The sequence below is a fragment of the Petromyzon marinus genome, unplaced genomic scaffold (genome assembly GCF_048934315.1).
Source record: "Petromyzon marinus isolate PM22_M1 ecotype Great Lakes invasive population unplaced genomic scaffold, UKy_Petmar_22M1.pri1.0 PM_G_Scaffold_58, whole genome shotgun sequence".
NCBI lineage: Eukaryota > Metazoa > Chordata > Hyperoartia > Petromyzontiformes > Petromyzontidae > Petromyzon > Petromyzon marinus.
This window is the reverse complement of record NW_027423011.1, coordinates 603,246-747,424: the sequence shown is the minus strand read 5'-3', so window position 1 is coordinate 747,424 and position 144,179 is coordinate 603,246. Positions and strand designations below refer to the sequence as shown.

Below are 144,179 nucleotides of genomic sequence, written 5' to 3'. Positions count from 1 at the left end.
CACCCTCGCCACAGGTGCTGCTGGCAATGTTGGGGTGGGAGGGGGGTGGTGAGGTGGGACGTTGGTGAGGTGGGGGGGTGGAGGGGTGGGGGGGTGGTGAGGTGGGGGGTGGTGAGGTGGGACGTTGGTGAGGTGGGGGGGTGGTGAGGTGGGACGTTGGTGAGGTGGGGGGGTGGTGAGGTGGGACGTTGGTGAGGTGGGGGGGTGGTGGGGTGGGAGGTTGGTGGGGTGGGAGGTTGGTGGGGTGGGGGGGTGGTGGGGTGGGAGGTTGGTGGGGTGGGGGGTTGGTGGGGTGGGGGGTTGGTGAGGTGGGGGGGTGGTGAGGTGGGGGGGTGGTGGGGTGGGAGGTTGGTGGGGTGGGGGGTTGGTGAGGTGGGGGGGTGGGGGGGTGGTGGGGTGGGGGGTGGGGGGGTGGTGGGGTGGGGGGGTGGTGGGGTGGGGGGTGGGAGGTTGGTGGGGTGGAGGGGTGGTGAGGTGGGGGGGTGGTGGGGTGGGGGTGAGGTGGGAGGTTGGTGGGGGGAAGCAGTGTAAGTGGTAGAGGGATGCAAGGGGGGGTCTGACGAACGAGCTTGAAAAGGGGATGAAGGGGATGAGGACGCGTTTGGGGGTGTGAGGCCCCGTTACCTGAGACTCGCGGCTTTGTTCCTCCGCTCTCACCGCGCCCAGCAGCAGCAGCAGGGGTAGCAGCAGCAGCACCCTGGGGTACAGCCCCCTCATTTCGGGGGTTCCCTCTTCGCGGGCGGGGGGGGGGTCCCTGAATCCCCTCAAGTTCGCCTCAGAGAAGGGAGCTCTCTCCCGTCTCAGCAAGGGGGTAGCGAGGGTGACTGCTGCTGCTGCCGCCGCCGTTTGCGAGGTCCCCGATTCGTGCTGTGGGCGGTGTTGGCGAGGGGGTTGTTCCCTGATCTCGGGAAGGGATCCCCGTGGCTCCGGGGGTCTGGCCGCTGTTGGGGTCCCGGGCTCGCTGGGGGCCTCTCGGCGACTACGCCCGCGGGAAAATGGCGCTGAGCGCTGGCGCGTGGGTGACGGAGAGGTGGGGGGTGGGGCAGCAGCTGGCGTGACGTCACTTCCCGTGTGACGAATGGCACCGCCCATTACCTAAGGGGGAGGGGGGGATAAAGGGCGGTGGTGGGGGCGTGTGTGTGTGTGCGTGAACGTGAGCGCGCGTGTGTGCGTGTGTGTGCGTGCGTGCGTGAGTGAGCGTGAGTGTGTGTGTGTGTGCGTGCGTGTGTGCGTGAGTGAGCGTGTGTGTGTGCGTGTGTGTGTGCGTGTGTGCGTGAACGTGAGGGCGTGTGTGGGTGTGCGTGCGTGAGTGAGCGTGTGTGTGTGCGTGCGTGCGTGAGCGTGTGTGCGTGAACGTGAGCGCGTGTGTGTGCGTGTGTGTGTGCGTGCGTGCGTGTGCGTGTGTGCGTGAACGTGAGGGCGTGTGTGTGCGTGTGTGTGTGCGTGCGTGAGTGAGCGTGTGTGTGTGCGTGCGTACGTGAGCGTGTGTGCGTGCGTGTGTGCGTGCATGTGTGCGTGTGTGTGCGTGAGTGAGCGTGAGCGTGTGTGCGTGCGTGTGTGCGTGAGTGAACGTGAGCGCGTGTGTGTGCGTGTGTGTGTGCGTGTGTGTGTGAGTGAGCGTGAGCGCGTGCGTGGGTGAGTGGGTGAGTGGGCGAGTGGGTGGGTGAGTAGGTGGGTGAGTGAGTGGGTGGGTGAGTGAGTGGGTGATTGAGTGGGTACGTGAGCGAGTGAGTGGGTGGGTGAGTGGGTGGGTGGATGAGTGGGTAAGTGAGTGGGTAAGTGAGTGGGTGGGTGGCTGGGTCAGTGAGTGGGTGAGTGAGTGGGTGAGTGGGGGGACTCAACACTGCCTATAGACTCAACACTGCCACCTATAGACTCAACACTGCTACCCATAGACTCAACACTGCCCATAGACTCAACACTGCACCATAGACTCAACACTGCCCATAGACTCAACACTGCACCATAGACTCAACACTACCCATAGACTCAGCACTGCCTATAGACTCAACACTGCCCATAAACTCAGCACTGCCCATATACTCAACACGGCCCATAGACTAACACTGCCCAATTGCTCAACACTGCCCACCTCTCTCTCCCCGTGTCTCTTTCAATCCATGTCTCTCTCTACCCGTGTCTCTCTCTACCCGTGTCTCTCTCTACCCGTGTCTCTCTCTACCCGTGTCTCTCTCTACCCGTGTCTCTCTCTACCCGTGTCTCTCTCTACCCGTGTCTCTCTCTCCCCGTGTCTCTCTCTCACCGTGTCCCACCACCCCGTGTCTCCTCCAGCTCGTGCCGCTGTCTCTCCGCCCCCTGCTCTCTCGCTGTCCGACCGCGCCGATGTCTGCCGGGCGCTGTCTGCCCAGGGCTGTCCACTCTTGGCCATGCTGTCTCCGTGTGCCTGATAAGCGATGATCGTGTCGGCAGGCAAGCCCAGCCTGCGCTTGTACACACGCCTAGATAGACAGAGACACACAGTGAGTGAGACACAGACAGTGAGAGACAGAGACACAGACAGAGAGACAGACAAAGAGAGAGACACAGACAGAGAGACGCAGACAGACACCGTCAGAAAGACACGGAGACAAAGACACGGTCAGAGAGACACGGCGAGAGAGATGAGACAAAGACACAGCCAGCATCGTCATTAGCATGGGTGGGTGAGTAGGTGGGTGAGTGAGTGGGTGAGTGAGTAGATGGGTAGTCGGTGAGTGAGTAGCTGTTGGGTGAGTTGCTGTGTGAGTAGGTGAGTGAGTAGGTGAGTGAGTGGCTGAGTGGGTGGCTGAGTAGGTGATTGAGTGGCTGAGTGAGTAGGAAACTGAGTGGGAGAGTGAATGTGAGAGAGTAGATGAATGAGTGGCTGGGTGAGTGAGTGACTGAGCGAGTGGGTGAGTGATCGAGCGAGTGGTTGAGTGAGTGAGCGAGTGGTTGAGTGAGCGAGCGAGTGGGTGAGTGAGCGAGCGAGCAAGTAGGTGAGTGAATGGCTGAGTGAGTGGCTGAGTGAGCAATTGGGTGAGCGAGTGGGTGAGTGAATGAGTGGCTGAGTTGGTATATGAGTATGTGAGTGGGTGGGTGAGTATATGGGTTAGTTGGTGAGTGAGTAGGTGATTGAGTGGGTGAGTAGATGAGTGGGTGTAGGTGAGTGAGTGGGCGAGTGAGTAGGTGGGTGGTCGGTGAGTGAGTAGGTGGCTGAGTAGGTGGGTGAGTAGTGGGTGATTAGGTGACTAGGTGGGTGAGTAGGTGAGTGAGTAGGTGAGTTGGTGAGTATGTGAGTTGGTATGTGATTTGGATGTGTCAGTAGGTGAGAGTCTCGCTCACCCGATGGTAATGACGGCCTCACTGCTGTCAGCGTTGGAGGTCCACAGGGCGATGCGGTCTCCCTTGTGTTCTCTGGTGTGTTACAAAATTATATGACTCTGAAAAGGCCTTCCTGCACAGAGTGCACTTGAAGGGTTTCTCTCCTGTGTCCTCTGGTGTTTTTGAAGATGTGGTGACTGTGCAAACTCTGTGTGTACACTGTGTGTCCACTCTGTGTGTGTACACTGTGTATACACTGTGTGTATACACTGTGTGTGCGTACACTGTGTTTGTGTGTATACACTGTGTGTGTGTACACTGTGTGTGTGTACACTGTGTGTATACACTGTGTGTATACTGTGTGTGTACACTGTTTGTATACACTGTGTGTGTACACTGTGTCCACTCTGTGTGTGTATACTGTGTGTGTGTACACTGTGTGTCCACTCTGTGTGTACACTGTGTGTGTACACTGTGTGTGTGTACACTGTTTGTATACACTGTGTGTGTACACTGTGTCCACTCTGTGTGTGTATACTGTGTGTGTACACTGTTTGTATATACTGTGTGTGTGTACACTGTGTCCACTCTGTGTGTGTACACTGTGCATACACTGTGTATACAGTGTGTGTGTGTACACTGTGTGTGTACACTGTGTATACTGTGTGTGTACACAATGTGTGTGTGTACACTGTGTGTGTGTAGTAGGGGGCACAGGTGGTGCATTGGTCAGTCATCTCAGTCAGTCGACCCATGGCATCTTTTCATCAATTTATTTTAAATTTATTATTTTTAATTATTTGTATTATTAAATTTTTAATTTATTATTTTTATCTTTTATTTTTTGTTTTCTATCTACGTGACTTTACCGAAAGAACCAGGAACATGGTAGCGCATTCTCTATTTGTTGCAGAGGTTCAAGGTTCAAATCCGACAGGCATATCTGGCTACCCCAGTAACATTCACCACAACATGCGCAGTCTGCTTAACAGCGGATGTCAAACAAACCACTGTCACTTACAACGCACATTGCATGTTGGTGTCACGGTCAAAATTGTGGCAATTCCAGTAACACTATCCAGAAACTCCACAAGGGAGATGACGCGTCAATGATCGCCCCTTACCGACAGACTCATGTCCACGTGCAGACCGGTGCAGGGCCACCTTGTGCCACACAGGGGCAGCTGCCACTAGGGGGCGACCTTCCATTGTTTGAGATGAGGTTCGATACGAAACACCGAGTTGCTGAGGCAATAAGGCAAGCGATTTATGATACCAGCCGCTCCTCCTGGGCAGGTTCGGTTACGTACGGTGCGAAATAAGTTCCAGATACACACACAGAGACTCACACAGATACACACACACAGAGACTCACACAGATACACACACAGAGACTCACACAGAGACTCACACAGATACACACACAGATACACACACAGAGACTCACACAGATACACACACAGATACACACACAGAGACTCACACAGATACACACACAGACACAGATACACACACAGAGACTCACACAGATACACACACAGAGACTCACACAGAGACTCACACAGATACACACACAGACACAGATACACACACTCACACAGATACACACACAGAGACTCACACAGATACACACACAGAGACTCACACAGAGACCCATAGATTAACAGGGTTGGCTAGGTATGGTGCGAAATAAGTTATATACAGAGACCCATGGATTAACACGGTTGGCTAGGTATGGTGCGAAAGAAGTTATATACACACAGAGACCCATGGATTAACACGGTTGGCTAGGTATGGTGCGAAAGTTACAGATAAACAAGTTTGAGTCGCGGGCCGTGGAAGTTGACCGGGCGCGTGTTGCTACTGACAGTCGTTGAATACGGTTGGATAGACGCTGATAGAGAGACACACACACAGACAAGACAGGCGGACAGACACAGACAAGAGGAACACAGAGACGACAGAGAGACACAGGCAGAAAGAAACACAGAGGCAAACAGATGACACAGACGGACAGAGAGATGTTGAATCGAACACACTGAACTTGCTCCATTGAAAGAGATTCCTCCATCTTCGCAATGCCCGGAAGTCGTTCTTATTTTTATTGATTTAATTGCGTGTGGTGTGTATGTGCAAGCAATGTGGGATATCGATGTACACAGATATGAACAAGATCAGCAGATAAGACGTCTTTAATTTAATCGGTCTCTCCACTAAACAAAGGAATGTTGAACACGAAATATAAATCCCACGGCCTTCCTGCGAGTCCATAATTACTGCAGCATTGCTTCAGTGCAAGCCAACTGTGGACCGGTTTTGGTGGACACTGTCTGTGTGTACACTATGTGTGTGTACACTGTTTGTGTGTACACTGTGTGTGTGTGTACACTGTGTGTGTGTACACTGTGTGTGTGTACACTGTGTGTGCAAGCCAACTGTGGACCGGTTTTGGTGGACAATGTCTCAACAGCAGTGGGGCTTGCTTCAAGCCATGGTTGTGAACATCCAGACGTTAATCAGCAAGGAGCATTTCTAGTCAAAGTTCGACAAAATCTACGTCAACACGTAAGACAAAATTATAATTCGTGTTGTAGAGAATGTATCTCCTCTGCGTGTAACTTTAAGGTGGTATGCCTTGTAACTGATGACTGATCCGAGTGTGCTTCCTATGTCAAAGACAATGAGTTGCTCCAGATGCTTCCTGAAACACAAAAATACCTTTTGATCTGTATCACAAGAACAATGGGTCTCACCTGAGATATCTGTACAGGTTACTTCCAAAACATACACACACTTTGTCCTAACATCCCTTATTCAATCAGTTTAACACGTAGGTTTTCGCGACCAATAGTGCGGCCTGGAAGCGTATTATTAAATAATACACATTACAATTCCTTATAGGGGAAACACATACTAATTAACGGATTACTAACATAGCATATAATCACTAACACACATTATAACTAATTACTAATCTACAACTCATTACTAATCATAACCATTGACTGATTACTAATCGATTATATAATTACAATACCCCCCCCTCCGCCTCTAATCACTGCACCTGATATGAGTTAAATAATGACGTCACCCTGCTGCCCTATATAAAACCGGGAGCAAGCGAGGGCTTTACCATTCTGGTGAATTGCCCGATGATGCTGGATGTATTTACCAGCGAAACGTCGTACTCAAACTGTAAATGTTGTGGATTCACTCTTCAACACACCGGTGGGCTAAAGTAGTGACCTATTTGTCTTTTGTCAACGTGACACTTTTTTGCTGATTGGCCGTGTCGGGTGGTGGAGGGTTACGACACATTTATAAATAACACTTATTCAATGTTTGACCCTTATAAAAAAAAGTGATGCATGTACACACAAAATCAGACAAGTGTTCATTCTAAAATATTGACAGGAGTTTTAACAAAATTTCATTACTGCAGTGAAATATACTGCATCAGATAACATCTGATTAAGCAATTTAAAAAATATATGCACCGTCTGCTTAACAGTGGATGTAAAACATACTATTGTAGTGTCATTCAAAACGAGTAGGCCATTGCATGCTGGCGAATTCTAAACATTAGCGACAAATTACAAAACTGAGATGAAACATCAATCATCGCCCGCTACTGCAGGCTCTTGTTCATATACTCTTTAGTTCTTTCAGTAAAGTCACGTAGGTAGAAAACATAATAATATATCACGACGTGAATGCTTGGGGGCTTCTTGGCTCTCGCTCCTGGTCAGAGATCTCCCCAATCCACAGGTCCACAAAGACTGGCCGCTCCCTCTTACTCTGCAGGTTGAACCTAGGAACTGAGTGTTCAACTTCGCATTCTTGTCATTAAAGGCCTGTGACAAAGGTGCATCTATTGGAGCGACATCGTCTCAGGCTTACACATCTACCAGGTCTCCACTTTACTTTGGATTGTCTCGGAGGAAGTCCACCCACACCTCCACTTCCACAAACTGCTGGGAGTTGCCTCGCTCTGCCTCACAGTCAGAATTCTCCTCCTGCTTCACGTTGCCTCCATCGATGTGAAGGTCCGATTTTGGAGTTGAATCTTCATCTTCACATTTCACCTTCACTTCTTCGCTATTCACCATCACTTCTTCCCTCTTCACCATCACTTCTTCCCTCTTCACCATCACTTCTTCCCTCTTCACCATCACCTCTTCATATTTCACCTTGATACCTTTAAAAGTGTCCAAGCTGGGATTTTCTTCCGGTTCGTGTTTCACGAGGGATGGGCATATTGTGGCACTTTGACTTTCACAAGCTGATTTCAGACTCCACTCCTTGCAGATCTTCTGATGCTTCTGTGTTCTCTGGTGTACTTGAAGATTTTCTGAATGTGCAAACGCCTTCCCGCAGAGTGCATCTGAAGGGTTTCTCTCCCGTGTGTGTTCTCTGGTGTACTTTAAGATGTGATGACTGTCGAAACGCCATCCCACACAGAGTGCACCTGAAGAGTTTCTCTCCCGTGTGTGTTCTCTGGTGTACTTTAAGATGTGATGACTGTGAAAACGCCTTCCAGCACAGAGTGCACTTGAAGGGTTTCTCTCCCGTGTGTTTTCTCTGGTGTACTTTAAGATATGATGAATGTGCAAACATCATCCCGCACAAAAAGCACCTGAAGGGTTTCTCTCCTGTGTGTATTCTCTGGTGTTTTTTAAGAGCAGATGGCCGTGGAAATGCCTTCCCACACACACTGCACTTGAAGGGTTTCTCTCCCGTGTGTGTTCTCTGGTGTTTTTTAAGAGAAGATGAATCTGAAAATGTCTTCCCACACACACTGCACCTGAAGGGTTTCTCTCCCGTGTGTGTACTCTGGTGTCTTTGCAGATTTGATGACTGTGAAAATGCCTTCCTGCACATCGTGCACCTGAAGGGTTTCTCTCCCGTGTGTGTTCTCTGGTGGGTCTGAAGAGTTGATGGCCATGTAAATGCCTTGTCACACACAGTGCACTTGAAGGGTTTCTCTCCCGTGTGTGTTCGCTGGTGTCTTTCAAGAACTGATAGCCATGCAAATGAAATGTCACACACAGTGCACTTGAATGGTTTCTCTCCTGTGTGTGTTCTCTGGTGGGTCTCAAGAACTGATGACCATGCAAATGCCGTGTCACACACAGTGCACTTGAAGGGTTTCTCTCCTGTGTGAGTTCTCTGGTGCTGTGTCAAATTTCCAGTCCGATCCGTGCTGTATGCATGCTGGTCGCATTGTTGACTTGTCGTACCGAGCTGCTGTGCTGACTGCCTTTGCTCCATCAGACCAGCGTCAGCTGCAGACATAAAAAAATAATATCCACACCATCTACACGTCAGTATCGAGGCACAAAGGAATGCATATATACAGTCACATGTGACTTAAACGTCTATACTTATTCATATATTCATGATGTAGTGAAAAAGTGTCCCAAATTCATCACACGGGCTGTGATGGCACACAGTGAGAGGGCAAATGGTTATAAACATGTCTGGAAGCCCTCGTATCTTCAAAATGAATGTTAACCCAAAACTCTAAGCACACAATTTCGGCTGTCTGGCTACAAAAGGAATATTTATAAGAGCTAAATTCAGCTGACATAGCAAATGGTGTTGAAAACAATACTATTTGTGTTATGCTGAAATGCATGAATTAATGTTCAATCGCAACTCAGATGTCCTTGAATGCTGGGATGAACAGTTCCGACTTCAGCTGCATGTTTGTGCTGTGTTCACCTCCTGTTTCCATTCTTAGTAAGAGTTCCAGAGGAAAACAAAAATTAACTATTGTTTTGATATAATCTCCGTGTTCAATAGAGTTGATAGACTTTACTGCAAATACAAACTTTACACTGTCACACACTGGAGGTGGCGTGTCTAGAATCATGCCTGGCCACCTTCATCTGCTCAGCATTAATGCTTCCTCACTACACCAAGTAATTAATCGAGGATCAATTAACATAGCCGAGGCTAACTGGTGAGATGTTAACTGCCTCACCTGGTATACAGGAATTTCATTTTCTATCTACGTGACTTTACCGAAAGAACCAAGAATATCAATTCCTGCAGTCACCAAAGTTTTAAGTCAAAACATTCACACACGTTGACAAAGCCTCACCTTGTGTTGTTGTGGGCAGGTCGCTTCTGATAACAAGAGCGGTATAGCAGCTCAAGCGGGCTTGGCCTGCTAACAAAAGAAAATAAAAACTGCGTGAATATTTACAATAAAACAAAGTTACAAAGTGGCGAGCCGGGTGAAGACAAATTAAACTTAAGCGAGATAATTAAAGTGAACGCAATCAGGCGAGGGCAGGAGGCAAGGCCCCGCGTGGCTAGGCCCCGCGTTGTAAAGTTCCAACCTGGACATCGATTCCCATGCTCGCTGCTACTCAACTGACATCCCTATGAGAGAGAGAGAGGCTCTACCTTGGTAAACAACAACCACCACGACCACCATGAGAATTTCTCACCTCGGATATCAGTGCAAGCGCGGATCGGCAGCCTCCTGTTACCTCGCGACGTCACGCGGGAAAGCAGGTAACATGACGTCACTTCCAGGGTAAGAGACACGCCCCTCCCATAATAAGCGGCTCTGTAACTGAATAAATTATACTCTTTGGTTCTATTGGGTAAAGTCACGTAGGTAAAAAATCAAAAATAACAAAAATCACGACGTTTCGGCCACAACACAAGCGGCCTTCATCAGGTGAAGGGACGAGACTGTCTGGAGGACAGCGCACAGTACACGCACAGTACACACACACGGTACACCCACACAGTACACACACACAGTAGACACACACACAGTACACACACGTACGCACGGCACGCCCACACTCCTTCAGTCACGTGACTAAGGTTGACGCGCCGCCCCGTCTCCCGAGGTGACCTCTTGGCTCTCTCGTCTCTCCTCGACACGTAGATTCATTTCTTACTCTTACCTAGAAACGTCATTGTCTGTCTCTGTGGACGCAACTTGCGAGGAATTGTACCCACAAACTGTGGGGTTTACGTTTCAAATAAAGTGCCCAGATACCACGCGATAAGCCCCGTGGTGAACCAGTGCTATTCCTATTTCCAATCCGTCAACATGAAAGTAGTTAAATTAACAATTTATTACTAATCTCCATATATCAAAGGCAAAGTTGTGAATGTATGTTTGTTCAAAATGTTTAGCGTACTTCCCGACACGCACCAAGCTTGAAATTTGCCATGTGAGTAATTTCCAGACTGTACACCATGCAAACATAAAAATACACTTTTGTATATTTTTTGGGGGGGGCACGCAATAATGGATAAGCATGAAAACACCACGATACATAGGACTTACTTTGATTAGAATGTTGGAATTGATTGTGTACATGTTGCAATTGTTAAATGAGCATTTTGAGCACACTGCTGTTTTAATAAATGTTCATGATTCTGAGAATATAAGTGTAATTCTGAGCATCATAATGACCACATTGGAATTGTCATCATGAATGGGGGGTACAATTATTTTTATAATAGGAATGCGGTTTTGAGCATGACTATTGATATTTTGGACTCATTTATGACAATAGATTCACGATTAAATTGCGATTTTGTTTTGCTCATCAATCAGGACACTGTTAATGATGCGCATGCCCATAAATTGTTGAAATGACTAGAAATGCAAGTTGTGTATACTCTCCAACCCCATTACTCTACCTACCCATTCCCTTGACGGGCTCCGTGCCCACTTAAGCCCATGACGATGGCGGTGATGATTCCACCTCTCGCCGTAACAATCAAAGCACCTCCAACTTCTGAATGCAAAGGTGCTGGTTGGTGTAACGCCAAAACACATCGTCAACGCCGCTCCCAAGCCCGCCCTACGTTAGTTACATCGTTAGGATCAACAAAATAAAAAGTTCCACAGAGGAAACTAAAATGACATTACGCAATCCCCAAAGTGGCACGCGGTAGGCTACACGACTCAGAGAACAGCGTCAGACTTCAAGACTTGCATTGCCATCATCATCGTTCTTCCTCTCCACAAGTCATCGCACGTCAATATTCAACAAACTGCACACACGTGCAAGTCACCTCTCGACCCGCCACCTGCACAGTTAACGCGATCAGACCCGGGGGTCAAATTAAAATTGTGTCGTCTTTGGTGACGTATTGCAATCGGTGTAATTTTAATGATGTACGTACATCAAATTATATCATTGACAACGGGGTCCGCTTTTGCGACGTCTGCGTGCAGTCTTTTAATTATATAGATACGTAGTCAGTTCATTAGTATGGGGTTCCTCTATAAGGAATTGTAATTGTAGAATGTATTACTTAATAATACGATTCCAGGCCGCACTTAGCTTGTAGCAGTCAGAGGAGTTAAAATGACTGTACATGTGTAGGTATTAAATAAAATAAATTTAATTTAAATAAAATACATTTTAGTTATTAAAACATTTAATTTAACGTAGATATAAAATAAATTTAAATTAAATAAATGTACTAAAAAATGTAATTTAACATAGGTATAAAATAAATGTAAATAAATGTAATTTAATTTTTTTTATTTAACGTAGGTATAAAAGAAATGTAATTTAAATAAATGTAATTTATTAAAAATTTAATTTAACGTAGGTATAAAAGAAATGTAATTTAAATAAATGTAATTTATTAAAAATTTAAATTAAACGTAGGTATAAAAGAAATTTAATTTATACAAAAATTCAATTTAATTTAACGTATGTATGAAATAAAATGTAATTTATTACACATTTAAATTAAATTTAACGTAGGTATAAAATAAAATGAATTTAAATTATAAAAAAATATTCATTTATAAAAACAATTACGTAGGTATAAAATACATTTCATTTAAATAAACATTTTAAATTAAATTTAACGTAGGTATAAAATAAAATGTAATTAAATTAAATAATAAATGCATTTTATTTTCTACTTCCGTGACTTTACCGAAAGACGCAAAGAGTGTGGACCCACGTGACATCAAGGCTGTCCTATTCTAGGCAAGGCCTCAGGGTGTACCGGGCCTTTCACAACAACAGCCGCAGCAACAGCAACAACGGTTCTCTTGAGAAAATGCTTTAAAAAGTCAACGTAGCTTACCTTGACACTCGCGAACTTTAATGATTAAAATAATTAAAACAAAACTAAACACTCACACGCACATGGGCGCGCGGCGTTCAGCGTGTAGGGCATTAAAAATGGTAGCGACCTCCTGCGATCTGATTGGTCGCCGCGTGCCAAAGTGGGGAGGGGGGCAGGGCCAGCGATCCGATTGGTCGAGAGGCAAACCTGGGCGCGTCTCCGGCGATGGTGCGCAGCGATTGGTCAACGGTTATCCTATGCTAATTTTGGTATGCTAATTAATTTTAATCTGTGTGTGGGATGAGATCATCTCGGGAGCACGTGGACTCGTGATGAGCACGCCGTGATGAGTAATTTGACAAACAACAAGATCCATAAAAGGGCCCTCCGCTGACACTGCGGGGGTGTGGATTCCACTGCCTGCCTGCCCGCCTGCCTACCTGCCCGCCCGCCTGCCTGCCTGCCTACCCGCCTGCCTGCCTGCCCCACCTGCCTGCCTGCCTGCCTACCCGCCTGCCTGCCTGCCCCACCTGCCTGCCCTGCCTTCCTGCCTGCCTGCCAGCCTACCTACCTGCCTGCCAGGCTGTGTACCTGCCTGTGCACCTGCCAGGTGAGACTGCCGACGACGGGGAAACTCGTCCACGGCCCGTGGAGCACGTCCCAAAGTGTCGCACCGTTTGCAATCGGCGTCTATTTAATTCTGAATGGCGCCACATTGCGGGCGAGTTTTTTTTCGTCTTCACGCGAAAGGATTTCGCTCCTTAGCCGCTTCGCCCGAAGGGAGCGAGCGAGTGGTCAAACTTCCGGCCTTAAAAATATAAATCTAACGAACGTAGGTGGGGTCAATTCTTGACCCGATTTCAGTTCCCTCGCTCACGGCCAACGCCAGTGACGATTATCTGAACCGGTCCTGGGCCTCCCCTAGGTATACTCGGCCTCAAATGCGCACACCTGGTGCGATGGGTAGACCTCGCCACAGGGGAGACAAAGGCGGCCGAGCGTGGCGCCGCTACTCGCTAACGGCACTTGCCTCGATGGTCTAAGGCTTGCACGGGGACCTTTGTCTTTGTGTGTGTGTGCAAGTGTTTCACGGTGGGGAGCATGAAACTCCCCGGCCCATCGCGCTCTTCAGACGATACCGGGGAGTCTCATCATCCTCACATGCCCTCACCCCCCTCCACCAGCAGCCACGCTCCATTGAGACTACCGTAGTTTCAAGCATGTCACCCGCAGAAATTCAGATAGCCCGCACCTCCATATACCCCGCATGCATTCATAGATTTAACGTCGTTACCGCAGCTTTATTCCATCGTACTAATACGAAGTTTACATTTGTAATACATTCCACTGTCAATTGTTAACATTAAAATCATAACGTGCACAAAGACGACAAACTAACCGCAAACGAGTGAACTTTAAACGGTAAACAAGTAACAAAAGTAAATATCCAATAAATAAGTAACACATAACTGGTTGATAAGCAAGTACAGTTATTTGTGATAGCCACGTCGCTTGTGAACAAAAACATCTCTAGCTCTGTGGGCCTTGCCTGGTAAGAACTCTAAAGTTTATATTCTTGGTTCTTTCGGTAAAGTCACCACGTAGAAGGGAAACAATAAAATAATACAAATATAAAACAATAAAATTCTCACGACATTTCGACTGCAACACAAGAAGCAATCATTACCAAGAATGTGAATCCCTGCAGTCACGAAAGCTTGAAATCAAACTCTAAAGTTTTTATCTTTAGAGGGTGATATCTGAAGCACGCCTGTTTCACCTCCCCACGTTTATGAACAAGCACTGACCAGCGTGGTGAAGTATGGTCAAACAACCTCTGACTGACGCAACATGGGGGAGGGAGGCCTTCATCCGTTGTGTGTGCTGCTCACTCTGCAAGTCGATGTTCTTACAAAGCGCCCTCTTTAAAAAGGACATTAACTGTACTGTGTATTAACCTAATCACATTTTGTTTATTATTAACAACGCTCACGAACGGTGCTGGATGGCATCTGGTTATACGTTTACAAATGTGAACGCGGTGAAATGTAACCATATATTAGTGTCGGTAAGACATGTGCTGAAACATTGAGATATTTAATTAAAAAAATGTGAAAAATATTCATGTTAACGTATTTTGCATGTGCCTGCCTTTAGAAATACTAATTTGACTTGACATAGAATTTCTTCAAAAGTCGTTCTGTTCTATGAAAATCCAATGCTATCGAGAAAATGTAATTTTAATAAAATAAATGCGACAAAGATGTGTGTGTGTGGGGTATCATCTTACAAGGTTATATTTGGCAATCGGATGTTTCACTCTATTAACAATGATTTAACAATATTCTGCACAGAGTTATTACATTATATATAAACACATTATCATGCCGTAATAGACTAAAGCGCAGCCCCAACGATGACTACATTGCATTTTATTAAAACTCCTCTCAAATGTGACTTTATATACGAATGCGTTGAACGTACTTGATCGTCATCGTTGTGTTTGATGAAACAATTAAAATTACGATCACGTGGTCATTTACCTACAAGCATCTTGGCAACACTAATCGGGGGGGGGGGGGGGGGGTGGGATATATTCAATGTAATGGACCTGGAAACACTGCTTTCAATCTGAGTAAAGTGCAATCGCTCTGCACCAAGGGCTCCTTCATGCACTGTCGAGGCTTGCAAGGCGTGTGCTCGTGTGTGCTCGCCTACCACTTACGGGGTTTGAGAATTAATTGGCCACCAATAAAGGAAATCATCTTTCCCACCCTCACCCCTGGCTGAGAATGAGACGCCTCTGGATGAGCAGTTTGGACACAAACAAAAAACATCATCCAGTATGAAACGGGCAAGACATTTGAATAAAATCCCACAAATGTAATCGGAGGAGTCCAAAAATGTTTTACCATCCAGGAGAAAAGCCCCAGAGCTAAGAAAAAATGTTCAATGACTTGGGCAGCAGACAACATCACAGCATTCCACAATTACAGATTTAAAAAAAAACAACAACACTCATGTTGCACACTCATATGATGCAGAATTGCAGTGATGGGTCACTTGCAAAATGCGTCCTCATCCCTGCCGTCGCAATCTGAGCGAGCGTTTTGGAACGTCACAGATACAAAAAATAAATGTTACTTTTCCATTTTACATCTCAAAGATTGAGACACCGCAGGGGATTTACCGACTGACTGCACGCAGCCCTCTCGTTGACCCTTACCTCTGTGACCTTTAAACGGGTCACTCCTCTTCCTCCTCCTCCCTCTTCCGTTCATTCTTCCGCATGCCTTCTGACACCAACCCCTCCCAAACCCCATCTCAGACTCTCTCGCAAATCCCACAAGCAGATGAAACGGCAGCAGCAGCACAGCCATGCAGACCGTTTGGGATTTGCAGGGTTAAGACGGATTGTTTGAGAACTGAGAGGTTTTTTTTTGAAGCCCCCCACCTGGTATATAACACATTGTCAATGTGTGTATAACACTTTCTGTGTGTGTATATATAACACTTTGTGTGTGTGTATATAACACTTTGTGTGTGTATAACACTTTGTGTGTGTGTATATAACACTTTGTGTGTGTGTATAACACTTTGTCTGTGTGTGTATAACACTTTGTGTGTGTATAACACTTTGTGTGTGTAACATTGTGTGTAACACTTTGTGTGTGTAACATTGGGTATAACACTTTGTCTGTGTGTGTATAACACTTTGTCTGTGTGTGTAACACATTGCCGGTGTTGCAGGCCGGAGGGGTCTCTACCCGACTGGATACATTCACTGCACGACGTGGTTATGAGGTTGGTCGGCTGCAGAGCCCACCAGAGTGACGGCAGTCGAGTTGGTCACGATCACGGTGGCTAGGAGATGTTAACTCCCTCGCCTGGTACGCAAGCGGTCGTGGGTTCGATCATCTCCCAGCCACCGTGGTGATGATGATGATGAGCGAGACGTGAAAACTCAAAACATACGGCAGCGGGCATCGTCAGGGTCTAACCCACGACCTCTTGCGTACCAGGCGAGGGAGTTAACATCGTCACCACCGGGCCGCTTCTCTTCTGCGCAGCGCCGCTGACCACGAGGATTTCGATGGATCCCCTGCGACGTGTGGGCTGGTTCCCGCTGGGGCTCTGCGCCTTGGCACAGCTGTGGGCAGTCGCCAGCGCCTCTTTGTGGTGACCGCAAGCCGCCGCCACCGCTGCTGTCTTCGTCCTCACTGCTGCGATGAGAGCTCACAAGTTTCGACGTCGATTTGAGCAACCTTCTTACCTTGCCTCTATTTTGCACACCCCATACGGTTGTTGTACGGGATTTTGTTTTTATCGTGTGCGTGTATATACATCACATATACAGTATCTAGCGCGGTATATTGAGGCACCATGGCGGCTAGGAGATGTTGACGACCTCGGCTGTTATGCAGGAGGTCGTGGGTTCAATCGCGACCTTGACACATGCCGTATATTTGGAGTTGCTATGTTTTCCCCGTGGTCGTCTTAAGAATTTTTATTCCGGGGTCCTCCGATTATTCCCTCCACATTTAGAAGCACGCGTTGAGAGTGTTTGCCTACTGCTGTAAGTGTCAGCGTGATGATCGCCAGGTCGCCGCTGAGGAAAGAGCCACTTGGCTCGGCCGGGGTCTTGCGCGCTAAAAGACAATCGCTTGTTTCCCATCCTGCGCCCATGTAGCATCCTCCTCCGGCGTGCGGCACGCACACGCACAGTCGGAGACGATGCAGTCGCAGGAGGCACCGTCTCTTATTTCCGTTACACCAACTCCGGCCTCTCTCTCTCTCTCGACCACGCTGCCGTACAGCCGCGGCCCAGACACGACCCTGAACCGCGTTGCGTCGACCGAGACGACCAACCGCTGTCCGGCCGCACAATTACCGGTGAAGGCGACAATGAGAAGAAGAGTCCATTCCCAGTACCGGCAGCCCGGAGCGCTCTCACCGCTGCTTTTATATTGCCCCTTGCCCCTCCCTGGCCCCGTCCCTGGCCTCACCTCCCTTCTCAAACCAACCAGAGGGTTCCAGGGGCCTCCCTCCCTGTGAGGTCTTCCATGACCCTTGCCCCGGTTCCTCCGCCCTGCCGGCACGCAGCGGCCGTGTGTAGACTCTCGACGGCGTGAGTGCACTCGCTGTCCACAGCAGTTGCCGCCGCTGGACAGCGGTCGGCGCTGTGTCACTACACAACTTCAGAGAAGAATAACTCGTGTGTGTGTGTGTACATCGCGTAATATTCAAATTTACAAACCTGTAGAAATTCCACAGATATTTGCTCTATTTAACTTTTTATCATGTAGCACTTTTTCAGGAGAGGCCTGGCTATCGCACTTTATAGCTCAAGCAAGTGGCCGATATCATCATCACGTGGTAATTTATAGCAGCAGCCAAATCACTCCAAACGCGTAGAGACGTTGATTCTAAAACCAGAGGGACCTGGAGATAAATCCACGCAACCACGGGGAGAGACATGCAAACTCAAAACGTACATGCAGCAGCAGGCATTTTTTAAGGGGTTGGGATCGAACCCACAACTGCCTGCATACCAGGCGAGGTAGTCAACATCCCCCGTCCACCGTGACTTCCGCCCCCATCCCTCTGCAGGTCGCTCACACTGTGGGCCCCCAACTTTGACCCCTCCGAGTATCGGCCGCTGTGCATTTGGGTGCCGGGGCTGTCCCCCGCACAGCGCAGAATATGCCTGCGGCACCGGGACCACATGGCGCACGTGGCCGAGGGCGTCCACCTGGCGCTGTCCGAGTGCCGGCACCAGTTCCAGGGCAAACAGTGGAACTGCACCGTGCCTGGCGCGGAGGACACGCTGGACCCCGTGGCCAAGTCGGGTGAGGGGTCAAAGCGAGCCCGCCACATCCACTCGCACTTAAGGTCCCCGACCGGTTCCCCGAGACACGCACACAGAAGCTTTTTTGGGGGGGGGAAAGGGGGGGGTCGCCCACCTCCCTCCCCTACGCGACTCTGCTTCGGAGTTCCCGCGTTCCTCCTCCAGGGGTTTCCCCCTCCCCTACGCGACTCTGCTTCGCAGAGTTCCCGTCCTCGGGCAGCGGGAGATGTCCACGGGCGGCCCAAGCGGCCGCCCCGTTAACCCGATGACAACCGCCTTCGCTCTGGGCCAGTGCCAGGCTGCGGCTCGCTCGCTTCACTGCTCTTGACGCTCCTGGCACGCCTCTTGGGGGTCCCGGACGTCCCACCGGCCCTGGTTCGCTCCCCAGGTCGGCCGCTATAAACGCAGCAATCGTAATACCCGTCACCTGATCGTTTCCCTGTCCCGAGATCTATTCCGCGGAGTTGGAGACGGCGTTCGGCTCCTACCCGCGGCGACGATCCCCCTGGTCCCCACTCGTGTCGGTCCTTGAGGGTGGGAGCTCTCCCCAGCCGCTCGTGCTGCTGCCGCTTCTGAGCTGCGCGCCCCCACGCCACCGATTCGGGGGCTCTCCTTTCGCAGGGCCGCGGAGCCCATTGTTCGGTCCCCCGGGCAAATCCCGTGAGAGGGGTCTGTCTCTAAATAGGCGACGTTTTCCCTACCACCTGCTTGGCGTGTTCTCCCCCAAAACCCCTTCCCACACCGGTCTGGCCGCACCGTCTCCAGCTGACGGGGCGGGCTTCACGCACGACGCCCCCCCGGGAGTCTCCCCAGGCTCGCGCGAGGCCGCGTTCGTCTCCGCCGTCACCGCCGCCGGAGTGGCCCACGCGGTGGCGCGCGCCTGCCGCCAGGGGGCCCTGCAGGGCAGTTGTTCCTGGGTCGTTCCCCACACCATGAAGCTACCGCCGGGTGCTCGGCGGGGCGGCTCCGGAGACGACGTCGAATACGGATACCAATTCGCCAAGTGGTTCGTGGATGCGGGCGATCGCAATCGTGGCAGCGGGCAAGGAGGGGAGTCTTTGGCGATGAATTTGCACAACAACGAGGCCGGCCGGCTAGTGAGTGGGTGAACGGGTGGGTTGTGCATGTGTGTGTATTGTCATTAAAAAAACAAATGTAATGGAAAAAAGTTATTTTATGCGATCAATGCAAATTAGGTTCGGCTTCGTCGGCTCGGGTTGTATTACCAATCGTGATTGATGCAATGATTCTCGCTTTAACTTTCACCGGTTATATTCTTGGTTCTTTCGGTAAAGTCACGTAGAAGGGAAACAATAAAATAATAAAAAATAAAAATATGAACATTAAAATTCTCATGACGTTTCGACTGCAACACAAACAATCATCAAAATTTGAAGAAAAAAAACACTATTTTCAAATTTTCTTGCTTTGGTTTCCACACCTGATGATTGCTTGTGTTGCAGTCGAAACGTCGTGAGAATTTTATTGGTTAATATATTTATTTATTATTTTATTGTTTCCCTTCTACGTGACTTTACCGAAAGAACCAAGAATATGAATCCCTGCAATCACGAAAGCTTTAAATCAAAATTTTACCGGTTTATGTTTCAAGTACAATAACGTCTGGTCGCAGGATACAGTTCTTACATTTAAGATTATTGTTATGCATGAATCTTGATTTGAAGCTTTCGCGACTGCAGGAATCCACACCCCTTTGGGTTCTTTCGGTAAAGTCGTCACGGAGGTAGAAAAAATAAAACGTCCACGCCGTTTTGATCGCAACACCACAAAGCGGTCGTCTTTAGGGCGAAAAAAAGATAACCCAGCAGTTGAACTGCTGGAGCAGCGAGAGAGCCGTTACACACAGCAAGAGGTGATGTTTGTGGCGAAGGGCATGCTGGGTCTGAGCTGGAAAGGAATTCCATCCCCGGACGCAGGCACAGGTGCCGTCGTGACGTCACCGCCACTTGTTAGCGAACGGCGGTTGGTAGTGGCGATTATGATGGTGGCGGTGAGTGTGGTGGTGGTGGTGACGATGATGACGGTGGTGGTGGTGGTGGTGCTGCAGGCGGTGTACAATCTGGCGTACATGGGCTGCAAGTGCCACATGTTATTTGGCACCTGCATGCTGAAAATCTGCTGGCAGCAGCTCGCCGACTTTCGCAGCGTTGGGAACTTTCTGAAGGTGAGCTCACGGCTGCAGGTGATGAGACTGCACCCAGAGGAGGTGAGTGTGGGGTGGGAGTGACGAGGATGAAGCCTTCTAGATTTGAAGTTTCATGACCGCAAGGATCTTTCGGTAAAGTCAAGAAAATAAAAAAATAAAAATATTTAAAAAATCACGACGTTTCGATTGCAACACAGGCAATCGTCATCAGGTGTGACAACCACAGCAAGAAATTTTACTGAAGTGGGAAAGAAGCCGGAGTCAAGGGGTTTATACTGGGCATGGTGGGGGTGGGGGAACCATCACGTTACCATACATAGCAGGCGTTACCAAAAACATTTCCAAAATCTTAAAAACAAGCACAAGATCCAGGTCCGATTCAGTACAGCACACAATCCCTGATCTAATCCCATCTGTGAAGGATGTCATTCCTGACATGCAATACCCTGGAGTTTACAAACTGAGTTGCATTTGTTTCGATTGTTACATTGGGGAAAGGAAATGTCATGTCTCAGACTGTATCCGCGAGATTTGAAACACGGCAGGACTAACTCTTCCGCCGTGGCTGATCACTGCTACAACGCCGTGGGCTCCCATGATATTGTTTTATCCGAGACCAAAGTGCTCTGCAAGCCGTCTGGCTACCATCAAAGATTTGTTCATGAAGCCATCCAGATATACAAACACAGACATAACTTCAACCCAGAGGACAGATACAAACTGAGCAATCATTAAAATGTGTTATTAACCAAGTAAAATTTAACAGTTCATAGTTTTTCCCTCTTATTTACCGGATACTAGTTTATTTTACAGAGTTAATTACATCGTCAGCGCTTGGCAGTGCGGCTATTTTGTTGCGAGTGCCACCATCCGTGTTGGCGGCAATCATTGTAGATGCGTGGCTCTCTCCCCACTGGCCCCTTCTCCCGCACCTACAGCCCCGCCCACTCCCCCCCCCCTACCATGGCCAGTATAAACCCCTTGACTCCGGTTTCTCTCCCACTTCAGTAAAATGTTCTTGCTGTGGTTGTCACACCTGATGATGATTGCTTGTGTTGCAATCGAAAAGTCGTGATTACATTTTATTTATCTTTTATTTTCTTTACCTACGTGACTTTACCGAAAGAACCAAGAGTGAGGATGAATCCATAGGAGGGTTACAGACGGGGTGGGGTTGGGGGAGGGGGGGGGTCCCTCACAGCTAAGGGAGCTCCCCGCATTCACTCAACAACCACCACATCCCCTGATGACGACGATGATGGTTGCCGCAGGAAAAGTACGAAAGAAGTTCCGCCGTGCAGCTGGTGAGCCACAACGGTGGGGGTGGTGCCGGAGGCGCCAACGGCAGCAGGGGCGGCGCCGCCCGCTGGCCCCGCCGGCGTCTGGAGGCGGTGAACGAGCGGTTGACGGCGCCCACGGTGAGCGACCTGGTTCACGTGAACGCCAGCCCGGAGTATTGCGAGCGCGACGAGACTGACGGCGTCCCCGGCACGGTGGGGCCGCAGTGCAGCGTCACCTCGGAGGGGGCCACCGAGGGACGCTGTGTCACGTGCTGTGACAGAGGATACGACACCTCTCAAGGTGCGCACATCACCCCACCCACCCCCCCTCCCCTCCCCGAAAATAAACTAAAACTATTCATTAAAAAGCGGCAACTATTTCATATTACACAAAATCCGTGATCTAATCCCATCTGTGAAGGATGTCATTCCTGACCTGCAATACCCTGGAGTCTACAGACGAAGTTGCACATGTGGTAATTGTTACGTTGGGTAAACGAAACGTCACGTCTCTGACCAGATCCGCGAGCACAAGGCAGATCTGAAACGCTCCAAACATACAGCAGCGGTCATTGTCAGAGTTGGGATTGAACCCACGACCCCTGCATATCAGGCGAGATAGTTAACATCTACTAGCCACCGTGATGATGATGAGACGCAGACTCCAAATATGCAGCAGCAGGGGCCGGCATCGAACCCACAACCTCTGCTGTCTCTCTCTCTACATGTGTGTCACATTTCAGTGAAAGGACATTTTCTGAATTTTTCTAATCTGGTATCGAGCAAAAATGTACAACTCAAATGTAGCAGCATTTATCGTTGAAATTACGGACGGCCGAAACACGGAATTGGGAGCCCGCGATCTGAAACGGAGTCAGCCATTTTGATTCCGCTCAGCCACTCGGCTTTCCACAAATAAACCACGGTAAAAAAAAATGATCTCGTCCAGGAGCGTGAACTGTTGGAACAAACTCCGGTCATCTTGGTAGCAGCGGCTTTTTGGCTCGGCCATCGAACAAAGGCGGTGGTCACTGCATCATTGCGCAGCGCTCTCGGATGTGCTTCTGCGGCCGTCTGGAATGCTCTTCCGATATTAGAAGGTGCTTAGATTTAAAGCTCTTCTTTAGAAGCACTTTTAGTGTTTGCCCTTCCCCCGCACCTCCTGAGCATGGTTAGCTACGTACGGTGTGAAGAAGTTCAGCATGCACACTATACACTGCAATGCACGACTACACTATACATCACACACTATACACTACGCTGCATGCTACACTATACAACTATACACCACTCTACACTATTCTACACTACTGTAATGTCCCTCGGAAAACTTGCCTTCGTTCTTTTTTATTAGGGCGCATCGTGCAGATAACATACTTTCATATCCTACGGTACTTCGCTATGACCAGCATATACAGCGCTTGGGCTAGGATAGAAACAAAAACTTGGGCTAGGATAGAAACAAAAACTTGGGCTAGGATAGAAACAAAAACTTGGGCTAGGACAGCGACCCAAGCAACTCCGGCACGGAGACGGCGGCGTCAACGGTGATCGCAAGATTGCGATGAAAAAAATCTCGCGGTCAAAACGACGACAGTTCTCGCGTTCGTTTCGCACTCTCGCCCCGCGCTGTCCCCCCCCCCCCCCCCCCCAGTCACGGTGGAGAAGCAATGCGGATGCAAGGAACAACTCCACTGGAACGTCGATTGCAAGCTGTGCCCATGGACCGATCAATTCTTGTGCAAGTAGCCTCAAGCCGCAGCCTAGGGGTGGCCTCGGCTGAAATCGGACTCCATCTGGTTTCAGCCCCGGGTTCTGCGGGTGTTTGATGACCCCCACGAAGTTTGTTTGGGGCACCACGGCATCCAGCATGCCCATCGCTACGAGCCGCGTTACACTATACATTACACTACTACAAACGCTACACGTTGATACGCTACACTTCACTACCCTGCTATACACTTGTCAACATCCGCATGTGGTGAATTTCCACAATGCAGAAGCACCGTTGTTTTTGACCGTCACCACTTGAATGCGGTTAGTGACTAAGTGGCCTTGTTGTTCCTTTTTACTCCGTTCTTGTTAACGCCGCGTTTTGCCAAATGTTAGAAACATTCACTCGGCACACTGAGGATTCACAGTGCGGTTCGGTGACCCCTACAAAGTTGTTTAGGGAGCCGCCCCTGCAGCATCCGTCATACCCTTCACTGAGCCGCGTTGCACTGTATACACTTCACGCTACACTTGTAGACAACCTTGCCTATTAAAGTAATTTTCTGTGTGTCTATCTGTGTGTGTGTGGACGTCAGGGATGCGTTCCTGAGTATCGAAACGGCGTTATACCGAAGCGATTGATAGTGTGATGGTGGTGGTGGTAGTGGTAGTAGTAGGTGGTGGTGGTGGTAGTGGTGGTAGTAGTAAGTGGTGATGGTGGTAGTAGGTGGTGGTGGTGGAGGCGAAGGGGCTGAGAGGCGATGGATAACGAGAGAGGACGAACGGTGATGCTGTCAGCGACGTGAGTGTGGGGGTTGAGGCGACGCAAATCGGGTGGCGATGTTAATAACGTGACCACCTAATTTGCGAAGCGACGTTAAATCAGAGTATCACTGTAATTTCTGTGCGTTTTGGGTCTCGATTAAGTCGGCTGTAGTGTTCATGATAGCGTATAGTGGTGCACTAGTTATGCATCGATTGCAAATGATAACCAAGGGGGGGGGGGGAGGGAGTGGGCGTACTCATGGATCCCGTAACGCTCTCCAGCAACGCCTTATCCCACTGGAACAGTTTCATTATCGATAAACTAGAATCGCGCAACATTCGCGAGTTTCCCCTCCATCTGTCCACACGCGCAGGGGCGGAGCCAGGATTTTGACTTTGGGGGGTTGCTGACTTCAACATTCTGAGATATCCAGTTTATGTTTTCCAATTGGCGCCACAAATGTATGAAACAAATTTTATTGGATTTGAACGCGGAGTTAATTAATAGGTCGGAGCCGCTGACGTGGCCGATAAGTTTGAAAGGCTGCCGCTCAAGCAGCCTGTAGGGCAGCACACAAGGTGGCAGCACAAGGTGGCAGCCTGCAGGACAGCACGAGGTGGCAGCCTGCAGGGCAGCACAAGGTGGCAGCCTGCAGGGCAGCACAAGATGGCAGCACAAGGTGGCAGCCTGCAGCATTTTTGGAGCAGCCAGATATCGGGTTATCCCGATTACCGACTTTCCCAAAATTTCAGGGGGGGCCAAGCCCCCCCCAGCCCCCCCCCTGTGGCTCTGCCCCTGCACGCGCATGATGCCTCCCCAAATCGGTACGTCAGATGACAGCAAAAATAACAACTGGGTGCGGAGTGTAAATGATGATAATTTATTTATCCAGGAAGTTACACAGAATGAGCATTCCTGAATCCTTACCCTTGGGGTTCCTCTAGAAATGGCAAAAAGCCACTGAGAGTGGCCACGTGGAGGAGAGGCTGCTACTCTGTACAGAGCTGGACCGGTACCGCCTGGATCTCTGTGGCATTCAGGAGATCCAGTGGACTGGCTCTGACTCCAATCATCATGAGGGGTGCAGAGTCCTCCTCTCGGGCAGGAGAATGCCAAACAACAAGGAGTGGCTCTAATTCTGAAATAAGAATGAAGGCGGCGTGGGAAGCTGGCGGCGCGGTGTGGGAAACTGTAAGCCCCAGGCTACTTTGGGCTCGCCTCCCCATCAACAGGAGGCAGAAAATGGTGGTGATGGTGGCTGCTTACGCCCCCACCGAAGATGAACATCAGTGGAGGAATGCAGGCATGCCTGTGGATTCAGATTCCTTCTATGACCTGTCACAGGTGTTAGCTAAAAGTGGCCCCTCGGGATAGAGTCATCCTGTTGGGTGACTTCAATGCCCGAGTTGGTCATGATGCTGGAACCTGGTCTGGAGCGATTGGAACAACTCAATAACAACGGTAGGAGGCTGTTAGACTTCTGTGCAGCCTGTGGACTTGTCATTGCCAACACGCTGTTCTGGCATCTGTGCATCCAGACAACATCATGGATTCACGCCGGGTCCAAGCAAGAACATCCGCTGGACTATATAGCAGTGGACCAGCGAATGCAGGCCCATGTCCTTGACACCAGAACCGACAGTGCTGCTGACCTCACTGACCATTAGCTTTTCATATGTAAGATCTGTGGGCTGGGTAAATCTGTGAGCAGGAGCGAGAGATAATTAAACTCCCAAGCATTCACTACGTTATAAACAACATTTTCACTCATAAGTCGCTTGCCTAATTGCCTCAGCAACTAGGTGTTTCGTATCGAATCTCATCTCAAACAATCGAAGGGCACCCCTAAGTGGCAGCTGCCCCTGTGTGGCACAAGGTGGCCCTCCACCGGCCTGCACCTGGTATAATTATGTCGGTAGGGGGCAATCATTGATGCGTCATCTACGTTGTGGGGTTTCCGGATAATGTTTACCACAATTTTGACCGTGACACCAACATGCAATGACCTGTGCGTTGTGAGTGACACAATACCCTGTTTGACATCCGCCGTGAAGCAGAACAGCGCATATTGTGGTGAATGTTACTGGTGTAGCCAGGTGTGCCTGTCGGATTTGAACTTTGAATCTCTGCAACAAATAGAGAATGCGCTACCATATTCCTGGTTCTTTCGGTAAAGTCACGTAGATAGAAAACAAAAAATAAATAAAATAAAATATTAAAAAATGAAAAAAATTAACACAAATAACAAATAAAAATAATAAATTTAAAAAAAATTAATTAAAAGATGCCATGGGTCGACTGACTCAGATGACTGGCCAATGCACCGCCTTTGCCCTCCACTACACACTGTGTGTGTATGTACGTACACGCAGTGTACGTACATACATACACTGTGTACACACACACAGTGTATGTACGTACACACACACAGTGTGTACACACACACACTGTACACACAATAATGTCCACGTTGTTGTTGCTGAGTTCACGCACCCAAGGGAGGGGCAATGGAAAATGAATCTAAATCAACTTAAACTCCATCTCCGCTCTGTGACGTCACCACTCAGCATGACCTCAACGGCATGAAGTGCCAGCGGGAGGTGTACCTCGCTAGTGACGTCATGACACCAAGGTATTCACACTCCCCCAACCCCGTCCACCGCGCTCTTGACCGTGACGTCACCTCCGCCTGGGTCACTACCGATATCAATCCAGTGGCAATCCTTATTTGGGCAAAGGTACGCCCAGTGACTGGCGGTTAATTAACATAATGTATTCGTTGAAGCCGTCGAGTGTTTATTGTGACGGGTTCAGCAGCCACGCCCCCATCCCTCGACATATGGCCCGGACTCATTAACATAATTTGTTCATATTCTTAGTTTTTTCGGTAAAGTCACGTTGAAGAGAAACAACAAAATAACAAAATATATATAAAACAATAAAAAATTCTCACGACGTTTCAACGTGACTTTACCGAAAAAACTAAGAATATGAATTACTGCAGTCACGAAAGCTTTAAATCAAAATATAATTTGTTCAGTTACAGAGCTGCTCATTGTGGGAGGGGCGTGTTTCTTACCCCAGAAGTGACGTCATGTTACCTGCTTACCCGCGTGCCGTCGCAAGGTAACAGGAGGCTGCCGATCCGCGCTTGCACTGAAATCCGAGGTGAGAAATTCTCATCATGGTGGTGGTGGTGGTTGTTGTTGTTTGCCAAGGTAGAGCCTCGCTCTCTCGTAGGGATGTCAGTTGAGTAGCAGCGAGCATGGGAATCGATGTCCAGGTTGGAACTTTACAACGCGGGGCCTAGCCACGCGGGGCCTTGCCTCCTGCCCTCGCCTGATTGCGTTTACTTTAATTATCTCGCTTAAGTTTAATTTGTCTTCACCCGGCTCGCCACTTTGTAACTTTGTTTTATTGTAAATATTCACGCAGTTTTTATTTTTTTCACCAGGCCAAGCCCGCTTGAGCTGCTATACCGCTCTTGTTATCAGAAGCGACCTGCCCACAACAACACAAGGTGAGGCTTTGTCAACGTGTGTGAATGTTTTGACTTAAAACTTTGGTGACTGCAGGAATTAATATTCTTGGTTCTTTCGGTAAAGTCAAGTAGATAGAAAATAAAATAAAATAACAGATTATAAATTAAATGAAAAATGAAAAATTTAAAATAAAGCAAAAAACCCACGAGGTTTCGATCGCAACACAAGTGGTCTTTATCTTATTAAATGTAATCTTATTTTTATTTTCAATCTACGTGACTTTACAGAAAGAACCAACAATACGTGCGTCAATGTCTATCTGTCAAAGACGCTAAGCGCGTGCCGCTGTTGACTCTGAATGTGTGGAGGGGAACACCTTCACCACGGGGAGAGAGAGACAGAGACACGGATAGCCTCGGCTATGTTTATGATCCTCGATTCATTACTTGGTGGAGTGAGGAAGAATTAATGCTGAGCAGATGAAGGTGGCCAGGCATGGTGCTGGTCACACCACCACCTGTTTACTCATGGCAGTGTGTGACAGTGTCAAGTTTGTGTTTGCAGTAAAGTCTATTAACAGTCTGTTAACAGTCTAACAGTCTATGTTAATAATCTATGAACACGAAGTCTATGAACACGGAGGTTATATCAAAGCAATAGTTTATTTTTGTTTTCCTCTGGAACTCTGTAAGAATGGAAACAGGATGTGAACACAGCACACACATGCAGCTGAAGTCAGAACTGTTCATCCCCAGCATTCAAGAACATCTGAGCCTGGACTCACACCTGAGTTGCGATTGAACATTAATTCATGCATTTCTGCAAAAACACAAATAGTATTGTTTTCAAAACCCTTTGCTATGTCAGCTGAATTTAGTTTTCATAAATATTCATTTTGTAGTCAGACAGCCGAAATTGTGTGCTTAGAGTTTTGGGTTAACATTCATCTTGAGGATATGAAGGCTTCCAGGCATATTAATGACATTTTCCCTCTCATTGTGTGCCATAGCAGCCCGTGGAGAGAAACCCTTCAGGTGCCCTCTGTGCGGGAAGGCGTTTGCAGATTCATCAAATCTGATGAATTTGGGAAACTTTTTCACTACATCATGAATATATTAATAAGTATAGACGTGTAAGTCACGTGTGCATTCCTCTGTGCCTGACGTGTAGATGGTGTGGATATTCTTTTTTTCTGTCTGCAGCTGACGCTTCCTCTGCAGAATTGGTCTGATGGAGCAAAGGCAGTCAGCGCAGCTCGGTACGACAAGTCAACAATGCGACCAGCGTGCATACAGCACGGACCGGACTGGAAATTTGACACGGCACCAGAGAACTCGCACAGGAGAGAAACCCTTCAAATGTACTGTGTGTAACAAGGCATTTGCATGGCCATCAGTTTTTCAGAACCACCAGAGAACACACACGCAAGAGAAACCCTTTAGGTGCACGATGTGCGGGATGGCGTTTGCACAGTCATGTAATCTTGTAACACACCAGAGAACACACACGGGAGAGAAACCCTTCAAGTGCAGTGTTTGTTGGAAGGCGTTTGCACGTTCATCACATCTTGAAGTACACCAGAGAACACACACAAGAGAGAAACCCTTCAAGTGCAGTGTGTGCGTGCAGGCGTTTGCACAGTCATCTGATCTTGTAAAACACCAGAGAACACAGAAGCATCAGAAGATCCACAAGGAGTGGAGTCTGAAATCAGCTTGTGAAAGTCAAAGTGCCGCAATGAGCCCATCCCTCATGAAACAAGAACCGGACGAAAATCCCAGCTTGGACACTTTTAAAGGTATCGAGGTGAAATATGAAGAAGTGAAGGTGAAGAGGGAAGAAGTGCTGAGCGAATAAGTGAAGGTAAAATGTGAAGATGAAGATTCAACTCCAAAATGGGACCTTCACATCGTAAAGCAGGAGGAGAATTCTGACTGAGGCAGAGTGAGGCAACTCCCAGCAGTTTGTGGAAGTGGAGGTGTGGGTGGACTTGCTCCTAGACAATACAATGTCAAGTGGAGACCCGGTAGATGTGTAAGCCAGAGATGATGTTGCTCCAATAGATGCACCTTTGTCACAGGCCTTTAATGACAAGAATGTGAAGTTGAACACTTTGTGGGCCCGTGGGTTGGGTAGATCTCTAACCAGGAGCAAGAGCCAATAAGCTCCCAAGCATTCACTATGTAATCATAATAATTGCTTTTACATGGTGCTTGCTTAATCGCCTCAGCAACTCAGAGTTTTGTATCTCATCTCAAACGCTCGAAGAGCATCCCCAAGTAGCAGCTGTCCCTGTGTGGCACAAGGTGGTGGCCCTGCACCGGCCTGCATGTGGACAAGAGCCTGTCAGTAGGGGGCGATGGTTGATGTGTCATCTCAGTTGTGTAGTTTGTAAGTAATGTTTAGAATTTGCTACATTTTCACTCAGATGCCAGCATGCAATGGCCTACTCGTTTTGAATGACACAATAGTATGTTTTACATACACTGAAGCAGACTGTGCAATTTTTTTAAAGCTTGTTTATACGATGCAACGTGATGCAGTATATTTCACTGAAGTAATCCAATTTTGTTAATATGCCTGTCAACAATTTAGAATGAATACTTGTTTGATTTTGTGCATACTTGTAACATTTGATCTATAAGGGTCAAACATTGAATAAGTGATGTTAGGACAAAGTGTGTCTGTTTGAAAGTAACCTGTTCAGAGAACTCAGGTGAGACCCGTTGTTCTTGTGATACAGGTCAAAGGGTACGTTTGTGTTCCACGAAGCATCTGGAGCTACTCATTGTCTTTGAAATAGGGAGCACGCTCGGATCATTCATCAGTTACAAAGCATACCACTTAAAAGTTACACGTATAGGAGGAGATACATTCTCTACAACACGAATGATAGTTTTGTCTTACGTGTTGACGTAGATTTTGTTTAACTGGGACTAGAAATGCTCCTTGCTGATTCACGTCTGGATGTTCGTACCTATCGGTTGAAGCAAACCCCACTGCTGTTGTTGAGACGCTGTGCACCAATAATGGTCCAACACATTGACGGCCTTCAGGCCAGGAAAGTCACAACATTTGCACACGAAGGACGCATTCACGCAAGTACCCCATGCTCCGTTTTGAAGTTTTAAAATGAAACATCTTTGAATTGTGTTGTGTTTTGAATTAGATTATTTTGTTTCTTCATTAAAAGCTTGTATCAATTTACATCTGGGAGACTTCATTGAAAAGGACATTTCGTGTGAATTTTCTCTCGTCATTAAGTAGATGGCCTTGCCGGGAGTTCGGTTCAATGCGGACACAAACAGTGTACACACACAGTGTACACACACAGTACACACACACAGTGTATACACACAGTGTACACACAGTGACACACACTGTACACACACCCAGCGATACACAGTGACACACACAGTGACACAGTGACACCCACACAGTGACACAGTGTACACACACACAGTAACACACACAGTGACACACAGTAACACAGTGACACACAGTGACACAGTGACACACAGTGACACACAGTGACATAGAGTGACACAGTGACAGTAACACAGTGACACACAGTGACACAGTAACAGTGACACACAGCAACACAGTGACACACACAGTGACAAACACACAGTGACACACACGTTGACACCGTGACACAAACAGTGACACCGTGACACCCACAGTGACACACACAGTGACACACACTCAGTGACACAGTGACACAAAGATAAAGATCTCCCATATAGCCTTAACAGACTGTAGAGGCAAGTGCTGTTAGCGAGCACCTATGAAGGCAGGAACAGTACACGAGGGGTGGGTGGTCAGCACCACGCCCGGCCGCCTTTGTCTCCCTAGTGGCAATGTTTACACACCGCACCAGGTACTCATTTGAGGCTGAGTCGACCTAGGGGAGGCCCGGGACCGGTTCAGATAATCGTCACTGGTGTTGGCCGTGAGCGGGAATCGAACCCGGGTCGCCAGGTTCATAGCGCAGCGTAGCGCTAACCGCTACACTACTGCTCCCCATGCACAGTGACACACAGTCACACACAGTGACACAGTGACACACACACAGTGACACACACACAGTGACACACACAGTGACAGTAACACAGTGACACACAGTGACACACAGTAACAGTGACACAGTGACACACACAGTGACACACAGTGACACACACACAGCGACACACGCAGTGACACACACAGTGACACAACAACAACAACAACCGCCATTCACTTCCAATGAAGATGCTGAACATGTGATTTGTAATGTACATCCTGCTGAAATAAAGATGTCAACGGGAAATTGTAGTCAATGAGCTCTGTGGTCTTCTGCATATTAAGGTGTGTTAAACTAACGAGGAGTGGTGCATAGAAGATTGGCTGAACATTCTAATCCTAATTAAAAAAAACACGACATATTTTAAATACAAAGCCGCGTAATTGACGTCCAAAGCGGATTGCGAGCACGCACGCGGGTGAAGGAACTTCAGTGCTTATCAAAGGTCACTTTCTTGACGATCCCCAGGGAACGCTAAGAGGTCACACAGCAGGTTGCCCACGCTCCAGCAGACTCCCCTCTCTCTCTCTCTTATCCTCTTTCTGCACCCCCTACTTCTGCTCCCCCCCCCATCTCCACTCACCAAATCCCCTCCTTCTCTCTTCTTCCAACTGTCCTACCCTTACCCTGTGCAGTTTCCTCTCCTTGCCCGTTAATCGTTGTCTCAGGGCTATTGACTGGCGCTCCCCCCCACCCCCCCCCCTGACGTCTGATCAGAGTGGGCTCAGGAAGATGCCCCTCTATCTCCCCTACACACAAACTGGGTCCCCCTCGTGGGGGTTGACCCCCCCCCCCACCAACAACGCATGGATCGGACGAATCGACCAGGACACCAGAACTAGCGGCAGTCACAGCGTTTGGACGTATTGGTGGCACGCCGGTGCAGCGTGCCACACCGGTCCTCACAAAGCAGTCCAATGATGTCGCTCTTGCCCCTTGAGGGAGCCGCAGGGCTCTCGGTCAGAAGCTGCACTCAGATTCAGCAGCCGCTTTCCCCGATCGAACGTGACACCACGATTTAAAGCTTTCGTGACTGCGGTGATTCGTATTGTTGGTTCTTTCGGTAAAGTCACGTTGAAGGGAAAACAATAATAAAAAATATATAAAACAATAAAATTCTTACGACGTTTCGACTGCAGCACAAGCAGTCATCATCAGGTGTGAAAACCGACGGCAAGAACACCTGATGATGACTGCTTGTGTTGCAGTCGAAACGTTGTGAGAATTTTATTGTTTCATATATATTTTATGATTTTATTGTTTTTCCCCTCAACGTGACTTTACCGAAAGAACCAAGAATATGTGACACCACGAGTCGCAATCTTTTTGATTCCGTAAACGTGTCGAGGAACCGTCCGACCAAGTCTCGGGCACAAGGAGTCAAAATCTGCCATTTGGAACGTGAAGCAGTCAATCATCATCATCATCAGGCCGGGTGCTGTACGGCAACAGACTGTGAAGCTTCGTGTTCAGCTGCTCACGTAAACATTCGTCTTTCGACCGCTTCGACATCACGAGAACTGATTTTGAGGCACCCGCAATGCTTCACGACCGGGTGTTGCGCATCGTAGGAAAATGAATAATTATTGCGAAATTTTAGCTTTTTCTTATACCACACACGAGCGATGTACCGCCAATGCTTTCATTTGCTGCTATTCCGGCTGTTGTAGTGGACGCTCTCCTCACCAACCCGCTGAGACAAGTCAGGGTACCAGTCCGTTTACTCCGCCTCCATCACACACAGCTCCCTCCTTCATCCACAGCTCTCTCCCCTCGTCCCTCCTCTGACGTGCCCTCTTATCCCCGCGCTCCCTCTCCCATATCCCTCTCCTTCCCCTTTCACATCATCTCCAGCCACCAATCACATCTCGTCACACCTCGCACCGTGTCCACTCCATCTCCAGCAACCAATCACATCTCGTCACACCTCGCACCGCGTCCACTCCATCTCCAGCCACCAATCACATCTCGTCACGCCTCGCACCGTGTCCACTCAATTCCAGCAACCAATCACATCTTGTCACACCTCGCACCGTGTCCACTCATCTCCAGCCACCAATCACATCTCGTCACACCTCGCACCGTGTCCACTCATCTCCAGCAACCAATCACATCTCGTCACACCTCGCACCATGTCCACTCATCTCCAGCAACCAATCACATCTCGTCACGCCTCGCACCGTGTCCACTCATCTCCAGCAACCAATCACATCTCGTCAAACCTCATCTCCAGCCATCAATCCGCTTGCTCCACACCGCGGGGTTCCTCCGCCGTCAACTCGGCGCAGGGATTGACGTCGGCGTGTCGGGGCTGGGGACTTCCGATGCTGTGGGGACCGCCTTTGTCTCCCCAGTGACGATGTTTACACACAGCACCAGGTACGCATTTGAGGCTGAGTCGACCTAGGGGAGGCCCAGGACCGGTTCAGATAATCGTCACCAGTGGTGTTGGCCGTGAGCTGGTTCGCAGCGCAGTGTGGCGCTAACCGCTGCACCACCGCTCCCGACTATGGCACGCACGCAGTCTTGTACTTGTGTACCACAGCCAAAGCAGCAGCAGCAGCAGCAACCAAGCCATCTGCTGGCGGACCCATCAATTGATGTCCTCTAACCAGCCTAAGAGTGAATTCACATTCATAATTTATTTTCTCAAACAGATTTACAAGCAGCCACACGAATGGTCAATGCATAATTTCCGCCGATTATTTGACGCAGGCCATTTTCAAATTTTTGATTTTGACTGACGCCAGAACGCAGTGGCATACTTTTGACCAATAACCTCACATGGTCTCTGAAGATCCACATTACTCGTCTAGCCTGTAGCAGACTGCAGTGGCAAGTGCTGTTAGCCAGCAGCACCTATGAAGGTCGGCACGGCACACGAGGGGGTGGGTGGCCAGCACCACGCCCGACCGCCTTTGTCTCCCCAGTGGCGATGTTTACACACCGCATCACCAGGTACTCATTTGAGGTTGAGTCGACCTAGGGGAGGCCCAGGACCGGTTAAGATCATCCTCACTGGTGTTGGCCGTGGACTTAATACCTTGCAATAAGTGTCTATTAGGTTCTAGATTTAAAGCTTTCGTGACTGCAAGGATCCATACTTTTTGGTTCTATTCGGTAAAATCACGTAACAAACAATAAAAAATTCACGACGTTTCGGCCACAATACATGTGGCCTTCATCAGGTGAAGGGACCGTGCTGTCATGAGGACAGCGTTGGAGTGAAAACAGCCTCCCACACAGCTTAAAGGACGCGACCTGGGCTTGGCTGTTTTCAGTCCAACGCTGTCCTCATGACAGCACGGTCCCTTCACCTGATGAAGGCCACTTGTGTTGTGGCCAAACGTCGTGTTTTTTTTATTTTTGTTTGTTACGTGACTTTGCCGAATAGAACCAAAGAGCATGTCTATTAGGTGTATGAACAATTTAACGCCTGCATTTGTGCCATTCGATACCTTATTCACCTTCGATTAGCATGTTTGGCTACGTACGGTTTGAAAGAAGTGTTAGTCAAACAGAATGTGTATTTGCGTGCGCGTGTTTAAACGTATCTTTGTACGAGCGGTAGGGCAGCGGTTAGCGCTACGAACCCGGAGACCTGGGTTCGTTTCCCGCTCACGGCCAACACCGCCAGTGACGATCATCTGAACCGGTCCTGGGCCTTCCCTAGGTCGACTCAGCCTAAAAATGAGTACTTCGTGTGATGTGAGCATCGCCACTCGGGATACAAAGGCGGCCGGGCGCGGTGCTGGCTACCCACCCCCCTCGTGTGCCGTGCCTGCCTTCATAGGTGCTCGCTAACAGCACTTGCCCCTAGCGTCTGTTAATGCTCTACTGGGGATCTTTGTTCTTGTTGTTGTGTATGAGTGGGGAGCGGTAATTTAGTGGCTATCGCACTGCACTCCGTAACCCGGTGACCCAACTTGGATTCCTGTTCATGACACACAACAGTGGCAAATATTTAAACCAGTCCTGGGTTTTCCCTACATCGATGTGGTCTTGAATGACTTCCGAGTGTGGTGTGTAAATATCAGGGGAGACAAAGGCGGCCCGGTGCGGTGTTGGCCACCCTCCCCCTAGAGTGCCGTGCGTGCCAGCGTTTATAGCTCACCATCAGCACTTGCCCCAGCAGTCTGTTGAAGGCTGTATGGGGGATCTTTGTGTGTGTGTGTGAGTGTGTGCAATAAGATCAGGCAATGACTGGCAGAGAAAATTGCTTGAGATTATTTTAAAAGCATGGGTTTAGAAAAGTGAACAAAGCATGTCTCTATTATGTGCATTACCATTGAAGGGTGCATTAGGTTCAAAGCCATCCGCATAGCCTCAAATCTGCATTAATGCCAATTTGTCTCCGTATCTGGAAAGATCATAGTATTACAGGTCCTCTCACGCGCTAACCCAGACTGATGTGAGTGCACGATTTCTGTATTACAGTTGTTTTTATTGTCCTTCACTGCATCGCGTTTCACGGTGAATAACCGTTGCCTGGAACATGTATGCTTAGTGGAAAAGATTTGTACATATTGGGCCAAATTTGCATTGTCTTAGAAATTACATGCAAATCAATCAATATGCAGTTCAGGTCAAATAAGACATTCCTTTTTAACGCTTTCCAACCAAGTTTGAGATGTTAATGCATTAGCTCTGTTCGTTCATAACTGCCCATCTGTCTGTAGCATGGCATTTCGATAACCCTCTTAAAGATGTATGGACTGATGCTGTACGAGAAGGATGTGGAGCTGAGTGGGCTTGCCGATGACCGGTACCAGCGGTGTCAAGATCGGCCTCTGTGGAGGAGGCTCGTGAAGCACGCTGCTGGGCAGTTGGAGGCAGTCGCCCTCCAGTAACAACGGAGGGCGGATGAGCGACGCTCACAACAACCAGCGGAGCGCCGGCCACACCAAGTCGGTGCAGTGGTGCCTCTGTCAGTCATCTCATTGAGCACACAGCACTTGGGTCTGTCCTGTGAGCTGTTAGAGAGCCTTCGACACATCACGTGGCATCAACACGTAAGACAAAACTACAATTCGTGTTGTAGAGAATGTACCTCCTCCTATACGTGTAACTTTTAAGTGGTATGCCTTGTAACTGATGAATGATCCGAGTGTGCTACCTATTTAAAAAGACAATGAGTTGCTCCAGATGCTTCGTGGAACACAAAAACACCATGTGAACTGTATCACAAGAACAACGGGTCTCACCTGAGTTCTCTGTACAGGTTACTTTCAAACACACACACACACTTTGTCCTAACATCACTTATTCATTGTTTGACCCTTATAGATCAAATGTTGCAAGTATGCACAAAACCAGACAAGTATACATTCTAAATTATTGACAGGCATATTAACAAAATTGGATTACTGCAGTGAAATATACTGCATCACGTTACATCGTATTAACAAGAAGCTTTTTTAAAAAGTTGCACAGTCTGCTTCAGTGTATGTAAAACATACTATTGTGTCATTCAAAACGAGTAGGCCATTGCATGCTGGCGTCTGAGTGAAAATGTAGCAAATTCTAAACATTACCTACAAACTACACAACTGAGATAACGCATCAATCATCGCCCCCTACTGACAGGCTCTTGTCCACATGCAGGCCGGTGCAGGGCCACCACCTTGTGCCACACAGGGGCAGCTGCTACTTGGGGATGCTCTTCGAGTGTTTCAGGCGAGGTACGACACAAAACTCCGAGTTGCTGAGGCGATTAAGCAAGCACCGTGTAAAAGCAATTATTATAACATAGTGAATGCTTGGGAGTTTATTCGCTCTTGCTCCTGGTTAGAGGTCTACCCAACCCACGGGCCCACAAAGACTGGCCGCCCTTACTCTGCAGGTTGAACCTAGGAATTGAGTGTCCAAATTCACGTTCTTGTCATTAAAGGCCTGTGACAAAGGTGCATCTATTGTAGCGACATCGTCTCTGGCTTACACATCTACCGGGTCTCCACTTGACTTTGTATTGTCTAGGAGCAAGTCCACCCACACCTCCACTTCAACAAACTGCTGGGAGTTTCCTCACTCTGATTCACAGTCAGAATTCTCCTCCTGCTTTACGATGTGAAGGTCCCATTTTGGAGTTGAATCTTCATCTTCACTTTTTACCTTCACTTCTTCGCTCATCACTTCTTCACATTTCACCTTCACCTCTTCATATTTCACCATCACATCTTCATATTTCACCTTTATACCTTTAAAAGTGTCCAAGCTGAGATTTTCGTCCGGTTCTTGTTTCATGAGGGATGGGATTATTGCGGCACTTTGACTTTCACAAGCTGATTTCAGACTCCGACTCCGCTCCTTGTGGATCTTCCGATGCTTTTGTGTTCTCTGGTGTCTTCGAAAAGTTGATGACTGTGTAAACGCCATCCCGCACATTGTGCACATGAAGGGTTTCTCTCCCGTGTGTGTTCTCTGGTGTTTTACAAGAGCAGATGAATGTGCAAACGCCTTCACGCACACACTGCACTTGAAGGGTTTCTCTCCCGTGTGTGTTCTCTGGTGTATTTTAAGATGTGGTGACTGTGCAAACGCCTTCCCGCACAGAGTGCACCTGAAGGGTTTCTCTCCCGTGTGTGTTCTCAGGTGTGTTACAAGATTATATGAATCTGAAAATGTCTTCCCACACACACTGCACCTGAAGGGTTTCTCTCCTGTGTGTGTTCTCTGGTGTTTTTTAAGAGTAGATGAATCTGAAAATGCCTTCCCACACACAGTGCATTTGAAGGGTTTCTCTCCCGTATGTGTTCTCTGGTGTTTTTTAAGAGCAGATGAATCTGAAAATGTCTTCGCACACACACTGCACTTGAAGGGTTTCTCTCCCGTATGTGTTCTCTGGTGTGTTACAAGATTACATGACTGTGTAAACGCCTTCACGCACACACTGCACTTGAAGGGTTTCTCTCCTGTGTGTGTTCTCTGGTGTTTTTTAAGAGTAGATAAATCTGAAAATGCCTTCCCACACACAGTGCACTTGAAGGGTTTCTCTCCCGTGTGTGTTCTCTGGTGGTTCTGAAAAACTGATGGCCATGCAAATGCCTTGTTACACACAGTACATTTGAAGGGTTTCTCTCCTGTGACTTCTCTGGTGCCGTGTCAGATTTCCAGTCCGGTCCGTGCTGTATGCACGCTGGTCGCATTGTTGACTTGTCGTACCGAGCTGCGCTGAGTGCCTTTGCTCCATCAGACCAATTCTGCAGAGGAAGCGTCAGCTGCAGACATAAAAAAGAATATCCACACCATCTACACGTCAGGCACAGAGGAATGCACACGTGACTTACACGTCTATACTTATTAATATATTCATGATGTAGTGAAAAAGTTTCCCAAATTCATCAGATTTGATGAATCTGCAAACGCCTTCCCGCACAGAGGGCACCTGAAGGGTTTCTCTCCACGGGCTGCTATGGCACACAATGAGAGGGAAAATGTCATTAATATGCCTGGAAGCCTTCATATCCTCAAGATGAATGTTAACCCAAAACTCTAAGCACACAATTTCGGCTGTCTGACTACAAAATGAATATTTATGAAAACTAAATTCAGCTGACATAGCAAAGGGTTTTGAAAACAATACTATTTGTGTTTTTGCAGAAATGCATGAATTAATGTTCAATCGCAACTCAGGTGTGAGTCCAGGCTCAGATGTTCTTGAATGCTGGGGATGAACAGTTCTGACTTCAGCTGCATGTGTGTGCTGTGTTCACATCCTGTTTCCATTCTTACAGAGTTCCAGAGGAAAACAAAAATAAACTATTGCTTTGATATAACCTCCGTGTTCATAGACTTCGTGTTCATAGATTATTAACATAGACTGTTAGACTGTTAACAGACTGTTAATAGACTTTACTGCAAACACAAACTTGACACTGTCACACACTGCCATGAGTAAACAGGTGGTGGTGTGACCAGCACCATGCCTGGCCACCTTCATCTGCTCAGCATTAATTCTTCCTCACTCCACCAAGTAATGAATCGAGGATCATAAACATAGCCGAGGCTATCCGTGTCTCTGTCTCTCTCTCCCCGTGGTGAAGGTGTTCCCCTCCACACATTCAGAGTCAACAGCGGCACGCGCTTAGCGTCTTTGACAGATAGACATTGACGCACGTATTGTTGGTTCTTTCTGTAAAGTCACGTAGATTGAAAATAAAAATAAGATTACATTTAATAAGATAAAGACCACTTGTGTTGCGATCGAAACCTCGTGGGTTTTTTGCTTTATTTTAAATTTTTCATTTTTCATTTAATTTATAATCTGTTATTTTATTTTATTTTCTATCTACTTGACTTTACCGAAAGAACCAAGAATATTAATTCCTGCAGTCACCAAAGTTTTAAGTCAAAACATTCACACACGTTGACAAAGCCTCACCTTGTGTTGTTGTGGGCAGGTCGCTTCTGATAACAAGAGCGGTATAGCAGCTCAAGCGGGCTTGGCCTGGTAAAATATAAAAAAAAACTGCGTGAATATTTAAAGGAAAACAAAGTTACAAAGTGGCGAGCCGGGTGTAGACAAATTAAACTTAAGCGAGATAATTAAAGTAAATGCAATCAGGCGAGGGCAGGAGGCAAGGCCCCGCGTGGCTAGGCCCCGCGTTGTAAAGTTCCAACCTGGACATCGATTCCCATGCTCGCTGCTACTCAATTGACATCCCTGAGAGAGAGGGAGGATCTACCTTGGTAAACAACAACCACCACCACCACAACAACCACCACCACGACAACCGCGATGCGAATTTCTCACCTCAGATGTCAGTGCACGGGCGGAGGCAACTCCCTGTTACCTCGCGACGTCACGCGGCAGCAGGTGACATGACGTCCCTTCCGGGAGACAATACTCTCCTCCCACAATGAGTCTCTACAACTGGATAAATTATGCTAACTAGCTTGGTCTATTTGTCGAGGATGTTAATGATCCGCCAGTCACTGGGCGTAGCTTTACCCAAATAAGGATTGTACCGGAACAGATTTCGACAGTGACCAAGCGGAGGTGACGTCACGCTCAAGAGCGCACCGAATACCTCGGTGACATGACGTCACTTGCGAAGGACACCGCCGCCTGGCGTTTCACGCCGATGAGATAATGCTGAGTGGTGGCGTCACAGAGCGGAGTTCGAGTTTGTTTATTTAGATTAATTTTCCATTGCTCCCTCTCTTGAACAGAGACCCCTTGGGGGCGTAAGCTCAACAAGAACGTGGATATTATTGTGTGTACACTGTGTGTGTGTGTACAAACTGTGTGTGTGTACAAACTGTGTGTGTGTTCAAACTGTGTGTTCAAACTGTGTGTGTGTACACTGTGTGTACAAACTGTGTGTACAAACTGTGTGTGTGTACACTGTGAGTGTGTACACTGTGTGTGTACACTGTGTGTGTACAAACTGTGTGTGTGTTCAAACTGTGTGTGTGTGTACACTGTGTGTGTACACGCTGTGTGTGTACAAACTGTATGTGTGCACTGTGTGTGTACAAACTGTGTGTACACTGTGTGTGTGTACAAACTGTGTGTGTGTACACTGTGTGTGCGTACAAACTGTGTATGTGTGCACTGTGTGTGTACAAACTGTATGTGTGTACACTGTGTGTGTACAAACTGTGTGTGTGTACACTGTGTGTGTGTACAAACTGTGTGTGTACACTGTGTGTGTGTACAAACTGTGTATGTGTGCACTGTATGTGTACAAACTGTATGTGTGTACACTGTGTGTGTGTACAAACTGTGTGTGTGTGTGTACACTGTGTGTGTGTATACACTGTGTGTGTACAAACTGTGTGTGTACACTGTGTGTGTTCAAACTGTGTGTGTGTACACTGTGTACAAACTGTGTGTGTGTACACTGTGTGTACAAACTGTGTGTGTACAAACTGTGTTAAAACTGTGTGTACAAACTGTGTGTGTGTGTACAGTGTGTGTGTACAAACTGTGTGTGTGTACACTGTGTGTGTGTACAAACTGTATGTGTGTGTGTACACTCTGTGTGTGTGTGTGTACAAACTGTGTGTGTGTACACTGTGTGTGTGTGTACAAACTGTGTGCACACTGTGTGTGTGTACAAGCTGTGTGTGTGTACACTGTGTGTGTGTGTACAAACTGTGTGTACACTGTGTGTGTGTACAAACTGTGTGTGTACACTGTGTGTGTACAAACTGTGTGTGTGTACAAACTGTGTGTGTGTACACTGTGTGTGTGTACACTGTGTGTGTACAAACTGTGTGTGTGTACAAACTGTGTGTACAAACTGTGTGTGTGTACACTGTGTACAAACTGTGTGTACACTCTGTGTGTGTGTACAAACTGTGTGTGTGTACACTGTGTGTGTACACTGTGTGTGTGTACAAACTTTGTGTGTGTACACTGTAGGGGGCACAGGTGGTGCATTGGCCAGTCATCTCAGTTGTGGTGCCACGACCACGGAGCAACTCCGCAAATACCACAATCCCCTCCCGGCCCCCGACTAAGCGCACAACCCGCACACAGCGCCACCCCCCTAGTAGTGTCCTGACGGGGGGTTTCCTGGCACATCGGATTTTAATCTAAAGGGCGCCTAGAGGGAGAGTCCCACGGTTTCCCGGTGCCAGGAGATTGGCCGGCCCCCCACAGGACAGGTTACATTGCGGTGCCCCTAAATTGGCTGAAGATTTTATGGGCGCAGAAGGGAAAGGTTCACTGGACCAACCGCGATGAGTTACTCACGACCTTGGGATAGGCGGAGTGTGGAATAATTGGCCAGAAGAGCAGACCAGTGGGTTAGAATTAATGAGCACGGGAGGACAATGGGTGAGCGGCAGCAGACCCCGTGGCCCTCCATTTAGACGGCGCAGGTTAAGCGCGCGATTGGCCGCGCGGTACAATTCCACCTTGGGCCTTTTAAGTTTAGAGAATGAAGGTGGGAGCCCCGGGACGATTGGGGCAGTTGTCTTCAACCTCCGGGCAATCCAGACCCACTGCCTGCCGTCCTGCCTCCTCGAGCCGCTCGCAGCGTCCATGTGATGCCAGCAAGTGCTGCTATGAGGCAGCGATAGGCAAGGGTTTCGCTCGTCCTTCTCCCTCTGACTCTCATAGCGTCCGTGCGATGCCGTGAGTACAGCTACGAGGTACATGGTAGGACGTTTATGTAACTGGGGGCATAGGCAGAGTTAGGCTAGGTTCTCCTCACGAAATATTCCCCCTCCAGGTAGCGGGTTTTTGTGCCGTTAATAAACTTTAGTTCATTTCTGTGTGTGTGGGTAGAGCCTCGGCGTGGAGTCTGTGATTTTTGTGGGGAGACGGTGTGCATGAGAGGGTGTGCATGAGAAGGTGTGCGCGGGGCTGCAAGGTTTCGGTGTGGGGCCCGCTTGCTGGCAATCGCGCGCACTTACACAGCGTGTGCATAGTAAAAACAGCCTTAGCGGCGAGGCGTGCACCCAGAGTCCTGCCGCAGCCATCCCTTTTTCGTTATCATTAGCATTGGTACACAGCGGATTAGGGCCTCGCCACGGTACATTCTAAATCCACTCACACGCTCACTCACCCTCATGCAGAACAAGGGGAGTACATTCCAACTCCACTCACTCACACGCTCACTCACCCTCATGCAGAACAAGGGGAGTACATTCCAACTCCACTCACTCACACGCTCACCCTCATGCAGAACAAGGGGAGTACATTCCAACTCCACTCACTGACACGCTCACTCACCCTTATGCAGAACAAGGGGAGTACATTCATACTCCACTCACTCATACGCTCACTCACCCTCATGCAGAACAAGGGGAGTACATTCCAACTCCACTCACTCACACGCTCACTCACCCTCATGCAGAACAAGGGGAGTACATTCCAACTCCACTCACTCACTCACCCTCATGCAGAACAAGGGGAGTACATTCCAACTCCACTCACTCACACGCTCACTCACCCTCATGCAGAACAAGGGGAGTATATTCCAACTCCACTCACTCACACGCTCACCCTCATGCAGAACAAGGGGAGTACATTCCAACTCCACTCACTGACACGCTCACTCACCCTTATGCAGAACAAGGGGAGTACATTCATACTCCACTCACTCATACGCTCACTCACCCTCATGCAGAACAAGGGGAGTACATTCCAACTCCACTCACTCACACGCTCACTCACCCTCATGCAGAACAAGGGGAGTACATTCCAACTCCACTCACTCACTCACCCTCATGCAGAACAAGGGGAGTACATTCCAACTCCACTCACTCATAAGCTCACTCACCCTCATGCAGAACAAGGGGAGTACATTCCAACTCCACTCACTCACACGCTCACTCACCCTCATGCAGAACAAGGGGAGTACATTCCAACTCCACTCACTCACACGCTCACTCACCCTCATGCAGAACAAGGGGAGTACATTCCAACTCCACTCACTCACACGCTCACCCTCATGCAGAACAAGGGGAGTACATTCCAACTCCACTCACTGACACGCTCACTCACCCTTATGCAGAACAAGGGGAGTACATTCATACTCCACTCACTCATACGCTCACTCACCCTCATGCAGAACAAGGGGAGTACATTCCAACTCCACTCACTCACACGCTCACTCACCCTCATGCAGAACAAGGGGAGTACATTCCAACTCCACTCACTCACTCACCCTCATGCAGAACAAGGGGAGTACATTCCAACTCCACTCACTCACACGCTCACTCACCCTCATGCAGAACAAGGGGAGTATATTCCAACTCCACTCACTCACACGCTCACCCTCATGCAGAACAAGGGGAGTACATTCCAACTCCACTCACTGACACGCTCACTCACCCTCATGCAGAACAAGGGGAGTACATTCCAACTCCACTCACTCATATGCTCACTCACCCTCATGCAGAACAAGGGGAGTACATTCCAACTCCACTCACTCACACGCTCACTCACCCTCATGCAGAACAAGGGGAGTACATTCCAACTCCACTCACTCACTCACCCTCATGCAGAACAAGGGGAGTACATTCCTACTCCACTCACTCATAAGCTCACTCACCCTCATGCAGAACAAGGGGAGTACATTCCAACTCCACTCACTCACACGCTCACTCACCCTCATGCAGAACAAGGGGAGTACATTCCAACTCCACTCACTCACACGCTCACTCACCCTCATGCAGAACAAGGGGAGTACATTCCAACTCCACTCACTCACACGCTCACCCTCATGCAGAACAAGGGGAGTACATTCCAACTCCACTCACTGACACGCTCACTCACCCTTATGCAGAACAAGGGGAGTACATTCATACTCCACTCACTCATACGCTCACTCACCCTCATGCAGAACAAGGGGAGTACATTCCAACTCCACTCACTCACACGCTCACTCACCCTCATGCAGAACAAGGGGAGTACATTCCAACTCCACTCACTCACTCACCCTCATGCAGAACAAGGGGAGTACATTCCAACTCCACTCACTCATAAGCTCACTCACCCTCATGCAGAACAAGGGGAGTACATTCCAACTCCACTCACTCACACGCTCACTCACCCTCATGCAGAACAAGGGGAGTACATTCCAACTCCACTCACACGCTCACTCACCCTCATGCAGAACAAGGGGAGTACATGCCAACCCCACCCAAAAAAGCACACGAGTCTGGAATCGATCCCAGACCCATTCTGGTGCACCACTGCCCCCCAATAGAGCGTGATTCAATTATTTCTGTCAATATGTAGCGTTGACTTCGGATGCACCTCATGTAACTCCTGAACCCCGTTAAATCGGTTGCATTGGATTGTTGCAGCCAACTCTATGGGAACCAGTTCCTTCAACAAAGTGCGGGCTTGCGTGTGGCGGTCTGAGTGTCTGGAGACAACTGGAATTGGACTCTGCGATGCCTGTAATGTGAAGGTTTCTGGTTTTTTTCACAAATGTCCAGCAGGGGCGGATCAAGTTACAACAAGCAATACAATTTTGTTAGGAGTACAAAATAGAAAAAAGTAATGCAAGTCACTAAAAATGTACGAATATAAATATAGTATCTAAGTACAAATTAAATGAGTACATACATGCCTGCCGATGTATCAATACCGAACGCAAGCTAGGGCAAGGCAGTAAAACACCAACAAAACAGTCCCAGACCACACCAAGACAACACGCAGTCATTTAATTAAATGTTCTGATCTGTGTTCTGACTTTACTGCTTCCTAACTTGTATTCTCCTGCAAGAGATGATGACATTCTAACTTGCAACTTTCATCAGCTAGCTGAGACCAGGCCACTGTGGCTTTGAATGGTGTCCTAGATGGACACCCACCACCGGAATGGAAAATCTTACAGATGTCAAGCATATGGTCAGCGGGCAGATCACCTCAACAGTAGGTCCTGGTGTCAAGGACATGGGCTCGCATTCGGTGTTCTGTTACTATATAGTCCAGCAGATGTTCCTGCTTGGACCCAGTGTGCATCCATGATGCTGTGTGGATGCGCCGATGCCGGAACAGCGTGTTGGTAAGCCCAATGTGCTGCATAGAAGTCTAGCAGCCTCCTACCGTTATTATTGAGCTGTTCTGGCCGATGCCTTCCAATCACTCTGGCCCAGGTGCCAGTGTCATGACCCACTCAGGTATTAAAGTCATCCGACAGGATGACTCCATCCCAAGGGGCGACTTTAGCTAGTACTTGTGACAGGTCATAGAAGGCATCTGACTCACCAGCCTTGCCACCATCCCTCCACTGGTGTTAATAGTCGGTTGAGGCGTAAGCAACCACCATTACCATTCCTCGCGTTTTGTTTATGGGAAAGCCAGACCATAGAAGCCTGGGACTTACAGTTTCCTAAACCTCAGCGCCATGCTCCCACACCTGTTGTATATATGCCTCTTCCAAAAAAAATGTTATTGTGTAATATTGTCTATTTTTTATATCATGGCTCCTTGGAGACAAATATGCGTTCCCTGCATGCTGAAGCTTGGGAAAACCAGATGACGAAGCCAAAACAGCACTATAATGAGAAACGGGTAAACATAATACAAGAGACATTGATCAGATGGGCATGATGAGAATAACCAGAGCTGAGGAGGGCCTTAAAGCCGTCGAATATTTCGCTTCTCAGGAATAAACCTAACTCATGTAGCAAAAGGTGAAACGTTAATGAAAGGCCATAAAGGAATAACTCTTCCATGGGCAAGGAGTGACTCAGGGAATTTCTGAGAGAGCAAGGGAGGACCCATGGCAAAACACCATAAACTCACTGCACCCGAGGGCAAACACAGGACAAAGAGACGAGAATGTCCCTTGCTGTTTCACTCTCTGAATTAACAAACCCGAGTGCCTGGAAAGTTGAAACGTAAAAATGCCAACCCGCTGCATGTGAATATTGTTAAACGTCATGATTTTAAATGTTAACTTTTGTGAAAGGATACATTGTTACATGACAATACAGAAGGTTTTGAATACGACTAGTTGCATGTTTTATTAACATTCACTTATCAATATGTAATCAGCGTCTCCGACCTGGGTTAAACTTCAGTTGTATTTATTCTCAAGATGCAGTACAGCACGTGTCTCCCTTCGCGGCTGGCTTCTCTCTTGCTCTCTGGACGGCGGCGCACGCTTTGCCTCCCGCCGCCGTGGCACTCGCTCTCTCTCCACCTCGCCGCTGGCTGACGGCGTGTCGGAGAGAGGGGAGGCTCAGCTGGTGGAGCCACGTGGCCGATGGGTGGTAGCGCAGGTGGTGACGACGTTCGGACCCGGGCTCTTCACACACCGACGACCCAGAGTCCTCTGCTGCTTCTGCTTATATCCCTCTCGGCGGTGCTAAGCTCTGCCTCTAGCCACGCCCCTCTCGGAACATTCTAGAGGGCTCTCGAGGCTTCCCGCTAGCTCTACCCATTTACCTTTCACCCAGATGGGATCCCCCTTACTGATTGGATGTGAGACAACATAGCACGTGTCTGCAATAACCCCCCGGTCGTCCTGTAGCTGGCGCACTCTCATTACAAATACATAAATGCCATGATATCTGGGTTAAGCATATAAACTTGTTAACGATTTATGGAAGTTTTGTATTGAAGTATTCTACCAAAGGATCATCCCTAAGATAAACACGTACAAATTACATATTGTCTCCACTCTCACTCACTTTTCTCCTCACCCTCCTCCTGTCACTAACCCTTCTCATCACGCTCACTCACCCTTCTCCTCACTGTCACTCTTCTCCTGTCACTCACCCTTTTCCTCACTCTCACCATTCTCACTCTCACTCACCCTTCTCCTCACTCTCACCATTCTCACTCTCATTCACCCTTCTCACTCTCACCCTTCTCCTCACTCTCACTCACCCTTCTCCTGTCACTCACCCTTCTCCTCACTGTCACTCACCTGTCTCCTCACCCATCTCCCTCGGGGCAGCAGCGGCCCGAGCACGGCTCTGCCTCAGGGCAGCATCGGGGGGCGTACATGTTTGGGAGGGGCTCATCTCTGCTTGGATGGTTGCTCGTGGTCACGTGACACACTTAAACCAATCCGGGGGCGTACATGTTTGGGGGGGGGGGGGGCGCACCTCTGGTTGGCTGCTTGCTCGGGGTCACGTGACGCACTTAAACCAATCCGGGGGCGTTAATCACAGTCACAGAATGACAGGACAGATCTGTGATATTATATATGTAGATAAAGAATAGTAATAGCATTTTGCTGTATATGTTTAAAACTGGTCTGCAAGATTGATAATACGTGATAATGATGATTTCTGCTGAATAATCCATCGTGAAACTATCTAATGCAACAATTCAGAAATGTCAACTCCATGTATTGTTTAGGAATACATTAACATGGCTTTATAATTTAAAATGAGCTGTATGTATCAACAGCTGGTGTTGTTACATATTCAAATACACAACTATATACATTTGGATGTATAAATATATTCCTACTGAATCTATTATAATGTTTAATGTGAGTCTTTACTAGCTCATTTGGCCCAAAACACACCTGTCATTCAAATTATCACTCAAATTAAAAGTTTAATATCGTATGTACATTTTTTTTTATCACCACAGGATTTACTTTTTAAAATCCTGACACTCTGGGATTTGACTCTTCTCCGTGGATATGAGTCATGAAAACAATAAGCTCATTAGAGACTGGTAGAACATGCACACTGAACATTTATTTAAATAAATTTGTGCCACATTTTAAATGTTTTAACCTGAAAACATTTCGAGTGGTACTCCCAAAAGCAATAGAAATAATTAGGATTGGTTTAAAATAAACCAATGTTAACTTCCCTAGCTTCCATAAGACATACCAATACAAACCCTATTGTGCCCTGGTGGATTAAAATGCAGAAAAAAATGAAGATAACAAATTTTAACTGTAAACGCAATCATAAGATTAGCAAATAAATATGTCCCATACATTGACCACATTCGCAAACGGAAAACTCACAAACACCGGTGTTTAACTTAAATTGCAAGACCGCAAAAAACGCAAGACGACAATCAACGCCGCCGCCGCCACCGCCGCCCGTTGTGCCTACTCATTCCAGAAGACCCTGTTGAGGACCTTGTTGACATTTCTGATCAGAGTGGCATTGTATCTCCACAGCGTGAGGTCCACGACCAGCGAGTCGAGCGCCAGGTCGGGCTGCTCGGGCGATCGGTAGTGGTGCGTGATCGCGGTGTCTCCGGGCACCGTCTGCGAGATGCCCAGCGGCGTTGAGTGTACTGTGCACCGACGTCTGCAGCACCGCGCGAGGGTTCAGGATCATCTTGGTCGGGTTGAAGACCTCCGGCTGGTTTGGCTCCCATCTAATGTGGCGCATGATGTTGACGCCCGGGATGGCGTTCCACGCCTGGAACTTCGACCCAAACTCTTCCGATACCGTGTAGGGAAACACGTGGTTTTCGAATGTGTAAATGTCGACGCCGTACTTGTCGTTCAAGTACCGCATGAGGTCCTTCCAGTTTGTGTGCTTCAAAGGGATGATCACTTCGTCGATGTCCGTGAGGACCAGGTAGCGCGTGCTGTACATGTGCCGATACACGCAGTCGTTCAGCGCCGCTATCTGGCCATGGTAGTGCAGCTCGCCTGGGTGCTTGGGGTAGTGCCACCCTCTGGACACCCGCACGTAGTCCGTGATGGGCCACTGAACGACCTTGACGAGGCCGGTCTTGATGTAGTAGAGGAGCACTTTGTTCAGCTCAGAGCTGCAGCTTGTGTTGTATACCGTCACGCGGCCCGCACCCAAGATGCGGTACATTTCGATCACCTGCACGAACTGCAGCACGTTGCCGTAGTTCCCGAAGATCGTGGAGATGCAGACGCTGAATTCCTGTGTGAAGGTGGGGGGCATGTAGAGCCGATTTCGCACGGGCATGAAGACCCACTCGGCCTCCTCCTCGTCTGGTATTGTGCGCATGCGCTGGACGGACACGTGTCCCGGCTCGCAGTCCAGCGGTTCCGTGCACAGGAAGTCGGCCATGCCGTACGGGAAGTCAAAGTGATCCGAGTGGACGTAGGCGCTGGCGGTGACCATCAGGATCTCCGAGTGCCCTCGGCAGCAGAAGTGGCAGGACAGCACGTCCGGCTCATACCGGTTGGCGATGCCGATGATGCGTGTGCTCTTACCGGCCTCGCGCTGGTCGTGGTACGCCGACACCAAGAATATCTTGGTGTCGCGCACGCGCATTATCGACGTGTTCTGCAGCGCTCCCCGTTGCCCGCACAGCGTCACGTGGTTGATCTTATCGGATACAGACTCCAGCTTTGGCCTGAAGACGGACGAGTTGCCGAGTGCATCGAGGTCGCGAACGAGGAAGCCCGTCCAGCTGTACATGTACCAGACGCTCAGCAGCAATGAGACGCTGAGCAGCAGCAGCGAGAGGAACAGGACCGGGAGGCGTAGCTTCATCTTCTTTCGAGGTGTGCAAGGAGACAAGACGTCTGGATCAAATCTCTAGACCGCCATCTCAGGACGAAAAGTCTGATATCGCTCGGCCTGTGATTACATTTACGTAAAAACACACACACACAGAGCTTCGCGTTAAAAATGCACAACACTTTACACAATTCCATTTCAGGTAAACCTCACAGAAAAACAAAAGCTCTCCAAAATCAAAAGACTGTATTGGCCTCAGGGTGGACATGTACAGGTACAACTCTCTGCAAGTGAATGCAATATTTGACGCTTGTGTTGCACCCGAAACGTCGTGATTTAATTTAGTTTTTATTTTTGTTTTATTTTATTTTTACATACGTGACTTTACCGAAAGAACCAAAGAGTAAACATACGATAACCTGGATATAAGCATGTGTAGGGGTGCTATGGGGAATAAACACATGGCACGGGAAGGTGTGGTTCACCCACACCTTGGTGGCTACAACAACGTCCGCTAAGGCTCCAGTGGGTATAAAGTGCGGGGAGCCAGGGAGCTCGGGGCAGAGTGTGGGGCCCGAGGCTGAAGCAACCAGTGAAGAAAGAAGGCCAGCTAGGTGAGACCCTGGAACTCCTGTGACCGCTGCCCTTTTCAGGGCCGGCACAGCAAGCCAGTGGTGCGGCCCCAGAGCCCCAGAGTCAGAGTCCTTCTAAGGGCTGGTCTGGTCGGCGGGGTGCCGAGATCTGTGCCTAACCAGGGCCGGATCTGATAGCCTCCCTTAGAGCCCTACCAGGAGGAACTGGGAGCCTAGAGCTTAGGCTAGAGAGCCTGGGGTGTGTTCCTGAGTTATACGGGTGGAGGGGCCGCTACCCCTTCTAGTGTAACCCTTGTTAAGGTTTAAATAAATAGTGCTGCTTCTATTCTGCCGTCTCCGTGTCCTGGAACCCACTACAACTGGTGTCAGAAGTGGTCTTAAAATGGACACAAGGAGTACAAACCGATCACAGGAACCCCAGGAGGAGGACGGCTCGCCTGGGATTGCGCCAGAGGCCGCGGCCGACGATCCTGGGATGTCCCAGACGCCCCAACAGCAGCCGCCGCTGGAGGAGTGGCCGCCGATGGAGGACGGGTTGCAGGCGGCTCACTCTCGACTGGCTGAGCTGCTGTATGCCGTGGCTTCCACGCTGGAGGAAATCAACCGCGCGGGGCTGCGGGCGCAAAGGCGGCAGAGAGACGAACGTCGTTCAACGGCCATTCCCGCCGAAACACAGCCACCAGATTTCGGATTTGCCGCCATGACAGTGTCCGCCACGGCGATTGGAGGGTCGCAGCTCCACGTGGACGCTGTGGGCCAATCAGCGGTGGTGACGTCATCACCAACGGACGCCCGCTGTCAGGACCAATCGGCGGGCGCATCGTCATCACCTGCGCGACCGCTGATGGGTGTCCCCAGCCCCTCCAACACCGGTGGAGAGGCCGGAAATGGCGCGCGGCACCTCTCAGAGACGAAGCCATCGTTTCAACAACGCCGGTGTTGAAGGAGTTCGTTTCAGACGGCGGCGACTGGGGGGCCTTTCAACGCCGCTTTCTCGCTCATCAAGAGATGGCCGGCTGGACGGACAACGAGGCGTTGAGTGCGCTACCGGCCATGCTGGACGATGACGCCCTTGCTACGCTCATCACAGCTCCCAGATCAACGCGATCTACGCTACAGTCGGCGCTCCAGGTCCTCACCATAGTCTACGGGCCATTGTCGGACTGCCGCAAACTCTTCCACGAGCGGTGCAGGGGCCAGAAGGAGCCACCGCTGGCGTATCGCACTGCTCTCCTGGCCCTCGCAAAAGCAGCTTTCCCGCGGATGGACGGCGAAGGGGTGGACGCGATGGTGACGGAGAAGCTCCTGGCGTTGGCCCAGGAGCTACAGATCGTTATCGTCGCAGAGGACGACGCGGACATGTGCTCCTTGCGGCCAGCAAGACACATCCACGCGCACCTGATAGCGCAGCGTCGATCACCTCTCGTCCCCAAGGGCGCAGCTGCGGTGTGCGCTGGGACGCCGACCATCCCCCCCTCCGAGGAGGTCTTCGCGACCGGTCGCCCGGTGGAGTGGAGATCCGGAGGGAGGCCGGCTCGGACAACACTGGATCGCCAGGAGCACCCCAAGGCGCTCGTCACGTGCTACAACTGTGGCCGCAAGGGCCACGTGGCTGCGGAATGCCGGGCACCTCGTCAACGACAGCCGGGACGGTCGGACGGCGCTACAGCCTACAGGCCTCCGCATCGCAACCCGGCAAGTCGCGGCACCCCACATGCTCGGCCTGTGCACACACCTGTCCCCACCTCGCGCGTTTCGGTGTACGGGCCTCGGGGTACGCCCATTGGTTTGTTGGGTGGCGGCGGGGTCGAGAGGGTGCTCGGGCCGGGGCAGTGGACGGAATTGGCCCACCGCATTGTTGTTGCATCGGCAGGCTCGTCCGTGGTCGCGGGTCGCATTGACGGGGTCGAGGTGTGTATCTTCGTCAATACGAGAGCTTCGGCGACCATTGTGTCAGACTTGATTTATAATATTCTTCCTGTTCAAAACCGCCCCTTGCTCCCAGTCACCGTTCCGTGTTACGCAGCGAACGGGGGTTCGCTGGGTATCATAGGCCAAATTCGAGCACAAATTTGCATTGGCGATATCAAACTCTCCGGGCCGATATTAGTCTCGTCCTCGCTGGCGGTTCCGTGCTTGTTGGGGACGGACTTTTTGGGCAAAATGCCGATTAAAATTCTAATTGATCAGGGTTGCATCGAGCTTCCCTCGGGCCGAAGGGTAACATTCCTGCCTTCCCCTGTCACCTCAAGGGCAGCGTGCGCGTCGATACAAGCGTTCGTCACTCGGACGGTGCGTGTACCTCCCGGGCGCAAATGCTCGTGCCCCTTCGCTTGCGTCGGCCTTTCGTGCCCGGTGTTCTGGACCAGGGAATTCTGTTAGGGCCCTCGAGGGCTGGGGAAAACGGGCTGGATCTGGTGGCCGCTCAAACGCTCGTTAAGGGGAGCGATGACCCGTGTATCCTCGTCCTTAACGTTGGCGTACAGACGGCCGTCGTTCCTCAGGGAACTGTGCTCGCGCACGCGACGCCGGTCCCCGTGGTAGACACGGTTATGGGTAATGTGGGGACCGATCCTCTGGCTCAACCGCATTCTGAGGGGGACGATAGTTGGATGGACGCACTATGTTCGGGCACGAGTGATCTGTCTGACTCCCAGCGTGCCGGCCTACGCACCCTTCTGACGGAATTTTCCGATGTCTTTAGTAAACACAAATATTACATGGGTGCACGAAATTGTTGCGTCACCACATTGACACGGGTGACAATGCCCCGGTATGCCAGAATCCTTTTCGGTTAAGTCCGGCCGAAAAAGATCATGTCAAATCGGCAGTGAATGACATGCTGGCTGCAGACATTATAGCCCCTTCCACCAGTCCATGGGGAGCACCCATAGTGCTTGTCAAAAAGCACGATGGGTCCTTGGGATTCTGTGTGGATTTTCGCCGCCTTAATAAGATCTCCGTGGCCGACGCGTATCCACTTCCCCGGATGGACGAATCTCTGGATGCTCTGGCTGGCGCACGTTTTTTTTCTACGTTGGATTTGTTATCCGGATTCTGGCAACTCCCATTGGATGATGAGTCCAAGCCAGAGACTGCGTTTCGCACACCACACGGCCTATTCCAATTTAACCGGTTACCTATGGGATTACACTCCGCTCCGGCGACATTTCAGCGCCTTATGGAACTGGTTTTGGCTGGCTTACAGTGGAACGTCTGTTTGATCTATCTGGATGACGTCATCGTGTTCAGCAAGACATTTGACGAACACCTTTTGCGCTTGCCTGCCGTGTTCCTCAAAATGCGTGCTGCGAATTTGAAATTTAAGCCGCAAAAGTGCCACCTGCTACGGGAATCCATACGCTATTTGGGGCACATCGTCAGCCGCTCGGGCATATCCACCGATCCCGCAAAGACGCAGTGTGTCAGCTCCTGGCCAACCCCCACCTCGGTGGCTGAGGTCAGGAGTTTCATTGGATTTGCGTCTTATTACCGGCGGTTCGTCGCGGATTTCGCGACCATTGCTAAGCCTTTACACGCTCTGACGGCGAAGGGAGTGAAATTTCACTGGGGCCAGGAGGAGGAGGTCGCTTTTTGTTCCCTTCGCGACGCTCTCGTGCGGGCCCCTCCATTGAGCTACCCCGATTTTTCGGAACCCTTCCTGCTCGATACAGACGCCAGCAATACGGCATTGGGGGTGTGCTCTCACAGGTGATCTGTGGTGTGGAACGCGTCGTGGCTTATGGCAGTAGGGTTTTGTCTCCGGGGGAACAGAGATACTGCGTCACGCGTCGGGAACTCTTGGCTATTGTATTTTTTATGCAACAGTATCGCCCATACCTGTACGGTCGGCATTTCACTGTCCGTACGGACCATGCGGCATTACAATATGCCTTGCGGGTGACGCAGCCTTCGGGGCAATTGTCCCGATGGCTCGAAATCCTTCAGGATTATGATTTCACGACCACATATCGGAAGGGTGCTCGGCACACTAATGCGGATGCGCTGTCTCGCCTGCCGCCCGCCTCAGATTGCGCTTGTCTCAGGGGATCAGGGCGTTGTAAGCCGCCAGAGGATAGCCCCCCCTTAGATATCCCGGTTCTCGCTGCTGCCACTGAGGACCCCTTGCCTGAGGGTCCTGTCGGGGTGGGAGGTGCGGACTCCTTGCTGGGGTTGTCTGTTGCGGAATGGGGGCGCCTCCAGATGGAGGACGCATCCCTCCTCGCGTTGCGTCGTCGCGCAGGGGGTTCCGTACGGGGGGTCGCGGGGATTGATTTGTACGGGCTGCTCCAGGGGCTCCTAATGCATTGGGATGGGAGGGCCTGCCGTCACAGGCTTATGGTGCCATCCGCTTTGCGGGGTAAGGCCGTTTGGGCCGCACATGAGCGGCTTTTGCACCTGGGAACCCACAAGACCCTTGCCGTGCTCCAGCTGGATTTCTTCTGGCCGGGTATGGCAAGAGATGTGGATGACCTCCTGGGTGCATGCACTCAGTGCGCCCAACGAAAACCACCAGCGAAAGGCGCCTGCCCACCGCTACAATCTATCACGGTCTCTCGGGTTAACGAACTCGTCGCACTCGATATATTGGGGCCCTTCCCTGCGACCCCTAGGGGTAACAAGTACCTGCTGGTTGGCGTGGAATATTTCACCCGATGGCCTATGTCATGGCCTCTCGCTAACCAGTCAGCAGCAGCCGTTGCCGAGGCCTTTGTCCAGGGCTATGTCCTCGACAAGGGTGCTCCCGAACGGCTGCTGACTGACCAACGGAAGAACTTCTCTGGCGTCCTTCTGCACGAGGTGTGTGCGCTTCTTGGTACGAAAAAGATTCGCACTTCCCCCTATCACCCACAAACCGATGGCATGGTGGAGCGGCTGCATAGGACGCTCACATCTATGTTGTGTCACCAGGTGTGTGACTCCCAGACCGATTGGGACCTTCACATTCCGGGGGTTTTGGCCGCCTATAGAATGGCTCCTCATGCGGCAATCGGCTTCTCGCCGTTCTTTTTGATGTACGGTCGCGACGTTAACCCACCAATTGCGACTCAGCTCCGCGTCTCGGAAACCAGCAGAAAATCGAAATTGGCCGACCACGTTAAATTTAATATCCTGAGGTTGACCGAGGCGCGGGAGGCAGCGGCCCAAAACTCTTCCTCTCGGCAGAAGGCCAACGAGAGGTTGCGATCGCGCCAATCACGCACACATGCGTGGAAGCCAGGCGATCAAGCCTGGCTGCACTGCCCTCAGGTGCCGTTGGCGACCTTGGCAAAATTGTTGCGGCCTTGGAGGGGCCCTGTGGTTATTGTGAAGGTTATGCGGCCGCAGTGCGTTCGTATCCAGTGGGGGAAATGCCGCTGGTACGTACACCCCTCGCGTCTGAAGCCGTTTGTGGCGCCGCGCGTCCCTCCACCACATTACGTGGGCCGAGCATGTGATGTGTCCGCTGACTCCCGGACGGCGTCTTCGTCACCTGCCCTTGATGCTTCACTAACTGTTCCACCTTCAGGCGCCTCAAGAATGACGGCTTCCAGCGCGCCTGCGCCACCCGGTGGGGACGGAGTTTGCCCTTCCGGGGTGATGGAAGACGGTGCACCTGCACAGCCGGTGCCCACTGCCGGGCCGACCGGACCCTCCCCCTACGATGGACCCGCAAAACGGACTCGCGCCAAAACGCGCCGTTTGTTGTAATAATGGTTCTTGTTACTCTTGTTGTTCACTGTTAAGTTTTCTTGCTGCGTTGATGGGGGGGGGGGGGGGGGGGTACAATGTATATGTGTATATAGTGTAATTTTGTATAGGTGGGTTGGGTTATTTATTGGGGTGTTCGTTCTTATGAGGCACGCACGGGCGGGGGTTTGTTGTGTTTATTGTTCGAGTATTGTTGCAGCCGGGACGGCTGCGGGTTACACGGGAGGGGGTGATGTACGGGTGCTATGGGGAATAAACACATGGCATGGGAAGGTGTGGTTCACCCACACCTTGGTGGCTACAACAACGTCCGCTAAGGCTCCAGTGGGTATAAAGTGCGGGGAGCCAGGGAGCTCGGGGCAGAGTGTGGGGCCGAGGCTGAAGCAACCAGTGAAGAAAGAAGGCCAGCTAGGTGAGACCCTGGAACTCCTGTGACCGCTGCCCTTTTCAGGGCCGGCACAGCAAGCCAGTGGTGCGGCCCCAGAGCCCCAGAGTCAGAGTCCTTCTGAGGGCCGGTCTGGTCGGTGGGGTGCCGAGATCTGTGCCTAACCAGGGCCGGATCTGATAGCCTCCCTTAGAGCCCTACCAGGAGGAACTGGGAGCCTAGAGCTTAGGCTAGAGAGCCTGGGGTGTGTTCCTGAGTTATACGGGTGGAGGGGCCGCTACCCCTTCTAGTGTAACCCTTGTTAAGGTTTAAATAAATAGTGCTGCTTCAATTCTGCCGTCTCCGTGTCCTGGAACCCACTACATATATATGGCTTCTGGTTCATGTATATATGGCTTCTGGGTCATATATATATGGCTTCTGGATCATGTATATATGGCTTCTGGTTCATGTATATATGGCTTCTGTTTCATGTATATATGGCTTCTGTTTCATGTATATATGGCTTCTGGTTCATGTGTATATTGCTTCTGGTTCATGTATATATGGCTTCTGATTCATGTATATATGGCTTCTGGTTCATGTATATGTGGCTTCTGGTTCATGTATATGTGGCTTCTGGATCATGTATATATGGCTTCTGGTTCATGTATATATGGCTTCTGGGTCATGTATATATGGCTTCTGGTTCATGTATATATGGCTTCTAGTTCATGTATATATGGCTTCTGGTTCATGTATATATGGCTTCTGGGTCATGTATATATGGCTTCTGGTTCATGTATATATGGCTTCTGGTTCATGTATATATGGCTTCTCGTTCATGTATATATGGCTTCTGTTTCATGTACATATGGCTTCTGGTTCATGTATATATGGCTTCTGGTTCATGTATATATGGCTTCTGGTTCATGTATATATGGCTTTTGGTTCATGTATATATGCCTTCTGGTTCATGTATATATGGCTTCTGGTTCCTGTATATATGGCTTCTGGTTCATGTATATATGGCTGCTGATTCATGTATATATGGCTTCTGGATCATGTATATATGGCTTCTGGTTCATGTATATATGGCTTCTGGTTCATGTATATATGGCTTCTGGTTCATGTATATATTGCTTCTGGATCATGTATATATGGCTTTTGGATCATGTATATATGGCTTTTGGATCATGTATATATGGCTTCTGGTTCATGTATATATGGCTTCTGGTTCATGTATATATGGCTTCTGGTTCATGTACATATGGCTTCTGGTTCATGTATATATGGCTTCTGGTTCATGTATATATGGCTTCTGGGTCATGTATATATGGCTTCTGGATCATGTATATATGGCTTCTGGTTCATGTATATATGGCTTCTGGTTCATGTATATATGGCTTCTGGTTCATGCATATATGGCTTCTGGTTCATGCATATATGGCTTCTGGGTAATGTATATATGGCTTCTGGATCATGTATATATGGGTTCTGGTTCATGTATATATGGCTTCTGTTTCATGTATATATGGCTTCTGGTTCATGTGTATATTGCTTCTGGTTCATGTATATATTGCTTCTGGTTCATGTATATATGGCTTCTGGTTCATGTGTATATGGCTTCTGGTTCATGTATATATGGCTCATGGTTCATGTATATATGGCTTTTGCTTCATGTATATATGCCTTCTGGTTCATGTATATATGGCTTCTGGTTCCTGTATATATGGCTTCTGGTTCATGTATATATGGCTGCTGGTTCATGTATATATGGCTTCTGGATCATGTATATATGGCTTCTGGTTCATGTATATATGGCTTCTGGTTCATGTATATATGGCTTCTGGTTCATGTATATATTGCTTCTGGATCATGTATATATGGCTTCTGGATCATGTATATGGATTCTGGGTCATGTATATATGGCTTCTGGTTCATGTAAATATAGCTTCCGGATCATGTATATATGGCTTTTGATTCATGTATATATGGCTTCTGGTCCATGTATATATGGATTCTGGGTCATGTATATATGGCTTCTGGTTCATGTAAATATAGCTTCCGGATCATGTATATATGGCTTTTGATTCATGTATATATGGCTTCTGGTCCATGTATGTATGGCTTCTGGTTCATGTATATATGGCTTCTGGTTCATGTATATATGGCTTCTGGTTCATGTATATATGGCTTCTGGGTCATGCATATATGGCTTCTGGATCATGTATATATGGGTTCTGGTTCATGTATATATGGCTTCTGTTTCATGTATATATGGCTTCTGGTTCATGTGTATATTGCTTCTGGCTCATGTATATATGGCTTCTGGTTCATGTATATATGGCTTCTGATTCATGTATATATGGCTTCTGGGTCATGTATATATGGCTTCTGGTTCATGTATATATGGCTTCTAGTTCATGTATATATGGCTTCTGGTTCATGTATATATGGCTTCTGGGTCATGTATATATGGCTTCTGGTTCATGTATATATGGCTTCTGGTTCATGTATATATGGCTTCTCGTTCATGTATATATGGCTTCTGTTTCATGTACATATGGCTTCTGGTTCATGTATATATGGCTTCTGGTTCATGTATATATGGCTTCTGGTTCATGTGTATATGGCTTCTGGTTCATGTATATATGACTTCTGGTTCATGTATATATGGCTTTTGGTTCATGTATATATGCCTTCTGGTTCATGTATATATGGCTTCTGGTTCCTGTATATATGGCTTCTGGTTCATGTATATATGGCTGCTGGTTCATGTATATATGGCTTCTGGATCATGTATATATGGCTTCTGGTTCATGTATATATGGCTTCTGGTTCATGTATATATGGCTTCTGGTTCATGTATATATTGCTTCTGGATCATGTATATATGGCTTTTGGATCATGTATATATGGCTTTTGGATCATGTATATATGGCTTCTGGTTCATGTATATATGGCTTCTGGTTCATGTATATATGGCTTCTGGTTCATGTATATATGGCTTCTGGTTCATGTATATATGGCTTCTGGTTCATGTATATATGGCTTCTGGGTCATGCATATATGGCTTCTGGATCATGTATATATGGCTTCTGGTTCATGTATATATGGCTTCTGGTTCATGTATATATGGCTTCTGGTTCATGCATATATGGCTTCTGGTTCATGCATATATGGCTTCTGGGTAATGTATATATGGCTTCTGGATCATGTATATATGGGTTCTGGTTCATGTATATATGGCTTCTGTTTCATGTATATATGGCTTCTGGTTCATGTGTATATTGCTTCTGGTTCATGTATATATTGCTTCTGGTTCATGTATATATGGCTTCTGGTTCATGTGTATATGGCTTCTGGTTCATGTATATATGGCTTATGGTTCATGTATATATGGCTTTTGCTTCATGTATATATGCCTTCTGGTTCATGTATATATGGCTTCTGGTTCCTGTATATATGGCTTCTGGTTCATGTATATATGGCTGCTGGTTCATGTATATATGGCTTCTGGATCATGTATATATGGCTTCTGGTTCATGTATATATGGCTTCTGGTTCATGTATATATGGCTTCTGGTTCATGTATATATTGCTTCTGGATCATGTATATATGGCTTCTGGATCATGTATATGGCTTCTGGTTCATGTATATATGGCTTCTGGTTCATGTATATATAGCTTCCGGATCATGTATATATGGCTTTTGATTCATGTATATATGGCTTCTGGTCCATGTATATATGGCTTCTGGTTCATGTATATATGGCTTCTGGTTCATGTATATATGGCTTCTGGTTCATGTATATATGGCTTCTGGGTCATGCATATATGGCTTCTGGATCATGTATATATGGGTTCTGGTTCATGTATATATGGCTTCTGGGTCATGTATATATGGCTTCTGGTTCATGTATATATGGCTTCTGGTTCATGTATATATGGCTTCTGATTCATGTATATATGGCTTCTGGGTCATGTATATATGGCTTCTGGTTCATGTATATATGGCTTCTGGTTCATGTATATATGGCTTCTGGTTCATGTATATATGGCTTCTGGGTCATGTATATATGGCTTCTGGATCATGTATATATGGGTTCTGGTTCATGTATATATGGCTTCTGTTACATGTATATATGGCTTCTGGTTCATGTGTATATTGCTTCTGGTTCATGTATATATGGCTTCTGGTTCATGTATATATGCCTTCTGATTCATGTATATATGGCTTCTGGGTCATGTATATATGGGTTCTGGTTCATGTATATATGGCTTCTGTTTCATGTATATATGGCTTCTGGTTCATGTGTATATTGCTTCTGGTTCATGTATATATTGCTTCTGGTTCATGTATATATGGCTTCTGGTTCATGTATATATGGCTTCTGGTTCATGTGTATATGGCTTCTGGGTCATGTATATATGGCTTCTGGTTCATGTATATATAGCTTCCGGATCATGTATATATGGCTTTTGATTCATGTATATATGGCTTCTGGTCCATGTATATATGGCTTCTGGTTCATGTATATATGGCTTCTGGTTCATGTATATATGGCTTCTGGTTGATGTATATATGGCTTCTGGTTCATGTATATATGGCTTCTGGTTCATGTATATATGGCTTCTGGTTCATGTATATATGGCTTCTTGTTCCTGTATATATGGCTTCTGGTTCATGTATATATGGCTGCTGGTTCATGTATATATGGCTTCTGGATCATGTATATATGGCTTCTGGATCATGTATATATGGCTTCTGGTTCATGTATATATGGCTTCTGGTTCATGTATATATGGCTTCTGGTTCATGTATATATGGCTGCTGGTTCATGTATATATGGCTTCTGGATCATGTATATATGGCTTCAGGTTCATGTATATATGGCTTCTGGTTCATGTATATATGGCTTCTGGTTCATGTATATATTGCTTCTGGATCATGTATATATGGCTTCTGGTTCATGTATATATGGCTTCTGGTTCATGTATATATGGCTTCTGGTTGATGTATATATGGCTTCTGGTTCATGTATATATAGCTTCTGGTTCATGTATATATGGCTTTTGCTTCATGTATATATGCCTTCTGGTTCATGTATATATGGCTTCTGGTTCCTGTATATATGGCTTCTGGTTCATGTATATATGGCTGCTGGTTCATGTATATATGGCTTCTGGATCATGTATATATGGCTTCTGGTTCATGTATATATGGCTTCTGGTTCATGTATATATGGCTTCTGGTTCATGTGTATATTGCTTCTGGATCATGTATATATGGCTTCTGGATCATGTATATGGCTTCTGGGTCATGTATATTTGGCTTCTGTTTCATGTATATATAGCTTCCGGATCATGTATATATGGTTTTTGATTGATGTATATATGGCTTCTGGTTCATGTATATATGCCTTCTGGTTCATGTATATATAGCTTCTGGATCATGTATATATGGCTTCTGGTTGATGTATATATGGCTTCTGGTTCATGTATATATGGCTTCTGGTTCATGTATATATGGCTTCTGGTTCATGTATATATGGCTTCTGGTTCATGTATATATGGCTTCTGGGTCATGTATATATGGCTTCTGGATCATGTATATATGGGTTCTGGTTCATGTATATATGACTTCTGTTTCATGTATATATGGCTTCTGGTTCATGTGTATATTGCTTCTGGTTCATGTATATATGGCTTCTGGTTCATGTATATATGGCTTCTGATTCATGTATATATGGCTTCTGATTCATGTATATATGGCTTCTGGGTCATGTATATATGGCTTCTGGATGATGTATATATGGGTTCTGGTTCATGTATATATGGCTTCTGGTTCATGTGTGTATTGCTTCTGGTTCATGTATATATGGCTTCTGGTTCATGTATATATGGCTTCTGGTTCATGTATATATAGCTTCTGGTTCATGTATATATGGCTTCTGGTTCATGCATATATGGCTTCTGGTTCATGCATATATGGCTTCTGGGTAATGTATATATGGCTTCTGGATCATGTATATATGGGTTCTGGTTCATGTATATATGGCTTCTGTTTCATGTATATATGGCTTCTGGTTCATGTGTATATTGCTTCTGGTTCATGTATATATTGCTTCTGGTTCATGTATATATTGCTTCTGGTTCATGTATATATGGCTTCTGGTTCATGTATATATGGCTTCTGGTTCATGTGTATATGGCTTCTGGTTCATGTATATATGGCTTCTGGTTCATGTATATATGGCTTTTGCTTCATGTTTATATGCCTTCTGGTTCATGTATATATGCCTTCTGGTTCCTGTATATATGGCTTCTGGTTCATGTATATATGGCTGCTGGTTCATGTATATATGGCTTCTGGATCATGTATATATGGCTTCTGGTTCATGTATATATGGCTTCTGGTTCATGTATATATGGCTTCTGGTTCATGTATATATTGCTTCTGGATCATGTATATATGGCTTCTGGATCATGTATATGGCTTCTGGGTCATGTATATATGGCTTCTGGTTCATGTATATATAGCTTCCGGATCATGTATATATGGCTTTTGATTCATGTATATATGGCTTCTGGTCCATGTATATATGGCTTCTGGTTCATGTATATATGGCTTCTGGTTCATGTATATATGGCTTCTGGTTGATGTATATATGGCTTCTGGTTCATGTATATATAGCTTCTGGTTCATGTATATATGGCTTCTGGTTCATGTATATATGGCTTCTGGTTCATGTATATATGGCTTCTGGGTCATGTATATATGGCTTCTGGATCATGTATATATGGGTTCTGGTTCATGTATATATGGCTTCTGTTTCATGTATATATGGCTTCCGGTTCATGTGTATATTGCTTCTGGTTCATGTATATATGGCTTCTGGTTCATGTATATATGGCTTCTGATTCATGTATATATGGCTTCTGGGTCATGTATATATGGCTTCTGGATCATGTATATATGGGTTCTGGTTCATGTATATATGGCTTCTGGTTCATGTGTATATTGCTTCTGGTTCATGTATATATGGCTTCTGGTTCATGTATATATGGCTTCTGGTTCATGTATATATGGCTTCTGGGTCATGTATATATGCCTTCTGGATCATGTATATATGGGTTCTGGTTCATGTATATATGGCTTCTGTTTCATGTATATATGGCTTCTGGTTCATGTGTATATTGCTTCTGATTCATATATATATGGCTTCTGGTTCATGTATATATGGCTTCTGATTCATGGATATATGGCTTCTGGTTCATGTATATATGGCTTCTGGTTCATGTATATATGGCTTCTGGTTCCTGCATATATGGCTTCTGGTTGATGTATTTATGGCTTCTGGTTCATGTATATATGGCTTCTGGTTCATGTATATATGGCTTCTGATTCATGTATATATGGCTTCTGGGTCATGTATATATGGCTTCTGGATCATGTATATATGGGTTCTGGTTCATGTATATATGGCTTCTGGTTCATGTATATATAGCTTCTGGTTCATGTATATATGGCTTCTGGTTCATGTGTATATTGCTTCTGGTTCATGTATATATGGCTTCTGGTTCATGTATATCTGGCTTCTGGTTCATGTATATATGGCTTCTGGTTCATGTATATATGGCTTCTGGATCATGTATATATGGCTTCTGGTTCATGTATATATGGCTTCTGGATCATGTATATATAGCTTCTGGTTCATGTATATATGGCTTCTGGATCATGTATATATGGCTTCTGGTTCATGTATATATGTCTTCTGGATCATGTATATATGGCTTCTGGTTCATGTATATATGGCTTCTGGTTCATGTATATATGGCTTCTGGGTCATGTATATATGGCTTCGGGATCATGTATATATGGGTTCTGGTTCATGTATATATGGCTTCTGGATCATGTATATATGGCTTCTGGTTCATGTATATATGGCTTCTGGTTCATGTATATATGGCTTCTGGATCATGTATATATGGCTTCTGGTTCATGTATATATGGCTTCTGGTTCATGTATATATGGCTTGTGGTTCATGCAGAAACGGCGCATAACGAATGTGGTGCCTTCGATTACTCTAACACGGTAATGTGTTACTGCCTTGTGTACTGTGTGAAGCACGTGGTTTTTATTTCACGTGCTTTTTAGTAAATGGTTCGCAGAAGTGATTGGTGGTGGCCCGTGGCTGCACGTGCGCGTGGGATCAGGTAGCTGGTGGTACAGTTTTGAGGGGTGTGACCCCCGTTCAAGAGATGACTATACCATCTCCTTCCTTGCCCCAAGCCACGGCTATACAACGAGTAGAGCCGGAGTTACGATCCAGACTTGGTCCTGCCACACACCTTGCAGGATGAAGTTGCACCACAGGTGAGCCTCGGTGCTGTAATCAATCACAAGTCCACACCGCTGGCTGCATGCCCAGGGGAATCGCCAATCATCAAGGAACATGCTTTGGGGGGCATTGTGTTACGCGGTTTGTTGGTTTCAGTAACATTTCTTTTATGGACGATTTACCATAAAAAGCCATCGTTGTGTAGACTTGCCACTCACTACCAGTCTGAACGGATTACTCTGCTGTGTTGGTCAACTTCGGTGATTTTATCTCGTGCATAACATTTCAAGTGAATGCCTGTAATAAGTACGTTAAGATAAGCATTTACTCCTATGCTTATTTCACTGACTTATTTAGCATGCTGATATTTCTTTACAAACAGATATATTTTTTTAAATCAATCGACCTATTGCTTATTTGGATTAATAGTATTTCATTAAAAAGCATACTTTATTTTTTTTTGCTGTGAATCACATTTTAAATATATGTATACACAATGTTGGGCATGTTATTGTTAGAATGTTTAATAATTGCACCACACAGTGGAATAATTTGTCAATACATAAAAAAAATATTCGTTACAAGTTTAAACGGAATGCATTTAAGAAAAAACACACAAATGTAGTTTGCTTGGTAATAATTAATGAATATTAATATACTTTTTATTTAAAGCTTTCGTGACTGCAGGGATTCATATTCTTGGTTCTTTCGGTAAAGTCACCACGTAGAAGGGAAACAATAAAATAATAAAAATATAAAAAATAAAATTATTATTCTTGGTTCTTTCGGTAAAGTCACGTAGAAGGGTAACAATAAATTTTTAAAAAAAATTCTCACGACGTTTCGGCTGCAACCACAAGCAATCGTCATCAAGCGTGAAAACCCACAGCCGAGAAATTTTATATTTTATTGTTTCCCTTCTACGTGACTTTACCCAAAGAACCGAGAATATGAATAATATATAAAGGACACTCTTAATAATGCAGGGCTAGTAGATGAGTCATCGCCCTGCACGTCAAACACCCCGTCTGTTGTGCTATGCAGACAGCGAGTTAATGGAGGTACATTAAGTAGGTTCGGTGATCTACTATACATACAGATGTTTGAGTATCAACCCTCTGTGTATTGCAATGGTAGTCTCTGTGTAACGTTTTTGTTTCTCATAAGCAAGGAAACTGAGTAAAAAAAGATGGAACAAATGTCCCGAGGCATCGTTTGATAAAAAAACACTCCCTGAGTGCTTGGGGGAAAAGTGACGATGGGAAGGAATTTGAATGTCGACCAGTGCGAAGGAAGAAGCCGACGTAGTTGTGTTGTGACTTGCAAAATGTTGGTTGAACGTTGCATGGATAAAGACAAAACAGTCTGCTCAACTCAATCTTCCACATTGATGTGGAAACAGAAACAACACCAAAGTTGGTCCTAAGCAGCTCAAGAAAAAACACATTCAAGAGCCTTCAACTTCGGTTTCATTTCGTTATAAAGTTTAGTATTAGGTGTGAGAAGAGGTTTTTCTGGCAACAAAACATGCGAAGTCTATCGTGGAGGGGGGGGGAAGGGGGAAATGGAAAGCTTGCACGCACACGCAGTGTACGCTAAGTCGATCCACGTTGTCCAGAGTGCACACATCAGGTAGGGCTTACATGGTCCACTGAATGCCAATTGTCCATGGAGTTCGCTTTAACTCTTATTAACTACACCGGGGTTTGGCTACTGTGAAAAAACATTTTAGAATCTCTCGGCCTGATTGGAATGGACTTAAAATCACTTATAAAATATAATATACAGTATACGAAGTTCCCAGCCTAAAACAATATTGTCATCTAGTTGTCCACAGACCTGAAACGCCGATTACGCATGTGGGCAGGCTCAGCATGCGCATGTTCCGCCCTTGTTTCAATCCAATGATGGATGAGGGTCTCCTCATGGCATTCAGGTCGTGGGGCCTTATTTCACTTGACTTCAATGCTGTTCAGTGAATGTTGGTGAAGGCAGGGCGCATAGACGCAGGAGCATAGTACAGCACAACACTTTTTATGCACAGTTGCTGAAACGCAGCCCCCGCATGTGGGGAATATTAATGTGTAAATGTACATTCTTCCGTCTCCGTGTGGAGAATATTTATGTAGATTTTGAAAAACCTGATGCTCTATCAATGATCTCCGCGGGTAGGTGTACGAATCTCTGCAGTCACGAAAGCTTTAAATCGAAATTTAAAAGCCGCGCTGTTAAAATCTCAATGCCATATGGCGGTCAGGGGTATGGCCTGCAGGGGCCGTACGACGAGAGCGAGCTCTTGACCACCGCTCGAGAGAGCACACCACCGCTATGCCAACGCACCGCGTCTCCCTCGCTCAAATGAGCGCTCGTCTCTGCTGAGGGCCCTGCGCAAGCGGTGATAACGCCGCATTTCCATTGGCTCATCAACAACACGTGACTTCCCACTACAGCGGCACGAGTAATGTGATCGACCCTGCAGGGATGATGGGCTTTGAGTCGACCCCCGGTCAGGGGTTTAACTCATGCCTTCGTCTGCTGTAGGTAGTGGCTTCTGACCAGGTGAAGGTTGTTATCCAGAGCGTTGCCCCTGAATATGCAATTCAAACGCAAGGGTTCCATTTTGCTGGGGCAGGTAGACAGCTCTAAATGTCTCCTGCTGACAAGATATGGCCCAGAGATCATGCGCTGCTGAGCATTCCAGACCCAATGCATGTATAATTCTGCCAAAAGAGCAGATCACTAAGTCATACAGCTGAATGGGCATATTCCGTGTTACGATCAATAATCGTAACAGTGATGTATTCCTCTGGCATGGGTTACTATCAAAATGGTGATAATCAATAAAGACTTACTTTCATTAAAAGAAAGGTCATAGATTAGCTTATAAATAATACCAATCTACTTAAAATATGATAAATTGTGTGACTTGGCCTTTGATATTGACTGCACGGAATACAAGGCAGGTGATTTAAATGTGATATGTATGTTATGTTGTACAGTAATGGGCGAGTTCGTGTGTATGTGAAGATCGTCTTTCAGTGCTAGGAGACTGAAAAAGTGCAGTGGAATATATCACAATTGGACACCTCCTATGGATAAGAGAACACCCAGACGTTAAGAGATGTCAAAATGACTGGTCAAAAAAAAAGTGAGTGGGCTTGATTGAGCAAGACGTGAGAATTGACGATGGCTGGTGGTCAAGGCTAGTGACGGATTGGCAGCTAAAGGACAGATTTCGAAGGTCTTCATTCAGCAATGAATTGTTCATGACCGCTGATGATATCAACGGATATTACTGGTTCAGGCGCACGGCTTACAATCAGAAAGATGTCAAATCTTAGTTCCGGATCAACTCAGGTTAAACAGGTACCACTTGTTTTATATTTTTATTATTTTATTGTTTCCCTTCTACGTGGTGGTGACTTTACCGAAAGAACCAAGAATATGAATCCCTGCAGTCACGAAGGCTTTAAATCATCGTTTGTCCTCTGAAGAGAATGGCTCCATCATGGGAATATGCAATTAAAGCCGTCGGTTTAGAGCCGCTGACGTCGATGAGTTTCACCGCGTTGTTAAGTTTAACATTAAGACAGCGGCTCTGAACTGAACTGCTAAGCTGCAATTCCAAATGAACAAGAGAACTGCGTGCAACGTGTATTTCTTGCTGCAAAACGAAGGTGGCCTTTACACTGTAGAATCTGGATACAGGCACAGCACTTGGGAGCACGGCCAGTTCTGCTTATATCCAACAGAGTGTGTCTGTATCAGACGTTACCCTTTGCCTCCGCCCACCTGTGTAATATACGGCACGCGTTGCTTATAAGCGAAATGTGCTTACGTTAGAACTGTGCTTATATTAGGCGTGCTCATGCCCAGCGTCTGCTGTTAAATGAGCATGAGGGACATGAGCTGCGTCCCTAAATAATGGACAATATCATTTATCACACGTGATCACCCACTGCTACGCTACCCTTGAAACCATTTCTCTGATGCTAACACTGAACCTCATGATTCGTAATTCCCGCGTGTGTCTGCCTCGATGAGCTTTGGAAATAAATGCTGAATACCAAGAATCCTATACGTGATGTACTATTGTGATGCACTATTCCCCCATGTACTATTCTGTTACGTATCCTATCATGTATTGTATGCCCCGCACACCAGGGTACTGTATGTCTGGAATCACATCTTTTACAGACGGAACCAGATCACGTATTTTATGTAATGTGTTGAAACGGACCTGGATCTTGTGTTTATTCAAGATTTTGGAGATCTTTTTTGTGATCCCTGCAATGTAGGGTAAAGTGATGGTTTTGAAAGGCTCCTCAAGAGGGTCCTTCTTCATGGTTTGAGTGATAGCTTTGCAGATTGTAGTCGGAGTAACCATTAGCCTTAAGAGCTTGGTGTACGTGCTTGAGTTCACTGCCTATGTATTCCTGGTCGGATATGCATAATAAATAAACACAAGATCCAGGTCCGTTTCAACACATTACATAAAATCCGTGATCTGGTTCCGTCTGTAAAAGATGTGATTCCGGACATACAATACCCTGGTGTCTACAAACTAAGTTGCCTCTGTGGTAGTAGTTACATTGGAGAAACCAAACGCCATGTCTCGGACCGCATTCGTGAACACAAAGCAGACCTTAAACACGGTAGGACCAACACCTCGGCCGTGGCAGATCATTATAATTCAGTAGGCTCACATGACATTGACTTTTCCAAGACAGAGGTTCTTTGTAAGCCATCTGGCTACCATGAGAGATTCGTTCATGAGGCTATACACATATACAAGCACAGAGACAATTTCAACCGAGAAGATGGATTCTGGCTTAGCAATCATTGGAAAGATTTGATAAACCATTTCAGGTCTTAATTGATTGTTCACGCTTACAGTGGCTTTCAGACAGCATACATTAAATTTTTCGTCTCCCCCCTCCTCTTTTCAGAACATAGATGGACTCATCCTTCTAAATAAACTGCCAAATTGCTGCGCGTGGCACTAACGTTTTTTTAATAAATAAATAACTGTTTAAAAATAAATACATTTATGCAAACCGACACACCTGATGACGACCGTTTGTGTTATGGTCGAAACGTGAGAATTTTTATTGTTTTATATATATTTTATTATTTTGTTTCCCTTCAACGTGACTTTACCGAAAGAACTAAGAATTTGAATTACTGCAGTCACGAAAGCTTTAAATCAAAATTCACTATATAGTATTCATTATATATTGTAGTGTATACCCAGTTGCTGTGAATAGCTCAGATGTGTAGGCCTTGACTTCAACATAGCCATTTCTGTGACCAGTCACAAGCTAATCACTCAGTTATTTCAATGCTAAATTCGTCTAGTTATTTCAATGCTAAATTCTCCTGTTTGATTTGTACTAGATGCCTCTGTGAATGTGTATGCTCTGACTTTAACATAGCTATTTCTGTGACCAGTTACAAGCTAATCACTCAGCTATTTCAATGCTAAATTCTATGCTAATTCCTTTGTCAAGGGGTACCTCTGCGGATGTGTATGCTTTAACTTAGCTATTTCAATGCTAAATTCTATGCTAATTCCTTTGTCAAGGGGTGCTTCTGCGGATGTGTATGCTTTAACTTTAACATAGCCATTTCTGTGACCAGTCGCAAGCTAATCACTCAGCCATTTCAATGCTAGATTCTATGCTAATTCCTTTGTCAAGGCGCTTTGTTTCTTCTCACACAGCTTAAAGGTCGCGATCTGAGCATGGCTTTTTCACTCCAGCGCTGTCCTCCAGACAGTCTCGTCCTTTCACCTGATGAAGGCCGCTTGTGTTGTGGCCGAAACGTCGTGAGAATATTATTGTGTTATTTTATTTTATCAATTTATTATTTTATTCTCATTCTACGTGGTGACTTTACCGAAAGAACCAAAGAAGATGAATCCTTGCAGTCACGAAAGCTTTAAATCGAAATTCCATCAGGTGCTTATTTAATGCCGAGATGACGTCGGGGATGCTCAATGCACCTCCAGATGACGACTTGCAACTGTAAGTAATCAAATATCTCTGTTCTAATGATGGCTGGGGATTGGCTAAAATGTCAGCATTCTATATCGTGTCTTTCCACTCATCAAACCTTTAATACAACTACTTGTGTTTAGTTTGTTGTCCATCCCCTGCACCGACCATTAGCATGGTTGGCTACGTACGGTACCAAAGAAGTTCAACATACATACATACAAACCTGTAAATAATGGGAAATATCAATGTTTGTTACACAGAAAGTCCTGTTTAGCCAGTCACCCAGCTAGTATGCAGTTGAGATTCGTGTTGCACGAGCACAGAACAAGAAGATCCGTACCGGGAAATAGGAATGTGCCAAGAGGTGCAGGCAAAAATAATGCTTCAAGAATTTTTTTTTAACAACAACAATGAAAACATAACAGAATAACAGTGCAGGCTGGAAAAGGCAGAAATGTGTTGTAAACAGCACATGGCCATTGCACGCTATGCAAATAAAAATGACCAATTGACAACAGCTGCATCACTTCTGCTTTCGGAATGTCATATTTGTCTTCGGTGGTGATCGAAGACAAGATAACCATAATGCACTCCTTCAGGAAATGGCGACACATTTCTTTCTATTGGGAATCCGTGTTCATCATGATGTGGGTTTTTGTTTTCTGGTTTCCCTCTGCACGACACTATGCAAAAAAATGAGAGGTTTTACCCTTTCCGGCAAGAATACCGGTGTTACGTTGTTCAAACAACAGACACCCCATCACAAGGCATCAACTCTGCATTAACCACACTTGGAAACAAAAATGCTTTGATATTGCCCCAAGTGTCTGTATCGGCTATCCGGGAGATCTTTTCCTTTGTTGTTGCTGCTGCTGCTGCCGTGGTGGGGACGGAACGCAATCGACAGCGAACATCCGCTGGTGGGGAGCGGTGGCGCAGTGGTTACACAAGTGGCTCCTTTTCAGTGAGACACATCTCATCATGGAACCTGCCTCCTGGTTCGTTACAGTGACACACACACATCTCATTATAATAATAATACTTTCATCTCACGTAGCAGCACACACAAAGACAAAGGTTATAGTCACAGACACAGATATAGACATCTCATAATAATAATACATCTCACGTAGCAGCACACACAAAGACAAAGGTAATAGTCACATACAGACATCTCATTATAATAATAATACTTTCATCTCACGTAGCAGCACACACAAAGACAAAGGTTATAGTCACACACACACAGACATCTCATTAAAATAATACATCTCACGTAGCAGCACACACAAAGGTTATAGTCACACACACACAGACATCTCATTATAATAATAACTTTAATCTCACGTAGCAGCACACACAAAGACAAAGGTTCCCGTATAGCTCGCACATACCCTTGGGGCAAGTGCTACCAAGGTCGTGACGACGCACGAGGGGGATGGGTGAGGTGGCAGCTTCCTCAGCGGCCATTTTTGTCTCTCCCACGAATGCTGCTGATGATGATGATGTTGTTCACAGATCGCTACCCCAGGTGCTCGTTTAAGTCTGAGCCGACCTAGGGGAGTTTACCGCCGGTCCGCACGATCGCCACCGATGCGCGAGTCCGTCGTGAATTGGGAAGCGGGATTCGGTGGCACCGGGTTCGTATGGGCAGTGCGCTAACCACTGCGCCACCGCTCCCCAGGTACATTGGCCTACGCATCATCATGCGTACACACACACGCACACACATACACACACACGTACACACGCACACACACACGTACACACCCGCACACACACACGTACACACACACACGTACACACACACGTACAGACACACTGACTGTCGTGCGTGTCAAGTCACGTGCATGCCGGGTGTGTGCTCACTGTCATCAGGAAACGTTTATTAAGAAGTCTATTTACTCTTTAATTCAGCAGGACGTGTTTATTTAAAGTTGCGCATTTTGACGTGACGTCACATTTCTCAAACACCCCCCCCCCCACCTCGTCACACATCGTCACAAATGTCTGACCCCTCCCCCACCCCCCCCAGCTGTGCTCCGTCATTTATGGACGGCCCCTTAACACACGTTTCAGCTATCATTTGTATTACTATACTCATCCTATCTACGATATTCATTATACAACCTATCCAGACTAGGATTCAAAGTCTAAATCTTATCCTGGCTATCATTTGTATTGCCGGACTTATCACGTCTATGATAAGCATTAAACAGCCCCGCCGTGACTGAGATGGACAATACGAATATCTTAGCACTATGAGAATCACTGCAGAGCTTACGTTAACTAGAACCGATAACGCTCACAATCATTCATCAATTAAGCGATACGTAAGGTCTAACTTATACACGTTACGACTAAGCAAAATGGGCCTCAATTCTGGCAGCCCAAACAATAGAACAATTTCAAACGCCGCAAAATCGTCAACAACTATTTAATACTTATTTAAAACAATTAACAAACAAGCGTACGCACAGACACACACAGACACACACACAGACACACACACAGACACAGTGACACACACACACAGACACACACACAGACACACACACAGACACACAGACAGACACACACACACAGACAGACACACACACAGACACACAGACACACACACAGACACACAGACACACACACAGACACACACACAGACACACACACACAGACACACACAGACACACACACACAGACACACACACAGACACACACACAGACACACACAGACACATAGACACACACACAGTGACACAGACACACAGACACACACGCCGATCAAACCCCCTAACATCGATGCGCTAGCCGTGCGGATCGCATGCCCAGAGAGAGACGAGACATCGCCCTGGAGAGAGACGCCGCCACCACCCATCATCGCCCTCCTCCGTGTTCGCGTGAATCACCTTCGCCACCTTCGCCACCTTCGCCACCGTCTTCGTCCACACCGCCGCCGCGTCTGACTAAAGAGTTTCGTGGGGGGCTACGGCAACCGGAGGGGGGGGGGGAGGAGGGCGGGGGACAGCCCCCCAGGACCTGGGAAGCTCTCCCTCACGCCAAAAACAAAACCTTCACTCGCGACGTCGTCGCCATCGCCGCCAACGACCGGGACGTGACTAGAGCGGCACGCGGACGAGGGGGACCCACTACCAGGGTCCCTCTACCGGGGTCCCCCTACCAGGGTCCCTCTACCAGGGTCCCACTACCAGGGTCCCTCTACCAGGGTCCCTCTACCGGGGTCCCTCTACCAGGGTCCCTCTACTGGGGTCCCTCTACCAGGGTCCCACTACCAGGGTCCCTCTACCGGGGTCCCTCTACCAGGGTCCCTCTACCGGGGTCCCTCTACCGGGGTCTCTCTACCGAGGTCCCTCTACCAGGGTCCCACTACCGGGGTCCCTCTACCGGGGTCCCTCTACCAGGGTCCCTCTACCGGGGTCCCTCTACCAGGGTCCCCGCTAGTCTGAGGCGCTAGTCTGAGGCGCTAGTCTGAGGCGCCAGTCTGAGGCGCTAGTCTGAGGCGCTAGTCTGAGGCGCCAGTCTGAGGCGCTAGTCTGAGGCGCTAGTCTGAGGTGCTAGTCTGAGGCACCAGTCTGAGGCGCTAGTCTGAGGCACTAGTCTGAGGCACTAGTCTGAGGCGCTAGTCTGAGGCGCTAGTCTGAGGCGCCAGTCTGAGGTGCTAGTCTGAGGCGCCAGTCTGAGGCGCTAGTCTGAGGCGCTAGTCTGAGGTGCTAGTCTGAGGCGCTAGTCTGAGGTACTAGTCTGAGGCGCTAGTCTGAGGTGCTAGTCTGAGGCGGTGCCCTCGTGAGGGCCGCTCCTGCGGCTGCGCTTGCTGGGAATCTCCTCCTGGCTGCAGCCCTGGAAAGGGAGGGGGTGGGGAGTTACCCACACACAGAGACCCATAGACTCACCACACATAGAGACCCATAGACTCACCACACACAGAGACCCATAGACTCACCACACACAGAGACCCATAGACTCACCACACACAGAGACCCATAGACTCACCACACACAGAGACCCATAGACTCACCACACAGAGACTCATAGACTCACCACACACAGAGACCCATAGACTCACCACACATAGAGTCCCATATACTCACCACACACAGATACCCATAGACTCACCACACACAGAGACCCATAGACTCACCACACACAGAGACCCATAGACTCACCACACACAGAGACCCACAGACTCACCACACACAGAGACTCATAGACTCACCACACACAGAGACCCATAGACTCACCACACACAGAGACCCATAGACTCACCACACACAGAGACCCATAGATTCACCACACACAGAGACTCATAGACTCACCACACACAGAGACCCATAGACTCACCACACACAGAGACCCATAGACTCACCACACACAGAGACCCATAGACTCACCACACACAGAGTCACAGCATTACCGTCCGACACCAATGAGGTAGGGGATCGTTTCGCTGGACAGACAAACACACGCACACTTACACACAAACACACATACACACAAACACACGTACACACACACGTACACATCCACACACACACGCACACACACACGTACACACAAACACACACACATACACACAAACACACATACACACACAAACACATATACACACACACACACGTACACACACAAACACGCACACATACACACAAACACACATAAACACATATACACACACACACAAACACGCACACATACACACAAACACACACACGTACACACATACACACAAACACACGTACACGCACACACACACGCACACGCACGCACACGTACACACGTACACACACACAAACACGCACACATACACACATACACACAAACACACGTACACACGCACACACATACACACACACACACACCACGCATCGTGACGGTGCCCTCACCAGGTCAGCCAGCAGTGGAGTGAACTTCCCACTGCTGCTGTTGCCGCTGCTGCTGCTGTTGTTGTTGCTGCTGCTGCTGTTGTTGCTGGGTAGCTCCTCGGTGCCCGGCCCTCGTAGAACCTCGGTTCCACTCCTGGCCAGGGCTGACGCACGGACAGCGCCACCACCACCACCACCAGCGACCATTCCTCCTCCGCCGGCAACGAGCTCGGCGCCGGCGGCGCCGTCGGCACCGAGCCGGGGCGCCGGCGACGCCGCCGACGGGCACAGCCGCGCCACCACGGCGCTCACGTTGTCGGCCTTGGTGCCGAGCCGGTGCCAGCGGGACAGCGCCTCCGCCACCAGCGCCTGCGCCAGCGTCAGGTCTACACCGCTGCTGCTGCTGCTGTTGCTGCTGCTGCTGCTGCTGGCACCACCGGCACAACAACCAGCACCACAAGCAGCACAACCACCGGCACAACCACCGGCAGCACCACCAGCACAACCACCGGAACCACCAGCAGCACAACCACCGGCAGCACCACCAGCACAACCACCGGCACCACCACCAGCACAACCACCGGCACCACCAGCAGCACAACCACCGGCACCACCGCCGCTGGCCTGCAGGATGAGACGTGTAAGTGCATGTAGACGTGTGTGTGTATGTATATAGTGTGTGTGCGTAGACGTGTGTGTGCGTAGACGTGTGTGTGTAGACGTGTGTGTATATGTAGACGTGTGTGTGTAGACATAGTGTGTGTGTGTGCATGTAGACGTGTGTGTGTGTATGTAGACGTGTGTGTGTGTGTATGTAGACGTGTGTGTGTGTGTATATTGTGTGTGTGTATGTAGACGTGTGTGTATGTAGACGTGTGTGTATATGTGTGTGTGTGTATGTAGACGTGTGTGTGTATGTAGACGTGTGTGTGTGTGTAGACGTGTTTGTGTGTATGTAGACGTGTGTGTGTGTATGTAGACGTGTGTGTGTGTAGACGTGTGTGTGTGTGTGTGTATGTAGACGTGTGTGTGTGTATGTAGACGTGTGTGTGTATATGTGTGTGTGTGTGTATGTAGACGTGTGTGTGTATGCAGACGTGTGTGTGTGTGTATGTAGACGTGTGTGTGCATGTAGACGTGTGTGTGTGTAGACGTGTGTGTGTGTGTATATAGTGTGTGTATGTATAGTGTGTGTGTGTGCATGTAGACGTGTGTGTGTGTAGACGTGTGTGTGTATGTAGACGTGTGTGTGTGTATGTAGACGTGTGTGTGTGTGTAGACGTGTGTGTGTATATATACGTGTGTGTGTGTGTGTATGTAGACGTGTGTGTGTATGTAGACGTGTGTGTGTGTATGTAGACGTGTGTGTATATGTGTGTGTGTATGTAGACGTGTGTGTGTGTGTATATAGTGTGTGTGTGTATGTAGACGTGTGTGTGTATGTAAACGTGTGTGTGTGTATGTAGACGTGTGTGTGTGTATGTAGACATGTGTGTGTATGTAGACGTGTGTGTGTGTATGTAGACGTGTGTGTGTATGTAGACGTGTGTGTGTGTGTATGTTGACGTGTGTGTGTATGTAGACGTGTGTGTGTGTATGTAGACGTGTGTGTGTATATGTGTGTGTGTGTCTGGACCACTGGACGGGTTCCGCAGGATTGGAAGTATGCCCTGGTGGTCCCCCTTTTTAAGAAGGGGGACCGCACAGACTGTAACAACTACAGGGGCATCTCACTCCTCAGTGTGCCGGGAAAGGTCCTGGCAAGGATTATTCAACATCGCCTTGCCAGGCACGCTGAGGAGAGGCTTGCGGAACCCCAATGCGGTTTCAGGAAAGGGCGGTCCTGCACAGATGCCATATTTTCTGTCCGTCTGCTACAGCAGAGTTGTAGGGAATTCCAACAAGACCTACATATCTGCTTTCTTGACCTGGTCAAGGCCTATGATACCATCAGTAGGCCTGGGCTCTGGGTTGTTCTTCGTGCTTTTGGAGTACCTGACCCTCTGCTCACGATCATTAAGGACCTTCATGATAGTGAGCGGGCCCGGGTAAAACTACGTGGCCGGGAGTCAGAGCCATTCCCTGCACACCTTGGGGTGCGGCAGGGATGTCCTCTGGCTCCCACATTATTTAACATATATTTTGACCACGTAGTTCGTGAAGCCTTCAATAGCTGTACCGGGGGAATCTCCATATGGTACAGATATAATGGGAGGCTAATCGATGCCCGGGTGCGGTCAAGGGATGGCTCCCTATTGCTCAACCACGTTATGTATGCTGATGATTTGGTAATAGCTGCTCAGTCAGAGGAGGAGTTGGAGACGCTGCTGCTGAGACTGGAGCGTGCCACTAAGAGGTGGGGCCTTACCATCAGCCCCACCAAAACTAAGCACCTGCCTGGGTATTTTGTACCATCGGACACTCCACCCCCACAACTCCCAATCGGTGATGGGGCAGTTGTGGAGAGAGTGGAGAGTTTCCCATACCTGGGCAGTGTGCTTATGACTGGCTCCAGTTTAACAGCAGAGGTCTCACTCCGAATCAGTCGAGCGGCAATATCTTTTCATCGGTTGCGTAACGCTGTGTGGAAGCTACCTGGTCTCTCGCTCCGCACTAAGCTTCAGGTCTTCTCGGCCACGGTCATTCCCTCCCTTCTCTCGCCGGTTGGAAACATTTAGGCTGGCCTGCCTACGATCCATCCTGGGTTTAACCAGACTGGATTGTGTGAGGTGCTCACAAATCCTTGAAAGATCTGGGCAGGGTCCCATCGGTGAGCTCCTCCGGCAGGCAAGGCTGCGATGGCTGGGTCATGTAGCCCGCATGCCCAGCCACCGCATGCCGAAACAGCTTTTGTTTGGCCAGATTGAGCGGGCTAAGCGGGCGCGGCACGGGCTAGAGAAGAGATGGAGTGATGTGGTACAGGAGGACGTGGAGCTGAGTGGACTTGCCGATGACTGGTACCAGCGGTGTCAAGATCGGCCTCTGTGGAGGAGGCTCGTGAAGGATGCTACTGGGCAGTTGGAGGCAGTCGCCCTCCAACAACAACGGAGGGCGGAGGAGCGACGCTCAGAACAACGAGCGGAGCGCCGGGTGGCTAAAGCACAGCAGGTTGGCACAGTAGGGGGCACAGGTGGTGCATCAGCCAGTCATCTCAGTCAGTCGACCTGTGGCACCTGGGTCTGCCCCGTGACCTCCTGCCAGCGGGCGTTCGACACTTCACGTGGCCTCAGGGTGCACATAGCCTGGCACAAGCGTCGTGGTGACGTCACCGCCACTTAGTGGCGAATGGCGGTTGTTGTTGTGTGTATGTAGACGTGTGTGTGTGTGTGTAGACGTGTGTGTATGTAGACGTGTGTGTGTATGTAGACGTGTGTGTGTATGTAGACGTGTGTGCGTGTATGTAGACGTGTGTGAGTGTATGTAGACGTGTGTGTGTGTATAGTGTGTGTGTAAACGTGTGTGTGTGTATGTAGACGTGTGTGTATGTAGACGTGTGTGTGTGTATGTAGACGTGTGTGTGTGTGTGTATGTAGACGTGTGTGTGTGTATGTAGACGTGTGTGTGTGTGTATGTAGACGTGTGTGTGTGTGTGTATGTAGACGTGTGTGTGTGTATGTATGTAGACGTGTGTGTGTGTATGTAGACGTTTGTGTGCATGTAGACGTGTGTGTGTGTGTGTATGTAGACGTGCCCGTGCTCGCTGCTGCTGCTGTGCGTCCGCCCGATGACAGAGCGCCACGGCCTCTGTGGGCGTGAGGACATCCCAGACTCCGTCGGTGGCCAGCACCAGGTAGCGGTGGTGCCCTGGGTCCAGCCTGTAGGCGCTGACGTCCGGCTCGGGGGAGACCACAAACTGGGCGCTCGCAAAGTCGTAGCTCCAGAGGTCCCCTGTGGGATATCGCCAACACACACACACGTACACACGTACACACACACACGTACCACACACACACACGTACACACACACACGTACTCACACACGTACACACTCACACACGTACACACTCACACACACGTACACACACACGTACACACACACACACGTACACACACACGTACACACACACACGTACACACTCACACACGTACACACTCACACACGTACACACACACACACGTACACACACGTACACACACACGTACACACACACACGTACACACACACACGTACACACACACGTACACACACACACACGTACACACACACACGTACACACACACACGTACACACACACACGTACGCACACACGTACACACACACACGTACACACACACATGTACACACACACACGTACACACACACTTACACACGTACACACACACACACGTACACACACGTACACACACACACACGTACACACACACACGGACACGTACACACACGGACACACGTACACACACACGTACACACGCACACACGTACACACACATGTACACACACACGTACACACACGTACACACACACGTACACACACGTACACACACACGTACACACACACGTACACACACACACGTACACACGCGTACACACACTCGTAAACACACACGTAAACACACCTACGCGTACACACACATATACATGAACACACGTTTCACAACAACCGCCATTCGCCACTAGGTGGCGATGACATAACCAGGGCGCCTGTGCCAGGCTACGTGCACTTTTAACGCCAGATGAAGTGTCGAATGCCCGCTGGCAGGAGGTCGCCAGGAGGTGCCACGGGTGTGTATAGGTGTGTGTGTAGGTGTGTGTGTAGGTGTGTGTAGGTGTGTGTGTAGGTGTGTGTGTAGGTGTGTGTGTGTAGGGGTGTGTGTGTAGGTGTGTGTGTAGGTGTGTGTGTAGGTGTGTGTAGGTGTGTGTAGGTGTGTGTATAGGTGTGTGTGTAGGTGTGTGTAGGTGTGTGTGTAGGTGTGTGTGCCGGACGGGCAACTCTGTCGTGGACAGTGCTGTGGGGGGAGGTCCAATTTTGATTGGCTCCTCCCCTCATGGCATATGTGTCCACCACAGGGGCTAAACGGGGGCTCTGGATGGATGTGAGGGGCTGGTAACCCCTCCACCTTCAATTAATTACCACTAAACCACGAATTAAGAATATATAACTAATAAGCTTGTGCCGGAGGCCCCGGGAGGCCAGGCGTCTATGACGTCTCCTGGCCAAACCCCAATTGGCGGAGCCAGGAGATTGAATATCTACCCTCGGGGCTCCTCCAGAAACAACGAAAAACCACTACGGGTGGCCACGTGGAATGTTCGAACACTCACTGCGGAGGAGAGGCTGCCACTCCTCTGTCGGGAGCTGGACCGGTACCGCCTGGATCTATGTGACATTCAGGAGGTCCGGTGGACCGGCTCTGGCTCGGCCACGGTCATTCCCTCCCATCTCTACGCTTGCGAAACGTGGACCCCCCTAATGGAACATCTTCGCCGGTGTGAAACATTTAGGCTGGCCTGCCTACGATCCATCCTGGGTTTAACCAGGCTGGATTGTGTGAGGAGCTCACAAATCCTTGAAAGATCTGGGCAAGGCACCATCGGTGAGCTCTTCCGGCGGGCAAGGCTGTGATGGCTGGGTCATGTAGCCCGCATGCCTAGCCACCGCATGCCGAAACAGCTTTTGTTCGGCCGGATTGAGGGGGCTAAACGAGCGCGGCACGGGCTAGAGAAGAGATAGAGTGATGTGGTACAGGAGGACGTGGAGCTGAGTGGACTTGCCGATTACTGGTACCAGCGGTGTCAAGATCGGCCTCTGTGGAGGAGGCTCGTGAAGGATGCTACTGGGCAGTTGGAGGTAGTCGCCCTCCAACAACAACGGAGGGCGGAGGAGCGACGCTCAGAACAACGAGCGGAGCGCCGGGTGGCTAAAGCACAGCAGGTTGGCACAGTAGGGGGCACAGGTGGTGCATCAGCCAGTCATCTCAGTCAGTCGACCCGTGGCACCTGGGTCTGCCCCGTGACCTCCTGCCAGCGGGCGTTCGACACTTCACGTGGCCTCAGGGTGCACATAGCCTGGCACAAGCGTCGTGGTGACGTCACCGCCACTTAGTGGCGAATGGCGGTTGTTGTTGTTGTTGTGTAGGTGTGTGTGTAGCTGTGTGTGTGTGTAGGTGTGTGTGTGTGTGTAGGTGTGTGTGTAGGTGTGTGTGTAGGTGTGTGTGTGTGTACCGAGGGAGCGTGACACGGCCAGGAAGGGGATGTCCTCCGTGGCTGAGCTTTGCTGCCCAGGGCCGCAGTGAGCCACAAGGGGCCTCCTCCAGGCCACACGGCAAGGCCCCCCTGGCTTCCTCATCACCCTGGTGGGCAGACACACAAAGACAAAGATCCCCCGTGTAGCCTTAACAGACTGTACGGGCAAGTGCTGTTAGCGAGCACACACAAAGACAAAGATCCCCCGTGTAGCCTGTAACAGACTGTAGGGGCAAGTGCTGTTAGCGAGCACACACAAAGACAAAGATCCTCTGTGTAGCCTGTAACAGACTGTAGGGGCAAGTGCTGTTAGCGAGCACACACAAAGACAAAGATCCCCCGTGTAGCCTGTAACAGACTGTAGGGGCAAGTGTTGTTAGCGAGCAGCACCTACGAATGCCGGAAAGGTACACGAGGGGGTGGGTGCCCAGCACCACGCCCGGCCGCCTTTGTATCCCTAGTGGCGATGTTTACACACCGCACCAGGTATTCATTTGAGGCTTAGTCGACCTAGGGGAGGCCCTGGACCGGTTCAGATAATCGTGACTGGTGTTGGCTGTGAGCGGGAATCGAACCCGGGTCATCAGGTTCGTAGCACAGCGCGCAAACCACTACACTACTCCTCCCCATACACCCATACACACATACACACACACATACACACACATATATACACACACACAACAACAACCGCCATTCGCCACTAAGTGGCGGTGACGTCACCACGACGCTTGTGCCAGGCTATGTGCACCCTGAGGCCACGTGAAGTCTCGAACGCCCGCGGGCAGGAGGTCACGGGGCAGACCCAGGTGCCACGGGTCGACTGACTGAGACGACTGGCTGATGCACCACCTGTGCCCCCTACTGTGGCAACCTGCTGTGCTTTAGCCACCCGGCGTTCCGCTCATTGTTGTGAGCGTCGCTCCTCCGCCCTCCGTTGTTGTTGGAGGGCGACTGCCTCCAACTGCCCAGAAGCGTCCTTCACAAGCCTCCTCCACAGAGGCCGATCTTGACACCGCTGGCACCAGTCATTGGCAAGTCCACTCAGCTCCACGTCCTCCTGTACCACATCACTCCATCTCTTCTCTAGCCCGTGCCGCGCTCGTTTAGCCCCCTCAATCCGGCCGAACAAAAGCTGTTTTGGCATGCGGTGGCTGGGCATGCGGGCTACATGACCCAGCCATCGCAGCCTTGCCCGCCGGAGGAGCTCACCGATGGGACCTTGCCCAGATCTTTCAAGGATTTGTGAGCTCCTCACACAATCCAGTCTGGTTAAACCCAGGATGGATCGTAGGCAGGCCAGCCTAAATGTTTCTAACCGGCGACTATGTTTCATTAGGGGGGTCCACGTTTCGCAAGCGTAGAGAAGGGAGGGAATGACCGTGGCCGAGAAGACCTGAAGCTTACTGTGGAGCGACAGACCAGGTAGCTTCCACACAGCGTTACACAACCGATGAAAAGATATTGTCGCTGGACTGATTCGGAGTGAGACCTCTGCTGTTAAACTGGAGCCGGTCATAAGCACACTGCCCAGGTATGGGAAACTCTCCACTCTCTCCACAACTGCCCCATCACCGATTGCGAGTTGTGGGGGTGGAGTGTCCGATGGTACAAAATACCCAGGCAGGTGCCTGGGTATTATACACATAAACACACACAGACACACATACACACACACGCACAGACACACAGACACACACATACACACACAGACACACACACATACACACACATACACACATACACACACACATACACACACACACATACACACACATACACAAGAACAACAACAACCGCCATTCGCCATTAAGTGGCGGTGACGTCACCACGACGCTTGTGCCAGGCTATGTTCACCCTGAGGCCACGTGAAGTGTCGAACGCCCGCTGGCAGGAGGTCACGGGGCAGACCCAGGTGCCACGGGTCGACTGACTGAGATGACTGGCTGATGCAGCACCTGTGCCCCCTACTGTGCCAACCTGCTGTGCTTTAGCCACCCGGCGCTCCGCTCGTTGTTGTGAGCGTCGCTCCTCTGCCCTCCGTTGTTGTTGGTGGGCGACTGCCTCCAACTGCCCAGTAGCGTCCTTCACGAGCCTCCTCCACAGAGGCCGATCTTGACACCGCTGGTACCAGTCATCGGCAAGTCCACTCAGCTCCACGTCCTCCTGTACCACATCACTCCATCTCTTCTCTAGCCCGTGCTGCGCCCGCTTAGCCCCCTCAATCTGGCCGAACAAAAGCTGTTTCGGCATGAGGTGGCTGGGCATGCGGGCTACATGACCCAGCCATCGCAGCCTTGCCCACCGGAGGAGCTCACCGATGGGACCTTGCCCAGATCTTTCAAGGAATTGTGAGCTCCTCACACAATCCAGTCTGGTTAAACCCAGGATGGATCGTAGGCAGGCCAGCCTAAATGTTTCTAACCGGCAAAGATGTTCCATTAGGGGGGTCCATGTTTCGCAAGCGTATAGAAGGGAGGGATTGACCGTGGCCGAGAAGACCTGAAGCTTAGTGCGGAGCGACAGACCAGGTAGCTTCCAGACAGCGTTACGCAACCGATGAAAAGATATTGCTGCTCGACTGATTCGGAGTGAGACCTCTGCTGTTAAACTGGAGCCGGTCATAAGCACACTGCCCAGGTATGGGAAACTCTCCACAATCTCCATAACTGCCGCATCACCGATTGGGAGTTGTGGGGGTGGAGTGTCCGATGGTACAAAATACCCAGGCAGGTGCTTAGTTTTGGTGGGGCTGATGGTAAGGCCCCACCTCTTAGTGGCACGCTCCAGTCTCAGCAGCAGTGTCTCCAACTCCTCCTCTGAATGAGCAGCTATTACCAAATCAGCAGACATAACGTGGTTGAGCAATAGGGAGCCATCCCTTGACCGCACCCGGGCATCGATCAGCCTCCCATTATATCTGTACCATATGGAGATTCCCCCGGTACAGCTATTGAAGGCTTCACGAACTACGTGGTCAAAATAGATGTTAAATAATGTGGGAGCCAGAGGACATCCCTGTCGCACCCCAAGGTGTACAGGGAATGGCTCTGACTCCCGGCCACGTAGTTTTACCCGGGCCCGCTCATCATCATGAAGGTCCTTAATGATCTTGAGCAGAGGGTCAGGTACTCCAAAAGCACGAAGAACAACCCAGAGCCCAGGCCTACTGATGGTATCATAGGCCTTGACCAGGTCAAGAAAGCAGAAAAGTAGGTCTTTTTGGAATTCCCTACACCTCTGCTGTAGCAGACGGACAGAAAATATGGCATCTGTGCAGGACCGCCCTTTCCTGAAACCGCATTGGGGCTCCGCAAGCCACTCCTCAGCGTGCCTGGCAAGGCGATGTTGAATAATCCTTGCCAGGACCTTTCCCGGCACACTGAGGAGTGAGATGCCTCTGTAGTTGTGACAGTCTGTGCGGTCCCCCTTCTTAAAAAGGGGGACCACCAGGGCATCCTTCCAATCCTGCGGAACCCGTCCAGTGGTCCAGACTGTTGTTATGATGTCATATAGGGCAGTCTGTGCACAAACGCCGCCCTCCCTCAGCATTTCGCTTGGGAGATCATCTCTGCCCGCTGCCTTTCCTGATCTCAGACTCCGGATCGCCTTCAGTACTTCCTCAACAGATGGCACCTCAGCCAGCCACTCACAGGGGGTGACTTCTTCCAATATTTGAGGCACCGCAGCCTCAGCAGGGTCATCCTCCCTTTGTGCCACGATGTTTTCCTGGCTGAGGGATTTTCCCTCCCCCAAGACCTCACAGAAATGCTCAGCAAATCTGTAAACCTGTTCCTGGGGGTCGGAGATTGGATCACCGTTTTTTCCCCTAATGATGGTAATAGGTGTGGCGCTGCAGGTTACTTTTTTGATGGAGTTAAATAGAGATTTGTGATCACGGGCCACTGAGGCAGACTCCATCTCCTCAGCAACCCGCGACCACCACCCATCCTTGCAGCGCCTCACGGCTCTCCGAACTTCCGAGCGAAGGCTGCGGTAAGCCTCCTCATTCTCTGACGTGGGATTCTGTAGCCGATGACAGTGGGCCTGTCGCTTTTTCTCAACCATCCTGAACACCTCCTCTGTCAGCCAGGGTCTCTGGGGAGGTCTGGACCGCGTACCCAAAGCAGCCATTGCAGCTACATGAGCCACAGTCCTAAACCTCGCCCATTTACCCTCGACATCAGGAGGAGTCGGGGACGATGCCAATCCCAGCCGCAAGCGATGATGAAATTCTCGCTTGCAACTTTCATCAAATAACTGAGACCAGGCCACTTTAGGTTGTAATGGGGTCCTGGGTGTACACCCACCACCAGAGTGGAAGAATGGCAGGCGCATCTTACAGATGACTAGTCGATGGTCAGAGGGCAGATCTGCTCCATGGTAGGTCCTGGTGTCAAGGACATGGGCTCGCATCCGCTGGTCCGTCACTAGGTAGTCCAGCAGATGTTCTTGCTTGGACCCGGCATGCATCCATGATGTTGTGTGGATGCGCCGATGCCGGAACAGCGTGTTGGAAATTACAAGCCCATGGGCTGCACAAAAATCTAGTAGCCTCCTACCGTTGTTATTGAGCTGATCTGGCCCATGCTCTCCAATCACTCCAGACCAGGTGCCAGTATCATGACCAACTCGGGCATTGAAGTCACCCAACATGATGACTCTATCCCGAGGGCCCACTTTAGCCAGCACCTGTGACAGGTCATAGAAGGCATCTGACTCATCGGCTTTGCCTGCATCCCTCCACGGATGTTCATCTTCGGTGGGGGCATAAGTAACCACGACCACCATTCCTCGCCTCCGGTTGATGGGAAGGCGAGCCCAAAGTAGCCTGGGACTTACAGCTTCTCACACCTCACCGCCACGCTCCCACGCCCCCTTCATTATTTTGTTCAAAAGAAGAGCCACACCCTGTTGTTTAGCAGTCTGCTGCCCCGAGTATAGGACTGTCCACCCCTCATGGTGGCAGGAGCCAGAGCCGGTCCACCGGATCTCCTGAATGCCACATAGATCCAGGCGGTACCGGTCCAGCTCCCGACAGAGGAGTGGCAGCCTCTTCTCCGCAGTGAGCGTTCGAACATTCCACGTGGCCACCCGTAGTGGTTTTTCGTTGTTTCTGGAGGAGCCCCGAGGGTAGATATTCAATCTCCTGGCTCCACATACACACAACAACAACAACAACCGCCATTCGCCACTAAGTGGCGGTGACGTCACCACGACGCTTGTGCCAGGCTATGTGCACCCTGAGGCCACGTGAAGTGTCGAACGCCCGCTGGCAGGAGGTCACGGGGCAGACCCAGGTGCCACGGGTCGACTGACTGAGATGACTGGCTGATGCACCACCTGTGCCCCCTACTGTGCCAACCTGCTGTGCTTTAGCCACCCGGCGCTCCGCTCGTTGTTCTGAGCGTCGCTCCTCCGCCCTCCGTTGTTGTTGGAGGGCGACTGCCTCCAACTGCCCAGTAGCATCCTTCACGAGCCTCCTCCACAGAGGCCGATCTTGACACCGCTGGTACCAGTCATCGGCAAGTCCACTCAGCTCCACGTCCTCCTGTACCACATCACTCCATCTCTTCTCTAGCCCGTGCCGTGCCCACTTAGCCCCCTCAATCCGGCTGAACAAAAGCTGTTTCGGCATGCGTTGGCTGGGCATGCGGGCTACATGACCCAGCCATCGCAGCCTTGCCCGCCGGAGGAGCTCACCGATGGGACCTTGCCCAGATCTTTCAAGGATTTGTGAGCTCCTCACACAATCCAGTCTGGTTAAACCCAGGATGGATCGTAGGCAGGCCAGCCTAAATGTTTCTAACCGGCGAATATGTTTCATTAGGGGGGTCCACGTTTCGCAAGCGTAGAGAAGGGAGGGAATGACCGTGGCCGAGAAGACCTGAAGCTTAGTGTGGAGCGACAGACCAGGTAGCTTCCACACGTTACGCAACCGATGAAAAGATATTGCCGCTCGACTGATTCGGAGTGAGACCTCTGCTGTTAAACTGGAGCCAGTCATAAGCACACTGCCCAGGTATGGGAAACTCTCCACTCTCTCCACAACTGCCCCATCACCAATTGGGAGTTGTGGGGGTGGAGTGTCCGATGGTACAAAATACCCAGGCAGGTGCTTAGTTTTGGTGGGGCTGATGGTAAGGCCCCACCTCTTAGTGGCACGCTCCAGTCTCAGCAGCAGCGTCTCCAATTCCTCCTCTGAATGAGCAGCTATTACCAAATCATCAGCATACATAACGTGGTTGAGCAATAGGGAGCCATCCTTTGACCGCACCCGGGCATCGATCAGCCTCCCATTATATCTGTACCATATGAAGATTCCCCCGGTACAGCTACTGAAGGCTTCACGAACTACGCGGTCAAAATAGATGTTAAATAATGTGGGAGCCAGAGGACATCCCTGTCGCACCCCAAGGTGTACAGGGAATGGCTCTGACTCCCGGCCACGTAGTTTTACCCGGGCCCGCTCACCATCATGAAGGTCCTTAATGATCGTGAGCAGAGGGTCAGGTACTCCAAAAGCACGAAGAACGACCCAGAGCCCAGGCCTACTGATGGTATCATAGGCACACACACACATACACACGAATGTCTTACCGCCCGCCCAGCCTCTCGATGCGTTCCCTCTCCACTGGATCCTCCGGCTTGTGGTCGCGCGTCAACGCCACGGCAAGTAGCGGCACCACCTCGTCCACCACCTCGTCCACCACCTCCTCCTCCACCTCGTCCACCTCCTCATCCACCACCTCGTCCACCTCCTCCACCACCTCGTCCACCTCCACCACCTTGTCCACCTCCTTGTCCACCACCACCTCCTTGTCCACCTCCTCCTCTTCCATCTCGTCCACCACCTCGTCCACCTCCTCCTCCACCTCGTCCACCACCTCCTCCTTGTCCACCTCCTGCCGGGGCGGTGGTGGTGGTGGTTGTGACAGTGGTGGCCGTGGTGGTGGCGGTGGTTGTGACAGTGGTGGTGGTGGTGGTTGTGACAGTGGTGGTGGTGGTGGTTGTGACAGTGGTGGTGGTGGTTGTGACAGTGGTGGCCGTGGCGGTGGTTGTAGTGGTGGTGGTTGTGACAGTGGTGGTGGCGGTGGTTGTGACAGTGGTGGTGGTGGTTGTGACAGCGGTGGTGGTGGTGGTTGTGACAGTGGTGGTGGTGGTTGTGACAGTGGTGGTGGCCTTGGTGGTGGTGGTGGTTGTGACAGTGGTGGTGGTGGTGGTTGTGACAGTGGTGGCCGTGGTGGTGGTGGTGGTGGTGGTGGTGGTTGTGACAGTGGTGGTGGTTGTGACAGTGGTGGTGGTGGTTGTGACAGTGGTGGTGGTGGTTGTGGTGGTTGTGACAGTGGTGGTTGTGGTTGTAGTTGTGGTGGTTGTGACAGTGGCGGTGGTTGCGGTGTTGCCACGGCTTGGCCGATGGGCGCTATGAAGTCCGCCACAACTTGGCCATGCGTAGGTGGGGTTCCGTCCCAGGCTAGGTGGGCCTTCACAGAAGGGGGGCCCATGTCCGAAGGGGGGTCCGCTGAATAAATGGGGCGCAAGGAAGAAGGGGGGCCCGCTGAATAAATGGGTCGCAGTGAGGAAGGGGGGGCCAATGAATAGACGGGGTGCATTGAAGGGGGGGGGGTCCGTCGGCGGGGGTGCCCCCCCCCCGGGGGTGCCGCTGGGCGATGACGGCTCGCGAGTCTCCCACGTGGGCGACGTAGAGCTCGTCACCGCCCCTGATGAGGCAGCAGCAAGCCGTGGTGCCTGCCGTGCTGGGATGGCCCTGCGGTGTGCGCGGCCAGTTAACTGTAGGGGGGGGGGGTTAGACAGAGGTGTGGGTGAGTGACTGAGTGGGTGGGTAGGTGGGTGATTGAGTGACTGTGTGAGTGGGTGGGTGAGTAATTGAGTGGGTGGGTGAGTGACTGAGTGGGTGAGTGACTGTGTGAGTGGGTGGGTGGGTGAGTGACTGAGTAGGTGGGTGAGTGACTGAGTGGGTTAGTGACTGAGTGGGTGGGTGGGTGAGTGATTGAGTGGGTGGGTGGGTGAGTGACTGTGTGAGTGGGTGGGTGGGTGAGTGATTGAGTGGGTGGGTGAGTGACTGAGTGGGTTAGTGACTGTGTGGGTGGGTGGGTGAGTGAGTGACTGAGTGGGTGAGTGACTGTGTGAGTGAGTGGGTGGGTGAGTGATTGAGTGGGTGGGTGAATTAGTGGGTGAGTGACTGTGTGAGTGGGTGGGTGGATGGGTGAGTGACTGAGTGGGTGGGTGAGTGACTGAGTGGGTGAGTGACTGTGTGGGTGGGTGAGTGACTGAGTGGGTGAGTGACTGTGTGAGTGGGTGGGTGGGTGGGTGAGTGATTGAGTGGGTGGGTGAGTGACTGTGTGGGTGGATTAGTGACTGAGTGGGTGAGTGACTGTGTGGGTGGGTGAGTGACTGTGTGAGTGGGTGGGTGAGTGACTGTGTGGGTGGGTTAGTGACTGAGTGGGTGAGTGACTGTGTGAGTGGGTGGGTGGGTGAGTGATTGAGTGGGTGGGTGGTGTGCCAAAAAAACCTCTGGAAGGTAAGATGGATAATTGTTGCTCGGAATTTTATGTTATTAAATTTGTTATAACAAAAATTAAATTGTAAAAGTTTTTTGGTATTTTGAAACGTTTTACAATTTTCAATGTTATTGAACAAAAATATATCAAATATGAAAAATGTTGCGAGAATCTCTTACACATTAGCCATGGGTGAAATAAATTTATTGTGCAACATTCACTGCCATTAATGCAGTGCTACAGTGAAATGCAGCGAAGTGTTTGATGACATTATTTCTGTCAATATTCCCTGCCATTACATTGAGACAAAATAAAATTAGACTCTGATCAATTTATTGGTAACTCTACCACTTCTCTTTGCTCTTCGTTATTTCCTAAGTAACTTCAGACAGCATCAGCCATAGTAATAGGTTTTACCCTTTTAACTGGCAGAAAAACTGACACCTTTATTCAAGGCATCATGTTTGCAATAACCACAACACAAGCAGTCAAAATGCAAACAAAAGAGACAACTCTGATAATAATATTGGGACTGTCCTTGAATTTGATTGGTCCACACCCGAGACGGCTTTTCTTAGAGCCTTCCCTGATCCACAAATTAAACCAATTTCAATGTTTATTTTGCCTCTATCAGCTACATTTGGCCCCAATCACACAACAAAACGTTGCGCCTTTTGGCGTAATCATCACCTGGTCTAACACCGCAAGTGTGAGACGTCATCATCATCTGGTCTAACACCGCAAGTGTGAGACGTCATCATCACCTGGTCTAACACCGCAAGTGTGAGACGTCATCATCATATGGTCTAACACCGTGTGTGTGACGTCATCACCTGGTCTAACACCGCAAGTGTGAGACGTCATCATCACCTGGTCTAACACCGCAAGTGTGAGACATCATCATCATCTGGTCTAACACCGCAAGCGTGAGACATCATCACCTGGTCTAACACCGCCTGTGTGAGACGTCATCATCACCTGGTCTAACACTGCGTGTGTGAGACGTCATCATCACCTGGTCTAACACCGCAAGTGTGAGACATCATCATCATCTGGTCTAACACTGCGTTTGTGAGACGTCATCATCACCTGGTCTAACACCGCAAGTGTGAGACGTCATCATCACCTGGTCTAACGCCGCAAGTGTGTGACGTCATCATCATCATCTGGTCTAACGCCGCAAGTGTGAGACGTCATCATCATCTGGTCTAACACCGCAAGTGTGAGACGTCATCATCATCATCTGGTCTAACACCGCGTGTGAGATGTCATCATCATCTGGTCTAACACCGCAAGTGTGAGACGTCATCATCATCTGCTTTAACACCGCAAGTGTGAGACGTCATCATTACCTGGTCTAACACCGCAAGTGTGAGACGTCATCATCACCTGGTCTAACACCGCAAGTGTGTGACGTCATCATCACCTGGTCTAACACCGCAAGTGTGAGACGTCATCGTCACCTGGTCTAACACCGCAAGTGTGAGACGTCATCATCACCTGGTCTAACACCGCAAGTGTGAGACGTCATCATCATCTGGTCTAACACCGCAAGTGTGAGACGTCATCATCACCTGGTCTAACACCGCAAGTGTGAGACGTCATCATCATCATCTGGTCTAACACCGCGTGTGAGACGTCATCATCATCTGGTCTAACACCGCAAGTGTGAGACGTCATCATCATCATCTGGTCTAACACCGCGTGTGAGATGTCATCATCATCTGGTCTAACACCGCAAGTGTGAGACGTCATCATCATCTGCTTTAACACCGCAAGTGTGAGACGTCATCATCACCTGGTCTAACACCGCAAGTGTGAGACGTCATCATCACCTGGTCTAACACCGCAAGTGTGTGACGTCATCATCACCTGGTCTAACACCGCAAGTGTGAGACGTCATCGTCACCTGGTCTAACACCGCAAGTGTGAGACGTCATCATCACCTGGTCTAACACCGCAAGTGTGAGACGTCATCATCACCTGGTCTAACACCGCAAGTGTGAGACGTCATCATCATCATCTGGTCTAACACCGCGTGTGAGACGTCATCATCATCTGGTCTAACACCGCAAGTGTGAGACGTCATCATCACCTGGTCTAACACTGCAAGTGTGAGACGTCGTCATCACCTGGTCTAACACAGCGTGTGAGACGTCATCATCATCTGGTCTAACACCGCGTGTGTGAGACGTCATCATCACCTGGTCTAACACCGCAAGTGTGAGACGTCATCATCACCTGGTCTAACACCGCAAGTGTGAGACGTCATCATCATATGGTCTAACACCGTGTGTATGACATCATCACCTGGTCTAACACCGCAAGTGTGAGACGTCATCATCACCTGGTCTAACACCGCAAGTGTGAGACGTCATCATCATCATCTGGTCTAACACCGCAAGCGTGAGACGTCATCATCACCTGGTCTAACACCGCCTGTGTGAGACGTCATCATCACCTGGTCTAACACTGCGTGTGTGAGACGTCATCATCACCTGGTCTAACACCGCAAGTGTGAGACATCATCATCATCTGATCTAACACTGCGTGTGGAGGACGTCATCATCACCTGGTCTAACACCGCAAGTGTGAGACGTCATCATCATCATCTGGTCTAACACCACGTGTGAGACGTCATCATCATCTGGTCTAACACCGCAAGTGTGAGACGTCATCATCACCTGGTCTAACACCGCAAGTGTGAGATGTCGTCATCACCTGGTCTAACACAGCGTGTGAGACATCATCATCTGGTCTAACACCGCGTGTGTGAGACGTCATCATCACCTGGTCTAACACCGCAAGTGTGAGACGTCATCATCACCTGGTCTAACACCGCAAGTGTGAGACGTCATCATCACCTGGTCTAACACCGCAAGTGTGAGACGTCATCATCATCTGGTCTAACACCGCGTGTGAGACGTCATCATCACCTGGTCTAACACCGCAAGTGTGAGACGTCATCATCATCATCTGGTCTAACACCGCGTGTGAGACGTCATGTGTGAGACGAGGCTCTAAGGGAAGCTGTCTCGGGTGTGGACTTATCAATTCCACCGCCAATGCATTATCAGAGCTGTGTGTTTTGTGTTTGCATTCCGACCGCAGGTATTGTGCTCAATGCACAAACAATGACTCCTTGTACACGAAAAAAATGGTGTCAGTTTTGTTGCCAGATGAAAGGGTTAAATTTTTTTTTATCATATTGTGCTACAGGCAAACGAGGTTCAAATGGTGGAACAAAACGTTAATTTAGTGTAGTGTATAGTGTAGTCTATAGTGTAATGTAGTGTGTAGTGTAGTGTGTAGTATATAGTGTAGTGTAGTGTATAGTAGTGTATAGTGTAGTGTATAGTGTAGTGTATAGTAGTGTATAGTAGTGTATAGTGTAGTGTATAGTGTAGTGTATAGTGTAGTGTATAGTAGTGTAGTGTATAGTAGTGTAGTGTATAGTATAGTGTATAGTAGTGTAGTGCATAGTAGTGTATAGTAGTGTATAGTGTAGTGTATAGTGTAGTGTATAGTAGTGTATAGTAGTGTATAGTGTAGTGTATAGTGTAGTGTATAGTAGTGTAGTGCATAGTAGTGTATAGTAGTGTATAGTGTAGTGTATAGTAGTGTATAGTAGTGTAGTGTATCGTGTAGTGTATAGTAATGTATAGTAGTGTAGTGTATAGTGTAGTGTATAGTGTAGTATATAGTGTAGTGTATAGTAGTGTAGTGTATAGTGTAGTGTATAGTGTAGTGTATAGTAGTGTAGTGTATAGTGTAGTGTATAGTAGTGTATAGTGTAGTGTATAGTAGTGTATAGTGTAGTGTATAGTGTAGTGTATAGTGTAGTGTATAGTGTAGTGTATATAGTAGTGTATAGTAGTGTAGTGTATAGTATAGTAGTGTATAGTATAGTAGTGTATATAGTAGTGTATAGTAGTGTATAGTGTATAGTATAGTAGTGTATAGTGTAGTGTATAGCGCAGCACGCGTGAGACCCACCCAGCTCCTCCCCCATGGCGCGCTGGCACGCTAGAAAGCCGTCACGGATGGCGTGGCAAACTCCCACGGGGTCGGCGGCGCCCCACAGCCCGGGCTGGGCGCGGATCGAGGGCCAGAGGCAGCGGCGGGCGAATCGAGCGGCCTGGGGGCCGCCGTGGCCGTCGAACACGGCCAGGAAGATGGCGTCCCCGTCGCCCTCGGTGGAGACCTGCGGGCACGGGGCGGCGAGGGGAACGTCACGTGACGCGAGAGGTGCATTGTGGGTCGGTCCTAGGCCTCGACCGGCGACCCGGCGGACAAAGAGGACAAAGATCCCCCGTGCAGCCTTGGCGGACCGTAGAGGCGAGTGCCGTTAGCGAGCGGCGCCAGCGATGGCCGCGAGGGCACACGAGGGGGTGGGTGGCCGGCACCACGCCCGGCCGCCTTTGTCTCCCCGGTGGCGATGTTCACGCACCGCACCGGGTACTCGTTTGAGGCCGAATCGACCTAGGGGGAGGCCCAGGACCGGTTCAGATAATCGCCACTGGGCGTTGGCCGTGAGCGGGAATCGAACTCGGGGTCGCCAGGTTCATAGTGCAGCGCGCTAACCGCTACACTATCGCTCCCCAAACACACAGAGACACACACACACAGACACACACAGAGACACACACACACAGACACACACAGACACACACACAGACACACAGACACACACACAGACACACACACAGACACACACACAGACACACACACAGACACACACACAGACACACACACAGACACACACAGAGACACACACAGACACACAGAGACACACATACACACAGACACACACAGAGACACACAGAGACACACAGACACACACAGACACACACAGAGAAACACAGAGACACACACAGACACACACACAGAGACACACACACAGACACACACACAGACACACACACACAGACACACATAGACACACACACAGAAACACACACAGATACACACACAGACACACACACAGACACACACAGAGACACACACACAGAGACACACACACAGAGACACACACAGAGACACACACACACAGACACACACACAGAGACACACACACAGACAAACACAGAGACACACAGAGACACACACAGACACACACACAGAGACACACACACAGAGACACACACACAGAGACACACACACAGAGACACACACAGACACACACAGAGACACACAGACACACACACACAGACACACACACACAGAGACTCCGCCCACCTCTGTGATGTCCTCCATGTAGCGCCGCCCCCCACGGTTGGAATCGGCGCTCACGATCAGCTTCAATGGGCTCGACATGGTGCAACCTTAACACACACACACAGACAGACACATACAGACACACAGAGACACACACACATACACACACACAGAGACACACACACAGACACACACACAGACACACACACACAGACACACACACAGACACACAAACACAGATACACACAGACACACACACACAAACACACACACAACAACCTGTGTCTCTGTGTGTGTGTGTCTGTGTGTGTCTCTGGTGCAACCTTACCCCACACATACACACACAATAACCTGTGTGTGTCTGTGTGTGTGTTTGTGTGTGTGTCTCTGTGAGTCTGTGTGTGTCTGTGTGTCTCTGTGTGTGTCTGTGTGTGTCTGTGTGTGTGTCTCTGGTGCAACCTCACCCCCCACACACACACAACCTCTATGTGTCTGTGTGTGTGTCTCTCTGTGTGGCTGTGTGTGTGTCTGTGTGTGTGTGTCTCTGGTGCAACCTCACCCCACACACACAACCACCTCTGTGTCTGTGTGTGTGTGTCTGTGTGTGTCTGTGTCTCTGTGTGTGTGTGTCTGTGGTGCAACCTCACCCCACACACACAACCTGTGTGTGTGGGGTGAGGTTGCACAAGAGACACACACACACAGACACACACAACCTGTGTGTGTGTCTCTGTGTGTCTGTGTCTGTCTGTGTGTGTGTCTCTTGTGCAACCTCACCCCACACACACACACAACCTGTGTGTCTGTGTGTGTGTATGTCTGTGTGTGTGTAGTCGTGCTCTCACTGCGGGCTACTCACAACACTGATGACAAATGTCTCCGTGACTACCACGTTTTTGCCATCGTAAAATGACAGATTAATAATAAACAAAAATTAGGTTAATAATGAAAAATGACAGATTAATAATAAACACAAATTAGGTTAATAATGAAAAATGACAGATTAATGACAGACTCATAATGAACAATGACAGATTAATAATGAAAACCACAGACTAATCATGGAAAATGACAGATTAATAATAAACAGAAAAGCCTTAAAGCCCTAAGCGTGTTGTGGTGGCAGCAGCAGCAGTCACGAGACACACCCCGTGACGTTGCCGGGGCAAGCCAGGGCAAGCCAGGGCAACACACGCCTCACACCACACACACAGCCTCACACTACACACAGCCTCACAGTACACACACAGCCTCACACTACACACACACAGCCTCACACTACACACAGCCTCACACCACACACACAGCCTCACACTACACACACAGCCTCACACTACACAGCCCACACCACACACAGCCTCACACTACACACACACAGCCTCACACTACACACAGCCTCACACCACACACACACAGCCTCACACTACACACAGCCTCACACCACACACAGCCTCACACTACACACACACAGCCTCACACCACACACACAGCCTCACACTACACAACGTGACGTCACCACGACGCTTGTGCCAGGCTAGGTGCACATTGAGGCAGTCACGTGGTGTGTCGAACGCCCGCTGGCAGGAGGTCACGGGGCAGACCCAGCAGGTGCCACGGGTGACCGAGATGAGTGGCTGATGCACCACCTGTGCCCCCTACTGTGCCAACCTGCTGTGCTTTAGCCACCCGGCACTCCGCTCGTTGTTCTGAGCGTCGCTTCTCCACCCTTCGTTGTTGTTGGAGGGCGACTGCCTCCAACTACCCAGCAGCAGCAGCGTCCTTCACGAGCCTCCTCCTCCACAGAGGTCACACTCCACACACACTCACTACCCCACAAAGCCCCGCCCCTCAAGGCTCCGCCCCCGCCCACAGCCCCGCCCACAGCCCCACCCACAGCCCCGCCCACAGCCCCGGTGCGTGACAGATGGAGGCTGCTGTTGTGTTCAGCTTGCAGGAGGAGAATCCCAAGAGCTGTGAAGCCTCTACGGGGAGCGTTTCCACGTCGCCGTGAAGATCTTTTAACAAACTCCCGAGCACAAGAAAGCTCATCCCGATCGAGTCGCTCACGTGTCCTGAAGAGATGTGAGCCACTCTCAAAGGGAACGCCGGTCTCATTTACACACCGACCCCCCTGGTTCCATCTGTGGGGGGCTAATGCCCCCCTCCACACTCCCCATTAGGTGGGGGGGGACTGATCTCCCCCTCCCCACTCCCCACTAGGTGGGGGGGGGGCTGATCTTCCCCTCCCCCCTCCCCCCTCCCCCGCGAGCGGGTGGGGTGACATCAGCACCCCTCCACCCCCCCCACTCGCCGCTGGCGGCTGCTCAGAGTTAATTATTTATTTATACTAAGCCGTTGTGTCAACAGCCAACGGGCGCTGGACGGCCCTCCCCCACCCACGTGACCCCCCCACCCACGCGCGCGACCACCCACGCGCGTGGGTGCGGGCAGCCGTAGTAGGGTAGTTTAATATGCACGCGCTGGGTAATTAATTAATTAATCTCTGCACGCGCTCGGTAAGCACTTAATTAATTAATCTCTGCGCGCTCGCGGTGAAAGTCAAACGTCCCTCTGTTTAATTATTTATTTACGGGTGCCTATGCTGATTAAAGCCACCCACACACACGCACAGCGTGGTACGCCGATCGCTGTCCCACCGCTCTTCACAAAGATCCCCCATATAGCCTTAACAGACTGTAGGGGCAAGTGCTGTTAGCGAGCAGCACCTATGAAGGCCGTAACCGCTCTTCACACATGCACACACACGCACACCGTCGTACGCCGATCGCTGTCCCACCGCTCTTCACACACCCACACATGCGTCACAAAGTCAGTAGTCTGCGCTAAGATTTTTTTCCCGTGTATGTCCCCCTCCAGCCAGCAGCAGCCCTTCCTCCTCTCTCACCTACCCGTCTCAGAGTGCGTCCACCGCCTGAGCCCGAGCCGACCGAACTGACCTCCTTTGTCCGTGTCCGCCGCTCACCTCTGCGGGCGCTGCCGCCGCTGCCCAACGGGGCCGAGGGAGATGTTCTCTCTCTCTCTCCTTGGGGGACTTTGTCTCGTCGATCGCTCTCAGCTCCACCCTGCGGGCGTCCCGAGCGCGGACCCTGAGGACGGCTAACTTGTCTCCCGCCACCGCCGCCGCTCCAGAAGGACTCTGCCACAAATTCTCCCTCCTGCACCACCCTTATATATGTCCCAAGCCCCTTAACTCCGCCCCCCACCCCCCCGGGTCATATGACGTCATCCTGTGCATCCAATCGAATCCCCCCCACCCCCTCCCCCGGGTCATGTGACATCATCCTGCGCATCCAATCGAATCCTCTTTGCGGCCGTTAGGAGCGCTCTGGCCGTTGGGGATGGGGGGAGGGGGTGGTCGCGTCATCCACCCCCCTCCCCATTGTCTCTCTCTCTGTGTGTCTACTTATTATCGGCCTGTTGCTTTAACCCTCCCAGCCCGCTGTTTACTCTGACGCTGGGTGCTGGATGAAGTTCCCACCACCCCCCACGTGTTGTGTATGCTTCATCGCGGCCGGCCTGTAAAGCTCTAAGCTCTATGCCCCCCTTTTTTGTGGGGGGAGGGCGCCACATAATCCTGTCTGGGGGGGCTCGGAAAATTTCCTGGTCCGGGGAAGCCGTGGAACGTCCCCGCTAGTGGGGTCCTCGGATGAAAACCCATCGTACCACGTGATCCCTGCTAGTGGGGTCTTCGGGTGAAAACCCATCGTACCACGTGATCCCTACTAGTGGAGTCCTCGGGAGAAAACCCATCATACCACGTGATCCCTGCTAGTGGGGTCCTCGGGTGAAAGCCCATCGTACCACATGATCCCTGCTAGCGGGGTCCTCGGGTGAAAACCCATCGTACCACGTGATCCCTGCTAGCGGAGTCCTCGGGTGAAAACCCATCGTACCACGTGATCCTGCTAGTGGGGTCTTCGGGTGAAAACCCATCGTACCAAGTGATCCCTCCTCGAGACCCTAGGGGGGTGCATGCGAGTGTTTAGTGGGGGGGGGAGGCCGAGCTGCCCCGCTCCGGTGGCACCACACATCACGTCTTCCAATGCCAAACGAATCTTGTTCAGGGGCCTATAGCTTGGCCCCTGATCTAAGAGAGAATTAGACTGCTACGCGCTGAACTAGATCACGCGGACGAGACACTCTGGAAATCGCACTTAACAATGACGGGGGGGAAATAAAATGTCTACGTCTGATTGGGAACGTGTAGATAACGTGTCAGCTGAATGTAAAGATAACCTGATTTCCAAGTTCAACCTCCTTTCCAAGAAGAAGTCAGATCAACACGTTAAAAAGTTTGACGTTGACGAGGTTGTTATTAATCTTGAGTAATAGCCCTATTTGCAACGGTCTGAAGCCGGCTTTGGCTAACGGTTAAACTTTGTAGTCACCACAAACACAAACCAGCGGATGATATCGTTGCCCAGGTCCATGTCGCTCTTAAGGGTTTGGGGACACGTGGCTGCAGACGCGACAAGATCTGAGATCGCTGCAACCCTCAAGAGCGCTAAGATGCCAGCCAGCAACGTCAGTAAGGATGAGCGTTTTGAATCAGAAAGGGTTTTATTCGCCATGTAAGTTCACACCGACACGGAATTTACTTTGGCAGGATGGTGCATACATTCAACATATAGGAATCTAAAATCTTAAATAAGTTTTAAACAAGTCTTACTATAATAAGGGTTAAAAGTCTAACACCAAGGGGCTGAAGTATATAAAATTAAATAAATATCGAATATAAAATAGCTTTAAGATATCATTTAAAAATAAAAAATACAAATAGGGTAACAGTTAATATCGGTAAGGTGTCGTTCTGTAGATCAAATGTTAAAAACAGTGTTAGCCCTTGGCCTTGTTTAACAGGCCAGCAGCAGATGGGAAGAAACTGTTTTTATGGCGTGAGGTTTTGGTCCTGATGGACCGAAGCCTTCTGCCGGAGGGGAGTAGCTGAAACAGAGAGTGTCCAGAGTGGGAGAAATCGGCCATAATCTTCCTCGCTCGCCTCATGGACCTTGTCGTGTGCAGGTCCTCGAGGGTTGGTAGATTGCAGGCAATTACCTGCTCAGCAGTGTGGATGATACGCTGCAGTCTGCTCTTGTCCTTGGCAGTGGCAGCAGCATACCAGACGGTTATGGAGGAGGTGAGGATGGATTCAATGATCGCTGTATAGAATTGCACCATCATTGTCTTTGGCAGGTTGAATTTCTTCAGCTGCCGTAGAAAGTTCATCCTCTGTTGAGCTTTCTTGGTGAGGGAGCTGATGTTCAATTCCCACTTAAGGTCCCGGGAGAGAATAGTGCCCAGGAAGCGGAAGGACTCTACAATTTTGACTGGGGAGTTTAACAGGGTGATGGGGGTGAGTGGTGCTGTATTCTTCCTGAAGTCCACAACCATCTCAACTGTCTTTAGAGCATTTAGCTCTAAGTTGTTCTGGCTACACCAGGTCACCAGATTGTCAGCTTCCCACCTATAGTCAGACTCATCCCCACCAGAGATCAGCCCAATGAGGGTGGTGTCATCCGCAAACTTCAATAGTTTGACGGACAAATGATTGGAGGTGCAGCTGTTGGTATACAGGGAGAAGAGCAGAGGGGAAAGGACGCAGCCCTGAGGAGTTCCGGTGCTGATGGACCTGGAGTCAGAGACTTGTGTTCCCAGCTTAACGCACTGCTTCCTGTCAGACAGGAAGTTTGTGATCCATTTACAGGTGGTGTATGGCACGTTCAGCTGGAAGAGCTTGTCCTGAAGCAGGGCAGGGATGATGGTGTTGAAGGCAGAGCTGAAGTCCACAAACAGGATCCTGGCGTAGGATGCTGGGGCGTCCAGATGCTGTAGGGTGAAGTGGAGGGCCATGTTAACTGTATCGTCCACAGACCTGTTGGCTCTGTAGGCAAACTGAAGGGGGTCCAGGAGAGGGTCTGTGATGGCTTTGAGGTGTGCCAGGACCAGGCGCTCAAAAGACTTCATTACCACAGATGTAAGGGCGACCGGTCTGTAATCATTTAGTTCTGTTGGACTTAGCTTTTTGGGCACAGGGATGATGGTAGAGGACTTGAGACAGGCTGGTACATGGCATGTCTCCAGGGAGGTGTTAAAGATGTTGGTGAACACCGGAGACAGCTGGTCAGCGCAGTGCCTGAGGGTGGCTGGAGAGACAGAGTCTGGCCCGGCTGCTTTGCGTGGATTCTGCCTCTTGAAAAGTCTATTAACTTCTCCCTCCTGAAGGGAGATAGTCGTCTCTGTAGTATTGGTGGGGGATGGGGCCTCTTGGGTCGGAAGGGGTGGTTCAGGACAGTCCAATTGTCTTTCAAATCTACAGTAGAACTCGTTCAGGTCGTTGGCTAGGCGGGAGTCGTTAGTGGTGTGGGGGGCTCTGGGTTTGTAGTTGCTAAACCTGTTCTTCGACTCCTTGAATCTGTCTCTATCTCCACTCCTAAATGCTTCCTCCTTCTCCAACCTCAACCTTCTGAGCTTTGCTGAGAACCAGGGCTTATTGTTGTTAAAGTTCACCCTGGTACGTGTTGGGATACAGCAGTCCTCACAGAAGCTGATGTAGGACGTCACAGCCTCTGTGAGTTCATCCAGACTATTGGTAGCAGTCGTGAACATATCCCAGTCAGTACAATCTAAGCACGCCCGCAAATCTTCCACAGCCTCACTGGTCCACTGTTTAGATGTCCTCACAGCAGGTTTACAGAGTTTTAGTTTCTGCCTGTATGCAGGAATCAGGTGGACCATGGCATGGTCAGAGTGTCCTAGTGCTGCTCGGGGGATGGCGTGGTAGGCTCTACTGACTGTAGTGTAGCAGTGATCCAGAGTGTTCCCTTCTCTGGTTGGGCATTTAATGAATTGTATGTATTTGGGGAGTTCGTGGCTGAGATTACCTTTGTTAAAGTCGCCAAGTACGATAACCAACGAATCTGGATTTGCTCGCTCCACACTCAGAATCTGATCGGCGAGCATGCGTTGGGCCTCTTTAACCTGAGGACAAGGCGGCAAATAAACTCCGACCAAAATGAGCGACGCGAACTCGCGAGGCGAGTAAAACGGTTTACAGGTTATAAAAATTGATTCAAGGAGTGGAGAACAATGTTGCAGAATCACTGTGACATCTACACACCAGCCACTGTTAATGTAAAAACAAATACCACCGCCTTTCGTCTTGCCGGAGAGTGCTATGTCACGATCCGATCTTACAAGATGGAATCCTGCTAGTTGTAGCGAAGTGTCCGGAATCAAATCACACAGCCATGTTTCCGTGAAGCACAATGTAGAAGCTGAAAGAAAGTCTTTGTTTTTTACCATCAGTAGCTGAAGTTCATCCATTTTGTTGTACAGTGAACGTACATTGGAGAGGAAAAAGCTCGGCAGCACTGTTCGGATTCCGCGTCTGCGTAGCCGTACTAGAGCCCCCGACCGTTTACCCCTTGGGCGGCGTTTCGTTGCTTGAGCAAAGCCTAGCGCGGCATTGACTAGAATGCCTAATTCTGCCGCTGGAAGCAGAAAAGTAGGAATTAAATCCACAGGAGTTGTTTCCCTGATATTTAAAAGTTCGTCTCTTGTTAGAGAACTCCGAAAATCTTGGCAAAACACTGAATTGACAGACAAAACAAGACAAAACAGGGCGCACCGACCGGCTGAGGCTACCATCATCAGCGCCATCTTCGCACCAGCACGGGTGTGCTGAACAGCACGCCCCTCTCACCAGCACGGGTGTGATGAATAGTAGGCCTCTCTCACCAGCACGGGTGTGTTGAACAGCAGGCCCCTCTCACCAGCACGGGTGTGTTGAACAGCAGGCCCCTCTCACCAGCACGGGTGTGTTGAACAGCAGGCCCCTCTCACCAGCACGGGTGTGTTGAACAGCAGGCCCCTCTCACCAGCATGGGTGTGTTGACCAGCAGGCCCCTCTCACCAGCACGGGTGTGCTGAACAGTAGGCCCCTCTCACCAGCACGGGTGTGTTGAACAGCAGGCCCCTCTCACCAGCACGGGTGTGCTGAACAGTAGGCCCCTCAACACGGGTGTGCTGAACAGCAGGCCTCTCTCACCAGCACGGGTGTGCTGAACAGCAGGCCTCTCTCACCAACACGGGTGTGCTGAACAGTAGGCCCCTCAACAGCAGGCCCCTCTCACCAGCACGGGTGTGCTGAACAGCAGGCCCCTCAACACGGGTGTGCTGAACAGCAGGCCTCTCTCACCAGCACGAGTGTGCTGAACAGCAGGCCTCTCTCACCAACACGGGTGTGCTGAACAGTAGGCCCCTCAACAGTAGGCCTCTCTCACCAGCACGGGTGTGCTGAACAGCAGGCCTCTCTCACCAACACGGGTGTGCTGAAAAGCAGGCCCCTCAACACGGGTGTGCTGAACAGCAGGCCTCTCTCACCAGCACGGTTGTGCTGAACAGCAGGCCCCTCTCACCAACACGGATGTGATGAACAGCAGGCCTCTCTCACCAGCACGGGTGTGCTGAACAGCAGGCCCCTCAACCCCGGTGTGTTGAACAGCAGGCCCCTCTCACCAGCACGGGTGTGCTGAAAAGCAGGCCCCTCAACAGCAGGCCTCTCTCACCAGCGCAGGTGTGCTGAACAGCAGGCCTCTCAACAGCAAGCCTCTCTCACCAGCAAGGGTGTGCTGAACAGCAGGCCCCTCAACACGGGTGTACTGAACAGCAGGCCTCTCTCACCAGCACGGGTGTGATGAACAGCAGGCCTCTCTCACCAGCACGAGTGTGTTGAACAGCAAGCCCCTCTCAAGACAAAACTGGACAAAACAGGGCGCACCAACCGGCCGAGGCTGCCATCATCGGCGCCATCTTGGCAGTAAATAAATACATGTATAATCTCAATTGAAAAAGAGAGATGATATCGTGATCCTCTCAGCCGATAAGGGCAATGCCACGGTCATCATGGACAAAATCACATAGAACAATAACAATTCAGGAGCTACTTAATGATGGTAGCTACACAAAAAAATTAAAGAGATCCCACCAACAGCCTCGTTACAAAAACGAACAGCATCATCACTGATTCAGCTTCATTAATTGAACAGACCAAAACGGTTTTCCTTAAAACCTTCTGCTGCTAGACCACCCAGATTATATGGCTTACCAAAAATCCATAAAGAAGGTACACCACTCCATCCCATCGTCTCCACCATTGGCTCACCCACCTACGAACTGGCCCGATATCTGAGACCTTCAGCCATTCACTGGTAAGACCACCTCTTCTGTACTTAACTCAGCTCACCTGGTATCGTCAATGAAAGACATCTCACTGTTCCCAGGTGACTTACTCGTAAGTTTCGATGTAGTTTCTTTGTTCACCAAAGTTCCTGTGCCCGATACCCATTGCAATCATTGAGGATTTGGTCCAACGAGGATTGAATGCCGATGTACCGGTCCTGGCGAGACACTGCCTCACCAATACTCACCCGGAATGGAACATTCGACAAACAAGTTGAAGGCACCCCTATGGGTTCTCCCTTATTACCGGTTGTGGCCAATGTTTTCATGGAAAATTTTTGAGACGGACGCCATCCAGGCATCCACTCTACGTCCGTCCTTGTGGAAGAGCTATGTGGATGACACGTTTGTCATCTGGCCACATGGCCGACCGGCTCAAAATAAAATTCCTCAACCACATCAATTCCATAAACCCAGCCATCAAATTCACCACGGAGGTAGAAACGGATGGCATGCTACCTTTCTTGTATGTCTCAATCAAAGAGAGACCAGATGGCTCAATGAGCCATTCTGTCTACAGGAGAGTAACCCAGACTGACGGCTACCTAAAACCCGAATCCCAGCACCATCCATCCCGGAAGAATTTCCTCGTCAAAACGCTACACCACAGAGCTCAGTGCATCTCCGGCCACGAACGCCTGACCAGTGAACTCAAAACACGTACACCAAGCCCTCAAGGCGAATGGATTGTCTGACTACACAATCCGCAAAGTAGTGGTACCCCAAACTTTCGCAGTTCTTAAAAATTCTCTTTTCACACCATCAATATGTAAACTCCCCCCCCCCCCCCCCCCGCGCCAACCGGCATGTGCACCCGCATGTACACCATTCATCATGCTAAGTCGGCCAATCAAATGCTATTTTTTTACGCTAATTCCTTTGTCAAGGCACCTTGTTTCCTCGCACACAGCTTAAAGGTCGCGGTCTGAGCGTGGCTGTGTTTCACTCCAGCTCTGTCCTCGAGACAGCCCGGTCCCTTCACCTGATGAAGGCCGCTTGTGTTGTGGCCGAAACGTCGTCATTTTTGTTGTTTTATTTTTACCTACGTGACTTTACCGAATAGAACCAAAGAGTACGTGAGGAAGGAGCCATCTGAGGATCCAATCAAAACCATCACCCTGCCATACATAGCAGGGGTAACCAAAAGGATTTCCAAAATCATGTACAAACACAAGATCCAGGTACGATTTAACACAGTACATAAAATTAGTGATCTGATCCCATCTGTGAAAGACAAGATTCCTGACATGCAATATCCCGGCGTCTACAAACTAAGCTGCATCTGCAGTTACATTGGGGAAACTAAGCGACGTAGTCTCGGACTGTGTTCGTGAGCAGAAGGCAGATTTGAAACACGGTAGGACCAACGTTTCTACCGTGGCTGATGATTATTTTAATACTACGGCTGGCTCACACGAAGTTGATTTCTCTAAGACGATGGCCATCAACAAAGATTCGTTCATATTCTTAGCTCTTTCGGTAAAGTCACGTTGAAGGGAAACAATAAAAATAATAAAATATATTAACTTTTTATTGTTTCCCTTCAACGTGACTTTACCGAAAGAGCTAAGAATATGAATTACTGCAGTCACGAAAGCTTTGAATCAAAATTTGTGTTTCTTGTCAATCAACCTCCACCGTCAGCAGCGTGCTGTGTGCAGCAGGGTGCAGGGATTTCCTGTCGGCCCTTTGCTACTGCGTCGGCATTGCTGCCGCACCCACGCTGCTGACGCGCTTGGGCTACGCCCATCTGCAAACCTTTATACAAACAGTGAGAACTGCGGAGATGGAATGCCCCAGGACTCGGAACGATTCGGTGATGGAACAAAATTGTTGACCATTTTTTTTGCCCCGGACATCGAACCGAAAATTCGGAGGTCGAACAACTTGCAAGAAGCCGCGTGGGCGAGCGATACGCGTAACCATGGCGACCGAGACGCGTAGCCATGGCGACCGAGACGCGTAGCCATGGCGACCGAGATGCGTAGCCATGGCGACCGAGACGTGTAACCATGGCGACTGAGACACGTAGCCATGGCGACCGAGGCGCATATCCATGGCGACCGAGACGCGTAACCAGGGTGAGCGAGACGCGTAGCCAGTTCACGCGTGGCTCTCGCCCAGTGGCAGACCCCGCAAAAAAAAACATCGTTACGTTAACTTTGTCCTCAGCGCCTTCCACTCAAGCCATCCACTCTCCTTACTACAGTTAAGGTGAAGTATCAATGTTCATTTATTCTATTCATTATAACGGTGTTTCTTGTTTTGTGTACGCTTTTATGTACTGTACTGTATTTTTAATATTGTAAACTTTGTGTAAAAATGGCCCATAATAGGAGCATCCTTGGGTGGGGGACCAATTAATGCCATTTCCTTCATTCTTACGGGGAACTTTGATTCGGTGTTCGAACAAATCGGTGTTCGAACACGGTTTTGGGAACGAATTAAGTTCCATCTCCGAGGTACCAGTGTAAAGAGTTTACCTTTAGAGGCTAAGTCCCCTTTTCCTGACGAGGACCGCTTGTGTTGCGATCTAAACGGCGTGGTATTTTGTATCTATCTACGTGACTCGACTGAAAGAACTAGAGAATGTGAATAAGCGGTAAGGCTCTGGGTGAACGGGCAGAAGTAAGAACATCACAAAACAATGAGGTGAACTATTATCGACGGATCCTAATGTAGTGTGTTGTAGTGTATAGTGTAGTGTATAGTGTAGTGTATAGTGTATATAGTGTAGTGTATAGTGTAGTATATATAGTGTGTAGTGTAGTATATATAGTGTAGTATATATAGTGTGTAGTGGAGTGTATAGTGTGTAGTGTAGTGTATATAGTGTAGTATATATAGTGTGTAGTGTAGTGTATATAGTGTAGTATATATAGTGTGTAGTGGAGTGTATAGTGTAGTGTATAGTGTAGTGTATAGTATAGTGTAGTGTATAGTGTGTTGTATAGTGTAGTGTATAGTAGTGTATAGTGTAGTGTATAGTAGTGTATAGTGTAGTGTATAGTAGTGTAGTGTATAGTGTATAATGTAGTGTATAGTGTAGTGTATAGTAGTGTATAGTGTAGTGTATAGTGGAGTGTATAGTATAGTGTAGTGTATAGTGTCATGTATAGTAGTGTATAGTAGTGTATAGTGTAGTGTATAGTGTAGTGTATAGTATAGTGTAGTCTATAGTATAGTGTATAGTATAGTGTAGTATATATAGTGTGTAATGTATAGTGTAGTTTAACACGTAGGCTTTCGCGACCAATATTATTCATAATAAAGGTTTTTGGATTAGATCGCGTTTATTTATAAATGTGTCGTAACCCTCCACCACCCGACACGGCCAATCAGCAAAAAAAGTGTCACGTTGACAAAAGACAAATAATTCACTACTTTAGCCCACCGGTGTGTTGAAGAGTGAATCCACATTTACAGTTCGAGTAGTACTGTGACGTTTCGCTGGTAAATACATCCAGCATCATCGGGCAATTCGCCAGAATGGTAAAGCCCTCGCTTGCTCCCGGTTTTATATAGAGCAGCAGGGTGACGTCATCACTTAACTCATATCAGGTGCAGTGATTAGAGGCGGAGGGGGGGGGGGTATTGTAATTATATAATCGATTAGTAATCAGTCATTGGTTATGATTAGTAATGAGTTGTAGATGAGTAATTATTTAAATCAAAATGTAATGTGTATTATTTAATATAGTGAGTGTATAGCGTAGTGTATAGTAGTGTATAGTATAGTGTAGTGTATAGTGTAGTATATAGTGTAGTGTATAGTGTAGTGTATAGTGTAGTATATAGTGTAGTGTATAGTGTAGTGTATAGTGTAGTGTATTGTGTAGTGTATAGAGTAGTGTAGTACACTAGTACAGCACACTGGTGGGTTAGCGAGCCAAGCAACAACATTTGCACTCTGGATACCGTGACATTTCGCCAGCAATCACAACAACCAGCTTCATCAGGCGACAGCCACATTTGTACATTGATTTATTTACACAATCTAACCCGGCTGATATCGGTTCGCCGAAAACCAACAGCGTCAAACTATGAAAGTACCGCGGCATCGCGGGAGCGGCCGATGAAACTGGCCGGGTTTGGGGAGAAATAAAAAACCGGGACGCTGACGGGGCGCACGAAGGCTCACGGCGTTGTACACGCCTCGTGACGCCGCTTGTTGCCCCGACAAAACAATATAATATAAACACGCGGAACTCCCTCTCCATGCCGGACGTCGTGACGGACCGTGCCGATGTCGCCGCTCGTCGACCCCCGGCCACGCGAGGGCGAATTTAAATTCTCCCCCCACCCCCCACCCCCTTCTCCCTGGCTCCCTGGCACGACGCCCGGTCGCCTCCCGTCCAGAGGCACAACGCCGGGGGAAAGCGCTGGGAGGTGAGAGACCGTCGCGAAGACTAAAATAAAATAACAAAAACACTGCGTCCGGTTAACGGAGAGCTCTTTCGTAAAACAAAATTCCCACCCCCACCCCACCCAAAAAAAAAGTGAAAAGCCAAACTCGGGGCACCGATTGTAACCGGCACGAGGCAAATGGCGGAGCACGGCAAGGTGGAGCACGGCAAGGTGGAGCACGGCAAGGTGGAGCACTCTCGCTCCCCCCCCCCACCCCGAGCCGCTTCTCAAAAATCTTCCTCCCTCGCCTCGTCGTCATCTTTGTCTTTGAAAACCTGCGGGGGTCGGAATAAATTAGAGAGACGGTGACCGACCCCACCCACCCCCCCCCTGGGGTGGCCAGAAGCGGATCGCTCACTCAGCCTAAGCAGGAGCATCGGTGATGTGGGCGGACACTCGCTCACCGCTCGCTCGCTCACCGCTCACCGCTCGCTCGCTCACCGCTCGCTCACCGCTCACTCACCACCCACCCCCCCTCACCGCGTAGTCGTAGCTTCCAGCTCCGCTGTCTTGGTGCTGAGGCTGCGGTGGCAACTCGTGCAGCCCCTCATCCGCCTTGTTGCCACTCTCTAGCGTTAGCAACTACACACGGAGCATCCCCACAACACGCACAGTGTGTGGTGAATCTGTGGGTCTCTGTGTGGTGAGTCTGTGGGTGTCTGTGTGGTGAGTCTATGGGTCTCTGTGTGGTGAGTCTGTGGGTCTCTGTGTGTGGTGAGTCTGTGGGTCTCTGTGTGGCGAGTCTGTGGGTCTCTGTGTGGTGAGTCTATGCGTCTCTGTGTGGTGAGTCGGTGGGTCGCTGTGTGGTGAGTCTGTGGGTCTCTGTGTGGTGAGTCTGTGGGTCTCTCTGTGTGGTGAGTCTATGGGTCTCTGTGTGGTGAGTCTGTGGGTCTCTGTGTGGTGAGTCTGTGGGTCTCTGTGTGAGTCTGTGGGTCTCTGTGTGGTGAGTCTATGGGTCTCTGTGTGGTGAGTCTGTGGGTCTCTGTGTGGTGAGTCTATGGGTCTCTGTGTGGTGAGTCTGTGGGTCTCTCTGTGTGGTGAGTCTATGGGTCTCTGTGTGGTAAGTCTGTGGGTCTCTGTGTGGTGGGTCTGTGGGTCTCTGTGTGAGTCTGTGGGTCTCTGTGTGGTGAGTCTATGGGTCTCTGTGTGGTGAGTCTGTGGGTCTCTGTGTGGTGAGTCTATGGGTCTCTGTGTGGTGAGTCTGTGGGTCTCTGTGTGGTGAGTCTATGGGTCTCTGTGTGGTGAGTCTGTGGGTCTCTCTGTGTGGTGAGTCTATGGGTCTCTGTGTGGTAAGTCTGTGGTACTCTGTGTGGTGGGTCTGTGGATCTCTGTGTGAGTCTGTGGGTCTCTGTGTGGTGAGTCTATGGGTCTCTGTGTGGTGAGTCTGTGGGTCTCTGTGTGGTGAGTCTATGGGTCTCTGTGTGGTGAGTCTGTGGGTCTCTGTGTGGTGAGTCTATGGGTCTCTGTGTGGTGAGTCTGTGGGTATTATTTTGGCAATCGTCATCAGGAGGAGAAAAGAGGGGGATGAAAGCCGCTGAAGCAGCAGGCTGTTTTAAAGTTTTAAAGTTGGGTGTAGCCCAAGGGTCATAAACAAAGTGGGCACAACTTTACCGAAAGACCCAAAGAAAATGAATTCCTGCAGTCACGAAAGCTTTAGGTCGAGTCTAACTGTGTCTCTGTATATACACTACACTACTATATACTACACTATACACTACACTACACACTACACTACTATACACTACACTACTATACACTACACTACACAGAATACGGAGAGAGACACGGATGGACTGGGCCTCTGTGTTCTGGCAGTGTGCCACTCACGGAGCCACGGTCGCCCTCCGCGTTTCTCCGCGGTGCCTTGGGGAGCGTGGGGGGATCCTCCCTGCACGCATGTGGGTAGTGGGGGGGTGGTGGGGTAGTGGTGGGGGGGGGCACAGCGGCAGGTCGTCACACAGACGACCCCGCGGGCACCGCCGACGTCCGCCCGACGTCCGAGAGAAGCGAGCGACTCACGAGGGGCCCCAGGGCTCGTGACGACGCTGACGCTGACGCTGACGGGGGTGGCAGTAGAGCAGCAGCAGCAGCAGCAGCGTGGCCACCAGGGCGAGGGACACGGCGAGGATCGCGGCCCAGCTGGCCCGGCCCGCCGCCGCTGCCGCCGCAGAATTCTCTGCGTGGCCAAACGGTCCCCCGCGTGGCGTCAGCGTGCCGCCGTAGCACGACGACAACCGCCGCGATGACCACACGCGCCAGGCTAGGCGCCCTTTGAGGCTCGCGGTGCTTGCACCCGGGCGTTGCGGGTCGAGGGAGCGAGACGGAGGGACGGACGGAGACAAAGTTCCCCCGTGAAGGCCACGGCGGACTGTCGGGGCGGGTGCCGTTAGCGAGTGTCAGCAGCTGAGAAGGCCGTGATTGTGACAAACGAGGGGATGGGTGGCCAGAACAGGGACACACACACGCACACACACACGCACATGGACACACACACACACGCACACGAACACACACACACGCACACGGACACACACACACACACGGACACACACACACGCACACACACGCACACACACACACGGACACACATGCATGCACACGGACACACACACGGACACGCACACACGCACCAACACACACACACATGTACACGGACACACACGCACCAACACACACACACGTACACGGACACACATGCACCAACACACACACACGAACACACACACACACATGCACACGGACACACACACACGCACACACACGCACACACACATGCATGCACACGCACACGGACAGACACGCACACGCACACACACACGCACACGAACAGACATGCATGCACACACACACGGACACACACACGGACACGCACACACGCACCAACACACACACACACAATGACACGGACACACACAAAGCAACACACACACGTGCACGTACACGGACACGCACACACACACACGTACACGGACACACACACATGCAACATTCAGAGATGCGAACAAACCTGTTCGTGTGTCCAGTTGCCTGTTCGGACCGAAAGTCGTGAGTTCAACCGGCGTGCAACAGACGGCGGTGGTGGCATCTACATCTGTAGAACGTGAAGAACCAGTGGCATTTACATCTGTAGAACGTGAAGAACCAGTGGCATCTACATCTGCAGAGCGTGAAGAACCAGTGGCATCTACATCTGTAGAACGTGAAGAACCAGTGGCATCTAAATCTGTAGAACGTGAAGAACCAGTGGCCTCTACATCTCCAGAAGGTGAAGAACCAGTGGCATCTACATCTCCAAAAGGTGAAGAACCAGTGGCATCTACATCTGCAAAACGAGAAGAACCAGTGACATTAATATCAACAGAATACGAAAAAACAGTGACACGTACATCTGTAGCACGTGAAGAACCAGTGGCATCTACATCTACAGAACATGAAGAACCAGTGGCATCTACATCTGTAGAACGTGAATAACCAGCGGCATCTACATCTGCTGAACGTGAAGAACCAGTGGCATCTACATCTGCAGAGCGTGAAGAACCAGTGGCATCTACATCTGCAGAGCGTGAAGAACCAGTGGCATCTACATCTGCAGAACGTGAAGAGAACGTCAATAACCAGTGGCATCTCCATCTGCAGAACGTGAAGAACCAGTGGCATCTACATCTGCAGAACGTGAAGAACCAGTGGCATCTACATCTGCAGAGCGTGAAGAACCAGTGGGATCTACATCTGCAGAACGTGAAGAACCAGTGGCATCTACATCTGCAGAACGTGAAGAACCAGTGGCATCTACATCTGCAGAGCGTGAAGAACCAGTGGCATCTACATCTGCAGAACGTGAAGAATCAGCGGCATCTACATCTGCAGAGCGTGAATAACCAGCGGCATCTACATCTGTAGAACGTGAAGAACCAGTGGCATCTACATCTGCAGAGCGTGAAGAACCAGTGGCATCTACATCTGCAGAACGTGAAGAACCAGTGGCATCTACATCTGCAGAGCGTGAAGAACCAGTGGCATCTACATCTGCAGAAGATAATGAGCTTTGGGTCTCCATGTGAGTCTATGGGTCTCTGTGTGAGTAGTCTATGGGTCTCGGTGTGATGAGTCTATAGGTCTCTGTGTGAGTCTATGAGTCTCTGTGTGAGTAGTCTATGGGTCTCTGTGTGAGTAGTCTATGGGTGTCTGTGTGAGTAGTCTATGGGTGTCTGTGTGATGAGTCTATGGGTGTCTGTGTGAGTCTATGGGTCTCTGTGTGAGTAGTCTATGGGTCTCTGTGTCAGTCTATGGGTCTCTGTGTGATGAGTCTATGGGTCTCTGTGTGAGTAGTCTATGGGTCTCTGTGTGAGTAGTCTATGGGTGTCTGTGTGGTGTGTCTATGGGTCTCTGTGTGAGTAGTCTATGGGTCTCTATGTGAGTAGTCTATGGGTCTCGGTGTGATGAGTCTATGGGTCTCTGTGTGAGTCTATGGCTCTCTGTGTGAGTAGTCTATGGGTGTCTGTGTGATGAGTCTATGGGTCTCTGTGTGAGTAGTCTATGGGTGTCTGTGTGATGAGTCTATGGGTCTCTGTGTGAGTAGTCTATGGGTCTCTGTGTGAGTAGTCTATGGGTGTCTGTGTGAGTAGTCTATGGGTGTCTGTGTGAGTAGTCTATGGGTCTCTGTGTAAGTAGTCTATGGGTCTCTGTGTGAGTAGTCTATGGGTGTCTGTGTGAGTAGTCTATGGGTGTCTGTGTGAGTAGTCTATGGGTCTCTGTGTAAGTAGTCTATGGGTCTCTGTGTGATGAGTCTATGGGTCTCTGTGTGAGTAGTCTATGGGTGTTTGTGTGATGAGCCTATGGGTCTCTGTGTGAGTAGTCTATGGGTGTCTGTGTGATGAGTCTATGGGTCTCTGTGTGAGTAGTCTATGGGTCTCTGAGTGAGTAGTCTATGGGTGTCTGTGTGATGAGTCCATGGGTCTCTGTGTGAGTAGTCTATGGGTGTCTGTGTGAGTCTATGGGTCTCTGTGTGAGTAGACTATGGGTCTCTGTGTGAGTCTATGGGTCTCTGTGTGAGTCTATGGGTCTCTGTGTGATGAGTCTATGAGTCTCTGTGTGAGTAGTCTATGGGTGTCTGTGTGATGAGTCAATGGGTCTCTGTGTGAGTAGTCTATGGGTGACTGTGTGAGTAGTCTATGGGTGTCTGTGTGAGTAGTCTATGGGTCTCAGTGTGAGTCTATGGGTCTCTGTGTGATGAGTCTATGGGTCTCTGTGTGAGTAGTCTATGGGTCTCTGTGTGAGTAGTCTATGGGTGTCTGTGTGAGTAGTCTATGGGTCTCTGTGTGAGTAGTCTATGGGTGTCTGTGTGATGAGTCTATGGGTCTCTGTGTGAGTAGTTTATGGGTGTCTGTGTGAGTAGTCTATGGGTATCTGTGTGATGAGTCTATGGGTCTCTGTGTGAGTAATCTATGGGTCTCTGTGTGAGTAGTCTATGAGTGTCTGTGTGAGTAGTCTATGGGTCTCTGTGTAAGTAGTCTATGGGTCTCTTTGTGAGTAGTCTATGGGTGTCTGTGTGAGTAGTCTATGGGTGTCTGTGTGAGTAGTCTATGGGTCTCTGTGTAAATATTCTATGGGTGTCTGTGTGAGTAGTCCATGGGTCTCTGTGTGAGTAGTCTATGGGTCTCTGTGTGATGAGTCTATGGGTCTCTGTGTGAGTATTCTATGGGTCTCTGTGTGAGTAGTCTATGGGTCTCTGTGTGAGTCTATGGGTCTCTGAGTGAGTAGTCTATGGGTGTCTGTGTGAGTAGTCTATGGGTCTCTGTGTGAGTCTATGGGTCTCTGTGTGAGTAGTCTATGGGTCTCTGTGTGGGTAGTCTATGGGTGTCTGTGTGAGTAGTCTATGGGTCTCTGTCTGAGTAGTCTATGGGTGTCTGTGTGAGTAGTCTATGGGTGTCTGTGTGAGTAGTCTATGGGTCTCTGTGTGATGAGTCTATGGGCCTCTGTGTGAGTCTATGGGTCTCTGTGTGAGTAGTCTATGGGTGTCTGTGTGAGTAGTCTATGGGTCTCTGTGTAAATATTCTATGGGTGTCTGTGTGAGTAGTCCATGGGTCTCTGTGTGAGTAGTCTATGGGTCTCTGTGTGATGAGTCTATGGGTCTCTGTGTGAGTATTCTATGGGTCTCTGTGTGAGTAGTCTATGGGTCTCTGTGTGAGTCTATGGGTCTCTGAGTGAGTAGTCTATGGGTGTCTGTGTGAGTAGTCTATGGGTCTTTGTGTGAGTCTATGGGTCTCTGTGTGAGTAGTCTATGGGTCTCTGTGTGGGTAGTCTATGGGTGTCTGTGTGAGTAGTCTATGGGTCTCTGTCTGAGTAGTCTATGGGTGTCTGTGTGAGTAGTCTATGGGTGTCTGTGTGAGTAGTCTATGGGTCTCTGTGTGATGAGTCTATGGGTCTCTGTGTGAGTCTATGGGTCTCTGTGTGAGTAGTCTATGGGTGTCTGTGTGATGAGTCTATGGGTGTCTGTGTGATGAGTCTATGGGTCTCTGTGTGAGTAGTCTATGGGTCTCTGTGTGAGTAGTATATGGGTCTCTGTGTGAGTAGTCTATGAGTCTCTGTGTTAGTCTATGGGTCTCTGTGTGAGTAGTCTATGGGTCTCTGTGTGAGTAGTCTATGGGTGTCTGCGTGAGTAGTCTATGGGTCTCTGCATGATGAGTCTATGGGTCTCTGCGTGGGGCAGTGTCAATTCTCACCGATGACAGAGAGGTTGACCCTCCCCTCGAAGTTACCGTGGGGGAAGGTGACAATGTGACAGAGGAAGAGGCCCCCGTCGCCAGGACGCACGTCCAGCAGCTCCAGCGAGACGTCGCCGGGAGGCCCCCCAACGCGGAACCGCAGTCGGCCCGCGAGGGACGAGTTGGAGTACGCCGTGCCGTGCAGCGGGCTGAGCGTGGCCAAATTGGCCCCCGCCCAGACGTAGTCACGGGAGGCCTTCAGCCAGTTGGCCTGCACCACCACCACGGCCGCACCCCACAGGACGCAGCGCAGCAGCGCCACCTTCTGGCCGACCACCGCCGTGACCTGGCCGTCCGTGTCGACACCCACACGAGGGGCTGGGTGGGAAGACCACGCAGAGACCCATAGACTACACATAGAGACCCATAGACTACTCATAGAGACCCATAGACTACTCATAGAGACCCATAGACTACTCATAGAGACCCATAGACTACTCATAGAGACCCATAGACTACTCACGCAGAGACCCATAGACTACTCACGCAGAGACCCATAGACTACTCACAGAGACCCATAGACTACTCATAGAGACCCATAGACTACTCATAAGAGACCCATAGACTACTCATAGAGACCCATAGACTACTCATAGAGACCCATAGACTACTCACGCAGAGACCTATAGACTACTCAGAGACCCACAAGACTACTCACGCAGAGATCCAAAGAGTACTCATAGAGACCCATAGACTATCTTCTTTGGTAATTTCGGTAAAGCCACATAGAATGAGAATAAAATAATAAATTGATCAAATAAAATAACACAATAAAATTCTTACGACGTATCGGCCACAACACAAGCGGCCTTCATCAGGTGAAGGGACGAGACTGTCTGGAGGACAGTGCTGGTCTGAGCGTGGCTGTGTTCGCTCCAGCGCTGTCCTCCAGACAGTCTCGTCCCTTCACCTGATGAAGGCTGCTTGTGTTGTGGCCGAAACGTCATGAGAATTTTATTGTGTTATTTTATTTTATCAATTTATTTTATTCTCATTCTATGTGACTTTACCGAAAGAACCAAAGAAGATGAATCCTTGCAGTCACGAAAGCTTTAAATCGAAATCCATAGACTACTCATAGAAACCTATAGACTACTCACGCAGAGTCCCATAGACCACTCAAAGACCCACAAGACTATTCACACAGAGACCCATAGACCACTCATAGAGACCCACAAGGCTACTCACACAGAGACCCACTTCACACGCACAAAAATACCTCTCACTCATTCACCCAGCCACCCACTCACCCCCGGTGCTGTATGGTGGAGGGACAGAGACACACGACAGTGGAGACCACTCCCCTGCCTTCCACCGTGGCAAGTCGGCTACCATTCTCACGCGGACGCAGTACTCATCCTCACGTCCCGGCAGAAGCATCATTCGGTGTTGGTACCGGCATCCGATGAAGCGCTCCTGGCAGTAAGCATCATCATCATCAGTAGTAGCAGCAGTAGTAGTAGCAGCAACAGCATCATCATCAGTAGTAGTAGCATCATCAGTAGTAGTGTCATTGGTAGTAGCATCATCAGTATCATCATCATCATTAGTAGTAGCAGTAGTAGTAGCAGCAACAGCATCATCATCAGTAGTAGCAGCATCATCAGTAGTAGTGTCATTGGTAGTATCATCATCATCATCAGTAGCAGCATCGCCACCCACCCACTCAACCACACACATCTCCCGCCACAACCTCCCGACCCCCGTCACAACTCCGGCAACCTCTCACCGTGAGTCGAACGCCGCCTCTTGTTGAGATGTCAACCTGATGGTGATACTTCACGTCGTGGGCCACCAGCGCCCTCCACCCCCGCCCGACGGAGACCAACAACGACAGCTTCCGCACCTCCGGCTCTCCGTCGACCGCCGCCTCCAACTCCCCAGCCACCCCAGGACCACCGTCATCATGGCGGTCATCGTCACCGCCGTCACGGTCATCGTCATCGCCGTCGTCGTTGTAGCCATCATCGTCGTTGTCTTCATCGTCACCCACAACACCGCACTCCTCATCCTCACCACCATCGCCCTCCTCCTCGTCCTCCCCCCGCGTCAGTTTGTCGAGCCTCAGGGTGAACGACGGAGCGCTGAGCACAGCTGAGACACGGGAGAGGGGGGGTCATGGCGAGGGATGTTTGTGTGATCTCTCCCTGTCCTACAGAGTGAGTGAGTGGAGTTTGTGTGATCTCCCCCTGTCCTACAGAATGTGTGAGTGGAGTTTGTGTGATCTCCCCCTGTCCTACAGAGTGAGTGGAGTTTGTGTGATCTCCCCCTGTTCTACAGTGTGAGTGGACTTTGTGTGATCTCCCCCTGTCCTACAGAGTGTGTGAGTGGAGTTTGTGTGGTCTCTCCCTTTCTTACAGAGTGAGTGAGTGGACTTTGTGTGATCTCCCCCTGTCCTACAGAGTGAGTGGAGTTTGTGTGATCTTCCCTTGTTCTACAGAGTGAGTGGAGTTTGTATGATCACCCCCTGTTCTACAGAGTGTGTGAGTGGAGTTTGTGTGATCTCCCCCTGTCCTACAGAGTGAGTGAGTGGACTTTGTGTGATCTCCCCCTGTCCTACAGAGTGAGTGGAGTTTGTGTAATCTCCCCCTGTTCTACAGAGTGAGTGGAGTTTGTATGATCACCCCCTGTTCTACAGAGTGAGTGGAGTTTGTGTGATCTCCCCCTGTTCTACAGTGTGAGTGGAGTTTGTGTGATCTCCCGCTGTCCTACAGAGTGTGTGGAGTTTGTGTGATCTCCCCCTGTCCTACATAGTGAGTGGAGTTTGTGTGATCTCCCCCTGTCCTACAGAGTGTGTGGCGTTTGTGTGATCTGCCCCTGTCCTACAGAGTGTGTGGAGTTTGTGTGATCTCCCCCTGTTCTACAGAGTGTGTGAGTGGAGTTTGTGTGATCTCCCCCTGTCCTACAGAGTGTGTGGAGTTTGTGTGATCTCCCCCTGTTCTACAGAGTGTGTGAGTGGAGTTTGTGTGGTCTCTCCCTTTCTTACAGAGTGAGTGAGTGGACTTTGTGTGATCTCCCCCTGTCCTACAGAGTGAGTGGAGTTTGTGTGATCTTCCCTTGTTCTACAGAGTGAGTGGAGTTTGTATGATCACCCCCTGTTCTACAGAGTGTGTGAGTGGAGTTTGTGTGATCTCCCCCTGTCCTACAGAGTGAGTGAGTGGACTTTGTGTGATCTCCCCCTGTCCTACAGAGTGAGTGGAGTTTGTGTAATCTCCCCCTGTTCTACAGAGTGAGTGGAGTTTGTATGATCACCCCCTGTTCTACAGAGTGAGTGGAGTTTGTGTGATCTCCCCCTGTTCTACAGTGTGAGTGGAGTTTGTGTGATCTCCCGCTGTCCTACAGAGTGTGTGGAGTTTGTGTGATCTCCCCCTGTCCTACATAGTGAGTGGAGTTTGTGTGATCTCCCCCTGTCCTACAGAGTGTGTGGCGTTTGTGTGATCTGCCCCTGTCCTACAGAGTGTGTGGAGTTTGTGTGATCTCCCCCTGTTCTACAGAGTGTGTGAGTGGAGTTTGTGTGATCTCCCCCTGTCCTACAGAGTGTGTGGAGTTTGTGTGATCTCCCCCTGTCCTACAGAGCGAGTGGAGTTTGTGTGATCTCCCCCTGTCCTACAGAGTGAGTGTGTGGAGTTTGTGTGATCTCCCCCTGTTCTACAGAGTGAGTGAGTGGAGTTTGTGTGATCTCCCCCTGTCCTACAGAGTGAGTGGAGTTTGTGTGATCTCCCCCTGTCCTACAGAGTGAGTGAGTGGAGTTTGTGTGATCTCCCCCTGTCCTACAGAGTGAGTGAGTGGAGTTTGTGTGATCTCCCCCTGTCCTACAGAGTGAGTGAGTGGAGTTTGTGTGATCTCCCCCTGTCCTACAGAGTGTGTGAGTGGAGTTTGTGTGATCGCCCCCTGTCCTACAGAGTGAGTGAGTGGAGTTTGTGTGATCTCCCCCTGTCCTACAGAGTGAGTGGCGTTTGTATGATCCCCCCCTGTTCTACAGAGTGAGTGGAGTTTGTGTGATCTCCCCCTGTCCTACAGAGTGAGTGAGTGGAGTTTGTGTGATCTCCCCCTGTCCTACAGAGTGAGTGAGTGGAGTTTGTGTGATCTCCCCCTGTCCTACAGAGTGTGTGAGTGGAGTTTGTGTGATCGCCCTGTTGTATATATAGGTGTTATGAAAATTGATGAAAATAATGAAAATTAAATGAAATTTGAGATTTGCATAATTTATCCGAAATTATGTTAATTAGTGTAATTATGTGCATAAATTATGCTGATTCGAGAGATAATCGTATTAATTTATGCGAGTGGGCGTGGTTATGATAATGCAGGTCGTTATGGATTATCAGGTCGAGCCTCGGTGACGAGGATTGTGTTATGAATTGGAATAACGCAATTAATCGTATGCAGTGACGCAGGCGTTGTGAGCGTGAATGAGAGAGAGACGATTCGACTCTGCTCTTCAATTCCGTATTATCGATAAGGATACGATTACTCTCGATTGAACATTACGGATTATGTGTGTTATGGATCATGTGGTGATAGTGTGCTTATGATAGGTCCCCAGGATTCAGATCTCATACGCAGAACAATATTATGCAGAATTTCAGGAAGAATCACACACAAACCTTCTGCTTTAATCAATTTTATTTCTAGCTAACTTTAATTTTTGGATAATATGAAAAACTCAATCTCGGGATTTTGGAATTTCAACACAGCGTTAACACGATACCATCACGATTGCGTTGTTTCACCTCGATAGCGGCACCTGTGGTTAATTCCCGACGCGTAACGCAATCGATCGGTTGTTGAGAGAGAGATTAAAAACATGCGAACTATTCTATCAAACCTTAACTTTATAATATGCAAACTCGTATGCTTGAATTGTTAGACAACACGGCACTTGGTCTTTGATTCGTATCCAATCCTTAATACATTCTGATATGCGAAGTTATTATGCTTGAAATCGTCAGCACAGTACCACGTTGATGTTCGTTCATTGATTCATAACGATTATGAATTTAAAGCGTTCGACTGTAATACTTCTAATTGCCTTATCAACACCACTCGATGGCCACAAAGCTTCGTTACTTGAATCGTCACACAAAACAGCATTCGGTCACTGATCATGCGCGGCCCTTAATGCAATTATTGTCACGTTGTTAACAATAGGATGACTGATTATTATGCAACGCTACTCGTTGACAGGGCACTCCAACCGGTATTATTCTTGGAGGCACAAATATGCGTTTGAATTCGTTATTTCATTCGTGGATACCGGCAAGATTATGCAGAAAGACAAATATTAACGAACGACTCAAGTATTCCTAATCAACTTCTCAACGCGACTCAATGGGTGGCGATGTTTCCTTTTGAGATCCTTATCTCGGGCCAATCTTTTAATTGATTGTGGCCAGACCCCTGACAGGGAACCGGTTGAACAAGCTCTCTATCCCCGCGAGCGGCGCTCCGTGGTGAGGAGCCAAGAATTAATCCTTGTTAATGGGTCAGTTGGTAATTTATGCGGTTAGAAGTACAGCCCCAGCACAATATTACAGAGAAAAATTATGAACACTCTTAAAAACGATGGATTATTCACTCGGTCGTTGCGATGTTTCCACAATCACGGATGGTTCAATGGCTTGAGGTTTTTAGGCTTTGTTAATGACCCGTGTGTGTGTGTTGAATGGTGTGAGTGGTGTAAGAGTAGGCCAATGTTCAGAATCGATTCTTTGCGTCAAGCAGACGTCTGGTTTGTGTGTAGTGGGGGGGCAGTGTATCATACGTATCAGTTGATTCTTCTTTCAGTAGTTGGTTCGGACTCGACGGACGTTGGTGAACGAGTAGATGCGTTGTTGTAGCTGAGATGACCGTCTGGTAGACGGCGTTAGAAGCACGCCCGCAGCGGCGCGCTGGTGCTCCGTCGTCGGCGGTTGTAGATTGCAGGCTCACGATTCGCTCGTGGTGGCGCTGGCCGCTAACAGCGGCAGCGGGTCGCCAATTGGCGACACTCGCCAATTCGGTGAGTTGTAGAGACGTCTCCGGCGTCGGTGATGGCTGCTCTTCTGCTGAGATGAGTTGAGCGGGTCTTCTGCTGAGATGAGTAGAGATGAGTCTTCTTCTGTTGAGCTGAGTTGAGATGAGTCTTCTTCTGTTGAGCTGAGTTGAGATGAGTCTTCTTCTGTTGAGCTGCCCCCGAGGGCTGATGAGTTGGCCCCGAGGGCTGATGAGCTGGTTTCAATGCTGAAACGGCTCCTTTTTATGCCAAAAATCTCTCCCCTTCTCGGCTCCCCCTCACGAGGTGGAGCTATCTTTGATCTGATCGTATGTCGGTGGGGGGGTTCGTGTGTCGGTGGTGGGGGGGGTTCGTGTGTCAGTGTGTATGTTTGTGTGTGTGTCATTTATGACACGGTCCTGTTCGGGTCTTTCCTCAAGCCATAAACATCAAGACAACAGACACCTCGATTCATCTTGGTGGCGTCTGGTTGTCGGATCCCTCCACCCAGAGAGAGGGGCGGGTTCCCCCCCCCCCCCTTTTCCGTTTGCGTTCCGACGCACAAAGAAATGGTTAAGATTTTTTTTTTTTAAGTTTAACATTTCACATCACAGTTGGTATCTTATCATACACAGTTATGATCCTGCTTGTGATTCATAGTATTTGATTTATTTCCAAGTGAAGATGCTCTTCCGAGCGTATGCATTTTATCACGTGCTGCAGGGAAAGACAAAGGTGGCCGGGATCTTCCCATCTCTCTATACTTTGCAAATATCATTTCGACTCCATGTTCGCCACGACTCGTGTTTGTAACTACGTCCTCCCGACACCTCTCGGTTTACCGAGGTTCGAATTGTTATGATGGAATTATTAAAAAGAAAAATAATTTTCATCCTGAGTTTAAGAGGTCCGTTTCCAGATTGTTGGAATCCATATCCCTTGGTTCTGTAAGGTTCTATAATGGAATATCGTTTAAGGTTAACACATTATTATTAATGTTATTTTGCAATTTCTTTAAAACTTGTTTGTCTGATTGCCGTGTGTGGGGTGGGGTGTGTCTCCTCATCAAACCCGGCTGGCTTTTCCAGATGGCCCCTTGTGATAAGGTGTAATTCCTGCTTCTCCGCGCTGTGAGAGAGACAAAGATGGTCGGGGTTGCTTGGGATATTGTTTAAACTCTTTCGTAAGTTTGCCCGTTCGCCTCATTCCTTCTCGATAACCTTTGATGTGACTCGGTATTTTGTCTCCAAGCTTTGCTTTAACAGTAAAAGTATTAAAGGTGAAAATCATTTGATAGCGAATTAATTATTGGATAATAATTCACTGATGTGTCTGGTGGCCTGTTCTTAATTGGAGTGAGCGTTAGGCTCGCTACTTTTATCTTATTCTTGTTGTTGCCTTTTAATTTTTTTGTTGTTTTACTGGAAAATAAGGAAAAGAATATGTATACGATTTACCCTGTTGGCGTCTGGTGTCTGCTCTCTTGGTGTTCTGACCTCGGAGGGACCTTTCCTAAGGGGCCCATCAAACTCTTGTTCATCTGGAGATTTTCGCCGATAGCTGTTACATCCTCGCCTTGAGAGTTTTATTATTTCTTTATTCTTTAATGGTCTGTTTATGACCAACATCTGGTTTTTCGTGTTTCTGGCTTACTGGTTTGATTCATTAAAAAAAAAATATATTGTCTGTCACGAAAGAAAGGAAAAAGAAATCTAGGTGTATGCATCCGTAAATATTCTTATGGATATTAATTGTGGAAAAAGGGCCGTATACAACATTCCGCCCTTTTAAAAATGATCGGTGGTCTGCCACCGGTTATTTTTAATATTAAAGAAAAATGCCTTTTTCCACCATGAACTATCGATTGTCTTCAAGTTTGTGATTTTTCCTTACAACGCGCGCGTACGTGTCACAACTTAGCATGATTACATTTGAAATAAGAAAATAAAAGAACAGGAAAAAGAGAAAAATTAAGGCAACATGTTACATCGGGTCTTATCAATTATTGCTTTGATTTTTGTTTCAGTTCCTGGGAAACACTGGATAGCGGTTTCGAGCCCGGTGGTATACCGTTTCCCTCCTGGCATCTCTTTGTTTAATGTTTACCAAGTTATTGGCAACCTTACTGCCACGTTTGGTCAAAAGTACAGAATAATTTTTCTCATGACCAGGTATTTTCGAGTAACCTGTGACCTTTCCATGCAACATCATCACATCGTCGTTTTGGTTCATCGTCGGTATGGCTTTAGCCAAATGAGCACGGTTCCTTGGTTCGTATCGGTAATTTTTTTTATCCCTCGCCTTCCCTGTGGGTTTATGTGGCGTGAAGCCATGTCGAGCGCCACCAGGATTAGTACACAACACGAGTTTCCGTGCTCGACTGTTGGGGTCATTTGCCTTCTCCGCAGCCATGTGCAGATTTGCTGACTCCGTACCACGATCTGATTCCGTGCCTCGATTCGATTCCATGTTTTTGCGTGTGCTGGATTTCCACACATTCCCCAATCCATCATGGATTTTTGTCTCCGTAACGCGTTTCCCTGGCACTTTTACTGTACTCTCACGCAATTTTGCGACACAATTGATCGCGTTTCATTTACCAAACAAGCATGTTTCTCCTCCCGACCCTGTTGGTTATCATTTCCTGTTAGATCACGCTTCATGGTTAATTTTCCTTGTTCAATAGGTGTGTTCACCACGGGAGCGACTCTCGCGTTCCCCACCACATCAAAGCGTGTGCATGGCGCATTTAGTTTTCCACAATCATGGTTCCCCTCTTGGTTCTGTTTGTAACCTCCAGCCTGCTTGATTTTTTCCAAGGGCTGTGATTTTTTTTTCAGATCAGCGGACACCTCTTTCCCTGTCATTTTCCTCTCAACCAGTGTGAGCGATTTGTCACGTGCCCATGTCACCCTCTTTGTTACAGCCAAGCCATGTGTGCCCCTTGTGTATCGTGGAATGGGGAATCGGCGTGATTCTGCTCTTGGCCTATACACGCCGTGATTCTCGCGATTATGTGTCTTTGTGTGTCGTGGCCGCCCATTCTCTATGTGCCACTGTCGACCGTAATTGTTATCTCGCCATCTGTGTGGGTAATTTTGGCCGGCTGTGTGCCGCTGCATTGGGTGAAGATATGGTCCTGCTCTTTGCTTCCACCCGTGGCGATTGTCGCAAATACGCGTCTCTGCACGCTGCGAACGCTCTCGGTCTGTGTGCCGTGGAATTGAGCACTGGTCTGACTTTGCTCGTGGTCTCCACACGTTGCGATTCTCGCAAATACGCGTCCCTGCATGCTGCGATCGCTCCTGGTCTGCGTGCCATTGTCTCGTGTAATTGTTATTTGACCACCCGTGTATGTAATTATGTTGGTAATCCGTGGGTGCTTTTTGTTTTCTGCACTGTGGGCCTGCGTGCATCAAATGCCTCACATGTTTTTTATTTTCGTCTGATAGGCTGGTTGCCTTGTCCCGTTCACTGTGTGCTGTGAAATCATTGTTTTTAGCCCGGTACAGCCAAGCCATGTGTGCCCGATCCACTATGTGGTCTAAGGAGGCTGTCTCTGGATTCAAGACCATTCCCACAATTTCTGTAATCTCTGGACTCAAAGATCCAAAAAACATAATTTTGAACCTTTTGTCACCTTCGTGATACTGATCCACATCGCCCGCATAGTACGCTCTTTTAAATCGCATGAGGTAATCCCGAGGATCCTCGTCTGCACACTGGGTCATAGATTTTGCAGCGTTAAATCCCTCAGACAGTGTTAAATATTCTCCAAACTTCCGAATCACTGCCAGGCTCAGCTTTTTAAAATCGTTCCGAACCTCGTATGGTAGCGACTTTACCCATGATATGGACTGTCCATGCAAGCTGCGTTTCAGCAAACTCGCTTTTTCATCCGTTTTCCTCAGACCCCTGATCATTGCTTCTGCTTCTACCGTTGCGATGTGAGTGTGAATGTCCGTGTTCTTATTGTGTGGATCAAAATAGGGAATTCTGACGAGAGCTTTGTCCATCAAGTTCAGAGTGTTACTACTGAACGAGTATTCGGAAAGTTGATCATCGTCATCCGAGTCAGATTCGGATGAGTCATTAACATCACGGTGGCGTTGCTTAACATGATTTTTGTAGTGTATTTTGCGCCTGTAACGTGGGTCAACTTTGCTCGGTGACTCCTGTTTTCCCCATGGCTCATACTTAGGTGGTTTTTGTGGGGTGTTTGATTTATATTTGTCTGGTGCGTCGTGCCTGTCGCGATGTTTGTGTCGGCCGTCTGTGCGTGGTGTGCGTTTTCCTGGAGAGTTGCCTCGGAGCTTCGGCTCCGCCCTTTCTCGCGTTATTAGTACATAATCTCCTGGTGATTTAGTTTTGATATTCTGTCTCACTCTGACTTCGGGGTTATCAGTCCCACCTGTTTCTTTTCCGAAATTTTCCTCATCCCATAATCTCTGTTTGTCTGTCTGTGCGAGAGGGTCTGAGTTCAGCGTAGCTATTCCTGATGTTTTTACATCGTGTTCGCTTTTCTCCCATTTTATCCAGTTCTTAAGCAGTGTCCCAATGTCATCAATACAGCTCCCCTTCCATGTGTCTCCCTGATTTGTTTGCTCTGTAGCAGATCGGCCTGACCTTTTTGGTACAAGTTCCCAATATCCCGCAATCCACTCAAAAATTACTCTTAATACGAGCATCTCTGGAATTTCACTTCAGAGTGCATATCAAAACAGTTGTATCCAGAATGCATCAGTTCGACTCCTGTGACTCTGGTATTCCCTTCAGAGTACGTATAAACAATTGTATCACAGGATATGGTCAGTTTGACTCGAGCAAATAATCTTACTTCAATTGTCTTTGTTATACCCTGCTACTCTGGAATTTCCCTTCAGAGTGCGTTTTTTGTTTGCTTTACACCCGTTACAGTCACAGGGCAACGTTAGATCATAAAACCTTGGTTAATACAACAGTGATTTGTTCCTTAATTCAAGCATAAACTGTCTGCGAGAGATCCCGGACGACGCGCCCAATATGTTGTATATATAGGTGTTATGAAAATTGATGAAAATAATGAAAATTAAATGAAATTTGAGATTTGCATAATTTATCCGAAATTATGTTAATTAGTGTAATTATGTGCATAAATTATGCTGATTCGAGAGATAATCGTATTAATTTATGCGAGTGGGCGTGGTTATGATAATGCAGGTCGTTATGGATTATCAGGTCGAGCCTCGGTGACGAGGATTGTGTTATGAATTGGAATAACGCAATTAATCGTATGCAGTGACGCAGGCGTTGTGAGCGTGAATGAGAGAGAGACGATTCGACTCTGCTCTTCAATTCCGTATTATCGATAAGGATACGATTACTCTCGATTGAACATTACGGATTATGTGTGTTATGGATCATGTGGTGATAGTGTGCTTATGATAGGTCCCCAGGATTCAGATCTCATACGCAGAACAATATTATGCAGAATTTCAGGAAGAATCACACACAAACCTTCTGCTTTAATCAATTTTATTTCTAGCTAACTTTAATTTTTGGATAATATGAAAAACTCAATCTCGGGATTTTGGAATTTCAACACAGCGTTAACACGATACCATCACGATTGCGTTGTTTCACCTCGATAGCGGCACCTGTGGTTAATTCCCGACGCGTAACGCAATCGATCGGTTGTTGAGAGAGAGATTAAAAACATGCGAACTATTCTATCAAACCTTAACTTTATAATATGCAAACTCGTATGCTTGAATTGTTAGACAACACGGCACTTGGTCTTTGATTCGTATCCAATCCTTAATACATTCTGATATGCGAAGTTATTATGCTTGAAATCGTCAGCACAGTACCACGTTGATGTTCGTTCATTGATTCATAACGATTATGAATTTAAAGCGTTCGACTGTAATACTTCTAATTGCCTTATCAACACCACTCGATGGCCACAAAGCTTCGTTACTTGAATCGTCACACAAAACAGCATTCGGTCACTGATCATGCGCGGCCCTTAATGCAATTATTGTCACGTTGTTAACAATAGGATGACTGATTATTATGCAACGCTACTCGTTGACAGGGCACTCCAACCGGTATTATTCTTGGAGGCACAAATATGCGTTTGAATTCGTTATTTCATTCGTGGATACCGGCAAGATTATGCAGAAAGACAAATATTAACGAACGACTCAAGTATTCCTAATCAACTTCTCAACGCGACTCAATGGGTGGCGATGTTTCCTTTTGAGATCCTTATCTCGGGCCAATCTTTTAATTGATTGTGGCCAGACCCCTGACAGGGAACCGGTTGAACAAGCTCTCTATCCCCGCGAGCGGCGCTCCGTGGTGAGGAGCCAAGAATTAATCCTTGTTAATGGGTCAGTTGGTAATTTATGCGGTTAGAAGTACAGCCCCAGCACAATATTACAGAGAAAAATTATGAACACTCTTAAAAACGATGGATTATTCACTCGGTCGTTGCGATGTTTCCACAATCACGGATGGTTCAATGGCTTGAGGTTTTTAGGCTTTGTTAATGACCCGTGTGTGTGTGTTGAATGGTGTGAGTGGTGTAAGAGTAGGCCAATGTTCAGAATCGATTCTTTGCGTCAAGCAGACGTCTGGTTTATGTGTAGTGGGGGGGCAGTGTATCATACGTATCAGTTGATTCTTCTTTCAGTAGTTGGTTCGGACTCGACGGACGTTGGTGAACGAGTAGATGCGTTGTTGTAGCTGAGATGACCGTCTGGTAGACGGCGTTAGAAGCACGCCCGCAGCGGCGCGCTGGTGCTCCGTCGTCGGCGGTTGTAGATTGCAGGCTCACGATTCGCTCGTGGTGGCGCTGGCCGCTAACAGCGGCAGCGGGTCGCCAATTGGCGACACTCGCCAATTCGGCGAGTTGTAGAGACGTCTCCGGCGTCGGTGATGGCTGCTCTTCTGCTGAGATGAGTTGAGCGGGTCTTCTGCTGAGATGAGTAGAGATGAGTCTTCTTCTGTTGAGCTGAGTTGAGATGAGTCTTCTTCTGTTGAGCTGAGTTGAGATGAGTCTTCTTCTGTTGAGCTGCCCCCGAGGGCTGATGAGTTGGCCCCGAGGGCTGATGAGCTGGTTTCAATGCTGAAACGGCTCCTTTTTATGCCAAAAATCTCTCCCCTTCTCGGCTCCCCCTCACGAGGTGGAGCTATCTTTGATCTGATCGTATGTCGGTGGGGGGGTTCGTGTGTCGGTGGTGGGGGGGGTTCGTGTGTCAGTGTGTATGTTTGTGTGTGTGTCATTTATGACACGGTCCTGTTCGGGTCTTTCCTCAAGCCATAAACATCAAGACAACAGACACCTCGATTCATCTTGGTGGCGTCTGGTTGTCGGATCCCTCCACCCAGAGAGAGGGGCGGGTTCCCCCCCCCCCCCCTTTTCCGTTTGCGTTCCGACGCACAAAGAAATGGTTAAGATTTTTTTTTTTTAAGTTTAACATTTCACATCACAGTTGGTATCTTATCATACACAGTTATGATCCTGCTTGTGATTCATAGTATTTGATTTATTTCCAAGTGAAGATGCTCTTCCGAGCGTATGCATTTTATCACGTGCTGCAGGGAAAGACAAAGGTGGCCGGGATCTTCCCATCTCTCTATACTTTGCAAATATCATTTCGACTCCATGTTCGCCACGACTCGTGTTTGTAACTACGTCCTCCCGACACCTCTCGGTTTACCGAGGTTCGAATTGTTATGATGGAATTATTAAAAAGAAAAATAATTTTCATCCTGAGTTTAAGAGGTCTGTTTCCAGATTGTTGGAATCCATATCCCTTGGTTCTGTAAGGTTCTATAATGGAATATCGTTTAAGGTTAACACATTATTATTAATGTTATTTTGCAATTTCTTTAAAACTTGTTTGTCTGATTGCCGTGTGTGGGGTGGGGTGTATCTCCTCATCAAACCCGGCTGGCTTTTCCAGATGGCCCCTTGTGATAAGGTGTAATTCCTGCTTCTCCGCGCTGTGAGAGAGACAAAGATGGTCGGGGTTGCTTGGGATATTGTTTAAACTCTTTCGTAAGTTTGCCCGTTCGCCTCATTCCTTCTCGATAACCTTTGATGTGACTCGGTATTTTGTCTCCAAGCTTTGCTTTAACAGTAAAAGTATTAAAGGTGAAAATCATTTGATAGCGAATTAATTATTGGATAATAATTCACTGATGTGTCTGGTGGCCTGTTCTTAATTGGAGTGAGCGTTAGGCTCGCTACTTTTATCTTATTCTTGTTGTTGCCTTTTAATTTTTTTGTTGTTTTACTGGAAAATAAGGAAAAGAATATGTATACGATTTACCCTGTTGGCGTCTGGTGTCTGCTCTCTTGGTGTTCTGACCTCGGAGGGACCTTTCCTAAGGGGCCCATCAAACTCTTGTTCATCTGGAGATTTTCGCCGATAGCTGTTACATCCTCGCCTTGAGAGTTTTATTATTTCTTTATTCTTTAATGGTCTGTTTATGACCAACATCTGGTTTTTCGTGTTTCTGGCTTACTGGTTTGATTCATTAAAAAAAATATATATATTGTTTGTCACGAAAGAAAGGAAAAAGAAATCTAGGTGTATGCATCCGTAAATATTCTTATGGATATTAATTGTGGAAAAAGGGCCGTATACAACAGCCCCCTGTCCTACAGAGTGAGTGAGTGGAGTTTGTGTGATCTCCCCCTGTCCTACAGAGTGAGTGGCGTTTGTATGATCTCCCCCTGTTCTACAGAGTGAGTGGAGTTTGTGTGATCTCCCCCTGTTCTATAGAGTGAGTGAGTGGAGTTTGTGTGATCTCCCCCTGTCCTACAGAGTGAGTGGAGGTTGTGTGATCTCCCCCTGTCCTACAGAGCGAGTGGAGTTTGTGTGATCTCCCCCTGTCCTACAGAGTGAGTGGAGTTTGTGTGATCTCCCCCTGTCCTACAGAGTGAGTGGAGTTTGTGTGATCTCCCCCTGTCCTACAGAGTGAGTGAGTGGAGTTTGTGTGATCTCTCCTTGTCCTACAGAGTGAGTGAGTGGAGTTTGTGTGATCTCCCCCTATCCTACAGAGTGAGTGGAGTTTGTGTGATCTCCCCCTGTCCTACAGAGTGAGTGGAGTTTGTGTGATCTCCCCCTGTCCTACAGAGTGAGTGAGTGGAGTTTGTGTGATCTCTCCCTGTCCTACAGAGTGAGTGAGTGGAGTTTGTGTGATCTCCCCCTGTCCTACAGAGTGTGTGAGTGGAGTTTGTGTGATCTCTCCCTGTCCTACAGAGTAAGTGGAGTTTGTGTGATCTCCCCCTGTCCTACAGTGAATGAGTGAGTGGAGTTTGTATGATCTCCCCCTGTCCTACAGAGTGAGTGAGTGGAGTTTGTGTGATCTCCCCCTGTGCTATAGAGTGAGTGAGTGGAGTTTGTGTGATCTCCCCCTGTCCTACAGAGTGGGTGGAGTTTGTGTGATCTCCCCCTGTCCTACAGAGTGAGTGAGTGGAGTTTGTGTGATCTCCCCCTGTGCTACAGAGTGAGTGAGTGGAGTTTGTATGATCTCCCCTTGTCCTACAGAGTGAGTGAGTGGAGTTTGTGTGATCTCCCCCTGTCCTACAGAGTGAGTGAGTGGAGTTTGTGTGATCTCCCCCTGTCCTACAGAGTGAGTGAGTGGAGTTTGTGTGATCTCCCCCTGTTCTACAGAGTGAGTGAGTGGAGTTTGTGTGATCTCCCCCTGTCCTACAGAGTGAGTGGAGTTTGTGTGATCTCCCCCTGTCCTACAGAGTGAGTAAGTGGAGTTTGTGTGATCTCCCCCTGTTCTACAGAGTGAGTGAGTGAGTGGAGTTTGTGTGATCTCCCCCTGTCCTACAGAGTGAGTGAGTGGAGTTTGTGTGATCTCCCCCTGTCCTACAGAGCGAGTGGAGTTTGTGTGATCTCCCCCTGTGAGCCGAAGACACACACACAGGCAGAAAGAGTCACAGACATACACAGCGACACACACAGACAAAGATGACAAAGATCCTCCGTGTAGCCTGAAAAAGACCGTTGGGGCAAGTGCTGTTAGTGAGCACCAGACAGACACGGACAAAGAGAGACACAGAGAGAGAGACACAGAGAGACACACACACACAGAGACACAAAGAGAGAGACACAGAGAGACACACAGAGACACAGAGAAAGACACACACAGAGACACAGAGAGAGACACACACAAAGACAGAGGCATATGTACAATCTCGTGCCACTCACTTTCCATCAAGGGCAGGACTACAACGGCGACCCAGCGTGAGGATCGCGACGGCGAGGATGAGAAGGAGAATCTCACACGGAGGAGGTAGCGGTCACCGGGATCGTCCAGCGCCGAGGAGACGTCGCACCGTGTCTCCGTTGTGGAAGCGCAGACGGTCTGCCAGCGGGCTCGTCTGAAGCTGCGCAGACAGAGACACAGGGAGGAGTGGTGAGGGTGGTGAGGAGCCAGTGGGTGAGAGAGACGTGTGTGTGTGTGTGAGTGGGTTGGTGGATGAGTGGGTTGGTGAGTGAGTGGGTGAGTGGGTTGGTGAGTGGGTGAATGGGTTGGTGAGTGAGTGGGTGAATGGGTGAGTGGGTGATTGAGTGGGTGAGTGAGTGGGTTGGTGAGTGAGTGGTTGGTGAGTGGGTTGGTGAGTGGGTGGGTGAGTGGGTTGGTGAGTGGGTGAGTGAGTGGGTTGGTGAGTGAGTGGTTGGTGAGTGGGTTGGTGAGTGGGTGGGTGAGTGGGTTGGTGAGTGGGTGAGTGAGTGGGTTGGTGAGTGAGTGGCTGAGTGAGTTGGTGAGTGAGTGGGTGAGTGGGTTGGTGAGTGAGTGGGTGAGTGGGTTGGTGAGTGAGTGGGTAAGTGAGTGGGTTAGTGAGTGAGTGGGTGAGTGAGTGGGTTGGTGAGTGAGTGGCTGAGTGAGTGAGTGAGCATCTCACAGTTTGCTCTGAACTGTGTATGTAACATTCAGGAACGTTGAGTTGGTCGTGGTCGTGGTGGTCGAGTTGATGGTGAAAGGATCAACAAGTGGGGGTCTATCCCCTCCATCCCCACTGGGAGCCGCTTCAACGGGGTCCCAGCAAAGGGTCGCCAGGAGGTCTCGAGACTCCAAACGAACATTCAGTGGGAACAGCGGAGCTGGGCAGATGGGGAAAAACATTCAAGAGTGCGTTAACCACTGCACCACCACTCCTCACTCACACACACAGTGCGTGAACCACTGCACCACCACTCCCCACACACTTCCACACACAGTGTGCTAACCACTGCACCACCACTCCACACACACACAGTGCGTTAACCACTGCACCACCACTCCCCACACACACACACAGTGCGCTAACCACTGCACCACCACTCCCCACTCACACACACAGTGCGCTAACCACTGCACCACCACTCCTCACACACACACACAGTGCGCTAACCACTGCACCACCACTCCACACTCACACAGTGCGCTAACCACTGCACCACCACTCTCCACTCACACTTACACAGTGCGCTAACCACTGCACCACCACTCTCCACACAGTGCGCTAACCACTGCACCACCACTCCTCACTCACACACACAGTGCGTGAACCACTGCACCACCACTCCCCACACACTTCCACACACAGTGTGCTAACCACTGCAACACCACTCCACACACACACAGTGCGTTAACCACTGCACCACCACTCCCCACACACACACACAGTGCGCTAACCACTGCACCACCACTCCCCACTCACACACACAGTGCGCTAACCACTGCACCACCACTCCTCACACACACACACAGTGCGCTAACCACTGCACCACCACTCCACACTCACACAGTGCGCTAACCACTGCACCACCACTCTCCACTCACACTTACACAGTGCGCTAACCACTGCACCACCACTCTCCACACAGTGCGCTAACCACTGCACCACCACTCCCCACACAGTGCGCTAACCACTGCACCACCACTCACCCCACAATCACAACCTGGCACCCGATTTATCGACCACCTCGGGCTCTGCTCACCGTGGCTGCTGCACGTGACGAGGTGGTGGAGGAGGAGGAGAGGCAGGATGAAGGGGAAGAGTAGGCCAAGTTTGTAGAGTTTCGACATCGCCATTAACCCCACACGCAGCCACGCGTCCGCCTCACCCAAGTCACGTGCTGAGGAAATCGATTCAAGGTTTAATTAAAAACTCGGATCGATTCCTATGTGGATAACAAATGCGAATCGATAGTGGTCAAAAATGTAGCCGAAGGCATCGATCCCTATTGAGACTGCATTGGAATTGACGTTGGTCGTGAGTGTAAAATGGAATCGAATACATTTTCGATAACATGGGAATTGATTATGGCGATTTGTTCTAACATAGGAATCGATCAAGCTAGTGATTTAAAGCGCATAGAATCGAATCCCATTGGGATACCTACCATGAGAATCGATTGTGTTAGAAAAGGAGAGCGTTCAGAATCGATTCCTATTGAGAATGAATCAGAATCAGAAAGGGTTTTATTCGCCATGAAATTTCACACCGACACGGAAATTACTTTGGCAGGATGGTGCATACATTCAACATATAGGAATCTAAAATCTTAAATAAGTTTTAAACAAGTCTTACTATAATAATAAGGGTTAAAAGTCTAACTAACACCAAGGGGCTGAAGTATATAAAATTGAATAAATATCGAATATAAAATAGCTTTAAGATATAATTTAAAAATAAAAAATACAAACAGGTTAACATAGTTAATATCGGCAAGGTATCATCATGTAGATAAAATGTTAAAATCAGTGTTAGCCCTTGGCCTCGTTTAACAGGCCAGCAGCAGATGGGAAGAAACTGTTTTTATGGCGTGAGGTTTTGGTCCTGATGGACCGAAGCCTTCTGCCAGAGGGGAGTAGCTGAAACAGAGAGTGTCCAGGGTGGGAGGAATCGGCCATAATCTTCCTCGCTCGCCTCATGGTCCTTGTCGTGTGCAGGTCCTCGAGGGTTGGTAGATTGCAGGCAATTACCTTCCCAGCAGTGTGGATGATACGCTGCAGTCTGCTCTCGTCCTTGGCAGTGGCAGCAGCGTACCAGACGGTTATGGAGGAGGTGAGGATGGATTCAATGATCGCTGTATAGAATTGCACCATCATTGTCTTTGGCAGGTTGAATTTCTTCAGCTGCCGTAGAAAGTACATCCTCTGTTGAGCTCTCTTGGTGAGGGAGCTGATGTTCAGTTCCCACTTGAGGTCCCGGGAGAGAATAGTGCCCAGGAAGCGGAAGGACTCTACAATTTTGACTGGGGAGTCTAACAGTGTGATGGGGTTGAGGGGGGCTGTATTCTTCCTGAAGTCCACAACCATCTCAACTGTCTTTAGAGCATTTAGCTCTAAGTTCTGGCTACACCAGGTCACCAGGTTGTCAGCTTCCCACCTATAGTCAGACTCATCCCCACCAGAGATCAGCCCAATGAGGGTGGTGTTGTCCGCAAACTTCAAGAGTTTGACGGACAGATGATTGGAGGTGCAGCTGTTGGTATACAGGGAGAAGAGCAGTGGGAAAAGGACGCAGCCCTGAGGAGTTCCGGTGCTGATGGACTTGGAGTCGGAGATTTGTGTTCCCAGCTTAACGCACTGCTTCCTGTCAGACAGGAAGTCTGTGATCCATTTACAGGTGGTGTAGGGCACGTTCAGCTGGAAGAGCTTGTCCTGAAGCAGGGCAGGGATGATGGTGTTGAAGGCAGAGCTGAAGTCCACAAACAGGATCCTGGCGTAGGATGCTGGGGCATCCAGATGCTGTAGGGTGAAGTGGAGGGCCATGTTAACTGCGTCGTCCACAAACCTGTTGGCTCTGTAGGCAAACTGAAGGGGGTCCAGGAGAGGGTCTGTGATCGCTTTGAGGTGTGCCAGGACCAGGCGCTCAAAAGACTTCATTACCACAGATGTAAGGGTGACCGGTCTGTAATCATTTAGTCCTGTTGGCCTTAGTCTTCTTTGGTTCTTTCGGTAAAGTCACGTAGAATGAGAATAAAATAATAAATTGATAAAATAAAATAACACAATAATATTTATTTTATCAATTTATTATTTTATTCTCATTCTACGTGACTTTACCGAAAGAACCAAAGAAGATGAATCATTGCAGTCACGAAAGCTTTAAATCGAAATTTAAATCTGTTGGCCTTAGCTTTTTGGGCACAGGGATGATGGTGGAGGACTTGAGACAGGCTGGTACATGGCATGTCTCCACGGAGGTGTTAAAGATGTTGGTGAACACCGGAGACAGCTGGTCAGCGCAGTGCCTGAGGATGGCTGGAGAGACAGAGTCCGGGCCGGCTGCTTTGCGTGGATTCAGCCTCTTGAAAAGTCTATTAACTTCTCCCTCCTGAAAGGAGAGAGTCGTCTCGGTAGTATGGGTGGGGGGTGGGGCCTCTTGGGTGGGAAGGGGTGGTTCAGGACAGTCCAATTGTCTTTCAAATCTACAGTAGAACTCGTTCAGGTCGTTGGCTAGGCGGGAGTCGTTAGTGGTGTGGGGGGCTCTGGGTTTGTAGTTGGTGATCTGCCTGAGCCCTCTCCAGACAGAAGCAGCGTCGTCGTTAGTAGAGAACTGGTGTTTTAGTCTCTCTGAGTACAGTCGTTTAGCCTCTCTCACCGCTTTGCTAAACCTGTTCTTCGACTCCTTGAATCTGTCTCTATCCCCACTCCTAAACGCTTCCTCCTTCTCCAACCTCACCCTTCTGAGCTTTGCTGAGAACCAGGGCTTATTGTTGTTAAAGTTCACCCTGGTACGTGTTGGGATACAGCAGTCCTCACAGAAACTGATGTAGGACGTCACAGCCTCTGTGAGTTCATCCAGACTATTGGTAGCAGTCGTGAACATATCCCAGTCAGTACAGTCTAAGCACGCCCGCAAATCTTCCACAGCCACACTGGTCCACTGTTTAGATGTCCTCACAGCAGGTTTACAGAGTTTTAGTTTCTCCCTGTATGCAGGAATCAGGTGGACCATGGCATGGTCAGAGTGTACTAGTGCTGCTCGGGGGATGGCGTGGTAGGCTCTACTGACTGTAGTGTAGCAGTGATCCAGAGTGTTCCCTTCTCTGGTTGCGCATTTAATGAATTGTATGTATATTCTTAGTTTTTTCGGTAAAGTCACGTTGAAGAGAAACAACAAAATAGCAAAATATGTATATAAAACATTGACTTTTCCAAGAAGGAGGTTCTTTGTAAGCCATCTGGCTTCCATGAGAGATTCGTTCATGAGGCTATCCACATATACAAGCACAGAGACAATTTCAACCGAGAAGATGGATTCTATCTTAGCAATCATTGGAAAGATTTGATAAATCATTTCAGTTCTTGATTGATTGTTCACGCTTACAGTGGCTTTCAGACAGCATACATTATAAAAAATTTCGTCTCCCCCCTCCTCTTTTCAAAAAAAATAGATGGACTAGTCCTGGGCAAACTGCCAATCGCTGCGCGTGACGCCAACGTTTTTTTATAAATAAATAAATGTGCCGTTTAAAAATAAATTTATGCAAACCAACACACCTGATGATGACCGTTTGAGTTATGGTCGAAACGTCGTGAGAATTTTTTATTGTTTTATATATATTTTGTTGTTTCTCTTCAATGTGACTTTACCGAAAAAACTAAGAATATGAATTACTGCAGTCACGAAAGCTTTAAATCAAAATTGAATTGTATGTATTTGGGGAGTTCGTGGCTGAGATTACCTTTGTTAAAGTCGCCAAGTACGATAACCAACGAATCTGGATTTGCTCGCTCCACACTCAGAATCTGATCGGTGAGCATGCGTTGGGCCTCTTTAACCTGCGGACAAGGCGGCAAATAAACTCCGACCAAAATGAGCGACGCGAACTCGCGAGGCGAGTAAAACGGTTTACAGGTTATAAAAATTGATTCAAGGAGTGGAGAACAATGTTGCAGAATCACTGTGACATCTACACACCAGCCACTGTTAATGTAAAAACAAATACCACCGCCTTTCGTCTTGCCGGAGAGTGCTATGTCACGATCCGATCTTACAAGATGGAATCCTGATAGTTGTAGCGAAGTGTCCGGAATCCGGAATCAAATCACACAGCCATGTTTCCGTGAAGCACAAAACAGAAGCTGAAAGAAAGTCTTTGTTTTTTACCATCAGTAGCTGAAGTTCATCCATTTTGTTGTACAGTGAACGTACGTTGGAGAGGAAAAAGCTCGGAAGCACTGTTCGGATCCCACGTCTGTGTAGCCGTACTAGAGCCCCCGACCGTTTACCCCTTGGGCGGAGTTTCGCTGCTTGAGCAAAGCCTAGCGCGGCATTGACTAGAATGCCTACTAATTCTGCCGCTGGAAGCAGAAAAGTAGGAAATAAATCCACAGGAGTTGTTTCCCTGATATTTAAAAGTTCGTCTCTTGTTAGAGAACTCCGGAAATCTTGTCAAAACACTGAATTGACAGACAAAACAAGACAAAACAGGGCGCACAGACCAGCTGAGGCTACCATCATCGGCGCCATCTTCGCACCAGCATGGGTGTGCTGAACAGCAGGCTCCTCTCACCAGCACGGGTGTGATGAACAGTAGGCCTCTCTCACCAGCTCAGGAGTGGTGAACAGCAGGCCCCTCTCACCAACACGGGTGTGATGAACAGCACGCCCCTCTCACCAGCACGGGTGTGATGAATAGTAGGCCTCTCTCACCTGCACGGGTGTGTTGAACAGCAGGCCCCTCTCACCAGCACGGGTGTGCTGAACAGCAGGCCCCTCTCACCAACACGGGTGTGATGAACAGCAGGCCCCTCTCACCAGCACGGGTGTGATGAACAGTAGGCCTCTCTCACCAGCACGGGTGTGTTGAACAGCAGGCCCCTCTCACCAGCACGGGTGTGTTGAACAGCAGGCCCCTCTCACCAGCACGGGTGTGCTGAACAGTAGGCCCCTCAACACGGGTGTGCTGAACAGCAGGCCTCTCTCACCAGCACGGGTGTGCTGAACAGCAGGCCCCTCAACAGCAGGCCTCTCTCACCAGCGCAGGTGTGCTGAACAGCAGGCCCCTCAACAGCAGGCCTCTCTCACCAGCGCAGGTGTGCTGAACAGCAGGCCTCTCAACAGCAGGCCCCATTCACCAGCACGGGTGTGCTGAACAGCAGGCCCCTCAACACGGGTGTGCTGAACAGCAGGCCTCTCTCACCAGCATGGGTGTGATGAACAGCAGGCCCCTCAACAGCAGGCCTCTCTCACCAGCACGGGTGTGATGAACAGCAGGCCTCTCTCACCAGCACGAGTGTGTTGAACAGCAGGCCTCTCTCAAGACAAAACTGGACAAAACAGGGCGCACCAACCGGCCGAGGCTGCCATCATCGGCGCCATCTTGTCCAAGCATTTTAGGGCCTTCGGCCAGGAAAGTCACAACATTTGCACATGAAGGACGCATTCACGCAAGCGGCCCATGCTCCGTTTTGAAGTTTTAAAATGAAACATCTTTGAATCGTGTTGTGTTTTGAATTAGATTATTGTTATTTCTTCATTAAAAGCTTATTTCATTTTACATCCGGAAGGCTTCGTTGAGGACATTTCGTGTGAATTTTCTCTCGTCATTAAGTAGATGGCCTTGCCGGGGGTTCGGTTCGATGCGGACTTTCACCTGTTTGGGATTGCGGGATCGAGATGAGGCGACACGGAGCTGCTGGCCGTCTGCAGATCGATTAAAACGTAATCGAGCGTCTGTCCCTGCGCCTCCGTCGTTGGTACAGGGGGTGCGTGTCTCCGTTGTGGAGTTTCTGGATCATGTTTGGAATTGCCACAATTTTGACCGTGACACCAGCATGCAATGACCTGATAATTGTTTTTTTAGCCTTTTATCTGGCAACAAAACTGACACCTTTTTTTTACAAGGAGTCATGTTTGCATTGACCACAATACCTGCGGTCGGAACGCAAACACAAAACAACAACTCTGATAATGTATGTGGCACTGTCCTTGAAATTTATTGGTCCACACCCGAGACAGCTTTCTTTAGAGCCTCGTCTCACGTTGGTGTTGGACCAGAAGACGCCAAAGAACATTTTCTTGCTGTGGTTTCTTGCTGTGGTTTTCACACCTGATGATGATTGCTTCTTGTGTTGCAGTCGAAACGTTGTGAGAATTTTATTGTTTTATATTTTTATTATTTTATTGTTTCCCTTCTACGTGGTGGTGACTTTACCGAAAGAATCAAGAATATAAGTGAGCTTTCTCTCTCTCTCTGCGTGTCCTCGTGTTATTATTATTTCCTGCAGTCACCAAAGTTCCAAATCTCTTATTGACACAAGGCCGTAATTATAATATATTATAATTATAATATGTTATAATAATTATAATATATTGGTGGGGGACATATCCCCCCACAATAATCAAATATGGTCAAAATGCCCCCCCAATATATTGCTATAAAAATAAATATTTTTTTAAATAATAATTGCTATGCTATGTTAATAAAAACAACTTGCTAAACCTTGGCCACAAAATGTGGACTTGTCTTCATGTAACAATGCGTAGATTTTTGTTTATATGATTGCCTTGTACTTTATGAATCCCTAATCTCTGCCATTACATACTATGAAACAAGAAAAGTTAAAAAAATAAACAACAGAGCAATGTAATACAATACAATATTATACATTATTGTATCAAATAAAAAAAATTCCATCCCATGTGTTAGTGAAATGTTTCAATATTTTAGGAAATGTCAGGAAATTTTCAAATTTAGATTTTTCTTTCTGGGGGGGGGGGGGACCCCAGACCCCCTGGTAGATTTGGTCCCCCCCAATGTTGACTCCATGGCTACGGCCTTGCATTGACTCGCGGATTTCTCTACACCCCCTCCCCTCTCTCTCTGCCCCCCTCTCTCTCTATTTAAGGCCTCGACACAGAGGCGTTGTTTCTCTGTGTGCCTACAGTGAGGGAAAAAAGTATTTGATCCCCTGCTGATTTTGTACGTTTGCCCACTGACAAGGAAATGATCAGTCTATAATTTTAATGGTAGGTTTATTTGAACAGTGAGAGACAAAATTATAAATTGATTCGCATTTTAATGAGGGAAATAAGTATTTGACCCCCTCTCAATCGGAAAGATTTCTGGCTCCCAGGTGTCTTTTATACAGGTAACAAGCTGAGATTAGGAGCACACTCTTAAAGGGAGTGCCCCTTATCTCAGCTCGTTACCTGTGTAGAGGTGTTAACTACGCGCTGTTGCGTAACCTGCGTTGCAACCAGGGCAGTGCAGCATTACCCCTGGGTACAATGGTTGGGGTCAGTCGAGGTGAAACGGATCGTGGCCAGGGTTTGGTGCGAACCAATCAGACGGTTCCACGTGGGAATGTATGATTGGTTCTACCTGGCCACGAAGGGGTATAAGACGGGTGACCCAACGGACCTCGGGGAGTTCTCTCCCTGCACGAAGATAGAAGACTGGGCTGAAGCCTAGCTAGGACCCTGGACCAGCCTTTCAGCCCTTCTAAGGGCTAAGGCTCGGCATACCCAGTGGTCAGGACCCACCGGGCCAGCGGTGGGTCAGATAGACTCCCCTAGGTCCTAGCCGGAGGACTAGGATAGCGGTAGACGTGTGAGTCCCGCCAAGTCCGGAGGTTGTACCTCCTTAGGTATCAAGGAGGTTAACGGTAGACGTGAGAGTCCCGCCAGGTCCGGAGGCTGTACCTCGCTAGGGTATCGAGTGAGGGGACCGAATATCCCTCTGTGTGTGTTAAGCGTTGTATAAGGAAATAATACAACAAACAGAGTGTGCCTCCTAAAGAAGTCTGCTCGTCCTTACAACACTACACCTGTATAAAAGACACCTGTCCACAGAAGCAATCAATCAATCAGATCCCAAACTCTCCACCATGGCCAAGACTAAAGAGCTCTCCAAGGATGTCAGGGACAAATATTGTAGACCTACACAAGGCTGGAATGGGCTACAAGACCATTGCCAAGCAGCTTGGTGAGAAGGTGACAACAGTTGGTGCGATTATTCGCAAATGGAAGAAACGCAAAAAAACTGTCAATCTCCCTCGGCCTGGGGCTCCATGCAAGATCTCACCTCGTGGAGTTGCAATGATCATGAGAACGGCGAGGAATCAGCCCAGAACTACACGGGAGGATCTTGTTAATGATCTCAAGGCAGCTGGGACCATAGTCACCAAGAAAACAATTGATAACACACTTCACCGTGAAGGACTGAAATCCTGCAGCGCCTGCAAGGTTCCCCTGCTCAAGAAAGCACATATACATGCCCGTCTGAAGTTTGCCAATGAACATCTGAATGATTCAGAGGACAAATGGATGAAAGTGTTTTGGTCGGATTAGACCAAAATGGAGCTCTTTGGCATCAACTCAACTCGCCGTGTTTGGAGGAGGAGGAATGCTGCCTATGACCCCAAGAATACCATCCCCACCGTCAAACATGGAGGTGGAAACATGCTTTGGGGTTTTGATTTAAAGCTTTCGTGACTGCAGTAATTCATATTCTTAGTTTTTTCGGTAAAGTCACGTTGAAGAGAAACAACAAAATAACAAAATATATATAAAACAATAAAAAATTCTCACGACGTTTCGACCATAACTCAAACGGTCATCATCAGGTGTGTCGGTTTGCATAAATTTATTTTGAAAACGGCATATTTATTTATTTATATAAAAATAACGTTTGCGTCACGCGCAACGATTGGCTGTTTGCCAGGACTAGTCCATCTATTTTTTGAAAAGAGGAGGGGGGAGACGAAATTTGTTTTTATGTATGCTGTCTGAAAGCCACTGTAAGCGTGAACAATCAATCAAGAACTGAAATGATTTATCAAATCTTTCCAATGATTGCTAAGATAGAATCCATCTTCTCGGTTGAAATTGTCTCTGTGTTTGTATATGTGGATAGCCTCATGAACGAATCTCTCATGGAAGCCAGATGGCTTACAAAGAACCTCCGTCTTGGAAAAGTCAATGGCATGTGAGCCTACTGAATTAGAACAATGATCTGCTACGGCTGAGGTGTTGGTCCTACCGTGTTTAAGGTCTGCTTTATGTTCACGAATGCGGTCCGAGATATGGCGTTTGGTTTCTCCAATGTAACTACTACCACAGAGGCAACTTAGTTTGTAGACACCAGGGTATTGTATGTCCGGAATCACATCTTTTACAGACGGAACCAGATCACGGATTTTATGTAATGTGTTGAAACGGACCTGGATCTTGTGTTTATTCAAGATTTTGGAGATCTTTTTTGTGATCCCAGCAATGTAGGGTAAAGTGATGGTTTTGAAAGGCTCCTCAAGAGGGTTCTTCTTCATGGTTTGAGTGATAGCTTTGCGGATTGTATAGTCGGAGTAACCATTAGCCCTAAGAGCTTGGTGTACGTGCTTGAGTTCACTGCTTATGTGTTCCTGGTCGGATATGCATTGGGCTCTATGATACAGAGTCTTGATGAGAGAATTCTTCTGTGATGGATGGTGGTGGG

The 144,179-nt window shown here is 48.9% G+C and overlaps 4 protein-coding genes across 6 annotated transcripts in view; 1 reads left to right on the top strand and 3 right to left on the bottom strand.

The window, feature by feature from the left end:
• LOC116937883 (cadherin-2-like) overlaps positions 1-1,028 on the bottom strand; it is a 19,030-nt gene extending 18,002 nt beyond the window's left edge. The window contains exon 1 of the mRNA XM_076062373.1: positions 625-1,028. Within this exon, the coding sequence (XP_075918488.1) occupies positions 625-717 (93 nt within the window). The 5' untranslated portion in view covers positions 718-1,028. The remainder of the gene's footprint in view (positions 1-624) is intronic.
• Positions 1,029-12,778: 11,750 nt separating this feature from the next.
• LOC142918227 (protein Wnt-5b-like) lies at positions 12,779-23,952 on the top strand. Its single transcript, XM_076062364.1, has 6 exons — positions 12,779-12,982; positions 16,443-18,221; positions 18,986-19,317; positions 20,289-20,405; positions 21,659-21,968; positions 23,322-23,952. Exons 2-6 carry the CDS (start codon positions 18,098-18,100, stop codon positions 23,414-23,416), a joined length of 978 nt encoding a protein of 325 aa, XP_075918479.1. The 5' UTR covers positions 12,779-12,982; positions 16,443-18,097; the 3' UTR covers positions 23,417-23,952.
• A 65,893-nt stretch (positions 23,953-89,845) lies between these two features.
• On the bottom strand, positions 89,846-99,482 carry LOC116937255 (protein phosphatase 1D-like). The gene is made up of 4 exons (XM_076062363.1): positions 99,308-99,482; positions 96,346-96,431; positions 95,104-95,311; positions 89,846-90,376 (listed from the first exon to the last, which is right to left on the bottom strand). Exons 2-4 carry the CDS (start codon positions 96,421-96,423, stop codon positions 90,072-90,074), a joined length of 591 nt encoding a protein of 196 aa, XP_075918478.1. The 5' UTR covers positions 96,424-96,431; positions 99,308-99,482; the 3' UTR covers positions 89,846-90,071.
• A 10,058-nt stretch (positions 99,483-109,540) lies between these two features.
• Positions 109,541-134,879, bottom strand: LOC142918226 (uncharacterized). 3 transcript variants are annotated; one of them, XM_076062360.1, is made up of 11 exons: positions 134,724-134,879; positions 133,646-133,844; positions 132,948-133,126; positions 118,486-118,850; positions 118,007-118,172; positions 116,715-117,074; positions 113,000-113,314; positions 112,012-112,360; positions 111,820-111,880; positions 110,473-110,574; positions 109,541-110,267 (listed from the first exon to the last, which is right to left on the bottom strand). In XM_076062360.1, the coding sequence occupies exons 1-11, from the start codon at positions 134,815-134,817 to the stop codon at positions 110,220-110,222; spliced, it is 2,238 nt and encodes a 745-aa protein (XP_075918475.1). In that variant the 5' UTR covers positions 134,818-134,879; the 3' UTR covers positions 109,541-110,219. The 3 variants fall into 3 exon arrangements, with proteins under 3 accessions (XP_075918475.1, XP_075918477.1, XP_075918476.1); XM_076062362.1 differs by having other exon boundaries at positions 113,000-113,083; XM_076062361.1 differs by having other exon boundaries at positions 116,751-117,074.
• Positions 134,880-144,179: the final 9,300 nt, after the last annotated feature.

Excerpts from the sequence above, each read along its gene's own strand:
- LOC142918227 (XM_076062364.1), top strand. The coding sequence starts at position 18,098 with ATGGCGCACGTGGCCGAGGGCGTCCACCTGGCGCTGTCCGAGTGCCGG. Across the intron at positions 19,318-20,288 it reads ACAACGAGGCCGGCCGGCTA|GCGGTGTACAATCTGGCGTA; the intron begins GTGAGTGGGTGA and ends GTGGTGCTGCAG. Across the intron at positions 21,969-23,321 it reads AGGATACGACACCTCTCAAG|TCACGGTGGAGAAGCAATGC; the intron begins GTGCGCACATCA and ends CCCCCCCCCCAG.
- LOC116937255 (XM_076062363.1), bottom strand. The coding sequence starts at position 96,423 with ATGTCGAGCCCATTGAAGCTGATCGTGAGCGCCGATTCCAACCGTGGG. Across the intron at positions 95,312-96,345 it reads ACATGGAGGACATCACAGAG|GTCTCCACCGAGGGCGACGG; the intron begins GTGGGCGGAGTC and ends CCGTGCCCGCAG. Across the intron at positions 90,377-95,103 it reads CGCCATGGGGGAGGAGCTGG|TTAACTGGCCGCGCACACCG; the intron begins GTGGGTCTCACG and ends CCCCCCCTACAG.
- LOC142918226 (XM_076062360.1), bottom strand. The coding sequence starts at position 134,817 with ATGGCGATGTCGAAACTCTACAAACTTGGCCTACTCTTCCCCTTCATC. Across the intron at positions 117,075-118,006 it reads TCCACCATACAGCACCGGGG|CCCCTCGTGTGGGTGTCGAC; the intron begins GTGAGTGGGTGG and ends CTTCCCACCCAG. Across the intron at positions 110,575-111,819 it reads CGGAGGGCGACCGTGGCTCC|TTGCTAACGCTAGAGAGTGG; the intron begins GTGAGTGGCACA and ends CTCCGTGTGTAG.